General features: G+C 47.3%; 7 protein-coding genes, 2 non-coding genes and 1 pseudogene across 27 annotated transcripts; 5 read left to right on the top strand and 5 right to left on the bottom strand.

The window, feature by feature from the left end:
* Window positions 1-10054: 10054 nt before the first annotated feature.
* LOC116812333 (phosphoserine phosphatase) lies at window positions 10055-50666 on the bottom strand. Of its 10 annotated transcripts, XM_058444697.1 has the most exons (11): window positions 50196-50604; window positions 38328-38425; window positions 35820-35973; window positions 33285-33478; window positions 32701-32814; window positions 31233-31354; window positions 20606-20764; window positions 19109-19243; window positions 17109-17254; window positions 14876-15024; window positions 10055-10865 (listed from the first exon to the last, which is right to left on the bottom strand). In XM_058444697.1, exons 7-11 carry the CDS (start codon window positions 20743-20745, stop codon window positions 10758-10760), a joined length of 678 nt encoding a protein of 225 aa, XP_058300680.1. In that variant the 5' UTR covers window positions 20746-20764; window positions 31233-31354; window positions 32701-32814; window positions 33285-33478; window positions 35820-35973; window positions 38328-38425; window positions 50196-50604; the 3' UTR covers window positions 10055-10757. The 10 variants fall into 10 exon arrangements, with proteins under 10 accessions (XP_058300680.1, XP_058300693.1, XP_058300694.1 ...); XM_058444710.1 differs by lacking the exons at window positions 35820-35973; window positions 50196-50604 and adding an exon at window positions 50620-50666; XM_058444711.1 differs by lacking the exon at window positions 35820-35973 and having other exon boundaries at window positions 50373-50604.
* A 156-nt stretch (window positions 50667-50822) lies between these two features.
* Window positions 50823-62937, top strand: CCT6A (chaperonin containing TCP1 subunit 6A). The gene is made up of 14 exons (XM_032758002.2): window positions 50823-51043; window positions 51479-51542; window positions 53433-53567; window positions 55129-55302; window positions 55823-55926; window positions 57559-57669; window positions 57933-58092; window positions 58191-58273; window positions 59117-59213; window positions 59825-59972; window positions 60365-60498; window positions 61277-61379; window positions 62219-62291; window positions 62548-62937. Exons 1-14 carry the CDS (start codon window positions 50907-50909, stop codon window positions 62618-62620), a joined length of 1596 nt encoding a protein of 531 aa, XP_032613893.1. The 5' UTR covers window positions 50823-50906; the 3' UTR covers window positions 62621-62937.
* On the top strand, window positions 54415-54537 carry LOC116809914 (small nucleolar RNA SNORA22). Its single transcript, XR_004370078.1, has one exon. It is a non-coding gene; the product is annotated as a small nucleolar RNA SNORA22 (small nucleolar RNA).
* Window positions 60023-60157, top strand: LOC116809906 (small nucleolar RNA SNORA15). Its single transcript, XR_004370070.1, has one exon. It is a non-coding gene; the product is annotated as a small nucleolar RNA SNORA15 (small nucleolar RNA).
* Window positions 62938-63836: 899 nt separating the features above from the next.
* On the top strand, window positions 63837-80357 carry SUMF2 (sulfatase modifying factor 2). Of its 6 annotated transcripts, XR_009215057.1 has the most exons (10): window positions 63837-63918; window positions 67679-67835; window positions 72404-72608; window positions 73663-73707; window positions 74097-74247; window positions 76207-76262; window positions 77493-77577; window positions 77755-77899; window positions 78489-78642; window positions 78934-79000. XR_009215057.1 is itself a non-coding variant. In XM_058444674.1 (9 exons), exons 1-9 carry the CDS (start codon window positions 63849-63851, stop codon window positions 79016-79018), a joined length of 918 nt encoding a protein of 305 aa, XP_058300657.1. In that variant the 5' UTR covers window positions 63837-63848; the 3' UTR covers window positions 79019-80357. The 6 variants fall into 6 exon arrangements, 5 of the variants coding, with proteins under 5 accessions (XP_058300657.1, XP_058300646.1, XP_032613894.2 ...); XM_058444674.1 differs by lacking the exon at window positions 78489-78642 and having other exon boundaries at window positions 67679-67844; window positions 72494-72608; window positions 78934-80357; XM_058444663.1 differs by lacking the exon at window positions 78489-78642 and having other exon boundaries at window positions 78934-80357.
* A 95-nt stretch (window positions 80358-80452) lies between these two features.
* On the bottom strand, window positions 80453-93208 carry PHKG1 (phosphorylase kinase catalytic subunit gamma 1). 4 transcript variants are annotated; one of them, XM_032758006.2, is made up of 10 exons: window positions 93079-93208; window positions 89106-89222; window positions 87890-88046; window positions 87273-87322; window positions 83347-83412; window positions 82977-83140; window positions 81855-81945; window positions 81585-81738; window positions 81322-81447; window positions 80453-80993 (listed from the first exon to the last, which is right to left on the bottom strand). In XM_032758006.2, the coding sequence occupies exons 2-10, from the start codon at window positions 89186-89188 to the stop codon at window positions 80748-80750; spliced, it is 1137 nt and encodes a 378-aa protein (XP_032613897.1). In that variant the 5' UTR covers window positions 89189-89222; window positions 93079-93208; the 3' UTR covers window positions 80453-80747. The 4 variants fall into 4 exon arrangements, with proteins under 4 accessions (XP_032613897.1, XP_032613895.1, XP_032613900.1 ...); XM_032758004.2 differs by having other exon boundaries at window positions 87273-87327; window positions 87868-88046; XM_032758009.2 differs by lacking the exons at window positions 87273-87322; window positions 87890-88046.
* Window positions 93209-100189: 6981 nt separating this feature from the next.
* Window positions 100190-100283, top strand: LOC116809984 (small nucleolar RNA U13; annotated as a pseudogene).
* Window positions 100284-101093: 810 nt separating this feature from the next.
* Window positions 101094-106010, bottom strand: CHCHD2 (coiled-coil-helix-coiled-coil-helix domain containing 2). 2 transcript variants are annotated; one of them, XM_032758010.2, is made up of 4 exons: window positions 105859-106010; window positions 103734-103983; window positions 102372-102516; window positions 101094-101379 (listed from the first exon to the last, which is right to left on the bottom strand). In XM_032758010.2, the coding sequence occupies exons 1-4, from the start codon at window positions 105906-105908 to the stop codon at window positions 101369-101371; spliced, it is 456 nt and encodes a 151-aa protein (XP_032613901.1). In that variant the 5' UTR covers window positions 105909-106010; the 3' UTR covers window positions 101094-101368. The 2 variants fall into 2 exon arrangements, with proteins under 2 accessions (XP_032613901.1, XP_032613903.1); XM_032758012.2 differs by having other exon boundaries at window positions 102368-102516.
* Window positions 106011-114104: 8094 nt separating this feature from the next.
* Window positions 114105-116013, bottom strand: NUPR2 (nuclear protein 2, transcriptional regulator). Its single transcript, XM_032758013.2, has 2 exons — window positions 115495-116013; window positions 114105-114321 (listed from the first exon to the last, which is right to left on the bottom strand). The coding sequence occupies exon 1, from the start codon at window positions 115918-115920 to the stop codon at window positions 115501-115503; it is 420 nt and encodes a 139-aa protein (XP_032613904.1). The 5' UTR covers window positions 115921-116013; the 3' UTR covers window positions 114105-114321; window positions 115495-115500.
* Window positions 116014-120768: 4755 nt separating this feature from the next.
* Window positions 120769-135808, bottom strand: LOC131383462 (uncharacterized). The gene is made up of 3 exons (XM_058438567.1): window positions 135772-135808; window positions 135426-135705; window positions 120769-121288 (listed from the first exon to the last, which is right to left on the bottom strand). The coding sequence occupies exons 1-3, from the start codon at window positions 135806-135808 to the stop codon at window positions 121126-121128; spliced, it is 480 nt and encodes a 159-aa protein (XP_058294550.1). The 3' UTR covers window positions 120769-121125.
* Between the last annotated feature and the right edge of the window lie 3415 nt (window positions 135809-139223).

Genomic DNA, 139223 nt, shown 5'->3' on the forward strand with positions numbered 1-139223 from the left:
AAAATTAGCTTGGCATGGTGGCATGCGCCTGTAATCCCAGCTGCTGGGGAGGCTGAGGCAGGACAATCACTTGAACTTGGGAGGCGGAGGTTGCATTCCAGCCTGGGTGACAGAGCAAGACTCCGTCTAGGAAAAAACAAAATTCATGAATTTAGCAACATGATGGTCACTAGTGACCTTTGATAAGGGCATTGTATTCTTGAGCTATATTATGAAATTATCACTTTATTTTAGCAATTCCTGCTCAGTTTGACAAGTCATTTTACTGAATTTCTATAGCACAATGAATCATCATTTTGTCCCACTATTAATTTTCTTTCTTTTTTTTTTTTTCTTTTTTGAGACAGGGTCTGGCTCTGTCGCCAGGCTGGAGTGCAGTGGCACGATCTTGGGTCACTGCAGTCTCCACCTCCCAGGCTGAAGCCATCCTCCCACCTCAGCTTCCCGAATAGCTGGGACCACAGGTGTGCACCACCACGCTCAGATAATTTCTGTATTTTTTTGTAGAGACAGGGTTTTGTCATGTTGCCCAGGCTGGTCTCGAACTCCTGGGCTCAAGTTACCCATCTGGGCCTTCCGAAGTGCTGGGATTACAGGCGTGAGCTACTGTGCTTGGCCACACTATTACTTTTCATTGGCAGTATTCAAAACTTCCAAACTCATTTTCTGTTTATTGGGTATAAGTCTGAGGAATATTACTTATAAAAGCCAACTCATTTTTCATTATCACACGTGAGGTTTTTAAGTCTGTTTCAAAAAGCAAGTGGGCCATACTATCAGCATCCCTACCACCTTTTTTGTTCTTTGGAGACAGAGTCTCACTCTGTCGCCCAGGCTGGAGTGCAGTGGTGCAACCACAGCTCACTGTAACCCTAAACTCCTGGGCTCAAGCAATCCTACCACCTCAGTCTCCCAAAGAGCTAGGACTACAGGTGTGCCACTATGCCTGGCTTTTTAAAATTATTACTGTTATTTTGTAGAGATGGCTTCTCACTGTATTGCCCAGGCTAGTCTCAAATTCCTGGGTTCAAGCAATCCTCCCACCTCAGCCTCCCAAAGCACTGAGACTGCAAGTGTGAGACACCGCACCCAGCCCTTACCACTTGTTAAAAGCCTTTCTAGAACCACTTTGCTCTCCTCCAAACTAGCCCTTGATAGAACCATCTTTTATTTTCACAGCTGCCTGTGAAAGACCCTTTTTGCAGTTCCACATTATAATTTTGCGTTAGTTTGGGATCTTTAGGATGGAGAGCACCCCTCTAGTGATTAGGAGAGACCCAAGATGGAAATAAAGATTTTGTTACTTACAGGTCCTGGGGGTAAACACCATGCCTGGAGGTCACACACGTGGGGTCAGGGAGCACAGACGGGGAGAAAAAGAGACGCATGGGCCAGTGCCTTTAGTGGGGTACAGAGCATTGCTCAAACAGATTTCCCTATGGGGAGTTTTCATTAGTGGATTTAAAGCAAGCATGATTGGGCACAGTGGTTGACACCTATAATCCCGGCACTTTTGGAAGGCCAACTCAGGAGGATCTCTTGAGTCCAGAAGTTCCAGACCAGCTTGGGCAACATAGCAAGATCCTGTCTCTACAAAAAAAAAAAAATCGAAAAATTTGCCAGTGTGGTGGTACACACCTGTGGCCCCAGCTACTCAGGAGACTGAGGTGGGAGGATCGTTTGAGCCCAGGAGGTCGAGGCTGCAGCACAATCTGTGATTAGTGAGGCCTAGGAGAGTGCATGCCCCCAGCCTGGCCTCTTAACCCTTAGGATGGGAGCCACATGAAAAATGTGTTAATATAGGTCAGGCGCAGTGGCTCACGCCTGTAATCCCAGAACTTTGGGAGGCCAAGGAGGGCGGATCACCTGAGGTCAGGAAGTCGAGACCAGCCAGGCCAACAAAGCAAAACCCTGTCTCTACTAAAACTACAAAAATTAGCTGGGTGTGGTGACATGCACCTGTAATCCTAGCCACTTGGGAGGCTGAGGCAAGAGAATCACTTGAACCTGGGAGGCAGAGGTTGCAGTTAGCTGAGATCATGCCACTACACTCCAGCTTGGGGGACAGAGTGCGATTTCATCTCAAAAAAAAAGAAACAAAAGGAAAAGAGGAGGGAGATTTTTAACTCAGTGTCTCTAGGCAGTAGCCTCCCTCTGGGACAGCCTATACCACAAGATAATGTTACTTTCCCACCCTTTTAGTGTTCTATAAGTAAAATCTTTAGAATGGCTTGTATTTCTAGGTGACTAAAACAATATATATATATTTATTTCTTCTCTTTCTTTGGATGTTTACCTGACAAGCTTCTGCTGATAATCAAGTAGTTGTTTTGTTTTGTTTTTGAGACAGAGTCTTGCTTTGTCACTCAGGCTGGAGTGCAATGGCGTGACCTCAGCTCACTGCAGCCTTGACCTCCTGGGCTCAAGTGACCCTCCCACCTCAGCCTCTAGAGTAGCTGAGACTACAGTGCATGCATCATGCCTGGCTAATTTTTAAATTTTCTGTAGACACAGGGTTTCATTATGTTGCCCAAGCTGGTCTCAAACTCCTGGGCTCAAGCAATCCTCCTACCTGGGCCTCCCAAAGTGTTGAGATTACAGGCATTAGCCACTGCGCTTGGCCGCCCATTGCTTTAATGTAGGGCCTTTAAGATGGACAGCACCCCTCCAATGATTAGGAGAGGCCCAAGATGGAAATAGTTCATCACTTGGCCAGGCACAGTGGCTGATGCCTGTCCCAGCATTTTGGGAGGCCGAGGCAGGAGAATCGCTTGAGTACAGGAGTTGGAGACCAGCCTGGGCAATTTCTGTAGACCCTGTGTCTACAAAAAATTTAAAAATTAGCCAGGTGTGATGGTCTGTGTCTGTGGTCCCAGCTACCTGAGAGGCTGAGGCAAGAGGATCACTTGAGCCTGGAACATCAAGGCTGCAGTGGGCTGTGTTCGTGTCACTGTACTCCAGCCTGGGTGACAAAGCGAGAGCCTGTCAAAAAACAAAACAAAACGAACAAACAAACAAAAAAACAGTTTATCACTTAAAGGTCCTGGGGATACACAGCACTCCTGGAGGTCATACACAGGAGGTCAGAAAGAGACTTGGGGGCCAGTGCCTTTAGCGGGGTCCTGGGCGTCACCCAAGCAGGTTTCATGTGGGGATTTTAACTGGTGGGTTTAAAGCAAGCAAGTGGCCGGGCAAGGTGACTCACGCCGGCAATCCCAGCACTTTGGGAGGCGGAGGCAGATGGATCACCTGAGGTCAGGAGTTTGAAACTAGCCTGGCCAGCATGGTGAAACCCCTGTCTCCACTAAAAATACAAAAATTAGCTGGGCGTGGTGGTGGGCGCCTGTAGTCCCAGCTACTTGGGAGGCTGAGGTAGGAGGATCACTTGAGCCTGGGAGATTGAGGCTGCAGTACACTGAGATTGCACCACTGCACCCCAGCCTGGGCAACTGAGACACACCCTGTCTCAAAAAACAAAAAATAAAGCAAGCAGTCACGAGTTCCAGGAGGTCTTGCAGTGACTGAATGGTGGTCACTGCAGCATATCTGCACAGTCCATGTGGGGTGTGAGGGTCAGCGGGGCCTGCTGAACAGGCTGCATGGAACTGTCCCTCCGGAAGGTGGCCACCAGGGGGCAGTTGTGTAAGGCAGACTTCTGGATCCACCACACTGAGGAACTTGGGGGGTCCGGGGAGTAGAACTGGAAACAGTGTCAAGGGTGACTGAGTTGGCCTGGCACTGTGGCGGCTCACGCCTGTACTCTCAGCACTTTGGGCGGCTGAGGCAGGCAGATCACCTGAGGTCAGGAGTTCAAGACCAGCCTGGGCAACATGGTGAAACCCCATCTCTACTAAAAATACAAAAATTAGCCGGGCATGGTGGTGCACGCCTGTAATCCCAGCTACTCGGGAGGCTGAGACAGAAGAATTGCTTGAACCCGGGAGGAGGAGGTTGCAATGAACCAAGATCACACCACTGCACTCCAGCCTGGGCAACAGAGCGACACCTTGTCTCCAAAAAAAAAAAAAAAGAATGACTGAGCCCTGCTTCTGGTAGTAGAAAGTCCAACTTAAATTTCAAAAGGTTGGGCCAGACGCGGTGGCTCACGCCTGTAATCCCAGCACTCTGGGAGGCCGAGGCGGGCGGATCACGAGGTCAGGAGATCGAGACCATCCTGGCTAACACGGTGAAACCCCGTCTCTACTAAAAATATAAAAAATTAGTCAGGCAAGGTGGCGGGCGCCTGTAGTCCCAGCTACGTGGGAGGCTGAGGCAGGAGAATGGCGTGAACCCCGGGGGGCGGAGCCTGCAGTGAGCCGAGATTGCGCCACTGCACTCCAGCCTGGGTGACAGGGCGAGACTCCGTCTCAAAAAAAAAAAAAAAAGAAAAAAAAAAATCAAAAGGTTGCTGATGCAATATAAAGTTACAAGAATTCACTACAAATTTTTATTTTTTTTTTATTTTTTGAGACAGGATGTCACTCTGTCACCCAGGCTGGAGTGCAGTGGCAGGATCTTGGCTCACTGCAACCTCCACCTCCCGGGTTCAAGCAATTCTCCTGCCTCAGCCTCCCGAGTAGCTGAGATTACAGGAGTGCGCCACCAAGCACAGCTAATTTTTGTATTTTTAGTAGAGATGGGGTTTCACCATGTTGGCCAAGCTGGTCTTGAACTCCAGGCCTCATGTGATCTGCTTGCCTTGGCCTCCAAAAGTGCTGGGATTATAGACATGAGCCCACCATCCTGGCCTACAAATTTTTTTTTTTTTTTTTTTTTTTTTGAGGTGAAGTCTTGCTCTGTTGCCCAGGCTGGAGTGAAGTGGTGTGATCTCAGCTCACCACAACCTCCGCCTCTCGGGTTCAAGCGATTCTCCTGCCTCAGCCTCCCGAGTAGCTGGGATTACAGGAGTGCGCCACCACATCTGGCTAATTTTTGTATTTTGAGTAGAAACGAGGTTTCACTATTTTGGCCAGGCTGGTCTCGAACTCATGACTTCGTGATCCGCCCACTTCGGCCTCCCAAAATGCTGGGGTTACAGGCGTGAGCCACCATGCCCTGCTCTATAAATGTATTTCTTATTAAATGTATACTTACAGTTTCTTTCTGGGACATCATAGATGTTCAATAATAAGATGAATCAACAAAAAGAAAGGAGGGAAGAAGTAAAAGGAGAGGGGGAGAGAGAAGAGAATGAAGGAGAAGAAGAAGTATAGAGACTATCAGTTTTGGGATTTTGTTTTTGTTTTTCTGTGGAAACAGGGTCTCACTCTGTTGCCGAGGCTGGAGTGCAGTGGTGTAATTACAGCTCACTGCAGTCTCATCCTCCTGGGCTCAAGCCATCCTCTTGCCTCAACCTCCTGAGTAGCTGGGGCAGCAGGCATGAACCGCAACATCTATCTAATTTTTGCATTTTTTGTAGAGATGAGTCTTGCTACACTGTAAGGCTGATCTTGAGTTCCTGAGCCCAACATAATGAGACCCCCATCACTACAAAAAAATTAAAAAATAGATGAAAACCACTTGAAGTTTTTGCAAAACAGCCCTTCCATCTCAGGGAGTAAAATTTCTCCATTGTATTCATATGTCAGCACTTGTGACCACAGTGTTAAGTATTCACTTGGGGTGGATAATCCTGGCCTGCTAAATTGTTAACTCTCTAGTAATGCTTACAAGATAAAGAATGGTGTGGAAATCATTGCCTCGGGTTCCAGCTCTGAATGTGATCTCACAGCTGTCATTAACTCTGGTAGGGTATTTCCCAGCTGTTAAAGAGGACAGCAGGGCGGGGCGCCGTGGCTCACACCTGTAATCCCAGCACTTTGGGAGGCTGAGGTGGGCGGATCTCTTGAGGCCAAGAGTTTGAGACCAGCCTGGGCAACATAGCAAAACCCAGTCTCTACAAAAAAATACAAAAATTAGCCAGGCATGGTGCCTGTAATCCCAGCTATTTGGGAGGCTGAGGCAAGAGAATCACTTGAACCTGGGAGGCGGAGGTTGCAGTGAGCCCAGCTCGTACCACTGCACTCCAGCCCTAGTGACAGAGCGAGACTCCGTCTCAAAAAAAATAAATAAATAAATAAAAAGGACAGCAGTTTCTGTACTGCCGACCTTAGGACTGTGAGAATCACATGAGGAGACATGAAAACACCTTGCAAAATGTGAAAATAAGTACTGTGACTCATGGTTAGGTTTTCTGAAGCTGCTCATAAAGATTCTGAGGGTTGTAGGGTCAAAAGCCATCAGGTTCCTGTTACCGCTTCCTGAGGCCAATCTCTGGAATCTGCCGCTCTCTCCAATCTCTGGAATCTGCTGCTCCCTTGGGAGCAGCAGCCCCAGTGGGCCTCCCTGGGTGCCGTGGAGACAGACGCACTTTTCTCCAGTAGAAGAGAGAGAAATGGAAGAATCATTAAACCAGCAGTTAGGCCTGGGCACAGTGGCTCACACTTACAATCCCAACAATTTTGGAGGCTGAGAACAGAGGATCATTTGAGGCCAGGAGTTCAAGACCAGCCTGGACAACATAGGAAGACCCCCATCTCCACAAAAAATTTAAATATTAGCCAGGTGTGGTGGTGTGCACCTGTGGTCCGTTAGGAGGTCAAAGCAGGAGATCCGCTTGAGCCCAGGTGTTCCAGGCTGTAGAGAGCTATGATCTTACCACTGCACTCCTGCCTGAGCGACAGAGCGAGACCCTGTCTCAACAAAAAAATACAAATAAAAAATAAGTACCAGTTAAACCAGGAGAGAATGGAGTGGGTGGGAGCATAAAGTCATTTTTTTTTAAGCATATAAAAGCTTTAAAGGACTTTTATTGTTTCAACTTAATACCCTGACAAATTTCTGCTCTTGGCTTCATGATCCCAATTCTTAGCTCTTTCTATTTACATAAGCAGCGTTCATAATCAGAATGAACAATGGCGTTACACGGACAATTAACCATGCCTTTCTGAGTCCATCCTAGTGTAGACATGTGCATAACTCCTGGGAGAGCTGTTCCGTAGCTGTTTCCAGCGAGTCCAGAGTTCAAAAAGTGTGAAAGGGGTTAGTGCAGTTCTTGCATCATTTCAAACTCACTCTTCTAACACAACAAAGCAGGGATTGTCTGAGATGGCAGCTTTTGGCTGGTTTGCTGAGAGCTGGGCAGCCTGTGGGACCAGCCCCCCTTATAAAGGGTTCCATGCGGCCATCAGTATTTCTTGGAGGATCAGATCCCTCTGAGCCAAATTCACGTCCACCTTATGTTCAGGCCACAGCCCCGTGGATGGGCTCTGAAACCACCTTTGCATGCTTGTGAAAGATGGACCAGAAAATAAAAATGAGAACCCAGGAGGCGGAGGTTGCAGTGAGCTGAGATTGTGCCACTGCACTTCAGCCTGGATGACAGAGCGAGACTCTGTCTCAAAACAAACAAACAAACAAACAAAAAACGGAAAAAAAAAACCAGACACACACACATAAATGAAACCACGTTTGCAAAAACTCTAACAAGTGAAATGTAATTTAACCACCTCCCATCTCACCTTTAGCCTTCAAACTGCCCTTAATCATAGCCAGGCTTGGACCAAGCTAAACTGGGAGACATTTAGTTTATAGCTTAAATGATAATAGCTTGGCTGGGCGTGGTGTCTCACACTTGTAATCCCAGCACTTTGGGAGGCCGAGGCGGGAGGATCACGAGGTCAGGAGTTCGAGACCGGCTTGACCAACATGGTGAAACTCCGTCTCTACTAAAAATACAGAAAAAAATTAGCCGGGCGTGGTGGCACATGCCTGTAATCCCAGCTACTCAGGAGGCTGTGGCAGGAGAATCACTTGAACCCAGGAGGCGGAGGTTACAGTGAGGCAAGATTGCACCACTGCACTCCAGCCTGGGTGACAGAGCGAGACTCATCTCAAAAAAAAAAAAAAAAAGATACTAGCCCTTCCCCAAAACTCAACCGCCTTCCTAAAGCTAATGAGAGACCACCAGGCAAGGAGGATGAGAGAAGCCGAAATTCTCCCAAGGTGTACACATAAACACCATTTCCAGTTATTATTCCAGAGGGCAGGCACAAGATTTGCAACTCCCCGTTACTCCTACAGGTTACATCATGACTGTAGAACCTAAGATTGGCCTTTTGAGATGTCTTTTCAGGTTTTCACATTTTTTTTTTTTTTTTTTTGAGACAGAGTTTCACTCTGTCACCCAGGCTGGAGTGCAGTGGTGTGATCTCTCCGCTCACTGCAGCCTCTGCCTCCTGGATTCAAGTGATTCTCCTGCCTCAGCCACCCAAGTATGTGGGATTACAGGTGTGCTCCACCATGCCCCACTAATTTTTGTATTTTTAGTAGAGATGGGGTTTCACCATGTTGGCCAGGCTGGTCTTCAACTCCTGATCTCAAGTGATCTGCCCCCCTCGGCCTCCCAAAGTGCTGGGATTACAGGCGTGAGCCACCATGCTTGGCCCAGGTTTTTTCATTTCTGACCATCAGTGGCTCCACCTGGATCCGATGACCTCCCTACCCCCACCGCCCCACCACCTCACCCCACCCCACCCCATGGCCCCAGCCAGAAGCGAATCCCCTGGCCTGCCAAAGTATCCTTGAAAAAGTCTAGCCTCCGAATTTTCGGGGTGATTGATGTTAAGAATAAAGCTCTGGCCTCCTGTTCGGCCGGTTCTGCATGAACTAATCTCTGTCTCTATTGCAATTCCCCTGTCTTGAGAAATCGGCTCTATCTGGGCTGTGGGCAAGAAGAATCCGTGGGGCAGTAGCAGCTGTGATGGTCAGACAGTGAAAACCAGTGGAGGCTCGGTCCTCCCACCCGCCCACCCATGGCCTGCTCCTGCCATGCGCACCGGGCAGTGCAGAGGCTGACACCGTTTGCAGCACTTTTCAAGGTCCTGGCATGCCTGGTCCTGCCCAGAGCTTGGCACTCCTGAAAGTGCAAACATAGCAAAACAGTTTCTAGGAGAGCGGCCAGGAGGCATTCACAGTTGGGAACAACGGCCTCATTGTTTGGAATCCATTTAAATGTTGCCAAACCTATTTCATGTCTCTCCTTCAGAAACTGATTTGGAGGAAATTTGATTCATCTGATTTGCTTATGTGGCCAAATAATATTTGGTTGAATGATAAATTTTTCAACTAATTCTCAATATTAAAACCTTATGGCTTTTTCTACTGAATTATCCAACAGTATCCACTTCCTAACCCCATGGCTTTCCCCTCCCATTTTTCCTCTAGGGAGGGTATAGAATCTTACACATTCAGAGCATGTTCTGAAATTTCCCTTGCTTGGCTCTGCTCAAAATAGACATAAACCTGGCTTTCGAGTATTTCCAAGTCATTTATACAAAAGAAATGGTTTATATAGGCTGTTAGGAGTTATTAATATTTAACCGATTTAGGGGAAAATGCTGGCCTTTGTGATTAGTAGAACTTTTTATTTCTTTTACTTTATGTGATTTTCGAATATCCTTTTTTTTTTTTTTTTAAGAGACAGGGTCTCACTCTGTCACTCAGTCTGGAGTACAATGGCGGAGTCACAGCTCACTGCAGCCTCGAACTTCTGAGTTCAAGGCATCCTCCCATCTCAGCCCACCAAGTAGCTGGGACTACAGGTGTGTGCCACCACATCCAGCTAATGTTTTTATTTTTTGTAGAGACAGGGTCTTGCTGTGCTGCCCAGGCTGGTCTCAAATTCCTGTCCTCAAGTGATCCTCTTATCTTGTCCTCCCAGAGTGCTGAGATTACAGGCGTGAGCCCAAATATCCATTTTTCAATCAGTACTTTTGTTTAAGACTCTATTGTTATATTGGAGGAAAAACAAAAAACAAAAAACCTTTGTAACATTTCATATATGACAAATCCCAAGAAGTAAAAAAAAGGACTTTCCAGGTCCCAGGGCTTCAGGAAGTGGGAGTGGGCTCATGGGTTGAAGACATTGTGCCCAGCACTAAGCAAAGTGGAGTCTTAAGCCTGTTTCTTGCCTGGGGGCTGTTTATGCTTCAACACAGTACCTGAAATATTGGGTATTCCAATATGCAAGAGGCAGAACTGCAAATTCCACAAATCCGTTCTGACATATGGATAAACTTTTATTGACATACCAAAGGGAAACCAATATTCACTGAAGGCTGCCGAATCTGTATTTCTAAGAGTAAAGGTGTTTAATTGACTCTCCACTCTTAAAACACTTTGTATGAAATATAGCTACGAATATACATAAATAATTCAGATTATAAAACTCTCCAGGAAATTGGCTGGGCGCGGTGGCTCAAGCCTGTAATCCCAGCACTTTGGGAGGCCGAGGTGGGCGGATCACAAGGTCAGGAGATCAAGACCATCCTGGCTCACACGGTGAAACCCCATCTCTGCTAAAAATACAAAAAATTAGCCGGGTGTGGTGGTGGGCGCCTGTAGTCCCAGCTACTCGGGAGGCTGAGGCAGGAGAATGGTATGAACCCGGGAGGCGGAGCTGGCAGTGAGCCGAGACCACGCCACTGCACTCCAGCCTGGGCCACAGAGCGAGACTCCATCTCAAAAAAAAAAAAAAAACTCTCCAGGAAATCAATAGTCATCATATAATACTGGAACTACATTAAAAAAAAAAAAAAAAGCAATCTTCTAGGAGTCCTAACTGTAGTTTAAAGTACAGATCATCTGTAACAACTTTCTATATCAAGTTGTAATAGGCAATTGTAAGCAAACAGTATCAATCTGTGTAACTTGTAAAAATTCATCTGAAGTTGTTTGGAGCTGTACAACAATGGATGTTATTCTTCCAGTTCTCCCAGCAGCTCTACAAAATCAGTGATATACCATTTGGCGTTATCCTTGACTTGTTGCCTGATCACATTTCCTCCAAATCCAATGAAAGCATCCTAAGAAGAAAAGAGAGAGAAATGATTTTTATTTTTATTTATTTATTTTTTGGAGTCTCGCTCTGTCGCGCGGGTGGAGTGCAGTGACACAATCTCGGCTCACTGCAACCTCTGCCTCCTGGGTTCAAGTGAATCTTGTGTCTCAGCCTCCTGAGTAGCTGAGACTCCAGGTGTGCCCCACCTCGCCTGGCTACCTTTTTGAATTTTTTGTATGGTCTTGCTATGTTGCCAGGCTGCTCTCAACCTCCTCCTGCCTCGGCTTCCGAAGTGCTGGTTATACAGGTATGCTCCACTGCACCCATCCAATTTTGTCATTCCTTTTTTGTTTTTTGAGACAGGGTCTCACCCTGTCACCCAGGCTAGAGTGCAGTGGCACAGCCATGGCCCACTGCAGCCTTGAATTTCTGGGCTCGAGTGATCATCCTGCCTCAGCCTCCTGAGTAGCTGGGATGACAGGTGGACACCACAATCCCTGAATAATTTTTTAGAGACGGAGCTTTGCCATGTTGCAGCTGGTTTGAACCTCTGTGCTTAAGCAATCCTCCTGCCTCGGCCTCCCAAAGTGCTGGGATCACAGGCATGAGCCACCGCTCCTGGGTGATTTTGTCATTTCTTGAAAATGAGATTGGGAGCTCCCTGAGAAATCTCTTCATTTTACTTTTATGTATTCCTCATTAAACTAGTAGCCCAATGTTCACTACTTAGACAACCCCAACATTGGTTATAAATTATCTAAGCTAACAGTAAAAAGACTCAAAGGCGGCTGGGTGTGGTGGCTCATGCCTGTAATCTCAGCACTTTGGGAGGCTGAGGTGGGTGGATCACCTGAGGTCAGGAGTTTGACACCAGCCTGGCCAACATGGTGAAACCCTGTCTCTACTAAAAATACAAATTAGCTGAGCGTCAGGGTGGACGTCTGTAATCGCAGCTACTTGGGAGGCTGAGGAAGGGGAGGCTGCATGACCAAATCCCCATTGTACTCACCTAGGCGAGACACGAGACCTCAAAAAAAAAAAAATTCAAAGGCTGGTGATCACACTGTAACCACACTTGGGGAGGCCTAGGCAGGCAGATCACCTGAGGTTGGATTTAGACCACCTGGCGGAATAGTCTTGCTCTGTCATGCCCAGGCTGGAGTACAGTGGCGCGATCTTGGCTCACTGCAACCTCCCGCCTCCCCGGTTCAAGAGATTCTCCTGTCTCAGCCTCCCGAGTGCTGGGGTTATAGACGCCCACCAACACGCCTGGCCAATTTTTGTATTTTTTAGTAGAGACAGGGTTTTGCCATGCTGGCCAGGCTGGTCTCAAACTCTTGACCTTAGGTGATCCACCCATCTCTGCCTCCCAAAGTGCTGGGATTACAGGCGTGTGTCACCTTCGCGCCTGGCCAAAAAGGTTATTTTTAACCCTTTTTCATTCATCATTCACAATGATGTTTTTTTTTTTTTAGACAATTCACAAAGAGTATGAATTTTTTTTTAAAGACAATCCCTATTTTTAGATCTCAGGAAACTAGGGGTAAAAACTTCAGGACTATATATATATATATTTTTTAAAATGGAGTTTCGCTCTGTCACCCAGGCTGGAGTGCAGTCACGTGATCTCAGCTCACTGCAACCTCCACCTCCTGGGTTCAAGTGATTCTTGTGCCTCAGCCTCCTGAGTAGCTGCAATGATAGGTACCATCACCACGCCCAGCTAATTTTTTTGTATTTTTGTAGAGACAGGGTTTCACCATGTTGCCCAGGCCGGTCTCAAACTCCTGGCCTCAGGTGATCCACCTGCCTCAGCCTCCCAAAGTGCTGGGATTACAGGTGTGAGCCACTGCGCCTGGCCACACTATATTTTTGGTGTAGTTTTTCTTAACGTTAGAATGACATGGCAAAGGCAAAGCCCTATGTGAAATGGACACATCTGATATTTATTACACTTGCTATATAGCACTTGATTATATACACACACACACACACACACGTATATATATATTTTATATATATACGTGTGTGTGTGTGTGTGTGTGTGTCTGTGTGACACACAGGTGACACCTGGGTGACAGAGTGAGACTCTAAGAAAAACAAAACAAAACAATATATATATACACATATATATATGTGCATATATATGTATATATATACACATATATATATGTGCGTATATATGTATATATATACGCACATATATATATAGCATTGATTTTAAAATGCTTAGAAATAAAATCCCTGGCCAGGCATGTTGGCTCACACCTGTTATCCCAGCACTCTGGCAGGCCAAGGCAGGAAGATCACTTAAGCCAGGAGTTCAAGATTAGCCTGGGCAACATAGTGAGACCTCATCTTTACAAAACATAAACAAAATTAGATGGGTGTGGTGGCATGCGCCTGCAGTCCCAGCTACTCAGGAGGCTGAGACGGGAAGATTGCTTGAGTCTGGGAGGTCGAGGCTGCAATGAGCTGAGACTGTGCCACTGTACTCCGGCCTGGGTGACAGAGCAAGACCCTGTCTCAAAAAATAAATAAAACCTCTGCTAGTCTCAGAAAATGATGTTAATTCAGAGGAATAAAATGCTGTGGTGGTGTCAGATGCAGTGGCGCACGCCTGTAATCCCAGCTACCAAGGAGGCTGAGGTGGGAGGATCGCTTGAGCCCAGAAGTTCAGGGCTGTGATAAGCTATGATCGCAACACTGCACTCCAGCCTGGGCAACATAGCAAGACCCTGTCTCCAAAAAATAAAAATAAATAATTAAATAAAAATAAAATGCTCTGATATGTTACTGGTAAATCATATAATCTCTGCAAGCCTCAGTTCCCCTATCAGTAAGAAGAACACAATATTTGGTCGGGCACGGTGGTTCATACCTGTGATACCAGCACTTTGGGAGGCCAAAGCAGGGGAGATCGCTTGAGCTCAGGAATTTGAGACCAGCCTGGGCAATATGGCGTAACTCTGCCTCTACCAAACACACAACATCTTAGCTGGGTGTGGTGGAATGCATCTGTGGTCCCAGCTACTTGGGAGGCTAAGGTGGGAGAATCACTTGAACCCAGAGGGCGGAGGTTGCAGTGAGCTGAGAGCACACCACTGCACTCCAGCCTGGGTGACAGAGTGAGACTCTAAGAAAAACAAAACAAAACAAAACATAATATTTGACTTCACAGGGCTGTTATGAAGATTAAATGAGATAATGTATGAGGAGCTAGTATATAAAGTATAAAATGATGTTAAAATCTTGGTTATAAGAGTTGTTGATGGTATTATTTGGGGAAATGAAATCAACTCATTGAGCAAGCACCTAGGCTAAAAGGTGGTGCCCATCCTACAGGGATAAGGCATTGTTAAAAGTTTTAAAAGGTTTTTAGTTCTTTATTCACAACTTTTCTTGGGTTTGCACAAAGTTGACAAAACAAGATTGAATGTGTTTTATTATTTCATTTTTATCTTGTAATGAGAGTTGTTTTTGTTTAACTCCTGAATTAAATCTTATGTAGTTCTAAATCAGCTGTTTTTATTTTATTTTATTTATTTATTTTGTAGAGATGGAGTCTCACTATGTTGCCCAGGCTGGTCTCAAACTCCTGTGCTCAAGCCATCTTCCTGCCTCGACCTCCCAAAGTGTTGGGATTATAGGATGAATCAGCTGTCTAAAACAAAAGTACGGCCGGGCACGGTGGCTCACGCCTGTAATCCCAGCACTTTGGGAGGCCGAGGCAGGCAGATCACCTGAGGTCAGGAGTTCGAGACCAGCCTGGCCAACGTGGCAAAACACCGTCTCTACTAAAAATACAAAACTTAGCTGGCACGGTGGCGTGTGCCTGTAATCCCAGCTACTTGGGAGGCTGAGACACGAGAATGGTTTGAACCCGGGAGGCGGATATTGCAGTGAGCCGAGATCATGCCACTGCACTCCAACCTGGGCAACAAGAGCAAAACTCCATCTCAAAAAAAATAAAGAAATAGTAAATAAATAAATAAAAGTACAACCTGAAAAAAAATTAGCATCCTTAATACATACAGCAGGAGGACAGGCTTCCATGTCTGTGGCACCATCTCCGATCATGATTATTTTCTTAAAATGAAATTTTTCCTTTAAAAGTTTAATCACTTTTCCTTTTCCACCAGATTCGGCTGTTGGCTGGGTCTCATCAAAACCTGCATATTCACCTTAAAAGAGCAGTAAAAACAGGGTTAAAGACCCAGAGAAATATCTGACCAGTGCCAGCTTTCTGCATAGATGATATCTTCACTTAAATGTCACTGAGAAGGCTAAAAATGGCCCTCGGTAAAGTCAGACAGCCTGGAGCTCCACACCTGTTCCTGGGAATAAACAAGCTTTGCTTTGCTTTTATTTCCTTTTATGATTATGATTATGATTATAGAAATGGGGTCTTGGTATGTTGCCCAGGTTGGTCTGGAACTCCTAGGCTCATGTGATCTTCCTGCCTCGGCCTCCCAAAGTGCTGGGATTACAGGTGTGAGCCACCACACCCAGCCAACCTTTGCTTTTAAATTATAAATATCATTTGTAGAGATGGCTCTATTAGGTCATAAATACCTAGGAGTGAATTTGTTGTATCCTTTAAGCTTCCAGTAATTCTCAAACCTTGTTGAGGTGGCAGAACACCATAAAATAGTAATAGCAAATTAATTAATTAATTTATTTTTTGAGACAGAGTATCACTCTGTTGCCCAGGCTGGAGGGCAATGGCATGATCTCGGCTCACTGCAATATCCGCCTCCCAGGTTCAAACCATTCTCATGTCTCAGCCTCCCAAGTAGCTGGGATTACAGGCGCACACCACCACACCAGCTAAGTTTTGTATTTTTAGTAGAGACGGGGTTTTGCCACGTTGGCCAGGCTGGTCTCGAACTCCTGACCGCAGGTGATCAGCCTTCCTCGGCCTCTCAAAGTTCTGGGATTACAGGCATGAGCCACCACACCCTTCCTTAATATATTAAATTTAAAATGTTAATATATTATGTCACCCAAGAGGAAATTCCAGCGTATTTTTGATCAATTATTTCTATTTTTACAGTAGTTACCACACACATTCTTGACTTCTTTTCAATTATCTCTATCTCTAGATCATTCAAGAATGTTCTATTAACATACAGTGGCTCACGCCTGTAATCCCAACACTCTGGGAGGCCGAGGCGGGTGGATCATCCGAGGCCAGGAGTTTGAGACCAGCCTGACCAACATGGTGAAACCCTGACTCTACTAAAAAAAATACAAAAATTAGCCAGGTGTGGTGGTGGGCGCCTGTAATCCCAGCTACTCGGGAGGCTGAGGCAGGAGAATCACTCACACCCAGGAGGCAGAGGCTGCAGTGAGCCGAGATGGAGCCACTGCACTTCAGCCAGAGCAACAGAGTGAGACCCTGTCTCAAAAAATAAAGAGAAACTATATATATATATATATATCTCGCTATCAGTCACTCCTTGATGTAACTGGCAATCTGAGATAATATAACAGCTGTGGCACTGCTGTGGACCAGAGAGAGGACAGGAGGCTTCCCCAAGGGCTGTAGTTCAGTAATCCGTTAACAAAAGTCTCCCTTCTAAAGTCTCTGTCTTGCTTTTTTTTTTTTTTTTTAAAGACAGAGTCTCACTCTGTCACCCAGGCTGGAAGTGCAGTGGCGAGATCTCAGCTCACTGCAGCCTCCGCCTCCCAGCTTCAAGTGATTCTCCTGCCTCAGCCTCCCAAGTAGCTGGGACTATAGGCATGTGCCACCACACCCAGCTAATTTTTGTATTTTTTTTTTTTTTTAGCAGAGTTGGGGTTTCACCATGTTGGCCAGGCTGGTCTTGAACTCCTGACCTCAAATAATCATCCCGCCTCAGGCTCCCAAAGTGCTGGGATTACAGGCGTGAGCCACTGTGCCCAGCCAAAAGTCTCCTTCTTGAGTCTAAATTGCTTCAAATGCACAGAAGCTCCCATAAAGTTGAAATATAACATATAGCAAAGTAAGTCATAGGGGGCTTCGTAGGAATTAATGTTTCACGAAATGCAGACATTTATGTACAGACAGGTGATGCTATAGATACCAAAGCTAGGACAGGTGATGACCTAAGTCTATTTCGCTGAGCAAAGGGTACCAAAGGGCAAAAGACATCAATTAAGAGAACCATTCATCTCAATATTTAACTCTGATGTGACTGTTCAAGTTGCATTCCAAAAGACATTACCCAGAATACTGAATAATGAAACTGCTAAGAAAGGGAACATGTTACTATTAACATCTTACCGTGAAAGTAGAATTTCAGCCTATTGGCAAATACATTGGTTGCTGGGATATTGAGCTTTGAAGCAACATGCTCTACAATACTCCTAAAGCCACCAGATATTAGGAAAACCTGAACATTTCGCTCCTGTAGGCGACTTACCAGCTCCCTGCAAAAATAAAATACAAAATACCAAACACTGAGTAATACAAAAAGAAAAAAAAATGAAACGTGAAGAGGCAACTAAGATATATTTTCTTCTCTTGAATGCATTTGCCTGAGGTATACTTGACAAGGTATACTGCCTGGGAAGTTAATGTTTTATATATGTTTTTCTTTTTCTTTTTTTTTGAGATGGAGTCTCGCTCTGTCGCCCAGGCTGGAGTGCAGTGGTGCGATCTCGGCTCACTGCAACCTCTTCCTACTGGGTTCAAGCGATTCTCTTGCGTCAGCTTCCCAAGTAGCTGGGACAACAGATGTGCACCATCACGCCCAGCTAATTTTTGTATTTTTAGTAGACATGGGGTTTCACCATGTTGGCCAGGATGGTCTCGATTTCTTGACCTTGTGGTCCGCCCGCTTCGGCCTTCCAAAGTGCTGAAATTACAGGTGTAAGCCACCACGCCTGGCCAACTTTTTTTGTATTTTTAGTAGAGATGGGGTTTCACCATGTTGGCCAGGCTGGTCTTGAACTCCTGACCTCAGGTGATCTGCCCGCCTTGGCCTTCCAAAGTGCTGGGATTACATGCATGAGCCACCATGCCCAGCCTTATATATGTTTTTCTAAATGCACTTAGAAATCAATGGGTAGGGTTTGGCTATTTTAGGAAACTGTTCCAGAACTCTATTCTGCCCATGGACCCAGAAAAACACAAGGTGAGCTCAAACAAGGAAAGCTTAGGTTTTCCCTGGAGAAAGAGGAAAGGCAGAAACAGACAGGACCAGACAACCAGCCACACAAGACCACGTGTAAGTGCCAAAAGAACCACACTGCCCATGCCTTTAAATCCAGCAGTTTGGGAATCCAAGGTAGAAAATCACTTGAGGCCAGGAGCTTGAGAACAGCCTGGGCAACATAGCAAGACCCCTATCTCTACAAAAAATATTTTAAAGGCTGGGTATAGTGGCTCAAACCTATAATTCCAATACTTTGGGAGGCTGAGGTGGGAAAATTGATCATTTGAACCCACAAGTTCAAGACCAGCCTGGGCAACATAGTGAGACCCTGTGTCTATAGAAAATTAAAAAAAAATAATTAGGCATGGTGGCCTACGTCTGTAGTCCCAGCTACTTAGGAAGCTGAGGCAGGAGGATCCCTTGAGCCCAGAAGGCTGATGCTGCAGTGAGCTGTATTCAGGCCACTGCACTCCAGCCTGGGTGACAAAGCGAGACCCTGTCTCTCAAAAAAAATTTTTTTAAAAAAATTAGCTGGGCATGGTGGCATGCACTTGTAGTCCCCACTACCAAGGATAGCCACTTGACCCCAGGAGTTCAACGCTGTAGTAAGCCATGATTATACCACTGTACTCCAACATGGGCAACAGAATGAGACGCTGACTCTAAAAAAAGTAATAATAGGCCGGGTGCAGTGGTTCACAGCTATAATCCCAGCACTTTGGGAGGACCAGGCAGGCAGATCACTTGAGGTCAAGAGTTCAAGACCAGTGTGGCCAACATGGCGAAATCCATCTCTGTTAAAAATGCAAAAATTACCTAGGTGTGCTGGTGGGCACCTGTAATCCCAGCTACTCGGGAGGCTGAGGCAGGAGAATTGCGTGAATCTGGGAGGCAGAAGTTGCAGTGAGCTGAGATTGCACCACTGCACTCCAGCGTGAGTGACAGAGTGAGACTTCATCTCGAAAAAATAAATAAAATTTAAAAAAAAAATTAAAAAATTAAAAAATTAAAATGAAAATAAATAAACCACCCAGAGGGCTCTCTAAAGGAATAGTTAGATGCTCTCAGGAGGATGTGCCCCTCAACATTGGTGCTGAAATACACCTAGAGCAGGGGCTCCTCTTACCTTATGCCGGGGGTCAGGTGTGGGGGTTGCTCTGTTATGAGTCTCTGCACATGCTCCCTGGAGGGCTGGATGAGGGCTAAGCGCTCTGTGAGAGCAGCTTTGAAAGGCACTGCCCCGCCCATGGCTCGCCGTGTCCTAGGAGGGAGACCCAAGACCCAACAGTCAGGCCAGCCAGGTCCGATGTCCTTGAGGTTAACATGCCTTACTGCCCTGGGACTGCACGACATCCACCAAAAGGAAGATGCTACCAAGAACCCCAGTGTGCAACAGACAGGCTTTGCTACTAGCAGAGCAAGGCCTTGGAATAAACTTTTGAAGGATTGCTTGAAAATAACATTAACAGGCTGGGTGCAGTGACTCATGCCTATAATCCCAAACACTTTGGGAAGCTGAGGTGGGCAGATCACCTGAAGCCAGGAGTTTTGAGACCAGCCTGGCCAACATGGTGAAACCCCATCTCTACAAAAAAAAAATGCAAAAATTAGCGGGGCCTGGTGGTGCGTGCCTGTAATCCTAGCTACTTAGGAGGCTGAGGCAGGAGAATTGCTGGAACCCAGGAGGTGGAGGTTGCAGTGAGCCAAGATCTCACCACTGCACCCCAGCCTGGATGACAGAGTTAGATTCCATCTAAAAAAAAAAAAGGCACATAGCTTATCCATAGGTATTTTTCTTGCAAGCTGTGAGCTGTCGTAAATCAAGAAAGAGACCAAAGGTTAAACATTCTTCCATGAAAGGCAGTTGAAAATGAAACAGTGTCCGGGCGCAACAGCTCATGCCTGTAATCCCAGCACTTTGGTAGCCCAAGGTGGGCAGATCACGAGGTCAGGAGTTCAAGACCAACCTGGCCAACATGGTGAAACCCCATCTCTACTAAAAATACAAAAATCAGCTGGGCGTGGTGGCATGCGCCTGTAATCCCAGCTACTCAAGAGGCTGAGGCAGGAGAATTGCTTGAATCCAGGAGGCAGAGGTTGCAGTGAGCCGAGATTGTGTCACTGCACTCTAGCCTGGGCAACAAAACGAGACTCCGCCTCGAAAAAAAAAAAAAAAAGAAAATGACATGGTGCATGACTGGGGGACTGAGACTGCAGAGGGAGGTGCCCAGCTGCAGGGCGGGAGGGTAGGAGGGAGGCCAGGAGGGAGAGAGGGGCTCTGACCCAGGATCCACCAAGAGACTCTGAACCTTTCCAGGGAACCACTAAGGCCACACTTTCAACCATGACACAAAGCCACTGGACACTTGGGCCCTGCCCCCCAGGCCATCTTCTTTAGTTAGTGATGATCGTCATTCCCCAGTCAAGCTAAGAACATGTCTTATCCATGTTTGTTTGCCATAAATATTTATATAAATGAATGAATATGTCAAATTCAGCTCTAAGGGATGAAAGAAAAAGCCTAGTGCTCATGTTCCATAGCCAGGGTCTAGCACTTCATCCAAAACAGTCACTCTTTAGAAAGTCTTTATCATTTCATAAAGTGAATAAATGCTATCCCTACATTTCTGACACTGCGTCCTCAACGCCACAGATTTTGGCTAGCTCATCGATTCCTTCTTCTCTGATGACTGTGCTGTCAACATCAAAACACACAGCATCTGCTGAGTAGAACAGCTTCCTCAGCTCTGAGTGGGAGACCATCGTTGGAAGAATTTTCCTCCTACAAGAAAAAAGATAAATGTATTTAAAAGATAAATGTATTTAAAGACATCAAATAAAATTATGAAAAGATCCCACCTTGCCTACTAAGCCAATCTAATTTGTGTCAAAGTCAGTGCAGGCCACATAAGAGTGTACTCACAGATTCATTTGTTTTTCCTTTTCTTTTTGTTTACTTCCCACACTACACCAGTTTCCTCTTTCTTTCTTTTTTTTTTTTTAGGTGGAGTCTTACTCTGTTGCCCAGGCTGGAGGGCAGTGGTACGATCTTGGCTTACTGCAACATCCACCTCTCAGGTTCAAGTGATTCTCGTGCCTCAGCCTCTTGAGTAGCTCAAATACGTGTGCCTCCTTGAAGCCTTCTTTCTTTTCTTTTAGATATATATATATATTTCTTTTCTTTTAGATATATAAATATATATTTGACCTAATTGTAGCGAGGAAGCAAGCATTAAAGTGGAGGTGTGCATAAGGCTCTATGGGAACACAGGAAAAATGTTTAGCCTTATCTATGAAACAGGGCTTCAGACTGGGCGCAGTGGCTCATCCCTGTAATCCCAGCACTTTGGGAGGCTAAGGCAGGAGGAGAATTGCTTGAGGCCAGGAGTTCAAGACCAGCATGGGCAACATAGAGAGACCAAGTCTCTACTAAAAATAATAATACAAAAAATTAGCTGAGTGTAGTGGTGCACACCTGTAATCCCAGCTACTTGGGAGACTGAAGCAGGAGAATTACTTGAATCCAGGAGGTAGAGCTGCAGTGAGCTGAGATCGTGCCACTACACTCCAGCCTGGGCAACAGAGCAAGACCCTGACTCTAACTAAAAGAAAAAAAAGAAGCCTTCAAGGAGGCACAGGTATTTGAGCTGAATCTGACAGGAAAGTGGCCCTCTGAGTGGGTTGTCAAAGGGCAGGGCATTGATTTGGCATGTGCTGGGAGGAGAGGGAGGGGGGTGGAGACAGGGAGGCTTGTGATGGCAGAGGGAGGAGTGTGAGCAAAGACAAGGAGGAGGAAGCAGATGACCTGCTGGAAGCTACCCCATGGCTTGGCCCAGGGGCCTGGCTGTGCATCAGGAGTTCAGACTAAGTAGGTCCTAGGGCCAGGCTAAGGAGTTTAGACTTTAACTTCCAGATACTGGGAAAGGCTTTAAGCCTCAGGAAAAAGGTCAGAGCTAAATATGAGGGCTAAACATACACAATGTCGCCAATGTACAGGGGCTAGTTGAAGACATGGTCTGATTAAAGTCCAGGAAGAGGCTGGGTGCGGTGGCTCACGCCTGTAATCCCAGCACTCTGGGAGGCTGAGGCGGGAGGATCACTTGAAGCCAGGAGTTCAAGACCATCCTGGCCAACATGGCAAAACCCCATCTCTACTTAAAAAATAAAAATTAGCTGGGCAGGATGGCGTGCACCTGTAGTCCCAGCTGCTCAGAAGGCTGAGGCAGGAGAATCTCTTGAACCTGGGAGGCGGAGATTGCAGTGAGCCAAGATCATGCCACCGCACTCCAGCATGGGGCCACAGAACGAGACCCTGTCTCAAGAAAAGAAAAAATCATAAAAATAAAGTCCAGGGAGAATAGAGAAAGGGAGAAGAAATGAATGCTAAGGATAGAGCCTGCAGGACCACCACCTTTATGTCCTGACTTGAGCCTGGGAAGGAGAAGGAAAATGGTGAAGGTACAGGAAGAAACTCTGGGAGGCACACTGCTACAGAAGCTGCAAAGGACAGAGAGTCAAAACCAATTTTTTTTTTTTTTTTTTTTTTTAGACAAGTTTTCGCTCTGTCATCCACGCTGGAGTGCAGTGGTACAATCATGGCTCACTGCAGCCTCCAAATCCAGGGCTCAAGTGATCCTCCTGCCTCAGTCTCCCAAGTAGCTGGGACTACAGGTGCGCACCACTATGTGTGGCTACTTTTTAAATTTTTTTTTGAAGAGATGGGGGTCTTGCTATGTTGCCCAGACTGGTCTTCAACTCCTGGACTCAAGCAATCCTCCCACCTGGGTCTCCCAAATTGCTGGGATTACAGGCATGAGCCCCCATGCCTGGCCTTTATTTTTTAGAAAATCTTTGGACTAGAATTAGGATGAAAGGGACCCTCAAGATTGCCTAGACCAGCCTCCCATCAGAGACTAATATGTCATATACAAGGCTACATAGATGATGTAAGTAATCTATATTTAGAATAGACTGTGGTTAAAAACAGACTCAAAGCAGCTGAACAACCCACTGCTCAACTGATTTCCAATCAATGCAGTTGGCAGAATAATGCCATTTAAAGTTGACCTGGAAAAAAAAATATTTTAAGTCAGGGGTCAGCAAACTATAGCTTGTAGGCCAAATCCACCCTGCCACCTGGTTTGGTATGGCTCACAAGTAAGAATGATTTTTACATTTTATTTTACTTTGCTTTTTTTTTGTTTGTTTGTTTGTTTGAGACAGAGTCTGGCTCTGTCTCCCAGGCTGGACTGCAGTGGTGCGATCTCCACTCACCGCAAGCTCCGCCTCCCGGGTTCACGCCATTCTCCTGCCTCAGCCTCTCCAAGTAGCTGGGACTACATGCGCCCGCCACCAGGCCCGGCTAATTTGTTGTATTTTTAGTAGAGACAGGGTTTCACCATGGTCTTGATCTCCTGACCTCATGATCCGCCCGCCTCGGCCTCCCAAAGTGCTGGGATTACAAGCGTGAGCCACCGCGCCCGGCCTACTTTACTTTTTTTGAGACAGGATCTCATTCTGTCACCCAGGCTGGAGTGCAGTGGTGCCATCATAGCTCACTGCAGCCTCAAACTCCTGGGCTCAAGTGATCCTTCCATCTTGGCCTCTTGAGTAGCTGGGACTACAGGTGTGAGCCACCATGCCTGGCTGATTTTTACATTTTAAACAGTTGAAAAAAAAAAAATCAAAAGAAGAAGAAGATTTTTTGACATGTAAAAACTAATGAAATTCAAATTTCAGGCTGGTTGCAGTGGCTCATGCCTGTAATTCTAGCACTTTGGGAGGCTGAGGTGGGAGGATTACTTGAAGCCAGGAGTTCAGCACCAATCTGGGCAACATACCAAGACCTCATCTCTACAAAAGTATTTTTAAAATTAGCCAGGTGGGCCGGGCGCGGTGGCTCACGCTTGTAATCCCAGCACTTTGGGAGGCCGAGGCGGGCGGATCACGAGGTCAGGAGATCGAGACCACGGTGAAACCCCGTCTCTACTAAAAAATACAAAAAATTAGCCGGGCGTGGTGGTGGGCGCCTGTAGTCCCAGCTACTCGGAGAGGCTGAGGCAGGAGAATGGCGTGAACCCGGGAGGCGGAGCTTGCAGTGAGCCGAGATTGCGCCACTGCACTCCAGCCTGGGCGACAGAGCGAGACTCCGTCTCAAAAAAAAATAAAAAATAAAAAAAAAATAAAATTAGCCAGGTGTAGTGGCATGCACCTACAGACCTAGCTACTCAGGAGGGTGAGGCAGAAGGATTGCTTGAGCACAGGAGTTTGAGGCTGCAGTGAGCTACGACCATGACACTGCACTGCAGCCTGGGTGACAGAGTGAGACCCTGTCTCAAAAGTAATAATAATAAATAAAAATGAAATTCAAATTTCAGGGTCTATTAATAAATCTTTTTTTTTTTTTTTTTTTTTTTTGAGAAGGAGTCTCGCTCTGTCACCCAGGCTGGAGGGCAGTGGCACAATCTTGACTCACTGCAACCTCTGCCTCCCAGGTTTAAGCAATTCTCCTGCCTCAGCCTCCCAAGTAGCTGGGATTATAGGTGCATGCCACCACGCTCAGCTAATTTTTGCATTTTTAGTAGAGATGGGGTTTCACCATGTTGGCCAGTCTGGTCTTGAACTCCTGACCTCAAATGATCCTCCTGCCTTGGCCTCCCAAAGAACTGGGATTACAGATGTGAGCCACCGTGCCCTACCAGAGCCACCGTACCCGGCCATTAACATAATGTCTTTATTACATAATTTATGCCCTTCACAATCTGGCTCCTATGCCTATGTATTTTACCAACCTCATTCCGCACAAATACACATACGCACACACACATTTTTACACACGCACATTATTCACATGCACGCGTGCGTGCACACACACACATTTTTTTTTATTTTGAGTTAGGGCCTCACTCTGTCACCCAGGCTGGAGTGCAGTGGTGCAATCTCAGCTCACTGCAACCTCTGCCTCCCTGGCTCAAGCGGTTCTCCCACTTCAGCCTCCTGAGCAATTGGGACTACAGGCAGGCATGATGTCTGGCTAATTTTTTGTATTTAGTAGAGATGGTGTTTTACCATGTTGCCCAGGGTGGTCTCAAACTTTTGGGCTAAAATGATCCATGGGACTTGGCCTCCCAAAGTGCTGGAACTACAGGTGTGAGCAACCGCGCCTGGTGACACACACCATTTATGGCTCAAGGAATACTAAGGGGTTTTTTTTTTGAGACGGAGTCTTGCTCTGTCACCCAGGCTGGAGTGTAATGCAATGGCGCAATCTCGGCTCACCGCAACCTCCCCATCCCGGGTTTAAGCAATTCTCCTCCCTCAGCGTTCTGAGTAGTTGAGACTATAGGCACATGCCACCACATCCGGCTAATTTTTGTATTTTGAGTAGAGACGGGGTTTCACCATGTTGCCCAGGCTGGTCTCGAACTCCTGACCTCAGGCAATCCACCTGCCTTGGCCTCCCAAAGTGCTGGGATTATAGGCATGAGCCACCGCACCCGGCCTATGTCATGTGTTTTCATTCCTCTACACCCTTTCAAATGCTGCTCTCTGCCTGGAATCACCATATCCCCCATGTCATGAAAAAAGTCCTACTTCTTCATGGTGCAGATCAAGTGGTCTCCCCTATACTACATTATTTCCTCCCCATCAACCCAGAAAATCAGTCAGTCAAGAAGAAAATCCGTTGAATTATCTTCTGTCTCTGCACCCAGCACCCAATAGGTGTTGAATGTTTCATGAATTAAATATTTTATGAATTAAATAGAGTTGAACCTAAGCAGTTATTAAGAACTCAACAAGGGGCCGGCTGCAATGGCTCACACTTGTAATCTCAGCACTCTGGGAAGCCAAGGCAGGAAGATCACTTGAGGTCAGGAGTTCGAGACCAGCCTGGCCAACATGGTGAAACCCCATCTCCTCTAAAAATACAAAAATTAGCCGGGCATGGTGGCAGCCACCTGTGATCCCAGCTACTCGGGACGGAGAGGCAGGAGAATCGCTTGAATGCGGGAGAATCGCTTGAAACTGGGAGGTGGAGAGGTGGAGACTGCAGTGAGCCGAGATTGCACCACTGCACTGCACTGCACTGCAGCCTGGGTGACAGAGCGAGACTCCATCTCAAAAAAAAAAAAAAGAACTCAACAAGGGCCAGCATAGTGGCTGATGCCTGTTCCCAGGACTTTGGGCGGCCAAGACAGGAGGGTTGCTTAAGGCTAGGAGTTTGAGACCAGCCTGGCCAACATGTTGAAACCCTGTCTCTATAAAAAAAAAAAAAAAAAAAGATAAAAAATAAAAAGAAACCAGTCATTTGGCTTTGGTCCAGCAGGAATCAAGCTAATTCATACTACATGCCCAGGCAGGCTCACTGTAAAGACCCTGAAGTCAGCAGGTCTATCAGCAGAGAAGCAGCACTTATTGTAGTGCAATTCCACTAAGAATGGAGAATAAACCATAGGTGAGTGAAGAGGAAGCCAGAAACAGACAAATGGTGTAAGAGGAGCTAAAATGAGATAAGTGGGACAAGCTAAATAACTTTTTAAGAAGGTAATGAGAAGGCCGGGTGCGGTGGCTCATGCCTGTAATCCCAGCACTTTGGGAGGCTGAGGCGGGTAGATCACCTGAGGTCGGGAGTTTGAGACCAGCCTGACCAACATGAAGAAACCCCGTCTCTACTAAAAATACAAAATTAGCTGGGCATGGTGCCACATGCCTGTCATCCCAGCTACTCAGGAGGCTGAGGCAAGAGAATCACTTGAACCTGGGAGGCAGAGGTTGCAGCGAGCCGAGATTGTGCTATTGCACTCCAGCCTGGGCAACAAGAGCGAAACTCCATCTCAACAACAACAAAAAAGAAGATGCATGAGGCAACACAACATAACTAAGAATGGGCAATGCTCCTGAGAATGACTGACTGGCACCAGAACCTCAAAGTCTGTCCCCAGGGACCCTGACACAAGACCCAGAGAGGAATGCATAATGCATGGGTGCCATCTTCAAGAGGCTTCCAGTCTTGTCGAAATGATTAGACAAATAATTACTGGCCATGTTTGAAAAACCAGTTACTTTGGCCAGGAACAGTGGCTCATGCCTGTAATCCCAGCACTTTGGGAGGCCAAGGCAGGCGAATCACAAGGTCAGGAGTTCGAGACCAGCCTGGCCTGGTGAAACCCCGTCTCTACTAAAAGTACAAAAATTAGTCGGGTGCCTGTAATCCCAGCTACTCAGGATGCTGAGGCGGGAGAATCACTTGAACCCGGGAGGCAGAGGTTGCAGTGAGCCGAGATCCCACCACTGCACTCCAGCCTGGGCGACAAGAGCAAGACTCCATCTCAAAAAAAAAAAAAAAAAAAAAAAAGGCAAACCAGGTATTTGAACCTCTTTCCAACCACTGACACTAGCAATAGCTTCAATGAGATTGGCCGGGCACAGTGGCTCACACTTGTAATAATCCCAGCACTTTGGGAGGCTAAGACGGCAGGATCGCTTGAGCCTAGGAGTTTGAGATCAGTTCTTGAGAACATAGCAAGATTCTTTCTCTAAAAAAAAAAAAAAATGTGAGGCATGGTGGTGCATGCCTGTGGTCCCAGATACCCAAGAGCCTATGGCGCGAGGATGGCTTGAGCCCAGGAGTTCAAGGGTGCAGTGAGCTGAGATCAGGCCACAGCACTCCAGCCTGGGTGACAGAGTGAGACCCTGTCTCCAAAAAAAAAGCAAGACCATCAGCCTTGAGTTTGAAAGGAAATGTACATTTCCTCCACTAAAAGTGAGAACTGATTTACACATCCCCAGCTGAACACTAGACCTGACTTACAGCTCAGAATTGTTGACACCTGCCTCCTGGGTTGTAATGTGTCCCAAGGAGAAAACAGAATATTTTTGGCTTTTTTTAGAGACAAGGTCTCACTCTGTTGCCCACACTGGAGTGCCAATGGTATAATCATAGCTCACTGCAGCCTCAACCTCCTAGGTGAAGTGATCCTCCTGCCTCAGCCTCCTGAGTAGCAGAGACCACAGGCACGCACCACCACACCTAGCTAAGTTATTATTATTATTATTTTTGTAGAGATGAGGTCTCACTATGTTACCCAGGCTGGTCTTGAATTCCTGGCCTCAAATGATCCTCCCATCCTGGACTCCCAAAGTGCTGGGATCATAAGTGTGAGCCACCGTGCTGGCCAAAATAGAATGTTAGAGACTCACTTTACACTGAATTTACTTGGAAGGCTGATTCTTTTTCTACACCCTCCCTAGGAGAGTGAGCTGCATTTTAGGACCTTAACTCTGCGCATGCAATGGTCAGGCCAGGGGAGATGGCTTCACCCGTTGGGTTACAAGAGTATCAACTCCCTCCCTGCTTGATTGGGCAGCAGAGCAAACTCAGCCACAGCTCCTTTTAGCTCTTCCCATCCTGCTCTGCAAAATGGTGTACCTCCCTGTACACTTTTGATTTCCTCCTTTTTAATTTTTATTTTTACTTTTTTTGAGATGGGGTCTCACTCTGTCGCCCAGGCAGGAGTGCAGTGATGTGATCTCGGCTCACTGCAATCTCGGCCTCCCGGGTTCAAGCGATTCTCCTGCCTCCTGAGTAGCTGGGATTACAGGCGCCTGCCACCACGCCTGGCTAATTCTTTTGTATTTTTAGTAGAGATGGGGTTTTACCATATTGGCCAGGCTGGTCTCAAACTCCTGACTTCAAGTGATCCACCTGCCTCGGCCTCCCAAAGTGCTGGGATGACGGGTGTGAGCCACCACGCCTGGCCAATTTCCTCCTCTTTTCATTGTCTCCACCAGGAGTGACTTACAATCTATGCGTATTTAAAATTCTCATGGCTATAGGGGAAAAAATCTGCTGAGTAAGGTCAGTTGCTTCAAAGTAAATTGTGTACATTAGAATTTCACACACAGAAAAATCATTGCCAGAGAATGGACTCTGGATTCTTCATATTTGGCTGTAACAGGGAGGGAGAGGGCAGGGCCGGGGTAGAAGACATCCCCGTGGGAAGGTCTATTCTCAGATTCTCAGACACAGCGGCTCCCAGGTCCCATCCAGACCACTGCCTTCTGCAGCTCAGAACAGAACTTCTGCCTGGCTGGCCCCAGCTAGTTCATCTCTTGGCAAAGGACCACCAACTGATTAAAAAAAAAAAAAAAAAATGCCACTGCTGACAAGGCCTTCTCATCCCTAGTTCCAAAGTACAAAAGCAAGCTTTCCTGCAGGGCCAGCCTTCGGAGGCCTGATTTTGGATAAGAGGAAAAAAGCTCCTTGCCCAAACAAACACTTTCCCAACTTTTCAATCTCTGTATCTTTCAAGAGGCTTCTAAGATCACTTTACTTCCTTCACCTTGTTAGGACTGACCTCTTATCTTCACCTGTGTAAGAAAAAATAAAAGCCTGTGCAGAGGTTGTGAAGGTCACGCATAGTTGCGAGAACCAAGCTTATTTGCTTTGGTAGTAGGGATAAATTTGTTCAGGTCCCCGGGCATTGAAAGAGTACAAAGTATAGCCAGGTGTGGTGGCACGTGCGTGTAGTTCCATTTACTGGGGAGGCTGAGGCAGAAGAATTGCCTGGACCTGGGAGGCAGAGGTTGCAGTGAGCCGAGATTGTGCCACACTGCAGTCCAGCCTGGGTGACAGAGCGAGACTCCATCTCAAAAAAAAAAGAAAAAAAAAAAAAGACTACACAGTAGATTCTGAAAAGGTTCTCAATCACAGGAGAGTCAAAGAGGTTCCCTGTAACAAGAGCTGGGTTCCCCAGCACATGCACTTACACTATATTTTATTTTATCTTTTGTTTAGGGATGGAGTCCTGCTCTGTCGCTCAGGCTGGAGTGCAGTGGTATGATTTCGGCTCACTGCAATCTCTGCCTCCTGGGTTCAAGCGATTCTCATGCCTCAGCCTCCTGAATAGCTGGGATCAGAAGCGTGTGCCACTGCACCCAGGTAATTTTTGTATTTTTAGTGGAGATGGGGTTTCACTATGTTGGGCAGGCTAGTCTCGAACTCCTGACCTCAGGTGATCTGCTCACCTCGGCCTCCCAAAGTGCTGGGATTACAGGTGTGAGCCACATGCCCAGCCTAAAAAAACAAAAAAGCCAGCACAGCCATAAAAAAGAATGAAAACGTACCCTTTGCTGCAACACAGATGCAGCTGGAGGCCGTTATCCTAAGTGAATTAGCGCAAGAACAGAAAACCAAATACCACGTGTTCTCACTTATAAGTGGGAGCTAAACTGGGTACATGTGGATACAAAGACAGGAAAAACACACAGTGATGGCCAGGTGCGGTGGCTCACACCTGTAATCCCAGCACTTTGGGAGACCGAGGCGGGCAACTCACTTGAGATCAAGAGTTCGAGACCAGCCTGGCCAACATAGTGAAACCCTGTCCCTACTAAATATACAAAAATTAGCCAGGCATGGTGGTGGGTACCTGTAATCCCACCTACTCAGGAGGGTGAGGCAGGAGAATCACTTGAACCTTGGAGGTGGAGGTTGCAGTGAGCCGAGATCACACCATTGTACTCCAGCCTGGGCGACAGAGTGAGACTCTGTGTGAAAACAAAAAACAACAACAAAAAACTGAGGACTACAAGAAGGCAGGGGAAGGAGGGCAAGGACTGCGAAACTACCTACTGGGTACTGCGCTCAAACCCTGGGTGATGGGATCAGTTGTACCCCAAACTTCAGCATCATGTGATATACCCAAGTAACAAATGTGCACATGTACTCCTTGAAGCTAAAATAAAAGTTGAAATGATATATAATATAACCAGCTATTCTGGGAAGCTGAGATCTTCTGCATGCCACATAGTTGACGTCAATTTTTAAAATTCAGGTGAGGAGTAAACTGCTGGCTGGGCGCAGTGGCTCACACCTGTAATCCCAGTACTTTGGGAGGCCGAGGTGGATGGATGACCTGAGGTTGGGAGTTCGAGACCAGCCTGGCTAACATGGCAAAACCCTGTCTCTACTAAACATACAAAAATTAGCCAGGTGTGGTGGCCCGCACCTGTAATCCCAGCTACTCAGGAGGCTGAGACAGGAGAATCACTTGAATCCAGGAGGTGGAGGTTGCAGTAAGCCAAGATTGCACCACTGCACGCCAGCCTAGGTGACACAGCAAGACTCTGTCTCAAAAAAGAGTAAACTGCTAGCAGAAAGACAAACATGTAACAGTTCAATGCATAAAAAACATTACAATGACAACAAAAAACCAAAACAAAACCAAGAAAAGGCAAATCAGACTCACGTTTCTCCAGTGCTAGATTTCTAGGAGACCACACTCTTCTGTTCCTTTCCTAGATAAAAATGCAGCACAAAGTTCTGACTACAGATTTCTTCAAGACCTGTGGATTCTGCAAGAGCAAGAGCCTAGAAAGAGAGAATGAGGAAATGAACATCGAAGTCCACACATAAAACAGGAAAGAGGGAGACTGGCTTCACTTTCTCTCCTGGCGGGACTGGCACAAAAACGGGTCAGAGGCAAAATTTCCTAAGACTGCTTCCTCTGAGAAATGCTTTACTCCTACCCCCTTTAAGCACTGCAGAGTCAACATACTCTTCTATGGCTTCAATTCTGCAAGGTTCAGGTCTGATAGGAAATCATGTATACCTGATCAGCAGGGTACAAAGACAAGGGAGAGGGAAAGAGAATCTCTTAGGAGAACTAAATGCATAGACAAAGAAGCAGACTTGGGGGGGCACGATGGCTCACACCTGTAATCCCAGCACTTTGGGAGGCAGAGGCGGGCGGATCACGAGGTCAGGAGATCAGGACCCTCCTGGCTAACACGGTGAAACCCCGTCTCTACTAAAAATACAGAAAAAAATTAGCCGGGCATGGTACCGGGTGCCCGTAGTCCCAGCTACTCGGGAGGCTGAGGCAGGAGAATGGCGTGAACCCAAGAGGCGGAGCTTGCAGTGAGCTGAGATCGCGCCACTGCACTTCAGCCTGGGTGACAGAGCGAGACTCCGTCTCAAAAAAAAAAAAAAAAAGGCCGGGCATGGGGACTCACACCTGTAATCCTAGCACTTTGGGAGGCCGAGGAGGGAGGATTGCTTGAGCTCAGGAGTTCAAGATCAGCCTGGGCAACACAGTGAAACGCCATCTCTACGAAAAATAAAATAAATGAGCCAGGCATGGTGGTGCGTATTTGTAGTCCCAGATACTTGGGAAGCTGAGGCAGGAGGATCACTTGATCTCAGGAGTTTGAGATTCCAATGAGCTATGATTGCACCGCTGCCCTCTAGCCTGGGTGACTAAATGAGACCCTGTCTCTTAAAAAAAAAAAAAAAAGAAAAGAAGGAAGGAAAGGAAGGTAGGTATCAGGCATATTTTAAATCATTTGAAAATTTTAAAAGTCCTGACTACTTTGTTTCACCGACATGAAAGTGACAGGGCTGTGGTCATGATATTGAAAACCTACCTGGCACTGTAATACAGAAATCTTGGATTTTATTATTTTCCTCCCTGATCCTCATTCCAATATCAGTCATCAAATATTTAAAAAGTAATAATACGCAAATCATACATAAAGAAGATATAGTGGCCAGGTACAGTGGTCATGCCTGTAATCCCAGCACTTTGGGAGGCAGAGGCAGAGGTGGGTGGATCGCTTGAGGCCAGGAGTTTGAGACCAGCCTGGCTAACATGGTGAAACCCTGTCTCTACTAAAAATACAAAAATTAAAAAATTAGCTAGGCATGATGGCACGCACCCAGATACTCAGGAAGCTGAGGCAGAAGAATCCCTTGAACCCTGTAGGCAGAGGTTGAAGTGAGCCGAGATCACACCACTGCACCCCAGCGTGGGCGACAGAACGAGACTCTGTCTGAAAAAAATAAAAATAAATAAAAATAAAAAAAGAAAAGAAAATATAATAAATATATTTAATGAATGAAAGCATGATTTATTTAATTCCCAACTTAAGACTGTATCGTTATAACAATGTATCTGGTAAGTACTTATTTTAAAATTCTAATTCTAATGGGAAAGAAGACAAAGTCGGACACTTCAACTCTGTCTGAGTTTGGGGATTGCCCCAATCTTGCACTAAGGGTGCTCCTGTGTAGGATTGCATCATTCATTCACGCTGTTTGGCAACAGGCAGCTGCTGTAAGATTAGACAAGTGAAGCTACCCAAAAAATAAATCAATGAAAAGAAAGCCTGCAGATTTTAGGAAATGATCTGCCTACGCGATTAAGAAGAAATGTAGACTCAGAGAGGAAGCCTGGAAGAGGAAAAGGAAAGTCGGCAAAATCAGAAAGTTGGGCGCAGGGTAGGCACAAGCCGGGACTTACCCTGTGTCCTGGGCCTCCGGGGATCCTGCGGCTGCAACCTTCCGGCTGCAGGAGGCCAGCGCCGGCTCCGACGCTCAGGCAAGCAGTTCCCAGGGAGGTGAGCTGTGTAGACCCAGGGCCTCCACCGAACGCTCTCTCGAGATGTGCTGAGAAGCGGGGTAGCTTCTGATGAGTTCTGCAAGTGCTTCTGTAAACTGGAGACACCAGATCTCTCTGCTCTCCAAAGCCGGGCTGGGAGGACGCTTTGGCCCCGCCCCAGGGGAGGGGCTCCCTGAACCAGCCCCCTCCTCCTCCTCCGGGGGCTCAGCCCCTGCAGTCTGAGAGGTGCACGGTGCCTGTGGCACCTCCGCTTTGCAGAGGAACAAAAGAGCTCCCGGACCTTCAGAAGCTGCTCCGCGCTGCCGCCACCACCACTTAGGATAAGGATAGGTGAGGGAAGCAAGGGACTGCTGCACTGATTTTGCAATTAATGAAATCTCCGTCGGGGGGCCTCTTTTGAAATCCACGTTTGGCATTATACGCTTGCAGAAGCGTAGCTCCCAAAAGAACTTCAAAGACTACTTATATTCCTTTTTTTTTTTTTTTTGAGACGGAGTCTCGCTCTGTCGCCTGGGCTGGAGTGCAGTGGCACGATCTCGGCTCACTGCAAGCTCCGCCTCCTGGGTTCACGGCATTCTCCTGCCTCAGCCTTCCAAGTAGCTGGGACTACAGGCGCCCGCCACCACGCCCGGCTAATTTTTTGTATTTTTTAGTAGAAACGGGGTTTCACCGTGTTAGCCAGGATGGTCTCGATCTGCTGACCTCGTGATCCGCCCGCCTCGGCCTCCCAAAGTGCTGGGATTACAGGTGTGAGCCGCCACGCCCGGCCAAGACTACTTATATTCTAAATTAAAATGCAACCATGAGTAACAAAATGAGTCTTTGCACCTTGCTTTTATTTTTAATTTTTATTTATGTTTTTAAATAGAGATTGGGGGGTCTCACTGTGTTTCCCAGGCTGGGCTCCAACACCTGGGCCCAAGCGATCTTCCCTCCTTGGCCTCCCAAAGTGTTGGGATTACAGGTGTGAGCTACCGCACCCGGCCTATTTCTTTTTAAAAATTTTCTGGCCAGGCGCGGTGGCTCAAGCATGTAATCCCAGCACTTTGGGAGGCTGAGGCAAGTGGATCACCTGAGGTCAGGAGTTCGAGACCAGCCTGGCTAACATGGCAAAACTCCGTCTCTAGCAAAAATACAAAAATTAGCGGGACATGGTGGTGCATGCCTGTAGTCCCAACTACTTGGGAGGCTGAGGCAGGAGAATTGCTTGAACCCCGGGGCGGGGGGTGAGGAGGTTGCAGTGAGCCAAGATCGTGCCACTGCACTACAGCCTGAGCAACAGAGTGAGCCTCCGTTTAAAAAAAAAAAATTCCATGTGTCACTGCAACAACAAATAAGTTAACTACAACAAATAAGGGGTGTTTCCCCCAAACATTTACCACTGGAGTTAGCTGGCTGGAGCTGGGCATTGAGATCCACTCTAAAACACAACCTGAAACCTCAAATGCTGACAGTCTGCACCCCAGGCTCACTCTAAGTTGCTCATCCACGCAGAGGATGCAATCCCTGGGGCAAGACACTTGGTCATAGCATCTCTACCCTTAGCTACAGGACCCTCCCCACCAAAACACAATTTTTTTTTTCCCCCAAGACTGAGTCTCACTCTGTTGCCCAGCCTGGAGTGCAGTGGTGCGATCTCAGCTCATTGCAACCTCCACCTCCTGGGTTCAAGTGATTCTCCTGCCTTAACCTCCCCAGTAGCTGGGATTACAAGCGCATGCTACCATGCCCAGCTAATTTTTGTATTTTTAGTAGAGATGGGGTTTCACCATGTTGGCCAGGCTGGTCTCAAACTCCTGACCTCGAATGATCTGCCCACCTCAGCCTCCCAAAGTGCTGGGATTACGGGCATGAGCCACCACGCCCAGCCTGCAGTAGTTTTTTAAAAAGCATAATAGGCCAGGCACCTTGGCTCATGCCTGTAATCTCAGCACTTTGGGAGGCTGAGGCGGGCAGATCACCTGAGGCCAGGAGTTCAAGACCAGCCTGGCCAACAAGTTGAAACCCCGTCTCTACTACAAATATAAAAATTAGCCTGGCATGGTGGTGCATGCATAATTCCAGCTACTCGGGAGGCTGAGGCAGGAGAATCGTTTGAACCTGGGAGGCAGAGGTTGCAGTGAGCCGAGATCATGCCACTGCACTCCAGCCTGGGCAACAGAGCGAGAATCCATCTCAAAAAAACCAAACCAAACCAAACAAAACAAAAATAAAAAGCATAATAAAAGAAACAAAATGTTAAACACCAAATGTTTGATCTAAGTGTAAGTGGTAACTGAGAATTTATTTTGAGGGGAAAAGAAAGTCAAGTAAGTAAATGTGGAAGGCTATAAGAGTTAACTTATGCTATTATTTATATTTCATAAATGTTTAATATTAAATATTCTTTAAAATATTAAATATTCTTAAAAATTTCAGATAAAAATTTATATTTACTAAAATCTGGCTGGGTGTGGTGGTGCATGCCTATAGTCCCAGCTACTTCCGAGGCTGAGGCAGGAGGATCATTTGAGCCCAGGATTTCGAGGTTACAGTGAGCCGTGATCATGCCACTGTTCTCCAGTCTGGGTAACAGAGCAAGCCCTTGTCTCTGAAAAATTAATTAGTTAATTAATTAAAATCTGCCACCTCTTCGTGGTCCTGGAATCCACCTCACACTCACACCTATATTGATACTTGTGAGCATGAGATGGCTGTACTGTAGACATTGTTTTGCTAGAGCACATCACATTAAAAAAATATATATAGATGCCTAGAAGACACTAATGAGTGGTCACATACAAGTGTAACAACCAGGAGGTAATCTTGCCAGACAAGGCAAAACTGTGAAACAGATTAAAATATGCTTCATCAGGCCAGGCACAGTGGCTCACGCCTGTAATCCCAGCACTTTGGGAGGCTGAGGCGGGAGGATCACCTGAGGTCAGGAGTTCGAGATCAGCCTGGCCAACATGGCGAAACCCCATCTCTACTAAAAATACAAAAAGTAGCCAGGCCTGATGGCAGGTGCCTGTAATCTCAGCTACTGAGGAGGCTGAGGCAGGAGAATCACTTGAACCCAGGAGGCAGAGGTTGCAGTGAACCAAGATTACGCCACTGCACTCCAGCCTATGTGACAAAGCCAGACTCTGTCTCAAAAAAAAAAAAAGCTTCATTGCTGTTCTTAGTGGAATAATAGCATGTGAACCAAATACAATACAGTATAATGAAGGCATAATTACTGGAATAATAGCACATAAGAACCAAATACAATACAGCATAATGAAGTTATAATAAAAATATTAGCAAGTTATTTTGCAAAGTTTTAATCACAATTGGTTAGTCAAAAGTAATACAGGTCATACTACTGTTCCTGAAAGGTTTTCTTTCCTTTTTTTTTTTTTTTCTTCTTTTGAGGCAGGGTCTTGCTGTCACCCAGGCTGGAGTGCAGTGGCACGATCATCGCTCACTGAAGCTTCGAACTCCTGGGCTCAAGCAATCTTCCTGCCTTAGCCTTCTGAGTAGGTGGGAACCACAGGTGTGTGCCACCACACCAGGCTGGTTTTTTATATTTAGTAGAGCCTGGGTCTCACTGGTCTCCAACTCCTGGGCTCAAGCCCAAGCGTGATCCACTTTACCCAGCTCTGAAAGGTTTTCTATAGATCACATTTTTGTAAGCTAACAAATATTCTTTTTTTTTTTTTTTGAGATGGAGTCTCGCTCTCTCACCCAGGCTGGAGTGCAGTAGCATGATCTCGGCTCTCTGCAACCTCCGCCTCCTGGGTTCAAGTGATTCTCCTGCCTCAGCCTCCCAAGTAGGTGGGATTACAAACATGCACCACCATGCCTGGCTAATTTTTGTATTTTTAGTACAGACGGGGTTTCATCATGTTGGATAGGCTGGTCTTGAATCCCTGGCCTCAGGTGATCCACTCGCCTTGGCCTCCCAAAGTGCTGGGATTATAAGAGTGAGCCACCGTGCCCAGCCACAAATTTTCTAATGGCTAATTAGGTTAGAATCATGTACTCTTTTTAAAAGTCATTCAGTGCTAATAGCCTTCTAAAGTATAGTAAATTGGAACAAGCCCTCTGGAAAACAATATGGTGTTATTCAGTAACATTGAACGCATGCGGCCAGGTATGGTGGCTCACACCTGTAATCCCAGCACTTTGGGAGGCCGAGGAGGGCGGATCACAAAGTCAGGAGATGGAGACCATCCTGGCTAACACGGTGAAACCCCGTCTCTACTAAAAATACAAAAAAAAAAAAAAAAATTAGCCAGGGGTGGTGGTGGGCGTCTGCAGTCCCAGCTACTTGGGAGGCTGAGGCAGGAGAATGGCGTGAACCCAAGAGGCGGAGCTTGCAGTGAGCGGAGATTGCGCCACCGCACTCCAGCCTGGGCGACAAAGCGGGACTCTGTCTAAAAAACAAACAAACAAAAAACATTGAACACATGCAATTTCTACGACCCAGCAATCCCACCTGAGGAAGACACTCAGGAGAAACTTGGATGAGTAAGCTAGGTGTGGTGCCTCATGCTTCAAATCCTAGCATTTTGGGAGGCCTAGGTGGGAGGATCGCTTGAGCCCAGGAGTTCAAGACCACCCTGGGCAACATATTAAGACCTAATCTGTACAAAAAATAAACAAAATTAGCTGGACGTGGTGGCACACACCTCGAATCCCAGGTACTTGGGAGGCTGAGGTGGGAGGATGGCTTGAGCCTGGGAGGTTGAGGCTGTGCTAAGATCACGCCACCACACTCCAGCCTGGGTGACAGAGTGAGACCCCGCCCCCCGAAAAAAAAGAGGCTGGGTGCGGTGGCTGACACCTGTAATCACAGCACTTTGAGAGGCTGAGGCAGGCAGATCACCTGAGGTCAGGAGTTCAAGACCAGCCTGACCAACATGGAGAAACCCCGTCTCCACTAAAAATACAAAATTAGTCGGGTGTAGTGGTGCATACCTGCAATCCTAGTTACTCAGGAGGCCACGGCAAGATAATCGCTTGAACCCGGGAGGCGGAGGTTGTGGTGACCCATGATCATGCCATTACATACCCGCCTGGGCAACAAGAACAAAACTCTGTCTCAAACAAACAAACAAACAAACAAAAACGACACATATATAAGAATTCTCACAGCAGTACTGTGAACATTCTCAGTTACTGTGATGCTCCAATAGCTACTGGAAACTTTAAAAAAAAAAAAAAAAGACTATCATTTAATGTCATAAATGATAACTTACAACATAAAATTCAGGACAGTAGTTACTTCTGAAAGTAAGAAAGGAAATGAGATTGAGAAAAGGTATATAGTTAATCAATGATATTGTAATAATAATTTTCCTTTAAGTAGGATGGTAGGTATACAGATGCTTTTTATATCTGTGTGTATAAAATATTTGCTAACAAATGTAATATTTCTTATCAATACATTAAATACCAATACATTGCTGGCCAGGCGTGGTGGCTCATGCCTATAATCCCAGCATTTTGGGAGGCCAAGGCAGGCAGATCACGATGTCAGGAGATTGAGACCATCCTGGCCAACATGGTGAAACCCCATCTCTACTAAAATACAAAAAATTAGCTGGGCATGGTGGTGCGTGCCTGTAGTCCCACCTACTTGGGAGGCTGAAGCAGGGGAATCGCTTGAACCTAGGAAGCGGAGGTTGCAGTAAGCCGAGATTGCACCACTGCACTCCACGCTGGCGACACAGAAAGATTCTGTCTCAAAAAAAAAATAAATAAATAAATAAAAAATACCAATACATGGCTGGGTGCAGTGGCTCACGCCTGTAATCCCAGCACTTTGGGAGGCCGAGGTGGGCTGATCACAAGGTCAGGAGATGAAGACCATCCTGGCTACCATGGTGAAACCCCGTCTCTACTAAAAATACAAGAAAATTAGCTGGGTGTGGTGGCGGGCGCCTGTAGTCCCAGCTACTTGGGAGGCTGAGGCAGGAGAATGGCGTGAACCCCGGAGGCAGAGCTTGCAGTGAGCCGAGATTGTGCCACTGCACTCCAGCCTGGGTGACAGAGCGAGACTCCATCAAAAAAAAAAAACAAAAACCAATACATTAAAATAATATAAATGTCTTGAAAGAGCACAGTGAACACAGTTTGAAATGTGATTTAATATAAACATTGGCATTCAAAATAAGTCATGCCATGGAAATATGCCCATGATATGTCACATGAATAAAGGAAGTTGCAGAACGTATATATCGTTTGGGCCCCCATTTTTGAGCAAAGAAATCTCTATGTGTGTCTATATCCAGGTATGATATATGGTTATATGTCTATGTCTATATATCTATATAAAAAAGGAAACATTATTTATTTATTTTTATTTTTTTGAGACAGGGTCTGGCTCTGTCTCTGTCCAGGCTGGAGTTCCGTGGTGCAATCTCAACACACTACAATCTCTGCCTTCTGGGCCCAAGCGCTGGGATTTTGGTGTGAGCTATCTTTATAATGGAAAAAGTGGGAGAAATTTACATTACAAAGCGATATGATTATAGTATAAGAACTGTGGCAATATTTGACCGAATATTCCCCTTCCTCCTCCTAGAAATTATGCAAACTGAGAGGGAGATATGGTGGTGGGTGGGAGGAATGAGGCAGAAATCCCATATTCAACAAAACTAGAAGACAAAAAGTCACTGGGAAACTCCAAGACCTGCACAAGGGCTACCAAAGTTACATGGGAAGAGGCACATACAGATCCCAGAAAACACCAGCAAAAACAGACTCTCTGAAGATGAGCTGTTCATGCTACAGTGCAAAAATGTGTTGTTTGAAACAAGCAGAGCAGAGCAGGGATACAAAGAACTGAGGGCAAGGCTCAATCAAGCAGAAAGGGAGTGGAAACCCTTGTAACCCAAGGGATGAAGGGCATCTCTCCTGGCCTGAGCATCTTATGGGCAGAGTTAAGGTCCCAACACCCAGCTCACCCTCCTAGGGAGAGTGTGGGAAAAGAATCAGTCTTCCAAGTAAATTCAATATGTGTCTCTAACATTGTTTTGGCCAGCACGGAAGCTCACGCCTGTAATCCAAACACTTTGGGAGGCCAAGGCGAGGGGATTGCTTGAGCCCAGGAATGCAAGACCAGCCTGGTTATCATAGCAAGACTCTCTCTCTCTTTTTTTTTTCTTTTTTGAGACAGAATCTCGCTCTGTGGCCCAGGCTGGAGTGCAGTGGCACAATCTCAGCTCACTGCAACCTCTGCCTCCCAGGTTCAAGCGATTCTTCTGCCTCAGCCTCCCGAATAGCTGGGACCACAGGTGCCTGCCACCATGCCCAACTAATTTTTGTATTTTTAGTAGAGATGGGGTTTCACCATGTTGGCCAGGATGGTCTCAATCTCTTGACCTTGTGATCTGCCCGCCTAGGCCTCCCGAAGTGCTGGGATTACAGGCATGAGCCACCTAGTCTGGCCTGGAGACAAGGTCTTTAAAGAAGTGATTATGTTAAAATGAGGTCTTCAGAGTGAGCCCTAAACTAATGTGACCAGTGTCCTTTTAAGAAGAGTAAATTTGGACATGGAGAGACATCAGAAACATGTGAGTGCGCCGGGCATGGTGGCTCACGCTTGTAATCTCAGCACTTTGGGAGGCTGAAGCAGGAGAATCGCTTGAACCCGGGAGGCGGAGGTTACAGTGAGCTAAGATCCCTGCCATCCAGCCTGGGCAACAGAGCGAGATTCTGTCTCAAAAAAAAAAAAAAAAAAAAAAGAGATCTGTCTGAAAAAAAACTTAATGAATTATTTCCAAGAAGGACAAACAAAAATACAAATATAGATTCACGGAAAAGATGATAAAATAAGGCAAGACAAAACTTACAAAATCCAGGAAAGAAGCAGAAGGGAGCCAGGCACAGTGACTCACACCTGTAATCTCAGCACTCTGGGAGGCCAAAGCAGAAGGATTGCTTGAGGCCAGGAGTTCAAGACCAGCACAGGCAACAAAGTGAAGCACTGTCTCTACAAAACATCAAAAAATTATCCAGGCGTGGTGATGAGTGCTTGTGGTCCCAGTTACACAAGAGGCTGAGGCAGGAGGAAAGCTTGAGCCCAGGAGGTTGAGGCTGCAGTGAGACATGTTCGTGCCACTGCACTCCAGCTTGGGCAACAGAGTGGGACCCTGTCTCAGAAGAAAAAAAAAAAAAAAGGATGTAGAAGGAAAAAACATAACTATCACACTGGGCATGGTGGCATGTGCCTATAATGCCAACTACTCAAGAGGCTGAGGCAGGAGGATCACTTGAGCCTAGGAGTTCAGATCCAACCTAGGAAACATATTGAGACACCATCTCCAAAAAACAGGTAAAATAACCATTACAGAAGTGAAGATGAAGTAAAAAGAGCAAAAATAAAAGTGAGCACTATGAAAAATATATTAACCAATATGGATGATAAAAATGAGAAAAGCAAATAATATAAACAAAAGGAATTAAATGAAATTAGAGAAAAAATGATAGTTGGCGGGGTGCAGTGGCTCACGCTTGTAATCCCAGCACTTTGGGAGGCCAAGGTTGGTGGATCACCTGAGGTCGGGAGTTCAAGACCTGCCTGGCCAACATGGTGAAACCTGTCTCTACTAAAAATACAAAAATTAGAATTAGCCAGGCGAGGTGGTGCACGCCTGTAATCCCAGCTAGGAGGCTGAGCCATGAGAATTGCTTGAACTTGGGAAGGGGAGGTTGCAGTGAGCTGAGATGGCACCACTGCACTCCAGCCTGGGTGATAGAGTGAGACTCTGTCTCAAAAAAAAAAAAAGAAAAAGACAGCTATAGAGGACAGACCAAAGGGAGCCAACATGCACAATTGAAATTTCCAACGAAGATAACCCAAACATTAGAACAAATAAGTATTTAACTGGGTGTGGTGACTTGAACCTGTAGTCCCAGCTACTAGGTAGGCTGAGGTAGGAGGATCGCATGAGGCCAGGAGTTCAAGGCTAGCCTCAGCAACAGAGTAAGACCCCATATCTCTAAAAATAAATAAATAAATAAATAAATATATAAATAAATAAATATTTAAAGACATAGAGGCTGGGCGTGGTGGCTCATGCCTGTAATCCTAGCACTTTGGGAGGCCAAAGTAGGAGGATCACTGGAGGTAAGGAGTTCGAGACCAGCCTGGGCAATATGAGACCCCCCCCCCAACCCCCGTCTCTACAATAAAACAAAAAAAATTCACTGGGCGTGGTGGTGCACACCTGTTGGGAGGCTAAGGTGGGAGGATGGCTTGAGCCCCAGGGTGGAAGCTGCAGTGAGCTGTGATCATGCCACTGCACTCCAGCCTGAGCAACAGAGCAAGACCCTGTCTCAAAAAAACAAATGAATAAAGTTATGAGCCAGTGATTTTTTTGTTTTAAAACAAGCCAAGCCATCATTCACACACAAAGGCTACAAACGATAGTTCTGAACACACAGGAATTCTGGGGATATTTTTCCCATGAGAATATTTTTCTTTTTTTTGAGATGGAGTTTTGTCTTGTTGCCCAGGCTAAAGTGCAATGGCGTGATCGTGGTGCACTGCAACTTCTGCCTCGTGGGTTCAAGTGATTCTCCTGCCTCAGCCTTCTGCATAGCTGGGAATACATGCCTGGCTAATTTTGTATTTTTAGTAGAGATGGGGTTTCTCCATATTGGTAAGGCTGGTCTTGAACTCCCGACCTCAGGTGTTCTGCCCGCCTCGGCCTCACAAAGTGCTGGGATTACAGGCATGAGCCACTGTGCCTGGCCTCCCATGGGAATATTTTTCTTGAGGACACTGCTAATGAATAAACATTACTCACCAGTGGATAGCAAAGGGAACTTCAGCAAAGGGACAAGCAAGAGCATTGAGTGTATATCACCACAAAACTAAGACTAAACAAACCCAGGTTTTGGGGAGAAAAAACAGAATGTAAATGTTACCTACTCTGACAATATAGAAATAATGCAATAGAAAAATTAGGAGGACAAAGATTATGGAACAAATGAAGTAGGGTGAGTTTTTGCAGGCTGTTTCATCTATAATAACCGAGAGTTAAAAGATTATTTAAATCACATTTAATTTACAGTGTAAGAATAACATTGGCCGGGCGCGGTGGCTCACGCTTGTAATCCCAGCACTTTGGGAGGCCGAGGTGGGCGGATCACGAGGTCAGGAGATTGAGACCACGGTGAAACCCCGTCTCTACTAAAAATACAAAAAAAAAAATCAGCCGGGCGTGGTGGCGGGCGCCTGTAGTCCCAGCTACTAGGAGAGGCTGAGGCAGGAGAATGGCGTGAACCCGGGAGGCGGAGCTTGCAGTGAGCCAAGATCGTGCCACTGCACTCCAGCCTGGGCAACAGAGCGAGACTCCGTCTCCAAAAAAAATAATAATAATAATAATAATATTAAGAAAAACAACATTGCTGGCTAAAATCAGATAACAGGTCAATCATGGTGGCTGACACCTGTAATCCCAGCAATTTGGGAGGCTGAGGCAGGAGGATCGCTTGAGGCTAGCTACTTGGGAGGCTGAGGTGGGAGGATCACTTGAGCCCAGGAGTTAAAAGCTGCAGTGAGCTAATGATTGTGCTGCTGCACTTTATTTAGCCTGGGTGACACAGTGAGACTGGAAAAAAGAAAAAAGGGCCAGGTGTGGTGGCTCATGCTTGTAATCCAGGCAGGCAGATCACTTGAGGTTAGGAGTTTGAGACCAGCCTGACAAACATGGAGAAACCCCATCTCTACCAAAATTAGCTGGGCATGGTGGTGCATGCCTGTAATCCCAGCTACTCGGGAGGCTGAGGCAAGACAATCGCTTGAACTCGGGAGGTGGAGGTTGCAGTGGAAAAAATAGAATTCTTGAATCCATACTGATACAAATTCATTCATTCATTCACTCATTCATGGAGAAGGGAAAGTTTTTCCTTACGGCAGAATTCCAACCAATAAATGTATAATGAATGATGAAAGCAGAAAATTGGCCAGGTGCAGTGGCTCACTCCTGTAATCCTAGCAATTTGGTAGGCCAAAGTGGGAGGATCACTTGAGGCCAGGAGTTCAAGACCAGCCTGAGCGACACAGCTTTTCAGAGACCTTGTCTCTGAAAAAAAATTAGCCAGGCACGATGGTGGATCACTCGAGCCCAGAAGGTCGAGGCTGCAGTAAGCAGTGATTGCGCCACTGCACTCCAGCCTGGGCACCACCAGAGTGAGACCCTATCTCAAAAAAATATATAAAATAAAAAATTAATAGAAAATTACCACTTGCAAATGGTTAGGTCTAAGATTTGATTTTACCCTACTTACAAACTAATACATTAGCCTCTTGCTTGTTTTATGGATGTGGCCTAAGAAAGAAGACTCCTGGCCAGGCGCGGTGGCTCCAGGCCTGTAATCCCAGGACTTTGGGAGGCCGAGGCAGGTGGATCATGAGGTCGGGATATCGAGACCATCCTGGCCAATATGGTGAAACCCCACCTCTACTAAAAATACAAAAATTAGCTGTGTGTGGTGGTGCGTGCCTGTAGTCCCAGCTACTCAGGAGGTTGAGGCAAGGAGAATCGCTTAAACCCAGGAGGTGAAAGCTGCAGTGAGCCGAGATCGTGTCACTGCACTCTAGCCTGGGTGACAGCGCAAGACTCTGTCTCAAAAAAAAAAAAAGTCTCATGTGTCAGAGACAAAGAACTTTATCGCTTACGGCACAGCAAGCAGTGTGGGCAGTAGGATATTTGCATCAGTTCCCCTTTCCCTCCAACTTCCATGGGGTAACACGATGTGGCCCAGATGGATGCCTCAAAGACGGTGGGTTTGGATCACAGCTAAGGAACACTCAGCTCGGGGAATCTATTTTTGTTGTTGTTGTTGTTTTATTGTTTTTCATTATTTTTTATTTTTTAGAAATAGAGTTTCACTCTTGTCACCCAGGCTGGAGTGCAATGGCGCTACTTTGGCTCACCGCAACCTCCGCTTCCTGGGTTCAAGCTCTTCTGCCTCAGCCTCCTGAGTAGCTGGGATTACAGGCATGTGCCATCACGCCTGGCTAACTGTGTATTTTTTTAGTAGAGACAGGGTTTCTTCATGTTGGTCAGGCTGGTCTCGAACTCCTGACCTCAGGTGATCTGCCCACCTTGGTGTCTTATTGTTTTATTTTTGTAGAGATGGGGTCTCACCGTGTTGTCTAGGCTGGTCTTGAACTCCTGGCCTCAAAGGATCCTCCCACCTTGGCCTTCCAAAGTGCTGGGATGGCTGTGCACGGTGGCTTACACCTGTAATCCCAGGACTTTGGGAGGCTGAGGGGGCAAATCACCTGAAGTCAAGAGTTTGAGACCAGCCTGGCCAACATGGTGAACCCTGTCTCTACAAAAATACACAAATTAGCTGGGCATGGTGGCGGGAGCCTGTAGTCCCAGCTACTCAAGAGGCTGAGGCAGGAGAATCACTTGAACCCAGAAGGTGGAGGCTGCAGTGAGCTAGTACAGCACCACTGCACTCCAGCCTGGGCAACAGAGTGAGCAGAGTGAGACTCCACCTCAAAAAAAAAAAAAAAAGTGCTGGGATTATAGACATGAGCCACTACACCGGCTGAAATCTATTGTTTTCATACCAAGTAGTGGGCAAGCCTGCTCTTTGTCCAGGAAGAAACATTAACTTGTCTCTGAAGATTAGCAGCTGTATAAATAACCCTGAGAAAAGCCCCAGATAAAGAGCATTCTTGGGCCTTGCATTCTTGGCACACACAGCAAGACATGTTAAGCACACAACAGATCCATGGAAGACTTTCAATACAAAGATCACAGTAATAATTGTTTCGGGCAAAAATTATTGATGGGCTGGGTACAGTGGCTCACACCTGTAACCCCAGCACTTTGGGAGGCTGAGGCAGGAGGACTGCTTGAGCCCAGAAGTTTGAAACTCACCCAGGCAACATAGCATGACCTTCTCTCTACAAAAAAAAAAAAAAAAGTTTTAAATTAGCCAGGCATAGTGGTGCACGCCTGTAGTCTCAGCTACTCAGGAGGCTGAGATAGGAAGCTGAGCCCAGGAGGTTCAGGCTGCAGTAAGCTGTGTGATTGAGCTACTGCACTCCGGCCTGGGCGACAGGGTGAGACCCTGTCTCAAAAAAAACAAACAAACAAACAAACAAAAAAACAGTGGATGCTTAAATTAGTAGGCATTGTTACGATGAAAAACAGAACAGTCACATATTTTCCGACAAGATGCTTATTAAATGCTTATTAAATACAAAGGAAAACTACCAACTTTAAAGTAGAGCAATCTGGCAAATATTAACCAAGTGAACAAAGTTAACATCACCAGGAATGGGAAAAACTGACATCATGTGACTCTTCCTATGATGCCTTGAAAAGGACACATAATTTCTCTGGTGTTCTTGTCAAAAATGAATAACCTGCTTTTTTTTTTTTTTTTTTTTTTTTTTTTTGTGATAACAGAGTCTCGCTCTGTCACCCAGGCTGGAGTGCAGTGGCGTGATCTCGACTCACTGCAATCTCCGCCTCCTGTGTTCAAGTGATTCTTCTGCCTCAGCCTACTGAGTAACTGGGATTACAGGCGTGCACCACCATGCCCAGCTAATTTTTTGTATTTTTAGTAGAGACGGGGTTGCTCCTGGTCTCTATCTCTTGACCTCATGATCCGCCTGCCTTGGCCTCCCAAAGTGCTGGGATTACAGGCATGAGCCACTGCGCCCAGCCATAATCTGCGTTTAAACATAAGGATACATCAGGCCAGGCGTGCCTGTAATCCCGGCACTTCGGGAGGCCAAGGCAGGCAGATCACCTGAGGTCAGGAGTTCAAGACCAGCCTGGCTAACATGGTGAAACCCCATTTCTACTAAAAGTACAAAAATTAGCCCGGCATGGTGGTGGGTGCCTGTAATCCCAGCTACTTCAGAGGCTGAGGCAGGAGAATCACTTGAACCCGAGGAGACGGAGGCTGCAGTGAGCAGGATCGCGCCACTGCACTCCAGCCTGGGCAAAAGAGCAACACTCCGTCTTTAAAACATTTAAAAAAAAAAAAAAAAATCATAAGGAAACACCAAATAACCCTAAAGTAAGGCACAGTCTGTAAAATAACTGGCCAGTATTCAAAAAAATGCCAAGATCATTAAAGACTGAAAAATTGCAGAAGTGTTCCAGACTGAAGAACATGACAACTAAATGCGAAACATAATTCTGGATAAATAGAATCCTGAGCCAGAGATAGAAGATTCATGATATAATTAGCAAAATTTGAATGAAATCTATAGATTGGATCCTGCATCAATGTTAATTTCTTATTCCTGGGTTAAATGTAATGTTTACACTGGGGGATCTGTGGGTAGAGTATGGGAATTCTTACTGTTTTTTACAAATTCCTTCCATTTTTGAGACAGGGTCTCGCTCTGTCGCCGAGGCTGGGAGTGCAGTGCTGTGATTCTGGCTCACTGCAACCTCCACCTCCCGGGTTCAAGCAATTCCACCTCAGCCAGACAAGTAGCTGGAATACAGGTGTGTGCCACCACACCTGGCTTTTTTGTTTGTTTTTGTTTTAAGTTCGGGGACACATGTGTAGAATGAGCAGTTTTGTTAGATAGGTATACATATCCCATGGTGGTTTGCTGCACCCATCAACCCATCCTCTAGGGTTTTTTCGGTGGTTGTTTTTTTCTTTGAGACAGAGTCTCACTCTGTCGCTCAGGCTGGAGTGCAGTTGCTCCATCTCGGCTCACTGCAAGCTTCGCCTCCTGGATTCATGCTATTCCCTCACCTCAGCCTCCCGAGTAGCTGGAACTACAGGCACCCGCCACCATGCCCAGCTAATTTTTTTTTTTTTATATTTTTAGTAGAGACGGGGTTTCACCGTGTTAGCCAGGATAGTGTCGATCTCCTGACCTTGTGATCTGCCCGCCTCGGCCTCCCAAAGTGCTGGGACTAGAGGCGTAAGTCACTGTGCCCGGCCTCCATCCTCTAAGTTTTAAACCCCGCTTGCATTAGGTATTTGTCTTAATGCTCTCCCTCCCTTTGCTCCCACCCCGCCACAGGTCCCAGTGTGTGATGTTCACCTCCCTGTACAGACCCATGGGAAACGTTTCAAAAGTGAGAACTTCTTATACATGTTATTTAAAATGTTTTTTCCCCTTATCAAGGACACCTGTTTATGTATTTAATATGCTTCCATCAGATGTCGCCTGGGAGAGAAGTCTCGCTGTTGTTGCCCAGGCTGGAGTGCAGTAATGCAGTCTCGGCTCACTGCAACCTCCAACTCCCAGGTTCAAGCGATTCTCCTGCCTCAGCCTCCTGAGGAACTGGGATTACAGGCAGCCGCTACCATGCCCAGCTAATTTTTGCGTTTTTACTAAAGACAGGTTTCACTACATTGGCCAGGCTGGTCTTGAACTCCTGACCTCAGGTGATCCACCCGCCTCAGCCTCCCAAAGTGCTGGGATTACAGATGTGAATCACTGTACCTGGCCTTTTTTTTTGAGGAGTCTCGCTCTGTTGCCCAGGCTGGAGTGCAGTGACACGATTTCGGCTCACTGCAACCTGAGATCAAACAATTCTCATGCCTCAGCCTCCCAAGTAGCTTGCATCACAGATGCACACCACCAGGCCAGGCTAATGTTTGTATTTTTGCAGAGACAGGGTTTCACCATGTTGGCCAGGATGGCCTTGAACTCCTGACCTCAAGTGATCCGCCCGCCTCAGCCTCCCAAAGTACTAGGATTACAAGCGTGCGCCACCATGCTTGGCCTCCTTGTAACATTTTTAACAGCAGTTATAATAAATCTGCATGCACGCCATGTAATGCCTATGGAACTAATAACTAGTCTTCTATCGTGCAGTGCTACTAGTCACATATATAGATGTTTTGGTGATTCTCAAATACACAAACCCACCTAAGAGCATAATATACCCAGACATTCACTGCAGTCTGAATAGCAGATTGTGAACAACTTAAACATCAGTCAGTAGGTGACCGGTTAGTTGTGTCATTCTTTTTGAGAAAGGGTCAGCTCTGTAGCCCAGGCTGAAGTGCAGTGGCAAGATCATAGCTGACTGCAACCTCCACCTCGCAGATTCCAGCGATCCTCCCAACTCAGCCTCCCAAGTAGCTGGGATCACAGACGTGCACCACCACGCCCGGCTAATTTTTGAATTTTTTGTATAGATGGAGTCTCGCTATGTTACCCAGACTGGTCTTGAACTCCCGGGCACAAGTGATGCCCCCGCCTCATCTTCCCAAAGTGCTGGGATTACAGCCGTGAGCCACGGAGCCCTGGCCCCTAGTTGAGTCATTCTTACAAAGAACATCACGCAGCTGTTACCGAGGACTTCCCATTAGTCTTGATATGGCACAATCTCCAAGACACTTAAAGTATAACACACCCTACAGTGTGTATTATGAATTGCCATTTGTGTGGCGAAATGATTATATTCATATGTAAGTTTATAAATTCAGAAAGCATTCCGAAAATTCATAGAGTACCCAGGGGTAACTTTGCTTGTCTCTAGTGTTGAACTAGAAGTGGGAGGAAGATTTAATTTTCATCACATGCCCTACGGTGCCTTTTGAATTCAGAATAATTTCCGTTATTTATTAAAAATAAAATACGGCCGGGAGCGGTGGCTCACGCCTGTAATCTCAACATTTGGAAGGCCGAGCCGGGAGGATCACTTGAATTCAGGAGTATCACTTGAGCTCAGGAGTTTGAGACCACCCTGGGCAACATAGTGAGACCCTGTGTCTACAAAAAGAAAATAAATAAAGTAAAATATCACGTGTTACTGAATCCCTGGTATTTGGCGGGACACTGGATACTGGAAACAATGGGGGAGCTCTTTGGAAATTTACCTTAAAAGGGAGTCCGCTCAAAGACAGGAATGACTCTACAAGGGTGAATTTTCAAATCTGCCATAGGGGCCTCGGGCCTCAACAGCACCCACAGCCCTACGGACGGGGCAGGTTCTTACGTCTCCACTCCCATCGCACCAGTCCTGCAGCTTTCTAAAGGTATCCAGCACTTTCTACCTTGCATTCTATCTTCATCTTCGCTAGGCCTCACAGCACCGCATGATCCCAGGGGAGGGTGCTTATCAGACTCGCGTGTGGCCCCACGGCACCTAGGGCACCGTCGAGCACACGGTCCAGAAAGCGCCAATGAAACGGAACAAACCGCGAGAGTAGGGGCGGGAGGAGGCCCACCCTACGCCCTGCCCCCGCGGAGCACAAGCCCCGCCTGCGTCCTGAGCTCCGGGGTCCGCAAAGCTGGCCCCACCTAGCTCCGACGCCGGAACCAAGGAGCACGGACTGCCGGGTACAGGCTCCTCCCATGCGCGATGACGTCGAGGCCGCGGCGCGAGGGGTGGGACCGCAGGCGCCGTGCAGCCGCGGACCAATGAGCGCGCGCCTGACGACCTGTGGCCCAATGGCGACGGCGCGCGGGCACGCTGGGGGCGGGGCAGACGCGCCGACTTTTCCAGAAGACCCGGATAGTACCTCCCGGCCACGCCGCGCCGGCTCTGGGCTCTTAGCGTCGTTTCCTTTTCCTCCGCTGGAGCAGCTATGGCGGCGGTGAAGACCCTGAACCCCAAGGCCGAGGTGGCCCGAGCGCAGGCGGCGCTGGCGGTCAACATCAGCGCGGCGCGGGGTCTGCAGGACGTGCTAAGGACCAATCTGGGGCCCAAGGGCACCATGAAGATGTAAGGCGGGGCTGAACGGGAGGGCCGGGCGGGCACCGCGCGCCGCCGCGCACCTGGCGGGCCCAGGACCGCGGGCTGGATCCCGCCGCCTCGGGGCTCCGCAGCCGCGCTTCTCCGCGTCCTCCGGGGTCGGTCCTGTTCCTTGCTAAGCCCCACTGTCCCGGCCATTTCTTCCTGCGTCGATGCAGTTTCCGCGGAGAACAAAGCGGCTGTAGAGCGCGGCGTTCCCCGCCCTCCGGGGCTTCCAGGCACCCTGAGGACTCGGCACAATCTCTGCGGGGACGGCGTGGGCACTACACCTGTTCTCCATCCTGCGGGAGATAACTAGCCCCACATCCCTGGCTCCCTAAAATCTGGGAAAAGCCCGTTTTCTAATGGGACTTTTAGTTATCGTTGAAAAAGTCATAGTCTGATTCATTTCTGTCCCTTAAACAGGCTCGTTTCTGGCGCTGGAGACATCAAACTTACTAAAGACGGCAATGTGCTGCTTCACGAAATGGTGAGAGGTGCTCTGGGCTAGGTCAGAAAGGTCTTGATTTTCCGTAGAATGTTTTCTCTGTAGAAAGATTTGCAGTGTCCATTTTTAAGGTAGGAGAACATTCCGAAGTTGCATGTAATCAGTGATAGTACTCAGTGCCTGGAGTCTGACAGCCCTGCCTTTGAATCCCTGCTTTTTTGCCATTCACAGTCTGGGCTAAAGGACTGTAATTGTATATTAAAGTGAATTATTTTAAAATTTGAAAAATTAAGAGAGGTTGACACAATCACATGGGCAAAAATGCATGAGGATTATTTTTCTTCTTCTTTTTTTTTTTTTTTTTTAATTTTTATCAGACGAAGTCTCGCTCTGTCGACTAGCCTGGAGTCCAGTGGCACAATCTCAGCTCACTGCAACCTCCGCCTCCCGGGTTCAAGCGATTCTTCTGTCTCAGTCTCCCAAGTAGCTAGGACTATAGGCTCGCGCCACTACGCCGAGTTAATTTTTGTATTTTTAGTAGAGACAGGATTTCACCGTGTTGGCCAGGCTGGTCTTGAACGCGTGACTTCAGGTGATCCCCCCGCATCAGCCGCCCAAAGATTACCAGGCCCGTGCCCAGCCGGGTTTTCTCTTTTTAAAACAGCAGTTTCTCTGTTAGGTCTCATCTCTATCTCCAACTGGAGGGGAGAGAAATCTGTCTCTTTGCAAGTCTTAGGGATGGAGAATATGAGATTATTGAGAGGAGTATGCGTTTTACTCATCCCTAAATTCCCAAAACTTAGCAGTTCAAATCCAAGAAAAGGAAATGATTTCCTGCTGATTTGAGTTCAGAATAATATGTAGGATTTTGCTAGTGGTATACCATGCCATCAACATTCAGATGAAATATCTTTAGTAAGGACTTGTTAACCTAGGAGGTGTAGTTTTTGTTTTTAGTGGGCTCACTGGTGGCCCGTGTTAGAAAAGTGGAGCCATAGTTAAACTTGACGTCAGAATTGTTTGGGGGCTGGGTGTGGTGGCTCATGCTTGTAGTCCCAGCACTTTGGAAGGCCGAGGTAGGTGGATCATTTGAGGCCAGGAGTTCACGACCAGCCCTGGCCAACATGGTTAAAACTCCGAGTCAACTAAAAATACAAAAATTAGCCGGACGTGGTCCTGCACACCTGTAGTCCTAGCTGCTTCGGAGGCTGAGGCAGGAGAATCGATCGCTTAAACCTGGGAGACTGAGGTTTCAGTGAGCCGAGATTGTGCCACTGCACTCCAGCGTAGGTGACAGAGTAAGGCTTCTCCAAAACAAAACAAAACAAAAAATTATTTGGGTTTTAGTGTGTGAGAAATACAGCGTAAGTAGAGAGAAGCACATTGAACATTTACAATTTAAGAAATAATTTTATAAAATGGACACACACAACCACCACTGTAGCCAATAAATAAATTGTTGCTACCACCTCAGAAGTCTCCCATTGGAACCTCTCTCCAGTCTCCAGAAGTCTGTTTTTCAATTTTCTTTGAAAAAATTACAAACCTACAAAAATAATTATAATGTGTGTGCCCTTTAGGAGATAGCTGGCTTATTCTCACTAGAGCCCTACACTTGCCATAAAGAGGCAAGGATGTACAATTATGTTTTACTGTTAACTGGTAGCTCTGTCATCTTGAGTAAACTTTTACTGAGCCTCAAGCTTCCTCATCTGTAAAGTAGAGATAACCTGGGAAATAAATTACACATGAAAACGTTTCAATCATTGTAATTGCATGTGCATGATAGCTAATCGAAGTAATTTGTAGCCAAACATTTGGGTAGCTTTTTCAAGTAGATAGCACTGAAAGAGGCGCTTCCTGCATTTTGTTTGTGGTATATTTAGACTGCTTCATATTGTTTTAAGTGATTCATTGTTTTTCTACTTTCAGCAAATTCAACACCCAACAGCTTCCTTAATAGCAAAGGTAGCAACAGCCCAGGATGATATAACTGGTGATGGTACGACTTCCAATGTCCTAATCATTGGAGAGCTACTGAAACAGGCGGATCTCTACATTTCTGAAGTATGCACAACTCTTGTTTCTGTAATATTTTATTGTATATAGGAAGTGTCTGATATTTATACAAATTGATGTGTTGTTAATAGTAGTTGAGGCCATACAGTAGAATTAGGGGGCTTAAATCTGGGTCTTTATCCTGGTCTAAAACAAATTGTGCCCTTCGGCAGGTTATGGAACCTTTCTTGGCCTGAAAATAATTTTGTAATCAAGTTGCATGGCCTGTGTGATTTGTATCTGTCTTTAGATTGATAATTGAGATCTAAAAATGGAATGTTTAGGACTAGGCATATTTGTTAGGAAAAAGGCAACCAAAAGTTTATATTTGGATAAATTCCACTTTTTTAGCCCTGACTAGTTCCAAGATTAAAGCAAACCTCAGTGAATATGAATGTATTGTCAGAATTTCCTGGAAAAAGAGAGCAGACAGTCTTTATTAGTAAATGATGTGAGTTAGTTCGAGATTACCTATAGAAAAGATAGAATAGTCCAGGCGCGGTGGCTCACGCCCGTAATCCCAGCACTTTGAGAGGCCGAGATGGGCGGATCACCTGAGGTCGGGAGTTCAAGACCAGTCTGACCAACATGGAGAAACCCTGTCTCTACTAAAAATACAAAAATTAGCCGGGTGTGGTGGTGCATGCCTGTAATCCCAGCTACTTGGGAGGCTGAGGCAGGAGAATTGCTTGAACCCAGGAGGCGGAGGTTGTGGTGAATCGAGATTGCTCCATTGTACTCCAGCCTGGACAACAAGTGCGAAACTCCGTCTCAAAAGAAAGAAAAAAGATAGAATAATGCTACCATCTGTGAGTTGTTGAGACACAGTGTTGGTTTTGAAATGATTCAGAGTGGTTTGCACAGTGAACACCCAAGTGTGCTTTATAGTTCCCTTGGCTTTGACCCTGTGCTAGAGCATTACCTGTTGTTCTCCTCTGCATTGAAAGGAATATTTGTCCTTTTTTTTTTTTTTTTTTTTTTTTTGAGATGGAGTCTCACTCTATCGCCCAGGCTGGAGTGCAGTGGCGCAATCTCGGCTCACTGCAAGCTCCGCCTCCCGGGTCCAAGCCATTCTCCTGCCTCAGCCTCTCCGAGTAGCTGGGACTACAGGCGCCCGCCACCACGCCCGGCTAATTTTTTGTATTTTTAGTAGAGACGGGGTTTCACCGTGGTCTCGATCTCCTGACCTCGTGATCCGCCCGCCTCGGCCTCCCGGGTCCACGCCATTCTCCTGCCTCAGCCTCTCCGAGTAGCTGGGACTACAGGCGCCCGCCACCACGCCCGGCTAATTTTTTGTATTTTTAGTAGAGACGGGGTTTCACCGTGGTCTCGATCTCCTGACCTCGTGATCCGCCCGCCTCGGCCTCCCAAAGTGCTGGGATTACAAGCGTGAGCCACCGCGCCCGGCCTATTTGTCCTTTTAAATGTATTCAGAAAGCCAGCACATTATATTACCTCATGTTCAAAGGTATGGTGATCCAGAATACCCCTTCAAGAATTACCTGAACTTTATCATGAACTATGGTTGCACCTAATTGAAGATGCAAGTGTTAATGTGTGTTTATTGTAGGGCCTTCATCCCAGAATAATCACTGAAGGATTTGAAGCTGCAAAGGAAAAGGCCCTTCAGTTTTTGGAAGAAGTCAAAGTAAGCAGAGAGATGGACAGGGAAACACTTATAGATGTGGCCAGAACATCTCTTCGTACTAAAGTTCATGCTGAACTTGCAGACGTCTTAACAGAGGTATGTATTAAATTTTGTCTGTGTCTGGTATAGTACACCTATATAGAAAATCTCTGATAGTAGAAACATGAGTATAATTACTAATTTCAATTACAGGGTGCTGTGTAGGTTCATTTTTGTGGCAATGATACCTAATCTGTGTCTCTAAAAATGAGGAAATTCAAATAATACCTAACCAGGTTATAAAAGTAAAATTGAAGCTTTCATTAAAAGCTTTATAAAGTGGAGATTTTTTTATTAGAAAGCTTCCAGTTACCAGTATTTTTAATAAAAACAGGAGGAATGTTAAAATGTTCAGGAATGTTAATGTTAATTAATGTTAATGTTTGGGAATTACAGATTGAGATTTCAGAAATGTAAATGACTTCAGCTGTTGCTGTTTACATATAATGTACTCTGCTCGTAGAAAAAGACTTAGTGTAGAATTGTAAAATGAAACTGTCTACTTTAGCCTTCTGAAAAACAACATGTTTCTGCTGCAAATCGAATTTGCTTAATGGTTATGCTCCTCCAATTGCAGGCTGTAGTGGACTCCATTTTGGCCATTAAAAAACAAGATGAACCTATTGATCTCTTCATGATTGAGATCATGGAGATGAAACATAAATCTGAAACCGATACAAGGTAGGTGATAGAAGACAGTGAAATACTAATGGGCATGGTGGCTCACACTTGTAATCCCAGCACTTTGGGAGGCTGTGGCAGGCAAATCACCTCAGGTCAGGAGGTCCAGACCAGCCTGGCCAACATGGGGAAACCCTGTCTCTATTAAAATTACAAAAATTAGCCAGGCGTGGTGGTGGGCACCTGTAATCCCAGCTACTCGGGAGGCTGAGGCAGCAGAATTGCTTGAACCTGGGAGGTGGAGATTGCAGTGAGCTGAGACCACACCATTGCACTCCAGCCTGGGTGACAAGAGTGAAACTCTGTCTCATTAAAAAAAAAAAAAATAAACTGTGTTTAGAAATTTAGGGGTGCTTTGTACAATATAGATAGTTGGCTTTTTTTTTTTTTTTTGGAGATGGAGTCTGTCCCTGTCACCCAGGCTGGAGTGCAGTGGCGTGATCTCAGCTCACTGCAAGCTCCGTCTCCCGGGTTCCTGCCATTTTCCTGCCTCAGCCTCCCGAGTAGCTGGGACCACAGGCGCCCGCCCCTACGCCCGGCTAATTTTTGTATTTGTAGTAGAGACGGGGTTTCACCGTGTCAGCCAGGATGATCTCGATCTCCTGACCTCGTGATCCGCCCGCCTCGGCCTCCCAAAGTGCTGGGATTACAGGCATGAGATGGCAATTTTAAAAATATCTTTGGATATAAAATGTTGTATATTTACCTGAAGATATAAGTTGGATAAATTGCCAGGTGAATATTGTCTTTACTTTTAGTAATATTTTCTCCTGAAATAAGGTGAATGTTGTGTTTATGGTTAGAATGATTCTGAAAAGTGAACAACAGTCATTTGGCATTTATTGAATTGCTATATACAAAGCATGAGAATTAGTAGAGGAATTGAAAAAAAATTTTTTTCAAAGACTTAGAAAACATGTTGTTTTCCCGTGTGTGTGTGTGTGTGTGTGTGTGTGTGTGTGTGTGTGTAAGGAATTGAGTCTCCCTATGTTGCCCGGGTGTGTGTGTGTGTGAGTAAGTAAGGAATTGAGTCTCCCTATGTTGCCTGGGCGGGTTTTAAATTCCTGCGATTAAGGTGTCCTCTCACTTTTGCCTCCCTAAGTACTGGGATTACAGGTGCTTGGTAGAAAACATGTTTTTAAAGGACGTCATCACAATTCGACAGCCTACCAGTGCGACTATCTCTGCAGACTTTTCTGTACAGCATAGGATCTTCAAGTAATTCAAGAACTAGGCTGGCCACGGTGGCTCATGCCTGTAATCCCAGCACTTTGGGAGGCCAAGGCGGGTGGATCACGAGGTCAGGAGATCGAAATCATCCTGGCTAACACGGTGAAACCCCGTCTCTACTAAAAATACAAAAAAATTAGCCGGGCATGGTGGTGGGCGCCTGTAGTCCCAGCTACTCGGGAGGCTGAGGCAGGAGAATGGTGTGAACCCAGGAGGTGGAGCTTGCAGTGAGCCAAGATGGCACCACTACACTCCAGCCTGGGCAACGGAGCGAGACTCCATCTCAAAAATAAAGAAAAATATGTGACTGCATGAAATATCAATACCTTCTCATTTCAGTGTTTAACATGTTAAACACCCATCTGAAAATCAATAACCATAATTTTGTGTGTGTTTGAACAGCTTAATCAGAGGGCTTGTTTTGGACCATGGAGCACGGCATCCTGATATGAAGAAAAGGGTGGAGGATGCATACATCCTCACTTGTAACGTGTCATTAGAGTATGAAAAAACGTAAGTTTATAGCCTCTTAACAGTGAAATGGAGAAGCTTCGTATTTTAGGCGAGTTACTTTTTTGTGAAACTTTGTTTCCCACTGTAAGGGCAATAATGCTCAAATTGGTTTGGGAGAGCTATAGGAAACAGTCTCTGAAGATGTATAAGGGGCAGGATTGGAGCTCAGTGAACTGTTAAATCTTAGGACTAATCCAGTTTCAGAAGCTACTTTCTTAATGTTTCCCTGCTTTCTGTAACTTTTTTTTTTTTTTTCTTAATAGAGAAGTGAATTCTGGCTTTTTTTACAAGAGTGCAGAAGAGAGAGAAAAACTTGTGAAAGCTGAAAGAAAATTCATTGAAGATAGAGTTAAAAAAATAATAGAACTGAAAAGGAAAGTCTGTGGCGATTCAGATAAAGGATTTGTTGTTATTAATCAAAAGGTGAGAATGAAAACCCAATGTATAAACTAAATAGTATGTATCATCCTTTTCACTTTTAAGGTGAAAGATGTTGAAATTAATTTTTATTTTTGTTATAGGGAATTGACCCCTTTTCCTTAGATGCACTTTCAAAAGAAGGCATAGTCGCTCTGCGCAGAGCTAAAAGGAGAAATATGGAGAGGTATCCGAGTAATTTGACTTTTACTCATTTTGCAAGTGAATTGAGATTATTTCTTTTCCCTTATATTTTATTTTCGGGTTTTTCAACTGTATAGTTAATTGGCATTAACTATATTCACATTGTGCACCCCGTCAGCACCGTCCATCTCTAGGACTTTTTTCATCATCACAAACTGAAACTGTATACCCATTAAATAGTTACTCCCCATTTCTCCCTCCCCCTTGCCCCTTGTAAACATTATTTTACTTTTTGTCTCTGAATTCAGTATACTTTCACCCAAAGAGCTCACCACAATAGAAAGCTTTTTTAAAAATTTTTTAAAATAATTTTTTGAGACAATCTTGCTCTGTTTTGCAGTGGCATGATCTTGGTTCATTGCGACTTCCACTTCCTGGGTTCGTAGGATTCTCAGCCTCCCAAGTAGCTGGGATTACGGGTGTCTGCCACCATGCCCACTGAATTGTTTTGTGTTTTTTAGTAGAGATGGGGTTTTGCTATGTTAGCTAGGCTGGTCTCAAACTCCTGGCCTCAAGTGATCCACCCACCTCAACCTCCCAAAGTGTTGGGATTACAGGTGCGAGCCACCATGCTTGGATAATAAAGAGCTCTTGTCCACCTTTAGATTTCATTTGCTAACTTGCTGAGAGTGGTTTAAATGGAGGGTTAAGAGAAAAGACTAGTTTTTAGCTGGTTGATGGCAAATGGAAAGGCTTAGATTAAAGTACATTTTAAAATTTAATTATGTGTGTAATTCTGAAAAATTCCTTCCTAAAAATTACTGGTCTTATCTTTGAAATTCACTGGTAACATTGCTTATCCATCTCCCTTAAAATGCTATTTCAGGCTGACTCTTGCTTGTGGTGGGGTAGCCCTGAATTCTTTTGACGACCTAAGTCCTGACTGCTTGGGACATGCAGGACTTGTCTATGAGTATACATTGGTAAGTGTATTTTCTTCTTAAAGGTAATAGAACCTTTTAGCTCGTGAATTGTTTTTGTTTGTTTGAGGTGGGGTCTCACCCCTGCCCGGGTTGGAGTGCAGTGGTGTGATCACAGTTCACTGCAGCCTCATCTTCCTGGGTTTAAGTGATCCCCCCGCCTCAGGCTTTTGAGCAAATGGGACCACAGACGTGTGTGCTACCATGACTGGCTAATTTTTTTGTTTTTCTTGGTAATTTTTGTAGAAACAGGTTCATAATTGTGTTGCCCAGGCTGGTCTTAAACTCCCGGGCTCAGGCTGTCCTTCACTCTCAGCCTCCCAAAGTGCTGAGATTACAGGCATGAGCCACTGTGCCTAGTTCATGAAGTCTTTAGCAGAAAAATTAATTGAAATTCAGGATCAGATTTTTGTTTATACACATTTTGAAGATTTATGTGTAGTAATGGGAAGCCATTGATGGGGAAAATCACATATGTGATTTTTCAAAAGGAGATAATTTGCTTTAATGTGATCAAGTTCCTCATTAATGTGCTGCTTGTCATTGTAAGTCCCTCTTCTCTCTTCACTCTGCACAAATCCTGTTTTTGAAAATCATATTTTTTCTACACATAGGGAGAAGAGAAGTTTACCTTTATTGAGAAATGTAACAACCCTCGTTCTGTCACATTATTGATCAAAGGACCAAATAAGCACACACTCACTCAGATCAAAGATGCAGTGAGGGATGGCTTGAGGGCTGTCAAAAATGCTATTGATGATGGTAAGATCCTCACCGTATTTCAATTCTTTTATATTTTGCTAGTCTGAAAGGCATGGCTGAATACTATGTTGTTTTATCAGTAGGTTACACAGCCAGACACCATGCAAAAGCAGTCTTCCCTTTAGAATGACTGATGGCATGCTAAGGTTTTTCATAGCGTGTCATTATTAAAGGTGAATACAAATAAATGAACTAATACTGATCTGTTGAAAGCTGCCAGTGGCTAGTGAAGCCATTCTGGTTGAACCATTCTCCTATTTGATATGTTAGTCGCTGTATTTTGTCATAGTAAATTTGTAAGAAATTAATGGCTTTCATATGTATATTTTATTTGTTATTCATAATTAGTTCTGCAATTTTCTTAGCATTTTTCCTTTTCCCCCATCCAACAGGCTGTGTGGTTCCAGGTGCTGGTGCCGTGGAAGTGGCAATGGCAGAAGCCCTGATTAAACATAAGCCCAGTGTAAAGGGCAGGGCACAGCTTGGAGTCCAAGCATTTGCTGATGCATTGCTCATTATTCCCAAGGTGTGCACACTTTTAACAGTCAATCTTCCAAAAGATTCAGCTGATCAAACCTTTTTGATAATGTAGGCTTTATTCATAATGTGGATTTTGGATATGCAAGTTTGATCAGTTTTCTTCCTGACTCTAGAACAGGTATTCCTCATCATCCAGATGTATTTGGTTTGTCTGGGAGGCCTGAATAGCTGACGTTGCAGATGGCAAGAGATAACCTGTAGTTTAATATTTGCAGTATTAGGGGTTATACTTGAGTACAAACTTGCTTTTTGCTTTTGTTTTAAACTGATCCTCATTTTCTATTATATACTAATTTTGATGTATAATTTGTGACTGGTGTATTGCTGCTGGATTTGGGGTAGATGAGAGAGTTGATCAGTAACTTGTGTCTGGTATTCTCTGAAGGGAACATAAATGTTCTGTCTTTATGCAGTGAGTTTTTTTTTTTTTTTGAGACGGAGTTTTGTTCTTGTTGCCCAGGCTGGAGTGCAGTGGTGCAATCTCAGCTCACTGCAGCCTCAGCCTCTCGAGTAGCTGGGATTACAGGCACCTGCCACCACACCCAGCTAGGTTTTTTTTTGTATTTTTAGTAGAGATGGGGTTTCACCATGTTGGCCAGGCTGGTCTCAAACTCCTGACCTCAGGTGATCCACCTTCCACAGCCTCCCGAAGTGCTGGGATTACAGGCGTGAGCCACTGCACCAGGCCGAGATTTTTTTTCTTTTTTTTTTAACTATCAGTTATTAGTTCCTGTTTTCTCAAGAATTAAATCTGTTTACTTTAGGTTCTTGCTCAGAACTCTGGTTTTGACCTTCAGGAAACATTAGTTAAAATTCAAGCAGAACATTCAGAATCAGGTCAGCTTGTGGGTGTGGACCTGAACACAGGTAAGAAAATGCAACTGTTGTAGAGGGAAAACTAGATGTAATACGTGTGGGTTGAAGCCAGGAAAGATTAAAAATGTTTTGCTTTGCAATTTGACACCAGTACTATTAGGGAACTCTGGGTTATAAAATGGGATAAAATAGGATATTAATAAAACATGGAATGACTAGGTATAATTAAGGGACTAGAGTAGACATGAGTAATTTGGGGATACAATTTTGGAGATGTTGAGTGGTGGTAGATGGTTCAGATTAATGTTGAAGGATTTTCATACTGCATTTGCCTCACTCAGTTTTTAATCAAGTACTATGATAAGAAAATAGATGTGGTGATTATATTCATGGGTGAAAACCAGCTAAAGATAGCAAATAATGCCAGAAAAGGGGATCTAGAAATCTAGTGAAATGGTGACAGCCCTGATCTTAGGTTCCTGTAACAAAACAACACAAATTAAGTACAAAGTAGGAGATAACAGGTACATCCATGTAGTATGTGCAAGACCTATTGTTGTGAACGTTATTATTTAATAGAAAAGGTTTCTGCAATGAGGGAAATGATCAGTCCATTTTAGCCAGATTATAGTTGAAGTGCTATACTTCAGTATGAGTAAACAGAAATGTATCCAGAAGAAGAGAGAGGTGTTCAGGACTTCTAAGTCAGACACTCATCAAATATTGTAGACGGGGGTCATGGTTTAGAGTAGAAAATTGGGCTAACAGAGAAGCTTTGAATTCTCATAGTTAATACTGGAGGAAATGAGTCATCAGTGATAAGCAAAGCTGCACACAATGTTGTTGATTCTTACTGACTGAACTTATTTTAAGATTTGGTTGCCTTTTAGGCGAGCCAATGGTAGCAGCAGAAGTAGGCGTATGGGATAACTATTGTGTAAAGAAACAGCTTCTTCACTCCTGGTAAGTTTGGGAAAATGAAAACTAAACTGTTAGAGAATCATACTTTTTTCATTTGGTGTTCTCTGTTTAGTTGCTCCTTTCTCCCCGTAAATAATGTAATCAGCTGAAAGTATGGAAACTGAACTAGCCCTCTGATGTGTAGAGGGGAAGGGGGAAATTTAATTGGATGTAATGTGTGCAGCTTGGTTGGAAGTGGGAAGTTAAGTCGAATTACGGCTCCTAATCATCAGCCATCTTATTTTTGTTCCCCTTTCAGCACTGTGATTGCCACCAACATTCTCTTGGTTGATGAGATCATGCGAGCTGGAATGTCTTCTCTGAAAGGTTGAATTGAAGCTTCCTCTGTATCTGAATCTTGAAGACTGCAAAGTGATCCTGAGGAATACAGCTGTGGAATTTTCGTCTAAGCTTCCAATAATTTTCAAAGGAATTTTCCCATATGAAAAAAGGAGAGAACGCTGGCATCTGTTGAAATTCGGAAGTTCTGAAATTACAGTATTTTTAAAAATTGCACTGAAGTGTATACACATAAAGCAGGTCTTATCCAGTGAACAGGATGTTTTGCTTTAGCAGCAGTGACATAAAATTCCATGTTAGATAAGCATATGTTACTTACCTTGTTATTAAATATTTCTTGAAAAGCAAATTTTAATGGTTTAATTTTATGTGGACGTATGTTAAATTATCCAACAGTACCCTATTGTTAAAGTATTTGGTTTTAAAATTTTTATGCTAATATAAATGCTTAAGTAATTTAAAATATTGAAAGCATCCCTGTTGGTATAAATTTCTGAGTAAATGCATTGGATCAGTTGGACTTTGAACGCTTTTGAAATGGCTTTGCTAAAATGCTCCCGCCACAAAGTTGTAGGAAATGGGAAGAGGAGTAAACTAGAGGCAAGGGAGTTGAGAGAGCTGCAAGTGTAAAGGGCAAAAACAGGCAGAGGTAAAAAGATGATGGAAGGTGTGGTGACTAAGGGCTACGGTTGTTAGGTGAAATTTGAGATTGTAGGCCAACTATTTTCAAGCTTCTGAACTTATGCAAAATATTCATCCCAAAATCTCTAGTGTCATATTTTTCTCACCCAAATTACTACGTTTCCACGAGATTATTTATATATAGTTGGTCTATCTCTGCAGTCCTTGAAGGTGAAGTTGTGTGTTACTAGGCTGTGTTTTGGGGTGTCAGCAGTGGCCTGAAGTGAGTTGTGCAATAAATGTTAAGTTGAAACCTCCATTCTGGTCTTGCAATGGTATGACGCACAAAAGCAATCTTAAGGGGAATGTATACTGTCCAAAGGTTCAGAAAAGTAGTGAAGGGGCCTCTGGAACGGCGGGGACCCTCAACAACGTGGTTTTCCTTAATTCCCTGGGCGGCCCTGAGGGTGGTGTGGCCAGTCCTCTGCCTCGTTCCGTCAGTTTCTTCCTGCTGAACTGTTGGGTGCAGGGCGGGTGGTGGAACAGCCTGCGCATGTGCATAGTGGTCGACTGCCGCTGAGGTGCATGAGGGCGCATGCGCAGCGGAGCCGTGGGTGTGCGCGGCGCAGCGCGCCAGTCATGATGCCCCGGCATGGGTTAACGCTGCTGTCCCTGCTGTCGCTCTTGGTCGGCGCGTGGCTCAAGCTAGGTCAGTGAAACGGCCGTCCATCCCGGGGGCGCTGGGAAGGGGATGGGGCGCTCCGCCCTGGCGGGAGAGAGCCCGAGGCCCCTCTGTCGGCTTCCGGGGTGCGGCTGCAGCGGCCGGCTGGGGAGGTCGCTCTCGGTACGCTTGGCGCCTCACCGCCTTGTACTTTTCAACTTCTTGCTGTGGAATCTTTCAAACCTAAAAAAGGGAAAGAGGCCGGGCGCGGTGGCTCGAGCCTGTAATCCCAGCACTTTGGGAAGCCGAGGCGGGTGGATCGCTTGAGGTCAGGAGTTGGAGACCCGCCTGGCTAACGTGAAACCCTGTCTCTACAAAAATACAAAAAAAAAAAAAAACAACAAAAAAAACTAGCTGGGCGTGGCGGCGGGCCCCTGTAATCCCAGCTACTCAGGAGGCTGAGACAGGAGACTCGCTTGAACCCAGGAGGCGGAAGTTGCAGTGAGCTGAGATCGTGCCATTGCACTCCATCCTGGGGGACAGATCGATACTTTATCTCAAAAAAAAAAAAAAAGGGAAAGAGGAGAATATAACGAGGAACGACCCCCGCACCCACGTACTCCTCGGCCAGCTTAAATAGCTGACAGTTTGTGGCCAATCCTGCTCCTGCGGAATCGCACACTCCCCCTCTCCTGGAGCCATTTGGAAGTGGGTCCAGACATTATCCCATTTTATTCTAGGGATTTATTAAGCTCGAATAGTCAAACCGTTTCTCACCTAAAATATTGACAGTGCTTCTTAATAATATATCCAGTCTGTTCAGATTCATCTATTATCTCATAAATAGTTTTTAACGTTTGCTGGCTGAATTAGGGACAAAATAAAGCTCATACATTGCAATTGTATGTTATTTCTTAATTCCGATTCAATCTGAGATTTCCCTACTTACTCCTTTTATTTGTTTATTTTTGGTAGGGCGGGGGGGCAAGGTCTCGACGTGTTGCCCAGGCTGGAGTGAATGGTTCCATCATAGCTGACTGCAGCCTCAAGCAATCCCTGCCTCAGTTTCCAAAAGTGCTGGGATTACAGGCGTAAGCCACCACGCCAGGATGATCCGGTTTTTTCCCTTTGCAATATATTTGTTAAAGAAACTGAAAATGGGCCGGGTGAGGTGGCTCACGCTTGAAATCCCAGCACTTTAAGAGCCCGAGGCGGGCGGATCACGAGGTCAGGAGTTCAAGAGCAGCCTGGCCAACATGGTGAAACCCCGTCTCTACTAAAAATACAAAAAATTAGCCGGGCGTGGTGGCGGGAGCCTGTAGTCCCAGCTATTCAGGAGGCTGAGGCCGGAGAATCGCTTGAACCGAGGAGGCAGAGGTTGCAGTTATCCGAGATCGGGCCACTGCACTCCGACCAGGGCAACAGAGCAAGGCGCCGCCTCAAAAAAAAAAAAAAAAAAAAAATTCAAAAAAAAACAACGAAAAACTGAAAATGGATGAAATCACTGTGAGTGTGTCAGAATAAGAGATCCAAAGATAGGATCTTGAGGAACATCAAAAGACCAGGACTCTGCCTTGAAAGAAGTTGTAGTGCTTAGACATCCTTTCTTGGAAAGACACTGTGAAGTGGTGCGTCAAGCTGAAGCAGTGTGGCTTATTGGAAACAGCACCGTAAAGAGACCTAAATCTAGTCCTGTCTTCTGCTAACCAGCTCTTTAAGTCATATTTCCTTTTTGGGTCTTGGTTTGCTCCTGTGGAATAAGGAGGTTGAAACAAAGACCCTTTTTAAATTTTATTTATTTATTTATTTTGAGACAGAGTCTTGCTGTGTCACCCAGGCTGGAGTGCAGTGGCGCGATCTTGGCTCACTGCAACCTCCGCCCCCCCCCCAGGTTCAAGTGATTCTCTTGCCTCAGCTTCTGGAGTAGTTGGGATTACAGGTGTACACCATCATACCTGGCTAATTTTTGGTTTTGTTTGAGATGGAGTCTCGCTCCTGTCACCCAGGCTGGAGTGCAGTGGCATGATCTCGGCTCACTGCAACCTCCGCCTCCTGGGTGCAAGCGATTCCCCTGCCTCAGCCTCCTGAGAGCTGGGATTACAGGCACCTGACACTATGCCCGGCTAATTTTTGTATTTTTAGTAGAGACGGGGTTTCGCCATGTTGGCCAGGCTGGTCTCGAACTCCTGACCTGAGGTAATCTGCCCGCCTCGGCCTCCCAAAGTGCTGGGATTCCAGGTGTGAGCCATTGCACCTGGCCAGTCCTTTTTAATTCTATGATTTTCTGAGGCATTCATACAAGTCTAAAGGTGCTCATTCAACTATTTGTCAATAATTATGCACTTATGGCAGAGGCCAGGGATATACTGTCAAACATATATGTATTGTATGCTTCTCTTCTGGCGCATGTAATGGTGAGAATCACTAAGAACTGATAAGAGTTCAGTAAGTGGAGAGGAAGAGGCAGAGAAACAGCATGAGCAGAAGGATGGAAAGAAAGTGCTAGATGTATTTTAGGGTAGAGTGTCTAAATTCGCCTAGCTGGGACAAGGGCTTGTGTAGAGGAATAAAGAGGTAAGTGCAAATCTACCATGTGTTCAACATTTCACCCATGATGTTTTATTGTTATTATTATCTTTTTATTTTTTATTTTTTGAGACAGGGTCTCACTCTGTCACCCAGGCTGGAGTGCAGTGACACAATGATAGTTCACTACAACCTTGAACTCCTGGGCTCAAGCAATCCTCCTGCCTTAGCCTCTGCACCCTGTCTCTGAGCCATTGCTCCTGGTTCCATGTTATTTTAATTGATACAGCTACTACCTAAGAGATAGTGAGATATTATCCCTATTTTTCATACTTACTTTTTTCTTTTATTAATAAGCTATGGTGGCCCATAGATATCCCCATTTTTCAGATGAAGAAATTGAATCTCAGCTGGGCATGTTGGCTCACACCTATAATCCCAGCACTTTGGGAGGCTGAGGTGGAAGTATCATTTGAGCTCAGGAGTTTGAGACCAGCCTGGGTGACGTAAAAAAACCCCATCTCTACAAAAAAATGCAAAAATTAGCCAGGTGTGGTGGTGCACACTTGTGGTCCCAGCTACTCGGGAGGCTGAGGTGGGAGGATTGCTTGAGCTGACAGGGTCAGAGGTTGCAGTGAACCTAGATGGCACCACTGCACTCCAGTCTAGGTGACAGAGAAAGATCCTGTCACAAAAAAAAAAAATAAATAAAAAGAAAGAAACTGAATCTCAGATTAAGTAATTTGCCTAAGGTTTCCCAGCAAATTAAGTGGCAGAACAAGAATGTGAAGCCAAACAAACAAAACGCAAAAGGAATTTTCTTTCTTTCTTTCTTTCTTTTTTTTTTTTTGAGACAGAGTCTCGCTCTGTTGCCCAGGTGGAGTGCAGTGGCACGATCTCGGCTCACTGCAAGCTCCGCCTCCTGGGTTCACACCATTCTCCTGCCTCAGCCTCCCAAGTAGCTGGGACTACAGGCGCCTGCCACCACGCCCGGCTAATTTTTTTTTTTGTATTTTTAGTAGAGAAGGGGTTTCACCGTGTTAGCCAGGATGGTCTTGATCTGACCTCGTGATCCACCCGCCTCAGCCTGAGTCTCAAAGTGCTGGGATTACAGGTGTGAGCCACCGTGCCCAGCCCAAAAGGAATTTAAAGCCAGATTTTTAAGCCTCCACATTTTTTGTTGTTTTTTTTATACCATCATGAGTATTGCATATGATCCAAATATTACCACTTGTTTTATATATATGCACGTATTACTGGTAACTCTCTTTTTTCTCTGCAGGAAGTGGACAGGCTACTAGCATGGTCCAACTGCAGGGTGGGAGATTCCTGATGGGAACAAATTCTCCAGACAGCAGAGATGGTGAAGGCCCTGTGCGGGAGGTGACAGTGAAACCCTTTGCCATTGACATATTTCCTGTCACCAACAAAGATTTCAGGTACATCAGGTATCCTTCCAGGAGGAATGAAGGCCCTCTCTAATCTCATTTTTTCTTTTTTTTTTTTGTTTTTTGTTTTTTGAGACTGACTCACTCTGTCACCCAGGTGCTGGAGTGCAGTGGCGCAATCTCGCTCACTGCAACCTCCACCTCCCGGGTTCAAGCAGTTTTCCTGCCTTCGCCTCCCTAGTAGCTGGAATTACAGGTGTTCACCACCACGCCCAGCTAATTTTTTTTTTTGTATTTTTTTAGTAGAGACGGGGTTTCACCATGTTGGCCAGGCTGGGCTTGAACTCCTGACCTCAACTGATTTGCCCACCTCAGCCTCCCAAAGTGCTGGGATTACGGGCATGAGCCACTGCACCTGGCCTCATTCTTAATATCTAAAAGAAAACTAACTTGTTCACTGTCATGTGTCATCTTGGCAGTGTACTATGGGATAAGTGTTATATACATTATTCAGATGAAGAACCTGAAATCTAAAGAGGTTTGACTGAGTCTCTCAGTTAGTGGATGAACTTGGCCTGGAACTCAAATCCCTGGGCTCTTGAGCCAGTGCATTTTCCATTACACTGGGCATAGCACTGAGAAATATAAGCAAACGCCAGTCACTCAACAGAACCCTCTTCTACATGGGGAAAGGGATTGGGAGAAGGGACATCATAGTAGAGTCCTTTAAATTTACCTTATAGGCCAGGTGTGCTGGCTCACACCTGCAATGTGAGCACTTTGGGAGGCTGACGTGGGAGGATTGCTTGAGCTCAGGAGTCTGAGACCAGCCTGGTAACATAGGGAGACCCTATCTCTGCTAAAATAAATAAATAAGTAAGTAAGTATATAAATATACATACATATATATATATATATATACAAAACAATCCATCTTACCCTGACAATCTGCCCGCTGAAACTTACTAAACCATACCAAAGTATATGAAAATTCATTTTATTACTATTATTATTATTGTTATTATTTTTTTTTTTTTTTTTTTTTGAGACGGAGTCTTGCTCTGTCGCCCAGGCTGGAGTGCAGTGGCGCGATCTCGGCTCACTGCAACCTCCGCCTCCCGGGTTCACGCCATTCTCCTGGCTCAGCCTCTCCGAGTAGCTGGGACTACAGGCGCCCGCCACCACGCCCGGCTAATTTTTTTTTTGTATTTTTGGTAGAGACGGGGTTTCACCGTGGTCTCGATCTCCTGACCTCGTGATCCGCCCGCCTCGGCCTCCCAAAGTGCTGGGATTACAAGCGTGAGCCACCGCGCCCGGCCTTATTATTTTTTTGAGACAGGGTCTGGCTCTGTCACCCAGGCTGAAGTTCAGTGGTATGATCTCAGCTTGCTGCAGCCTCTGTGTCCCGGGCTCAAACCGTCCTCCCATCTCAGCCTCCTGAGTAGCTGGGACTACAGGTGTGCACTACCACACCCGGCTTATTTTGTTTTGTATTTTTGGTAGAGACAGGGTTTTGCCCTGTTGCCCAGGCTGGTCTCGAACTCCTGGGCTCAAGTGATCCTTCTGCCATGGCCTCCCCAAATGCTGGGATTATAGGTGTGACCCTATATGTGTGACCCATGCCTGGCCTTGAAAATCCATTTTATTTTATTTATTTATTTTTATTTATTTATTTAGAGACACAGTTTTCCTCTTGTTGCCCAGGCTGGAGTGCAATGGTGCGATCTCAGCTCACCGCAACCTCCGCCTCCTGGGTTCAAGCGATTCTCCTACCTCAGCCTCCTGAGTAGCTGGGATTACAGGCATGCACCACCACGCCCAGCTAATTTTTGTATTTTTAGTAGAGACAGGGTTTCTCCATGTTGGTCAGGCTGGTCTCGAACTCCTGACCTCAGGTGATCTGCCTGCCTTGGCCTCCTGAAGTGTTGGGATTACAGCTGTGAGCCACCACGCCCGGCCGAAAATCTATTTTAAAAGCCCAATTTTTCACTTCTGTTTGGTTCAGTGTTTTTGACCTCTTAAATGGAGTTAATAACAATAACACCAGTTACATCTACCTCTGATGGTTGTTGTGAGATTAGATATGTGATGAAGGGCTGGATGCAGTGGCTCACGTCTGTAATCCCAACAATTTGGGAGGCTGAAGTGGGAGGATCACTTGAGCCCAGGAGTTCGAGACCATTCTGGGCAACACAGACCCCATCTCTACTAAAAATTAAAAAAAAAAAAATTAGCCCTTCATGGTAGCACATGCTTGTAGTCCCAGCTAGTAGGGAGGTTGAGGCAGGAGGATCACTTGAGTGTGGAAAGTTGAGGCTGTAGTGAGCCATGATTGCACCACTGCACTCCAGCCTGGGCAACAGAGACATCCTTTCTCAAAAAAAAGGTATGTGCTGGAGACCTTTCAAAAAAGAGACACATTCCCCACCCTTACATCTCCTGCTCAGTGGCTTTATTCATGATTTCCAAAAACAGGAGATAACTCACATGATCTTCAGCTGGTAAGTGTATAAACAAAATATGGTATATCCATACAATAAGATACTACTCATCGATAAAAAGGGACAGACTACTAATGGCAACAACATGGATGAATCTCAGAAGCCTTTTGCTAAGTGAAGGAAACCCCAGCCAGACCCAGAAGACTACATACTATATGATTCAAGTTATATGGTGTTCTGAGAAAGGCAAAACTATAGGGACAAAAAAACCTGGTCCGTGGTTGGTGAGTTGCAGGGAAATTTTTTTGGAGGTGACCGATGGAACTATTCTGTATCTTGATTATTGTAGTGACTATATGCTTTGTCAAACTCACAGAACTGCCGGGCGCAGTGGCTCATGCCTGTAATCCCAACACTTAGGAGCCCAAGGTGCGTGGATCACTTGAGCTCAGAATTTTTAGACCAGCCTGGGCAACATAGTGAGACCCCATGTCTATAAAATTAGCCAGGCATGGTGGCATGCACCTGTAGTCACAGCTACTTGGGAGGCTGAGGAGGGAAAACTGCTTGGGCCCAGGAGGTCAAGGCTGCAGTGAGCTGTGATTATGCCACTGTACTCCAGTCTGGGTGACAGAGTGAGACCCAGTCTCAAAATATAAATAATTAAAATAAATCGGGAGGCCGAGGCACGAGAATCGCTTGAACCCAGGAGATCGATGTTACAGTGAGCAATGATTGTGCCACTGCACTCCAGCCTGGGTGACAGAGTGAGACCTGGTCTCAAAAAAATAAATGATTGGCTGGGCACAGTGGCTCACACCTGTAATCCCAGCACTTTGGGAGGCTAAGGCAGGCAGATCACAAGGTCAGGAGTTCGAGACCAACCTGACCAACATGGTGAAACCCCATCACTACTAAAAATACAAAAATTAGCCGGGTGTGGTGGTATGCACCTGTAATCCCAGCTACTCAGGAGGCTGAGGCAGGAGTATCGCTTGAACCCAGGAGGTAGAGGTTGCAGTGAGCTGAGATCACGCCACTGCACTGAAGCCTGGGCCATAAAGTGAGACTCTGTCTAAAAGTAAGTAAGTAAGTAAGTAAATAAATAAATAAATAAATACAAAATAATTTGGGCGCAGTGGCTCATGCCTGTAATCCCAGCACTTTGGGAGGCTGAGGTGGGCAGATCATGAGGTCAGGAGTTTGAGACCAGCCTGGCCAACATGGTGAAACCCTGTCTCTACTAAAAAGACAAAAATTAGCTGGGCATGGTGGTGTGCACCTGTAATTCCAGCTACTGGGGAAGCTGAGGCAAGAGAATCGCTTGAACCCAGCAGGTGGAGGTTTCAGTGAGCTAAGATTGCACCACTGCACTCCAGCCTGAGCAACAGAGCAAGACTCTGTCTCAAAAAAAAAAAAAAAAAAAATTGGCCAGGTGTTGTGCCTCACACCTGTAATCCCAACACTTTGGGAGGCCGAGGTGGGTGGATCACTTGAAGTTAGGAGTTCGAGACCAGCCTGGCTAACATTGCAAAACCCTATCTTTACAAAAAATACAAAAATTAGCTGGGCGTGGTGGTATGCGTCTGTAATCCCAGCTACTTAAGAGACTGAGGCTAGAGAATCACTTGAACCTGGGAGGTGGAGGTTGCAGTGAGCTGAAATTGTTCCACTGCATTCCAGCCTGGGCAACAGAGTGAGACTTTGTCTCAAAAAAATAAATAAATAGGCCAGGTGTGGTGGCTCACGCCTGTAATCCCAGCCCTTTGGGAGGCCGAGGCAGGTGGATCACTAGGTCAGGAGTTTGAGACCAGCCTGGCCAACATGGTGAAACCCTGTCACTACTAAAAATACAAAAATTACCTGGGCGTGGTGGCAGGCACCTGTAATCCCAGCTACTCAGGAGGCTGAGGCAGGAGAATGGCATGAAACCGGGAGGCGGAGCTTGCAGTGAGCCGAGATCACACCATTGCACTCCAGCCTGGGCGACAGAGTGAAACTCCATCTCTAACTAAATAAATAAACAAATAAAATAAAAAATTAACCTCACAGAACTAAACACTGAAGAGAGTGAATTTTACTGTATGTGAATTTGTTGTATTCTAATTTAAAAGAAAATCACTCAGGCTTCAGGTTAATTCCTTGGCAATCATGAACATTCTGTGGTGTAACTTACAGGACAAGGATATCTGAAGTTTCCTGGAGCAGGAGAAGATGGGGTGGGCACAGAACCTCACCAGCTGAACCAGCTGAACTATGTCTTTCCAGGGATTTTGTTAGGGAGAAAAAGTATCGGACAGAGGCTGAGATGTTTGGATGGAGCTTTGTCTTTGAGGACTTTGTCTCCGATGAGCTGAGAAACAAAGCCACCCAGCCAATGAAGGTGAGAGAACCTGGTCTTACAGCTGAGGGGATAGGAGTGGGACCTGGACAAGGAATCTTGTGGGACATGGGTTACCTGGGACACAGTGGAGAATCAGACCTGAGAGCTGGAGGCAGAGGGGAAGCAAGAGAAACTCACCATGGAGCGTCAGATCAGTACACACTCCCAGGAAGTTAACCCTGAACCCAAGTTAGCTCTTGCCTAAATGTCCAAGTCAGGATAGGGTCCAAGGAACTTGAATCAAGAGATCACCTTGGTGCGCCGGGCGTGGTGGCTCATGCCTATAATCCCAGCACTTTGGGAGGCTGAGGTGGGTGGATCACCTGAGGTCAGGAGTTCAAGACCAACATGGCGAAACCCCGTCTATACTAAAAATGCAAAAATTAGAGAGGTGTGGTGGCATGCTCCTGTAATCCCAGCTACTCAGGAGGCTGAGGCATGAGAATCGCTTGAACCTGGGAGGCAGAGGTTGCAGTGAGCCGAGATGGCACCACTGCACTCCAGCCTGGGTGACAGAGTGAGACTCTGTCTCAAAAAAAAAAAAAAAAAAAAGATCATCTTGGCAAACCAACCTCTAATAAGGGTGGTAAGATGGGCTCTATAAAGATTCCAGTCTCAGCTGGGCCCAGCAGCTCATGCCTGTAACCTCAGCACTTTGGGAGGCCGAGGTGGGACAATTGCTTGAGCCCAGGAATTCAAGACCAGCCTGGGCAACACAGATCCCATATCTACAAAAAAAAGAAAAAAAAGAAAATTAGCTGGGCATGGTCATGCACACCTGTAGTCCTAGCTACTCAGGAGGTTGAGGTGGGAGGATCACCTGACCCCAGGATGTTGAGACCACAGTGAGCTGTGAAGGTGCCACTGCACTTTAGCCTGAGTGACAGCAAGATCTTGTCTCAAAAAAAAAAAAAAAAAAAAAATTTCAGCCACAGCCTTACTTAGACCACCTGAGTCTCAGCCTGACGTCTCTGTTCTGTGGCCTGTGGTTCAGTCGGGGAGGTGCCTTTGCTGGGCCAGAGCATCTTGCAGTCGGTCTCCTTCTTTTTTGCAGCCTGTACTCTGGTGGCTTCCAGTGGAAAAGGCATTTTGGAGGCAGGTAAGGGCTGATTCCGCTACCTCATTTTCTACTCCTGCTTGACTCTTTTATTCTCCAGGCCCAGCCTCCTCTCTACCCCTCTTATATCCAGGAACACTGAGTTTCAAAGGAGGATAGGGGAATATCACGGAAATCGCTCAGCAGGCCTGTTTCGCCTGCCCGAATCCTGTTTCCTGTTACCCATCCATTTCTCCCTTCAGCCTCCTGTAGTCTCTTTTTTCTGACTCCGACCACTCGTCACTCACCCGGCTCTCTTCCAGCTCTCTTGCTCCATCTAGTGGTAAAAGCTGAACGCGGGCGCCCTAAACCTAGCGGGCCTCCGACTTAATGCGCTCCCGGAAGCCTGTCTGCGCTCTCGGAAGCCTGTCTCACTTAATCCTGGCTGTCAGCCTGCAGGTCCTGGCTCTGGCATCCGAGAGAGACTGGAGCACCCAGTGTTACACGTGAGCTGGAATGACGCCCGTGCCTACTGTGCTTGGCGGGGAAAACGGCTGCCCATGGAGGAAGAGTGGGAGTTTGCCGCCCGAGGGGGCTTGAAGGGTATCCAGATGATAAGGCGATTTTCCTTTATTCTTCTCCCCATCCTGTCCAGCATGAGGCGCTTTAAAGGGTGGGAAGGGGCTGGGCGCGGTGGCTCATGCCTGTAATCCCAGCATTTTGGGAGGCTGGGGCAGGAGGATCACTTGAGGCCAGGAGTAAAAGACCAGCCTGGGCAATATAGGGAGACCCCGTCTCTCCGAAAAATACAAAAATGAGCTGGGCCTGGTGGCATGTGCCTGTAGTCCCAGCTACTCAGGAAGCTGAGGCGAGAAGATCCTTTGAGCCTAGGAGTTCAAAGCTGCAGCGAGCTATGATTGCACCACTGCTCTCTGGCCTGAGTGACAGAACAAGACCCTGTCTCAAAAAAAAGGGGGGATGGGGGGTGGGGCAGGAAGTGTCTGTGTTCCCTAGAGCAGTGCTTCTTAAGCTATCTGTGGTGGAGGACCAGTGTTTTTTTTATTTCTAGTCCATCTCAGACTGATATATTTATAAAATACCATAAAAATTAATAACTGGAAAATTGAAAGAACAGACATAAAATATCTTATTGGAAATTCCACAGACATGTTACATTTCAATAAATATAACTAGAGCAACATAGCATAAGGAAAAGGAAGGATTACCAAGACTACACACCTCTGCCTCTGGGGTACAGGGATTAATGTTAAGAATCACTGTTTGCAGCCGGGCGCAGTGGCTCACGCCTGTAATCCCAGCACTTTGGGAGGCCGAGGTGGGTGGATCACGAGGTCAGGAGATCGAGACCATCCTGGCTAACACAGTGAAACCCCGTCTCTACTAAAAATACACAAAAAAATTAACTGGGTGTGGTGGCGGGCACCTGTAGTCCCAGCTACTTGGGAGGCTGAGGCAGGAGAATGGCCTGAACCTGGGAGGCGGAGGTTGCAGTGAGCTGAGATCACGCCACTGCACTCCAGCCTGGGTGAGAGAGTGAGACTCCATCTCAAAAAAAAAAAAGAATCACTGTTTGCTCCTAACTCGGTCATTTGTCATTCTGCAATCCTAATTACACAGAAAGTTAGGACTGCAAAAAGCAACTCCCCACATTAAACCCCTCTACACAATCTTTCAGTGAATACCAGGTACATCAGTGATCAAAGTTTTTTGTTTTTTGTTTTGAGACAGTCTAGCTCTGTCGCCCAAGGCTGGAGTACAGTGGCATGATCTCAGCTCACTGCAACCTCCGCCTCCTGGGTTCAAGGGATTCTCCTGCCTCAGCCTCCCTAGTACTTGGGATTACAGGCACCTGCCACTACGCCCGGCTATTTTTTTTTTTTTTTTTTTTGAGACAGAGTCTTGCTCTGTCGCCCAGGCTGGAGTGTAGTGGCACGGTCTCCGCTCACTGTAAGCTCCACCTCCTGGGTCACGCCATTCTCTTCCCTCAGCCTCCCGAGTAGCTGGGACTACAGGCGCCCGCCACCACGCCTGGCTAATTTTTTGTATTATTAGTAGAGACAGGGTTTCATCATGTTAGCCAGGATGGTCTCAATCTCCTGACTTCGTGATCCGCCCACCTCGGCCTCCCAAAGTGCTAGCATTACAGGCGTGAGCCACCGCGCCCGGCCCTTGGAAGTTTTTAATATGACCTGTGAGGTTGCCTCTGGCTCATTCATTTATGCAATCTAAGTCCAATGTCAAGTTTCTCAATTTCTGTACTTTTCTCAACATGAACTGATAACAGATGCTTTATAAACTGGCTCAGGTCTGAAGAACCATGCTTAGGATTGCATTGCCCTGGAGCACATGAGGAGGCTAGGGCCCTCTAACGTAGTTCAGCGAGTGGAGAGGATGGGCATGGGAAATAAAAGCAGGTCATTCACTCTCTTTTTTCTCATCACCCTCTAACTTCCTTTTGGTTCCCTCACTCTTTCTGTGTTTTTTTTCCTTCCCTAATTCTTCACCTCCCCCTCCTCTGCTGCCTCCTTGGTCTCCTCGCAGGTCAAGTTTACCCATGGGGGAACCGGTTCCAGCCAAACCGCACCAACCTGTGGCAGGTAAGACCTGCGTTCCTCCTTTCACCAAGCATCGAGACCTGCTGGAGGCTGGGCACTGTGTTGTTAGGCCACGGCATCCAGAGGGCTTGGGTTCTAATGCAACTGATGACTCATAAGCTGGTAAAGCAAAAGACAATGGGTCATAAGTACTTTCTTTTTTTTTTTTTTTTTTTTTTTTGAGACAGAGTCTCTCTCTGTCGCCCACGCTGGAGTGTAGTGGTGCGATCTTGGCTCACTGCAACCTCCGCCTCCCAGGTTCAAGCGATTCTCCTGCCCCTGTCTCCCAAGTAGTTGGGATTACAGGTGCCTGCCACCGCGCCCAGCTAATTTTTTTGTATTTTTAGTAGAGATGGGGTTTTGCCATGTTGGCCAGGCTGGTCTCAAACTCCTGACCTCAGGTGATCCACCCACCTCGGCCTCCTAAAGTGCTGGGATTACAGGCATAAGCCACCGTGCCCAGCCAGCATAAGTACTTTCTATTAAAGATTTGTAGGGCTGGGTGCAGTGGCTCATGCCTGTAATCCCAGCACTGTGGGAGGCCAAGGCAGGTGGATCACCTGAGGTCAGGAGATCAAGACCAGCCTGGCCAATATGATGAAACCCTGCTTCTACCACAAATAAAAGATTAGCTGGGCATGGTGGCATGCACCTGTAATCCCAGCTGCTTGGGACTTGGGCAGAAGAATCACTTGAACCCAGGAGGCGGAGGTTGCAGTGAGCTAAGATCATGCTGCCACTGTACTCCAGCCTGGGCGACAGAATGAGACCCTGCCTCAAAAAAAAAAAAAAGTGAATAAATAATAAATAAAACTAAAATAAGCAAACAAAAAAGCACTGTCCTGAGAAGGCAGGCAGGAGTAGGCTGCAGTGCTCAGGCATGAGGCGGGGGGCAGGATGCGGAGGATCCTGTCTTCTTGAGGCTCTGTGGCATGTGGGGTTCCAGGCAGAAGGCAGGATGTTGCTGAGAGTGGAGAAGTCAGGTGCGGGCTGGGCTTGACCTGGAGCCCTGTGGGTACAGGGGAAACACTCTTCCTAATCCAGCAGGGGGGTCACCCTGGGGTTGTGAGGTGATGGGTTTGGGAGCTCTGGATAGGAATCTTAGGTCACCGCCCCGTGCCCTTCCCCTTCCCCAGATGCGACAGCAAGACGACCTTGGTTTTCCTCTGGATAGGCATGAGGACCTGCTTTGGGATAGGTGGTAAATCCTTTACCCTTCCTTTCTCCCATCAGGGAAAGTTCCCCAAGGGAGACAAAGCTGAGGATGGCTTCCATGGAGTCTCCCCAGTGAATGCTTTCCCCGCCCAGAACAACTACGGTAAGAGCTCTCTTGGGCTTGCGACCGTGCCCACGAACTGGCTGCTGGGACCGTCATGTCTGAGAGAGGAGGCAGAGGGAAGCACCTCCCTTCTCCCAGTTGGCCCCCAGGACCTCAGAGGGTAGGCGGGGTGGTCTGTGGGTCCCAGCCTGGCCTGACCCGCCAGTGGGGCTGCAGGGCTCTATGACCTCCTGGGCAACGTGTGGGAGTGGACAGCATCACCGTACCAGGCCGCTGAGCAGGACATGCGCGTCCTCCGGGGGGCATCCTGGATCGACACAGCTGACGGCTCTGCCAATCACCGGGCCCGGGTCACCACCAGGTGAGGGGCTTGGTCCCAGGCAACGCGGGGCCTTGTAGCTGGAGGCTGAGATCTGAATCCTGGTCCCCAAGTGCCCCCACCTTCACACCACCAACCGTCTGTGTGAAGGTTGGTCCCAGCACCTCCCTGAGCCTGTGCCCAGTTGTGGGTACGGAAAAGAAAGCCAGCAGCACTTGCTATGAAAAGCAAAGGGACCCAGGACACCTTGTGACTCTCTTGCCAGCTCTTGGTACCCAGGGAGACTGTGTGTGGCATCTTAATTAGGGGGTTTCTCCTCTTGTCCTTACCACTAGGTGGGCAAAGGGAGGGAAGTAGAATGACCACACCAGTAGGTCATTACTGGTGGTCATGGACTTACTGACTCTTCAAACCGGTGGGCACATGAAAAATCTTTTTTTTTTTTTTGAGACAGAATCTTGCTCTGTTGTCCAGGCTGGAGTGCAGTGGTGCAGTCTCAGCTCACTGCAGCCTCAAACTGCCAGGCTCTAGCGATTCTCCCACCTTAGCTCCTCAAGTATCTGGGACTACAGGCGTGCACCACTATGTCCAGCTAATTTTTGTAGAGATGAGTTTTTGCCATGTTGCCTAGGTTCGTCTCATACTCCTGGACTCAAGCAATCAGCCCGCCTTGGCCTCCCAGAATGCTAGGATTACAGGCGTGAGCCACTGCACCCGGCCGCGATATTCTCATTGCTTGTGGACAGATTTTCTCTACTGAGCTGTTGTCAACTGCTAACATAGAAGTTAGTCACTGTCTTTTCTGCCCTCCAGTGCTGTCTCTCGGGGGCCACTGTCCCTCCCCCTACTCTTGCAAGGCTCCTTTTGTCCCAAAGCCCCTTCTTGTCCCCTTTCTCCCAGGACTGGCACAGGCTCAGGACCTGTCCTCACACCAGGCTTCTTTCCAGACCATGCCCTCCCCAGCCCTCAGGCTCCCTGATCATGGCGGGCCCTGCGGGTGAGGCAGGGAAGATGGGTAAGCCCCTAGGCCTCTTTCTCAGGACGTGTCTGTCCTCTCTCCCCTTCTCTGCTGGCAGGATGGGCAACACTCCAGATTCAGCCTCAGACAACCTCGGTTTCCGCTGTGCTGCAGATGCAGGCCGGCCGCCAGGGGAGCTGTGAGCAGCCAGGTGGTGACAAGGAGAAAAGCCCTCCAGGGTCACTGTCATTCCCTGGCCACGGTGCAAACAGCACAATTCCAAGCTAGGGAGCTTCAGCCTCAGGAAAGAACTTCCCCATTCCCTGTCTCTCATCCCTCTGTGGCAGGCGCCTCTCACCAGGGTAAGAGAAGACAGCCTCCTGTGTTTTGGAGAAGGGGCCCAACGTGTGTTGACGGTGGCTGGGAGCCAGGTGTTTCTCTTAGAGGCCAAGTATTATTGACACAGGATTGCAAACACGCAAACAATTGGAACAGAGCGCTCTGAAAGGCCATTTGTTAAGCATTTTTTTTTTTTTTTTGAGACGGAGTCTCGCTCTGTCGCCCAGGCTGGAGTGCAGTGGCGCGATCTTGGCTCACTGCAAGCTCCGCCTCCCGGGTTCACGCCATTCTCCTGCCTCAGCCTCCCGAGTAGCTGGGACTACAGGCGCCCACCACCACGCCCGGCTAATTTTTTTTTAAATATTTTTAGTAGAGACGGGGTTTCACCGTGGTCTCGATCTCCTGACCTCGTGATCCACCCACCTCGGCCTCCCAAAGTGCTGGGATTACAAGCGTGAGCCACCGCGCAAGGCCTTGTTAAGCATTTTAAAATCTATTCTCTCCCCCTTTCTCCCTGGATGATTCAGGAAGCTGACATTGTTTCCTCAAGGCAGAATTTTCCTGGTTCTGTTTTCTCAGCCAGTTGCTGTGGAAGAATGTTTTCTTCGTGGCCTCATCTGTGGTTTCATGTCCCTCTGAAAGAAACTAGTTTCCACTGTGTAACAGGCAGACATGTAACTATTTAAAGCACAGTTCAGTCCTAAAAGGGTCTGGGAGAATGAAATGATGTACTAGGTGAAGCAGTGCATTGTGGGAATCACAAAGCAAATAGTACTCCAGAAAGACAAATACCAGAAGCTTCCTATTCTTTCTTTTTTTTTTTTGAGACAGGATCTTGCTCTATTGCCCAGGCTAGAGTGCAGTGGTGATCACGGCTCACTGCAGCCTTGAACTCCTGGGCCCAAGCAATTCTCCCACCTCAGCCTCCTGAGTAGCTGGGACTACAAGTGTGCACCACCATGCCTGGCTAATTTTTTGAATTTTTGTAGTGATGGGATCTCACTCTGTTGCCCAGGGTGGTCTCGAACTCCTGGCCTCAAGCGATCCTCCCACCTCGACCTCCCAAAGTGCTGGGATTACAGGTGTGAGTCACCTCGCCTGGGCCCCCTTCTCCATATGCCTCCAAAAACATGTCCCTGGAGGGTAGCCTGCTCCCACACTGTCACTGGATGTCATGGGGCCAATAAAATCTGCGATTGTGTATCTCAGACATTTCTTTGTCTTTGATCCTCACCCTGTGACCCTAAGAGAAGAAGGCCTGAATGTCAGTAACTCTGGGCCTCCCCTAAAGAGAAATGGAGATGATGGCTCATCTAGGAAGTGGAGGAACAGGGGGTTCCTGGTTCTCAGGCCACGTGTGATCTCTGCCCACCCAGGGCCTGCCCCAGCCTGCAGGTATTGCTGTGTGGTGGGAACACCCGCTTTCCTTGTGCACAGCCTTTGAGAGGGGATCATGGCCTCAGCTCCAGGGGTTTCTGGCCAGGGCCAAGTGCTCCTTCTGCAGAGGTCTGTACGCGTCTCACCCCTTTGACTTGTATTTCCGTGGCTTCCCCTCCCCACCTGCCCCCCAGCCCTCCCTGACTGACCAGCCCCTCAGTAGTCCTCCTCGGCTAGGGAGAGGAGCACGGCCTTGGGTGTGTTCTCGAAAAGGGCTGCCCGGTTCTGCTGCTGCCCCTTCTTCACCCAGTGGCCATAGATTCGGAAAGCGTAGGCGTCGATGAGCCGGCGCAGAGGCCGGAGGGCGTAGGGGTCTCGGATGACGATCTCCCGGGTCACCGGCTTCACCCGGCGGTACTGGTAGTAGATCCGCACTGAAGCCAGCACGGTGAGAGCGATCACCTGCAGGGCCAACCGGAGAAGTTGGGCTGCAGCACCCCCCTGCCAGGACCTGCCCCTCCAGCGCAGGGACGCTCTGGGCTCGTTTGCCACGAAGCCTTGGGTGACTTCTGCGGGGCCCTCCTAGTGTCCCCCACTTCCCACTTGGCCAGCATCCGTAGGGACGGAGCCAGTGGGCTGACACCTGCCGTCTCTGAAGCCATCACAGGGCGGCTGGGAGGGGAGGGGTGGGTACTCTGGAAATTCACGGGTGTAAGGACTCCTGGGAGAGGAGAGGGCTTAGAGGTTTGCACTTGGGGAGCTGGCGGGCCTGGATCAGGACGCTTCGTACCTTGAACTTCCCCCGGGGGCTGAAGTGCCGCACTTCCTCTACCACGTACTGCTGGAAGAAGGGGTGTGCCAAGGCCTCTTCCGCTGTGTAGCGGTTCTGGGGTTGCACCACCAGGAATCTGGAGACCTGTGAGAGGAGGAGAGGGGAACTGGGAATGTCAAGGCAGGTCCCATCCAGCATGTCAGGAGAGGGGGGACCTCCCCGGGCAGGGGCGCCTGGCATCGCCGCCCTGAGCCCAGGAGCCAGTTGGCCTGGCCTCTCACCAGGTCCTTCACGGTGTCCGAGTAATCATCCCACTCGGGCGAGCCAAACTGGTAGTTGCCGCTCATGATCATCCTCAGCATCAGCATCTGCTTCCGGTGCCAGAAGGGCGGGGAGCCAGCCAGCAGCGTGTACATGATGACGCCAGTGCTCCACCTGGACGTGCGAGGGCCCAGGGCCACTTACCCAGCGCCAGGGGCACTGGCCCAGCCCTGCCTGCTTCCTCCCTCGCCCAGCCTAGCTGGGTGCTCCTCCTTTCCCTGTGCACTCACATATCCACCTCTTTCCCGTAGCCTGGGTGGTCCTCATTCATGGAGCACTCGATAATCTCAGGGGCCAGGTAACTGGGGGTCCCGCAGACCTCTGCAGGAACAGTCATCATCAGGGCAGGTCAGCAGGGCGCTCAGAAGAGGAAGTCCAGGCCGGCCGCAGTGGCTCATTTCTATAATTCTAGCACTTTGGGAGGCCAAGGCAGGTGGCTCACCTGAGGCCAGGAGTTTGAGACCAGCCTGGCCAACATGGCGAAACTCCATCTCTACTAAAAATACAAAAATTAGCTGGGCGTGGTGGCATGCACCTATAGTCCCAGCTACTCAGGAGGCTGAGGCAGGAGAATTGCTTGAACCTGGGAGGTGGAGGTTGCAGTGCGCTGAGATCGCCCCACTTCACTCCAGCCTGGCGACAGAGTGAAACTCTGTCTCAAAAAAAAAAAAAAAAAAAGAAGAAGAAGTCCAAAGAGATGATGGAGATGGAACAGAAATGTCGCTTGGGCTGAGACTCCCCCAACATCCACCAACTTAAGGGCCCAGGGCAGGGCGGGGTACTGCCCACAGGGCCACCAGCTCACGACCCATTGCTTCCCTGGGCACTTCTAGCCTTCCTGGCCTGGAACAAGGGTAATGGGAATCTGGGAGAGGACTTACCTGAACAAATGCCTAGCCCTGCCGGGCGCAGTGGCTCACGCCTGTAATCCCAGCACTTTGGGAGGCTGAGGCGGGCAGATCACAAGATCAGGAGTTTGAGACCAGCCTGACCAACATGGTGAAACCCTGTCTCTACTAAAAATACAAAAATTAGCCGGGCATTGTGGCACGTGCCTGTAATCCCAGCTACTCAGGAGGTTGAGGCAGGAGAATCGCTTGAACTCGGGAGGTGGAAGTTGCAGTGAGCCGAGATCGTGCCACTGCACTGCAGCCTGGGCGACAGAGTGAGACTCCATCTCAAAAAAAAAAAAAAAGAAAGAAAAAGAAAAAAAAATTCCTAGCCCTTGAAATGGTGGAATTTTTATTCTGGGGAACAATTAAGTTAGGGAAGAAACCCAGGCCATCTCTATTCCACGGAGGGTTGATTGAGCACCCGAGGCCCAGACGTGGGCCAAGGCCATGTTACCAGACCTCGCAGCCTCTCTCCCGGCTCCAGCTGGCAGGAAAAGCCAAAGTCTGTGAGTTTGATGTTCATGTTGTCATCCAAGAGAATGTTCTCGGGCTTCAGGTCCCGGTGCACGATGTTGAGTTTGTGCAAGGTGCAGATCACCTCCAGCAGAGCTCGCATGATCTTTCTAGGGTGGGGCACACACTTGTTACTCTTCCTCTGCTCAGGGTCAGGCAACAGGCAGGGAGACACAGCTCACATTTCAGCCACACTGCAAGGGAGCAGCACACACGCCCAGCCCAGACACGTGCACGCCCTGCCTCCCGAGACCCTAGTGCCTGTGGCCCTAGGCCAAGAGGGAGGGAGCGGAGAGAAGGGCAAAGGGACCCTCACCTGGTTTCCTTCTCACTCAAGGTGACCTTCTCAGTGAGATAGTCAAAGAGCTCCCCTCTCTTCATACTGTGGAAACAGAGGGTTGATAGCTGGATCGGTCCCAAGACCACCACCACCCTTACCCTGCTCCCGAGAGCTGCCTTCCGCCCCGATACCTCTAGAAGCTAAGTGGGCCACTCCCTGTGGAGAACCACAGTCTGGGGAGAGGAGCCGGGGAAGTGAGGAGAGAAGTGTTCTGGAAGAACTGGGAGAAAAGCAAAGGAGGCTGGAGAGGTGGCCCACATCAGGGGCTCAGGCTCTCATCAACCTTCCGAGAAATAGAGACGGCCTAGGTTTCTCCCCGACTTAATTTTTCCCACCATTTCATGGGGTAGGCATTTCTTCAGCTAAGTCCTCTCCCCAGGTTCCCATTACCCTAGTTCCAGGCCAGGATGGCTAGAAGTGACCAGGGAAGCCATAGGCCCCGAGCTGGTGGCCCTGTGAGCAGTACCTTGCCCTGCCCTGGGCCCTGAAGTTGGTGGACTTGGGGGAGTCCCAGCCCAAGCACCATTTCTGTTCCATCTCCATTGTATCAGTGTCTTCCCATCTGTGGAAGTGACAGCGTGGACTGGGATGTATCGGGGCCTAAGTGATGGCTGGAGGCTGAAAGAGGGGATTATGAACCACTGGCCCGGGACCCCAGACCCAGATCAGAAGGACATGAGTATCCTGATTTTTTTTTTTTTTTTTTGAGATGGAGTTTTTGCTTGTCGCCCAGGCTGGAGTGCAATGACGCAATCTCGGCTCACTGCAACCTCTGCCTCCCAGGTTCAAGCAATTCTCCTGCCTCAGCCTCCTGAGTAGCTGGGATTACAGGTGCCCACTATCACACTCAGCTAATTTTTGTATTTTTAGTAGAGACAGCGTTTCATCATGTTGCCCAGGCTGGTCTTGAACTCCTGACCTCAGGTGATCACCCGCTTCGGCCTCCCAAAGTGCTGGGATTACAGGCGTGAACCACCACACCTGGCCGAGTATCCCGATTTTTTCCCAGGAAACAAATGGGAAGAATCGGCTGTGCAAGAGTTGCAGGAGCAAAGTTTGCCAATTACAGGATTAAGAATTGAAGTTCAATCATCTTACCTCCTGGGATGATCTAGAAAGAACACTCTGCCTGAACAATCTAGTTATACCCTGGAGGGCTCCTCAGGGCAGCATTAAAAATAGCTTCCCCCAGCAACTTCTTCAAAGGTTAAAGACATTTGAGCTGTCCCCAAGGGCTATACAGGACAGTGCCACAGAGTAGTCGAGACAGTTGCCGCCGGTGAGTCTGGAGGGGTCCGAGAAAGTCTCCCTGTGTTGCCCAGGCTGGAGTGCAGTGGCACGATCTCAGCTAACTGCAACCTCTGCTTCCTGGGTTCAAGCCATTCTTGTGCCTCAGCCTCCTGAATGACTGGGATTACAAATACCTGTCACTAGGCTGGGCGCGGTGGCTCACGCTTGTAATCCCAGCACTTTGGGAGGCGGAGGCGGGTGGATCACGAGGTCAGGAGATCGAGACCATGGTGAAACCCCGTCTCTACTAAAAATACAAAAAATTAGCCGGGCGTGGTGGCGGGCGCCTGTAGTCCCAGCTACTCAGAGAGGCTGAGGCAGGAGAATGGCGTGAACCCGGGAGGCGGAGCTTGCAGTGAGCCGAGATTGCGCCACTGCACTCTAGCCTGGGCGACAGAGCGAGACTCCGTCTCAAAAAAAAAAAAAAAAAAAAAAAAAAAACAAATACCTGTCACCATGCTGGGCTAACTTCTGTATTTTTTGTAGAGATGGGGTTTCGCCATGTTGCCCAGGCTGGTCTTGAACTCCAGGCTTCATCTGATCCACCTGCCTCGGCCTCCCAAAGTACTGGGATTACAGGGGTGAACCACCATGCCCGGCCTTAATTTTATATTTTTTTGTAGAGATGGGGTCTCACTTTGTTTCCCAGGCTGGTCTCAAACTCCTGGCCTCAAGCAGTCCTCCCCCCTCAGCCTCCCAAAGTGTTGAGATTACAGGTGTGAGGCACCGTGCCTGGCCGATAAGTCTGGAATCTGCATTTCACAGAGCACTTTGTGTTGTTCACATTTGATGCTTAGCAATAAGGGGCTCAGCTTACTAATCCTATTGATGCCGAAGCAGGGGCATGATGATGGTGGTGATGGTGATGATGATATTGATCTTTGGACCACACCCCAGGTGCATCCTCTACCACCTGCCTCTCTCGATACTGCTGGCCTCCCTTTTTCCAGTCCCGCCTCATTACAGTCGTCCCTAGATAGTCAGTGAGGTCTTTTCAAAAGGAAGTCAGGCTGGGTGCAGTGGCTCACACCTGTAATCCCAGGACTTTGGGAGGCTGAGGCGGGTGGATCACTTGAGGTCAGGAGTTCGAGACCAGACTGGCCAACATGGCGAAACTCTGTCTCTACTAAAACAATACACACGTAAAAAATTTGCTGAGGCCGGGCGCGGTGGCTCACGCTTGTAATCCCAGCACTTTGGGAGGCCGAGGCGGGCGGATCATGAGGTCAGGAGATCGAGACCATGATGAAACTCCGTCTCTACTAAAAATACAAAAAATTAGCCGGGCGTGGTGGCGGGCGCCTGTAGTCCCAGCTACTCGGAGAGGCTGAGGCAGGAGAATGGCGTGAACCCGGGAGGCGGAGCTTGCAGTGAGCCGAGATTGCGCCACTGCACTCCAGCCTGGGTGACAGAGCGAGACTCTGTCTCAAAAAAAAAAAAAAAAAAAAAAAACAACAACAACAAAAATTTGCTGGGCATAGTGGTGGGCGTCTGTGATCCCAGCTACTACTTGGGAGGCTGAGGCAGGAGAATCGCTTGAACCCAGGAGACGGAGGTTGCAGTGAGCTGAGATCGCACCACTATACTCCAGTCTGGGTGACAATAGCAAAACTGTCTCAAAAAAAAAAAAAAAAAAAAGTAGATCACGTCACTCTCCCAGTCTTGATCCTCCAAACTCCTTACCATGGCTAAAATGCCTGCAGGACCTGGTCTTTGGTGCTGACCGACCTTACATCCTGCCACTCTCTGCTTGGGTCACTTCCTGGATATGCTTTCCTGACCACTCAGTCTAAGGAGCCCCTGTCTCTTGCTAACCCCTTGTTCTACTTTATATATGTCTACAGTCATCCGTCTTTATCTGCACAGGCTGTGTTCCAAGACCCCCAGTGGATGCCTGAAACCATGGATAGCACTGAAGCCTATACTTACTATGTTTTTCTTATATTTACATACCTAAGATAAAGTTTATAAATTAGGCACAGTCAGAGATTAACAACCAATAATAAAATAGAACAATTATATCAATATACTGGGCCAGGCATGGTGGCTTATACCTGTAATCCCAGCACTTTGGGAGGCCGAGGTGGGAGAATCACATGAAGCCAAGAGTTTTGGGGGTTTTTTTGTTTTGTTTTGTTTTTGTTTTTGAGATGGAGTTTTGCTCTCATAGCCCAGGCTGGAGTTCAATGGCGCGATCTCGGCTCACTTCAACCTCCGCCTCCCGGGCTCAAGCGATTCTCCTGCCTCAGCCTCCCGTGTAGCTGAGGCCTCAGCCTCCCAAAGTGCTGGGATTACAGTTGTGAGCCACTGCGCCCGGCCTGTAGCTAATAATTATTAGCATTGACACTATGCCAGTCACTGTGCTATTATCACTCCCATAATACTGATGAGAAAACTGAGATTTAAAGAAATGATCCAGCCCACGAGTGGTGAACCCGGGTTTCCAAACCCGGCAGCCTGACCCCAGGGGCTGATCTGTCTAAACACCGTGATTGTATTTGGCATCCTCAGCGCAGGAGCTGGCTATGGTCTCCAGGCAGCCCTGGGGTTGGGGAGGGGATGACAGTCAGAGGTTCTCTCAGGTGTGGCTTGCTCCAGGGCTGGGTACTTACAGGTCAAACACCAAGAAGAAGAAAGTGTTGGTCTCATAAGTGTCCTTCAGCTGTACTGAAATGGAAATGGCTAGCTTGTCTCAAGTAGCAGGGGAGCCCAGGCAGGGGCAGCCGGGGCACGGGGGTCAGGGACCGAGGCTGCTGTGGGCTAACTTCAAAAGCTGACAGGGGAATCAGGAGGGTGCTCAAAGGACGTCAACCCGTGGTGTGGGCAGGCCCAGGGACTTTATTATTATTAGAGACAGGATCTCACTGTCTCACCCAGGCTGGAGTGTAATACTGCAATCATAACTCACTGCAGCCTCAAACTACTGGGCTCGAGTGATGCTCCTGCCTCAGCCTCCCAAGTGGCTGGGATTACAGGTGTGCACCCACACGCCTGGCTAATTCAGCCCAGGGACATCAAACCCCCATTCCCCTGCCTGCATCCATCCCTGCCTGGGACCCCTTCTGTCAGAGCAGCGAGGGTGGAGCTGGAAGCCTTGAGCCTGGGTGGTTCTAGCTGGCTGTGCGGTGGGGCCACACTCCCTGGCTTGGGCTGTCAGGGCAGAATCACAGGGGGGCACCCTGCCGTGTGGCTTGGGGCATCACTCACTGATGTTGGGGTGCCCTGAGACCTTGCGCAGGATGTCCACCTCCTTCAGCGTGGCTTCTCGCAGCTCCCGCACCTCCTCCGGGCTGAAGCTGCCTCCACCGGTGACGTCGATGACCTTCACGGCATACTCCTGGCTTGTGGGCTTGTGGATGCATCGCCTGACCACACTGCTAATGCCCCTGGGAGTGCAGAGGGCAGATGGTCTCGGGGGGCCCCTCACCCCATGGGGGGTCCCAGATTCGAGGCTGCAGCAGAGATGTCCTGCCCTTGTCAAGAGATTTACACTTTCCCCCAACTTCCTCTGAGCTTTTGGAAATGGTGGATGAATAAATACAGGCACAGACAGGTGATTTGCCCAGAACTGGTGAGTAACAAGCCTGCTCTCAGGCCGTGTGACTCGTAGTTCAGTGCTTTTTTTTTTTTTTTTGAGATGGAGTCTCACTCTATCGCCAGGCTGGAGTGCAGTGGCACGATCTTGGCTCACTGCAACCTCCACCTCCCGGGTTCAAGCAATTCTCTTGCCTCAGCCTCCTGAGTAGCTGGGACTACAGGTGCCTGCCACCACACAGAGCTAATTTTTGTATTTTTACTGGAGACAGGGTTTCACCATGTTGGCCAGGCTGGTCTCAAACTCCTGATCTCAGGTGATCCTCCTACCTTGGCCTCCCAAAGTACTGGTATTGCAGGCATGAGCCACTGTGCCTGGCACCGCCCCCCCCTTTTTTTTTTAAAAAAAAATAGAGATGATTAGCCAGACCTAGTGGCACATACCTGCTGTCCCAGCTACTAGGGAGGCTGAGGTGGGAGGATCACTTGAGCCTAGGAGGCAGAGATTGTATTGAGTCAAGATCATGCCACTGTACTCCAACCTCGATGACAGGGCAAGACCCTATCTTAACCAAAACAAAACAAAACAAAAAGATACAGGGTCTTGCTATGTTGCCCAGGCTGATCTTGAACTCTTGGCCTCAAGCAGTCTTCCTGCTTCAGCCTCCCCAAATGCTGGGATTACATGTGTGAGCCATTGCACCTGCCCCTGGGAACTTTTTGCTGGGAGAGGTTTCTCTTATTAGTCCTGGCTTCAGGAGGGCAGGACCCCAAACCAAGGGTTTCTCCAAGTGAACAGCACTTTGGGGATGAAAGTGGGGTTAGTACTCGGGGTGGAGCAGAGGTGGCTGTAGCCTACAGGGCCTGCTGGAGCCTAGGACAGCACTTTGTGGGGAAAGCTTGGGCTTTACCTGCCCAGGATCTCTTTGGGCTCATAATTCTCATAGAAGTTCTGTGCAGAATGAGAGTCCAGCAGTGCCTCGTCCCGGGTCATGCTCAGATCTTCAGTGGGGGAACTCTGGGTGGCTCTGAGAGGGGAACAGAAAGAAGCTGTCACCCTTCCTGACCCAGGGGGTGTTCTCCCTCGAGCCTGGAACTGTTTCTCACTCATCCTTACATCTCCTGGCACCACACTGGCCTATAGTGAATGTTCCAAATAAATGTTTGTGAATTGAGGCCAGGCGTGGTGGCTCACACCTATAATCCCAGCACTTTGGGAGGCTGAGGCAGACAGATCAGGATTTTGAGACCAGCCTGGCTAACATAGTGAAACCTCATCTCTACTATACAAAAATTAGTCGGGTGTGGTGGCACACGCTTGTAGTCTCAGCTACTTGGAAGGCTGAGGCATGAGAATCGCTTGAACCCAGGAGGCAGAGGTTGCAGTGAGCCGAGATCACATCACTGCCCTCTAGCCTGGGCGACACAGCCAGTCTCGGGCTCAAAAAAAAAAAAAATCTTCTTTGTAGAGATAGGGTCTTGCTCTGTTACCCAGGCTGGAGTGCAGTGGTACGATCATAGCTCACTGCCGTGTCAACCACCTGGGCTCAAGTGATCCTCACACCCTAGCCTCCTGAGTAGCTGGGACTAAAGTATCCCCCAGGCTGGAGTGCAGTGGTGCAATCTTGGCTCTTAGCTCACTGCAACCTCCACCTCCCAGGTTCAAGCAATTCTCCTGCCTCAGCCTCCCAAGTAGCTGGAATTACAAGCACCTACCACCACGGCCGGCTAATTTGTTGTATTTTTAGTAGAGACAGGGTTTTGCCATGTTGGCCAGGCTCGTCTCGAACTCCTGACCTCAGGTGATCTGCCCGCCTTGGTCTCCCAAAGTGCTGGGATTACAGGCGTGAACCACCATGCCCGGCCCTAATATTTAAGTTTTTTGTAGAGATGGGGTCTCCCTATGTTGCCCAAGCTAGTCTCAAACTCCTGGCCTCAAGCAATCTTCCCGCCTCAGCCTCCCAAAGAGATGGGATTATAGGCATGAACCACCACTGGACTTGGCCACAATTCCCTTTTTAATAGGCCACTCCTGTAGCCTCTCCTTATCTGCCCTTGTTGTGACTGTGCTCCCTGAAAACACACCCCCTTCTAGGACAGGCTTCCTGCACTCCATCCCACTGCTCCTTCCTCATGTTTTTTTGTTTATTTGTTTGTTTTTGTTTTTTTTTTTTTGTGGAGACGGAGTCTCGGTCTGTCACCCAGGCTGGAGTGCAATGATGTGATCTTAGTTCACTGCAACCTCCGCCTCCTGGGTTCAAGCAATTCTCCTGCCTCAGCCTCCACAGTAGCTGGGATTACAGACACGCACCATCATGCCTGGCTAATTTTTGTATTTTTAGTAGAGATGGGGTTTCACCATGTTGGCCGGGATGATCTCGAACTCTTGACCACAAATGATCCACACACCTTGGCCTCCCAAAGTGCTGGGATTACAGGCATGAGCCACTGCACCCGGCCCTTCCTCATGTATTCTATCCATAACTGGGACTTTCATAATCACTCACTCACTCATTCATTACATCTCCATTCTGCAGACACTGAACACCCACTCTTTGCCAACCACCATGCTGGGTGCTCTGAGGGATGGAGAGCTGGGTGGGTCCATCCTGGTCCCTGCCTCTGGTGTCACTTGTCAGTGCATGCTGTCACCTCCCCCGCTAGATTATCATCTCTAGGATGTCCTAGCCATCTCTGCCCCCCATACCCGGTGCAGGTGTCCGGCAGGGGCTATACCTTGAATGTGTGTCAAGGGTTGGGCAGGTACCCCTTTGGCTCAGGGTCCTGCCGGCAGAATGCCTCATATCCTACCTAACAATGGCCAGTGAGCCCTTGAGTCGTCCTGCTGCAGCATAGAGGCAGTACAGAGCCAGTACACTCAGGCCTGGACACAGAGGCGCTGAGCTACCCCGCCTTGTGTCAGGAACATGGAGGCTCCTACCAGAGAACTCAACTCCTGCTTCAATGTAGGATTTAGGCCTAGCGTGATGGCTCACACCTGTCATCCCAGCACTTTGGGAGGCTGAGGTGGTCAGATTACTTGAGGTCAGGAGTTTGAGACCAGCCTGGGCCACATGGCGAAACCCCATCTCTGCAAAAAATACAAAAATTAGCCAGGCATGATGGCTCTCGGACCTGTGGTCCCAGCTACTTGGGAGGCTGAGGCAGGAGGATCACTTGAACCCAGGAGGTGGAGGTTGCAGTGAGCTGAGAGTGCACCAGTGCACTCCAGCCTAGTTGACGGAGTGAGTGAGACTCTGTCTCAAAAAACAAGACAAAACAGGCTGGGCGCAGTGGCTCATGCCTGTAATCCCAGCACTTTGGGAGGCCGAGGCAGGATGATCACGAGGTCAGGAGATCGAGACCATCCTGGCTAACACGGTGAAACCCTGCTTCTACTAAAAAATACAAAAAATTAGCCGGGCATGGTGGCAGTTGCCTGTAGTCCCAGCTACTCAGGAAGCTGAGGCAGGAGAATGGCGTGAACCCAGGAGGCGGAGCTTGCAGTGAGCTGAGATTGTGCCACTGCACTCCAACCTGGGCAACAAAGTGAGACTCTGTCTTAAAAAAAAAAGACAAAACAAAACAAAATCAGATGCAGGATTTGAGGAATGCAGAAAACCAACAGGGAAAAGGGCAGATAGAAAACAGGCCCAACCTGCCACTCAGCAAGGCCAAAGCTGCCTCCAACCCCCTTCCGCCCACTGCTTCTGGGCCTAAGAAGGCCTGGCCTCGCAAAGGAGCCAATTTGCTGACCAGCCAACAGCAGCTCTGGCTGCCTCCGGGATTGGGCGGGCTGTTCCAGGAATCCTGGTGGCCCCACTACTGGGTGCCTGGTTACCAGAGGAAGGTTTAGAATAACAAGTCCCCTCTGCTGGTGCCAGGCATCTGGGCTGCTCACACACAGGCCTTCTCTGCTTGCCCCATCAGCAACTCAGCGGAGCCCGGGACTGTCTGTTTCCCATAAAAACAAGCCCATTTTCTGGTAAGTCCTAAGTCCTCACAATGGGCACCTTTGCCTCATCACCTCCCAAAGCTGGGTAGCGCCAGCTCTCTCCTCTCCCCCAGCCCTCCATGAGCAGAAAGTACACTTGGACCCCCATATGAGACGCCAGCCTAGGTACAAGTCTCCAGTCCTTGGCACAGCCAGCTTGGCCAAGTTGTGGCTGCACTCACCTTTCCTGGGGGGCTGAGGAGGTGGTTATCTTGCCCCAGCCCCAGTTCCGACTGGGGCCAACTTTGTGCCTCTGTCTACTGCCCCACTCACCCCTCACACCTTTCCCAAGACTCCTGTGGACAGGGTCCCCACATGGGAGTAGGTGGCCCAGTCCTTTTTTTAGAAAGAATCTCGCTCTGTCGCCCAGGCTGGAGTGCAGTGGTGAGATCTCAGCTCACTGCAACTTCTGCTTTCCGGGTTCAAGCGATTCTCTTGCCTCAGCCTCCTGAGTAGCTAGGACTACAGGCATGAGCCACCATACCCAGCTAATTTTTGTATTTTTAGTAGATATGGGGTTTCACTGTGTTGGCCAGGCTGGTCTTGAACACCTGACCTCAAGTGACCCTCCCACTCTGGCCTCCCAAAGTGCTGGGATTATAGGTGTGAGCCACCGCGCCTGCCTGGCCTGGTCCTTTTTGGCACATAACTTCCCTCCCCTGAACTCTGAAAGTCCAAAAACCAGATCAGCCCCGGGGACCTCTTTTCTGTAGGAAAGTCCCCCAGATGGGAGTTTCAAGGGTCAATGCTGCCACTCTCCCTGGTCCATCCGCCTTCAGAAAAGAGACATGGATGGAATGGATGTGGGGGTTTCTATCTTCTCCACCCCCAGTCCTCCCTGCTCCCTGCCTGTCACCTGGCTTTTGTCCATCACTGAGCTAGCTACTCACGGTTAAGTGCTTGCAGGCTCTTGAAGGAGCTTGACAAGAATCCCAAAGCCCCCGGGGAGAGGGGACCACAGAGGGCTGAAGCCGTGTCCCGAGCAGACACTTGGAAGATACCGTCTGCTGTTGTTTTGGGTTTTGCTATTTGATGACCGGAGGCTAATGTGCCAAAAATAAATCACAACTGCAAACCTGGGAGGCAGGCCAAGGCTCTGCAGGGACAGGGCATGGAGCCGAGTCTCCGGGCGGGAGTGGGGGACCTCTAGTGGAGGGTGAGCGAAGCTTGGGTGGCCTGAGACCAGGCCAGACAGGATGTAATAGTGATCAATCTCCCCTCTGGAGCTCCCTTGGCCTCCAGGCCCAGAGAATGTAAATCCAGCCTGTGCGGAGGGCACTTGCTTCTCTGGGAGCAATTTTGATTTCCGCATATGCTGAGAGCACTGCCCTGGAGGCTTTCTCAATGCATGACTGCAGCAGCTGACTGCCCGGGCTGTCGCAGGGACAGTGTGCATGATCATGCTACATAATGCAGACCTGTACAGGTTAGGGAGGCCGGGTGCAGTGGCTCACACTTTGGGAGACTGAGGCAGGAGGATTGTTTAAGACCAAGAGTTTGACAGCAGCCTGGGCAACAAAGTGAGACCCTGGCTCTACAAAAAAATTAAAAAATTAGCCAGGTGTAGTGGCACGCACCTGTGGTCCCAGCTACTCAAGAGGCTTAGTGGGGAGGATCACTTGAGCCTGGGAGGTCAAGGCTTCAGTGAGCTATGATCATGCCACTGTGCTCCAGCCTGAGCAACAGAGACTCAGTCTCAATCAATCAATCAATCAATCAATCAATAAGGGACCTTCCCCTGGGAATCCACCTCTGATCTACCCTCCATAATTTCATCTAAAAAACCTTCCTTTAAGGCCAGGCACGGTAGCTCATGCCTGTAATCCCAGCACTTTGGGAGGCCGAGGCGGGTGGATCACCTGAAGTCAGGAGTTCGAGACTAGCCCGGGCAACGTAACGAAACCCTATTTCTACCAAGAATACAAAAATTAGCCAGGCATGGTAGTGTGCACCTGTAATCCCAGCTACTCAGGAGGCTGAGACAGGAGAATCACTTAAACCTGGAAAGTGGAAGTTGCAGTGAGCCGAAGTCATGACACTGCACTCCAGCCAGGGTGAAAAAGCCTGTCTCAAAACAAAAAAACCTTCCTTTAATCTTACATCAGATGTGTGGGTTTTTAAAATTATTTATGTGTTTTATTTTATTTTATTGAGACGGAGTCTTGCTCTGTTGCCTGGGCTGGAGGGCAGTGGCACGATCTTGGCTCACTGCAACCTCTGCCTCCCATGTTCAAGCGGTTCTCCTGCCTCAGCCTCCCAAGTAGCTGGGATTACAGGTGCCCACCACCACACAGAGCAATTTTTGTATTTTTAGTACAGATGGGGTTTCGCCATGTTGGCCAGGCTGGTCTCAAACTCCTGACCTAGGTGATCCGCTCGCCTTGGCCTCCCAAAGTGTTGAGACTACAGGCGTGAGCCACCACACTCAGCCTATTTTATTTTTTTGAGATAGAGTCTTGCTCTGTTGCCCAGGCTGGAGTGCAGTGGTGCGATCTTGGCACACTGCAACCTCTGCCTCTGGGGTTCAAGCGATTCTCCTGCCTCAGCCTCCCGAGTAGCTGGGATTATAGGCGCAAGCCACCATGCCTGGCTAATTTTTGTATTTCTTTCTTTTTTTTTTTTTTTTGAAACAGAGTTTTGCTTTTGTTGCCCAGGCTGGAGTGCAATGGCATGATCTCAGCTCACTGCAACATCCACCTCCCGGGTTCAAGCAATTCTCCTGCTTCAGCCTCCCAAGTAGCTGGGATTACAGGCATGTGCCACCACACCTGGCTAATTTTGTATTTTTAGTAGAGACGGGGTTTCTCCATGTTGGTCAGGCTAGTCTCGAACTCCTGACCTCAGGTGATCCGCCTGCCTTGACCTCCCAAAGTGCTGGGATTACACGTGTGAGCCACCGTGCCTGGCTCTTTTTTTTTTGGGACGGAGTCTCACTCTTGTTGCCCAGGCTGGAGTGCAATAGTGCAATCTCGGCTCACTGCAACCTCCGCCTCCCAGGTTCAAGCGATTCTCCTGCCTCAGCCTCCTGAGTACCTGGGATTACAGATGCTTGCCACCACACCCGGGTAATTTTTGTATTTCTAGTAAAGACAGGATTTCACCATGTTGACCAGGCTGGTCTCGAATTCCTGACCTCAGATGATCCACCCGCCTTGGCCCCCCAAGTGCTGGGATTACAGGCGTGAGCCACCATGCTCGGCCTTTTATTTTTATTATTTTATTTATTTGTTTTATTTATTTTTATGAGACAGAGTCTTGCTCTGTCACCCAGGCTGGAGTGCAGTGGCACGGTCTCGGCTCACTGCAACCTCCGCCAGGTTCAAATGATTCTCCTGCTTTAGCCTCCTGAGTAGCTGGGATTACAGGCACACGCCACCATGCCCAGCTAATTTTTGTAGTTTTAGTAGAGACGGGGTTTCACCATGTTGGCCAGGCTGGTCTCGAATTCCTGACCTCGTGATCCGCCTGCCTCAGCCTCCCAAAGTGCTGGGATTACAGGCATGAGCCACCGTGCCCAGCCTTTTACTTTTATTATTTTATTTATTTATTTATTTATTGAGACAGAGTCTCACTCTGTCACTCAGGCTGGAGTGCAGTGGTGCAATCTCGGCTCACTGCAGCCTCCGCCTCCCGGGTTCAAGCGATTCTCCTGCCTCAGCCACCTGAGTAGCTGGGACTATAGGCACGCGCCACCACGCCCGGCTGATTTTTGTGTTTTTAGTAGAGACGGGGTTTCACTATGTTGGTCAGGCTGGTCTCAAACCCCTGACCTCATGATCTGCCTGCCTTGGCCTCCCAAAGTGCTCGGATTACAGGTGTGAGCCACCACCCCTGGCCCTATTTTTATTTTTTTAAAGAACCTTTCTTACCCATTTCATTTTCAGCCTGCAGTTTCTATTGTGAGGAGTTTCATATGCCAGGAAAAACATATGGTCTCTTGGTGCACGCGACTTCCTGCCAGGGTCCTCATCAGTATGACTCTACCTCACAGGGAGTTGACAAAACTGGCAGCACTGCGCAGCATGCAGGCACACAGTGGACACTTAGTTTTCATTGTTCCCTCTCATTTTAAAACTACCTTTTTCCAAACTCCTAATATTCCAAATTGATGGCAGGAGGTGAATGTAGGGGAGACAGTGCTTTACCCATGATCTGAGCTCACAAATATGTTTTTAATTTTTTTCTTTTTTCTTCCTTTTTTTTTTTTTTTTGAGACGGAGTCTCTCTCTGCTGCCAGGGTGGAGTGCAGTGGTGACATCTTGTCTCACTGCAACCTCTGCCTCCCAAGTTCAAGTGATTCCCCTGCCTCAGCCTCCCGAGTAGTTGGGACTACAGGTGCGTGCCATGGCACCTGGCTGTTTTTAATTTTGTATGTATTTTTAATTTTTAAAATAGAGATGGGAGCTGCATGCGGTAGCTCACACCTGCAATCCCGGCACTTCGGGAGGCTGAGGTGGGGGATCACCTGAGGTCAGGAGTTCGAGGCCAGCCTGGCCAACATGGTGAAACCCCCACCTCTACTAAAAAGACAAAAATTAGGCTGGGTGTCGTGGCTCACACCTGTAATCCCAGCACTTTGGGAGGCCAAGGTGGGCGGATCACGAGGTCAGGAGATCGAGACCATCCTGGCTAACACGGTAAAACCCCGCCTCTACTGAAAATACAAAAAATTAGCCGGGCATGGTGGCGGGTGCCTATAGTCCCAGCTACTCAAGAGGCTGAGGCAGGAGAATGGCGTGAACCTGGGAGGTAGAGCTTGCAGTGAGCCGAGATTGTGCCACTGCACTCCAGCCTGGGCAACAGAGCAAGACTCCGTCTCAAAAAACAAACAAACAAAATAAAAATTAGTCCGGCGTGGTGGTGGGCGCCTGTAGTCCCAAGTACTCTGGATGTTGAAGCAGGATAATCGCTTGAACCCGGGAGGCAGAGGTTGCAGTGAGCCGAGATCACGCCACTGCACTCCAGCCTGGGTGACACAGCAAGACTCTGCCTCAAAAAAAATAAAAAATAAAAAATAAAATAACAAGAGATAGGAGTCTCACGATGTTGCCTAGACTGGTCTCAAGGTTCTGGGCTTAAGCAATCCTCCTGTTTTGGTCCTCCCAAAGTGCTGGGATTACAGGCGTGAGAAACCACACTCAACCACAGATACGTAATTGATACACATTTTACAAAGCACTTCATACAGTTTCACTTGGACAAAACCCTGGTATTAAGCCAATTTTAGAGAGACTGTGACTTGGTCAAGATTGCCAAGTAGGTGAGTCGGAGAGCCTAGATTAACCCCGGATGTTGTGGGCGCCAGCGTTTCCTTATAATGCTGACCATCTGGCTGGGTGCAGTGGCTCACATCTGTAATCCTAGCACTTTGGGAGGCCGAGGTGGGCGGATCATGAAGTCAAGAGATCGAGACCATCCTGTCCAACATGGTGAAACCCTGTCTCTACTAAAAATCCAAAAATTAACTGGGCACAGTGGCACATGCCTGTAATCCCAACTACTCAGGAGGCTGAGACAGGTGAATTGCTTGAACCCGGGAGGCACTGCAGTAAGCCGAGATCGCACCACTGAACTCCAGCCTGGCGACAGAGCTAGACTCTGTCTCAATAATAATAATAATAATAATGCTAGACTCCATCCCAAAAATAAAAAATAATAACAATGCTGACCATCTATTTCTTTCACTTTGGGGAAAGTTTTTGTTGTTTACATAAAAAAGAGCTGAAAAAGACTTCAGGGAATGAGTGCTAAGCATAAAAGCCTCCAACTTACTGAAATGCAACACATTGAAACACAAATTCTGCAAGGTTTTAAATACTTGGAACTCTTTAACTTACTGTTTTCTTTTTTTTTTTTTTTGCTTTTTATACAGGGTCTTGCTCTGTTGCCCAGGCTGCAGTGCAGCGGTGCAAACATGACTCACTACAGCCTTGACCTCTTGGACTCAAGAGATCCTCTCGCCTCAGGCTCCTGAATAGCTGAGACCACAAGTGGGCAACACCATGGCCAGCAATTGTTTTTTCTTTTTTTTTGAGATGGAGTTTCGCTCTTGTAGGCCAGGCTGGAGTGCAATGGCACAATCTTGGCTCACTGTAACCTCTGCCTCCCGGGTTCACGCAATTCTCCTGCCTCAGCGTAGCTGGGATTACAGGCGTGCATCACCACACCTTGCTAATTTATTTTTATTTTTAGTAGAGATGGGGTTTCACCATGTTAGCCAGGCTGGTCTTGAACTCCTGACCTCAGGTTATCTGCCCACCTCGGCCTCCCAAAGTGCTGGGATCACAGGCGCGAGCCACTGTGCCAGGTCTAATTTGCTTTTTTTTCTTTTTTTGAGAGAAGAGTCTCACTCTGTCACCCAGACTGGAGTGCAGTAGCACGATCCTGGCTCACTGCATCCAGGGTTCAAGCAATTCTCCTTGCCTCAGCCTGAGTAGCTAAGACTACAGGCGTGCGCCACCAAGCCTGGCTAATTTTTTTTTTTTTCTTGAGACAGTCCTGCTCTGTCGCCCAGGCTGGAGTGCAGTGGCGCAATCTTGTCTCACTGCAACCTCTGCTTCCCAGGTTCAAGCAATTCCCCTGCTTCAGCCTCCCAAGTAGCTGGGATTACAGGCACCCACTACCATGCCCTGCTAATTTTTGTATTTTTAGTAAAGATGAGATTTCACCATGTTAGCTAGGCTGGTCTCGAACTCCTGAACTCAGGTGATCCACCCTCCTCAGCCTCCCAACGTGCTGGGATTACAGGCATGAGCCACTGTGCCCGGCCTAATTTACCGTTAAAAACCTATTTTCTCCCTCACATTTCTAAGCTACAGATTTGACTCTTGCTGATTGATAAGGTATCTTCAGGTGATTGGTTCCAAGGCTCCTATGGATAACAAAAATCCATGGATGGCTCACGTCCCTTACATAAAATGCCACATTATTTGCATATAACCTATGCATATCCTGCTGTATACTTTAAATCATCTCTAGATTACTTATAATACCTAGTATAAACAGGATATAAATAGTTGTTACACTATTATTTAGGGAATGACAAGGAAAATAGTCTACATGTTTCCTACAGAAATGACCATGAATTTTTTCAAAAAATTATTTTGAGACAGGGTCTCACTGTGGGCTGGAGTTCAGTGGTGTGATCATAGATCACTGCAACCTTGGACTGGGCTTCTGCAATCCCCCCACCTCGGCCTCCCTAGTGGCTGGGGCTACAAGTGCATGCTACTGCACCTGGCTGATTTATTTTTTGTAGGGATCTCACTTTGTTGCACAGACTTCAAATATTCTCAATCCTCGATTGACTGAATCCATGGACACCGAACTCAGGGAATGAGCGCCGACTGGACAATCAATGAATGCATCACAAAATCCTTTCTGACCTTAGGGCAAAAGGCCAGTGCACCTAGAGGATTATTCCACACCTTTCTCCTTGTAGCAATGACTCCTACCAGGGAGAGGCCTGGCCAGTCATGCTTGCATTTCATCATTTTTCTTTGATTCAATTTATTTGAATGACCACTACACCTGGACACGAGGGACATCTGAGCATTAACACTACAGACTCAAAGACGTCCCAAGCCTCCAGGAAAATGAGCAAGTGTCTTCTATAAACCCAGGAGGGAATATGCCGGGGGAATGGCCAGGAGTGAACTGTGCTGAGGCCCCTCTTTCTGAAAGACAGCCTCTTTCAGGAACTGAATGTTTAGGCACTCCAGGAACACAGCTGATAGGAGGCGAGACAGCAACTGGCTAATTCCCTCAATCACCAGCATCTCACTCACCTGGCAGTGATGTAGGGCTCTGAAACTCAGAAAAAAAAATCAGAAAACAGAACCTACGGAGGCCAGGTGTGGTGGTTCATGCCTACAATCCCAGCACTTTGGGATGCTGAGGCTGGCGGATCACCTGAGGTCAGGAGTTCTGTACCAGCCTGGTCAACATAGTGAAAACCATCTCTGCTGCTCACTTTAAAAAAAAAAAAAAAAAGACCTGCTGACCCTTTTGTAGTTAAGCGTGATGATTGGGTTTTCATGCTCATGAAGTGTGCCTCCCTCAAAACTGGTTGCATTGACACATTACCCATCTGACATGAAAAAAGTGGCCTACTCCAAATTGAATTCCATCCTCTTAAAGTTCTTCCCTAGCACGGAGTGGGGGATGGCAGTTAGCCTGAGTGTTTTAGGAAGAGGAGGCTACAACACCTTAAGCAGAGGAAAAGCACCTTCAGGGGAACTGCATATATTAAGAATGGTTTTTTATCTTCAATCAGGGGCATCCAAGGGAGAGAATATAGTCATGGGTTTAGTTACAGTTTATGGTTAGGCCAGTAAAACCCCTTCCTCATCCCTCTTTTCCACTTATCACTAGTGACAGAAACTATGACTCCAGGCTGCTAAAAGCCTAAAGCAAAAGAAAACAGAACAAAAGGTGGATTGCACAAGCTTGCTTGGAAACAGTAGAGGAATAGTGACATGCAGCGCTGACCTAGCCATAGGGAACCCACCCCAAATAGACCTATTCCTGTTTCCTTTATTCACTGATTAAAACAATGTATTTTGTTTTTTCTTGAGAGACAGTCTTGCTGTCAGTGAGTGCAGTGGCATGGTCTCAGTTCACTGCAACCTCCGCCTCCCGGGTTCAAGCGATTCTCCCGCCTGTCTCCCAAGTAGCTGGGATTACAGGCACGTGCCAGCATGCACAGCTTTAAACAGTATTTTAAGCAGAGTTTCCTGCTACTGCTCAGCTTATGTAACTCCATACCCACAGCACCTACAACCTTTGAATTGAGCAGCATGTTATGTTTGCAAGTGAGCTACTCCTTATATAACCCGTCAGGGAGCTGTCAGATCTGGGAGGATGCTAATTTCATAACCAGAGACTATAGACTAAATGAACCATATCTTGGAAGAAAATGACTTTATTCTAATTAATTCACAAAGAATAAAATCATAACAGCTAGTTTAAGGAGGCCACACAAACATTTGCCCAGTCCCAGATTCTACAGAATAGGGACACCCCCCATTCCATTTCAATTCTGAAGCAAGGAAGCTAGGAATGACAGGAGAGGTGTAACTGATGGTTACACTTTATACCCTCACTATCAATTCTATTTTTATACTAAATTAACTTAGTTATGAGAGCTGATTTTCCATCTCTCCAGGTTGAACTTCTTCATTAGGCCAATCCTGCAAACAGAAAAGATTAAGTTAGAAGAGTGCTAGCTTCATAAACTCAATAAAACAGAAGCCTTCCAAATTATGAAAGCCACGACAAAAGGCCAAGGCTATGGCTTTTTTTTTTTTTTTTTTGCTAAAAAATAGAGATGAGGTCTTGCTATGTTGCCCAGGCTGGTCTCGAACTGCTGGACTCAAGCAATCCTCCCACCTTGGCCTTCCAGAGTGCTGGGTTCCATGAAGGTTATGGTTTTGTTTGTAAGCTACTGAAGGCATCCTACAACTAACAAGACACCCTACATCTCAAGAGTTCCCCTGAGGAACTTAATTAACTCCTTTCACTCAATGAGGTACAGATACCAGGTATCAGTCTTTTTGTCTATTCCTGGATTTTGGTGAAAAAAGAATCTAATCTTATATTCACAGCCTTAAGGCTAGAAGGTCACTTACATCCAGTTATCACAGTAAGATCTGGCATACTGATTTATACCTTCTTTTTTTTTTTCTTTTAAATTTGAGACGGAGTCTCCCACTGTTGCCCAGGCTGGAGTGCAGTGGCGGGATCTTGGCTCACTGCAACCTCTGCCTCCCAGGTTCAAGCAATTCTCCTGCCTCAGCCTCCTGAGTAGCTGGGATTACAGGTACCTGCCACCACACCCAGCTAATTTTTTGTATTTTTAGTACAGATGGGGTTTTGCCATGTTGGCCAGGCTGGCCTCAAACTCCCGACACCAGGTGATCCACCGGTCTTGGCCTCCCAAAGTGCTGGGATTACAAGCGTGAGCCACTGTGTCTGGCCTATACCTTTTAAAGGAAGAAAATTCAGAAAATTACTCATAAAAATGACTAGAAACCTCTGGCCCAGTTGTTAGGAGTTAATTCTAGAGAAATTTCAACAGTCTTCTCTAATTTATTAATTTATTAAACACAGATTCCCCTAAGCTCTACAGGATCCAGGAATTCCACTGTGAATTATGCAGATGTAAATTGGACAAATCACCTACCGTTTGCAAGTCGGCACTGTTTCAGCACCTCATTGAAACCCTCACAGAGCTTGATGTCACCCTGGTTCTGGGCACACTCCAGAAACTGTTTGATCTCATAGAAGCAAGGCTGCTGTTGCTGTGCTGGCTGGGTTCCCTGAGGCTCCTGCGAAGGCGAAACATTCAACATTGCTGAGAAAGAAAATCATACCTATGCCTAGACAATGAAGAGTATCCATCCTCTTTGAGGTTAACGGAAAATGGAACTAGCACCAGATGCAAATTAAAGTTTCCATCTATTAACATGGAAAGTGAAAACATTTAAATCTTCATTTACTTAAAAAATATTTTAGGACAAACGTGGTGGCTCACGCCTGTAATTCCAACACTTTGGGAGGCCAAGGAGGGTGAATCACTTGAGGTCAGGAGTTTGAGACCAGCCTGGCCAATATGGTGAAACCCCGTCCCTACTAAAAATACAAAAATTTAGCCGGGCGTGGTGGCAGGCGCCTGTAATCCCAGCTACTCAGGAGGCTGAGGCAGGAGAATCGCTTGAACCCGGGCGGTAGAGCCTGGACGACAGAGCGAGACTCCACCTCCAAAAAAGAAGAATTTAAATAAATATTTTTTGTAAAGACAGGGTCGCGCTATGCTGCCCAGCCTGGTCTCAAACTTCTGGGCTCAAGTAATCCCCTCACTTCAGCCTCCCAATGTGCTGGGATTATAGGCATGAGCCTCTGTGCCCAGCCAAAAGTGAAAATATTTAAAAGCTGAAAGCCAACAGTTTTAACAAAATTCCAATTACAACCAGAAAGATTCATAAATAAAGATGCAAATAAAGTGGAATTGTTATCTTGTTATCAAGACTAAATGGTTTACTGAAGCTTCAGGGAGGAAAAATGGTACTATTATAGAAAAATGGATGGAGCAGTTTCAAGCACACCGGAAATACAAGAGTATACACACCTATGCTCATTAGACTAGAAAACTCACACACATCAGAAAGATGGGTAATGGCAAACATCACGTATAAGAGCACAGAGCTATGCGAGATTTTTGATTCGTTAACTAAGATCAAGACAGGATTAGCAGGAAGTGTCATTGGGATGAAATATTCAAAGGGAAAAGTGGTTGTTTTACAGTGAGTCAAGTGGACTGTTGTCTAAGTCTACCCCTTGGGAAGAAATACAATTTGTACAGTACTTGTTGGTGCTGGCCTAAGGCAATAACTCAATAGCCAAATGTGGCTTTAAAACCCATTGTCTATTAACAGCACAGTGGGTTCTAAAATCAAAGACAATTCCTACACATAAGGAACTTACAAACGTCTGGGTTTTCTCATAAATTCCATCCATGGAAGGGAAATGCTGCCTAAATTCCCACCTGGTAAGTGATGTCAGGTCTCGCAGGCTCAGCATTACTTCCTCCACTGAAGCCCCCCGTAATAGCGTGACCCAGTGTGTGCCCCACAGCAGAGCCCACAGCCACGCCAGCTGCAGTGGTTGCCATCTGGGCCATCAGACCAGGCTGCCGGGGCGCAGCAGCAGAAGAGCCAACTGCAGATGGGGGTGCCGCTGCTGGTGGCTGAGCGACTGGTGCTGGCCTGGGTGCAGCTCTCATCTGAGGGGCCCGGCTGTGAAAGAAAAGAAAAAAAACATATCAAGTTCCCAATTCCAACCAGTTTTGGAAATTGTCAACTTAAAATAACTTACATATTAAAATGGACCTCAAGATTTTCATTTCAAATTATTTACATCATTTTAACCCTTCAATTTTTTTTTTTTGAGATGGAGCTTTGCTCTTGTTGCCCAGGCTGGTGCAATCTCAGCTCATTGCAACCTCCGCCTCCCAGACTCAAGCGATTCTCTTGCCTCCACCTTCCGAGCAGCTGGGATTACAGGCACCTGCCACCACGTCCGGATAATTTTTTGTATTTTTAGTAGAAACGAGGTTTCACTATGGTGACCACGGCTGGTCTCAAGCTCCTGACCTCAGGTGATCCACCCGCCTCGGGCTCCCAAAGTGCTGGGATTACAGGCGTGAGCCACCGCGCGTGGCCTAATTTTTTTTTTTTTTTTTGAGACAGGGCCTCACTCTGAAACCCAGGCTGGAGTGCAGTGTCACGATCCTATCTCACTGCAACCTCTGCCTCCTGGGTTCAAGCGATTCTCCTGCCTTCGCTTCCCAAGTAGCTGGGATTACAGGCGCGCACCACCACATCTGGCTAATTTTTCTATTTCTAGTAGAGATGGAGTCACCATGTTGGCCAGGCTGGTCTCGAACTCCTGACCTCAAGTGATCCACCTGCCTTGGCCTCCCAAAGTGTTGGGATTACAGGTGTGAGCCACCACGCCCAGCCACTTTAATCTTTTCTTATAATAGTAATAGCCTAGGACATACTAATTTTTTCTGCTTCTTTGCAACCATTTCCATGTATTCGCATAGCCCACAGTATCTTTAAAGACATATCCAACATGTCATAAGAAATATAGACTACTAAAAGTTAGATTCTTACAGGATTCATTCATTCAAGTATTAGGTAACTACAAGGCGCTGGTAATGTAACTGTGAACAAGAGACAAAAATCTCTGCATTTATGGAGTTTACATTTTATTGAGGGATCAAATAATCAACATAGGCTGCGGAGTGGTGGCTCTTGCCTGTAATCCCAGTGATTAGGGAAGTGGAGGCAAAAGGATTATTTGAGGCCAGGACTTTGAGACCAGCCAGGGTCACATAATGAGACCCTGTCTCAACTAAAATATAAAATAGAATAAAGTCGCCAGGTGTGGTGCACAGGTGGCGCATGCCTGTAGTCCCAGCTACTCTGGAGGCTGAGGTGAGAGTATAGCTTGAGCCCAGGAAGTCAAGGCTGCAGTTAGCCATGATTACGTCACTGCACTACAGCCTGAGTTAGACTCTGACTCAAAATATAAATAAATAAACATTCTAATTAAGACCTAAAGATGGTCAACTGGGGAAATAGTCTAGTCCAATTCCTTCATTTTACACATTACAAAACAAGACTGGCCAAAGTGACTCGTCTGAACTATTACACCAAAAGCAACTTCAACTATTCCTCATCTGTTCAACGTTCAGATGCTTTCAACAATTTCGAAACCCCTTCTCAAATAACAAAAGACTAATTATGTCCCGCAAGTATTTAAAAATCTTCATATGTATCACGCTCCCTCTGACCATTTCCGGATTATTTCCTTGGGTGCTCTTTTCCCCGAAATCAGGCTAGGTCAAAATTTATGCCTTCCTACCACCGGGCCATAACGTTATGCCTTTCCCGTTGTTTGGATAGGAAACTTTTTCCGTAAGTGAATTCTCTCCCCACACTCCCCTAACATACGCTTTACATTCAATCTACCCCCGCCTGGCTGAGGCGAGCCCACGCCGCAGCCGACCTCGGTTCGCCCCCGCCCGCGGCCTCCCTCTGCGTCATTGCGCCAGTAGGGTCCGGACGGCCGCGCTTTGGTCTCAAACCCTGCGATGGTCTCACCTGGCCGGAGGGGCCATGCGGGAGGTGCGGCTTCGGCTTCCACGCGGCATCCTAGGTACGCGACGGCTAGGCCTCCAGACGGGTGACAACCAGCGAAGAGCTAAGCGACTTCTGAGAAGACCGGAAGGTGGGAGGCGGGGCTGGCCTCAACGCGCAACCAACCAGAACACAGGCAGAGAACTTCCGTTCTCCGGCGTCTTCGCAGGCGTGAAGGTCATTGGAAGAGCAGGACGTCACGGGGACGCCTCGTCCTTCGCGGCCAACGTCCTGAACTTGGCGCCAGGAGCTTTAAAACCCGGAAGTTCCTGTGGTTGGTCCGCGAACCTTGTCCTCCGGTCCCCTCATGAGAGCACTTAGCATTTTGCTTCCCTAGGGCAGCTGGACCGTCGCTGCGTCCTTCAAACATTTGTATTAAATCCAACCTTAAGAGTGACTCACATCTCTGGCTGGATTGCCAGGGGACCTTGGGCAGATTGCTTAGCCTTTCTGAGCATTCAGTTATAAGGGCATATATTTTTGGAGGCACAATGTGGACGCGTAGTATGAACTGAATGAAAGACATCGGTTTCGTCAAAAATAAAGAGTTGAGTTAGTTATATTTGGTATTTCTCTTTCTTGTCTGTGGATCCAGTCAGCAAAAGTTAAATTCAGGCAGCAATAATGTTTTACATTTATGTATTACTATATATTTTCAGCTCCTTTTCATATGTATTATAGAATTTGTGTCCAGAATTGGGATAGTAACAATACACTGGTAAATTCAACAAAAATTTACTGGGTGTCTAGCTAGGTTCTGGAGATACTGCACCAAACCAGATAAGATTCTACCTTCACGAAGTTAAGTTTCAAGGAGGGGAAACACAAACGCCTACGTAAATCAGGTGGTGGTGACGTGAAAAGCGAGGAAGGAGACTGGAAATTAGAGGTTATGCAAGGTGGGGGGTCATTTGAACGGAGCCCTTGAAGAGGTGGGGAAGCAAGCCATGTGTTTATGAAAATAAGAACATTACAGGAAGAGAGAACAGCAATTGCAAAGGCCCCAAGGATCTGTGCTTTAGTGATACTTGATGTGAAATGCTTTTTTTTTTTTTGAGACGGAGTCTGGCTCTGTCGCCCAGGCTGGAGTGCAGTGGCGCGTTCTCAGCCCACTGCAGCCTCCGCCTCCCGGATTCAAGCGATTCTCCTGCCTCAGTCTTCCGAGTAGTTGGGATTACAGCCGCACGTCAACCCGCCTGGCTAATTTTTTATTTTAGTAGAAACAGTGTTTCACCATGTTGGTCAGGCTGGTCTCGAGCTCTTGACCTCAGGTGATCCATCTACCTCAGCCTGCAAGTGCTGGGATTACAGGCATAAGCCACCAGGCCCAGCCTGAAATGCTTTCAACAGTTACATTAAACATCGCTAAAATAAGGGGAAATTTGGCTAGTGGCATTTCATAATGGGCCCATGGGAAAGTCCCTTGCAGTTGGAGTGAGGTTTATTGAGGAGAGGAAGCGGAGCTGGAACCCCCATTTCTGCTTGATGTCAATCAGAAATTTCTCCCTTCCACCAGAGGAAGTAGAGTTTAAAACAGCCTTCCCGTGTCCCAGCAACAGCAGAACGTACTTGGAACTAAAGGGTGAATAGTGTGGGAGCTAAGCTATGAGGATGCAAAGGCAAAAGAATGATATAATGGGCTCTTGGGATTTGGAGGGATGTGCTGGGGGGTAAGGGATAAAAGACTACACTGTTGAGTACGGTGTACACTGCTCGGGTGATGGGTGCATCAAAACCTCAGAAATCACCACTAAAGAATTTTTCCATGTAACCAAACACCACCTGTTCCCCCAAAAGTATTGAAATAAAAAGATTTCTAACAATAAAAAGGGTGAATTATACAAAAACCTTTTGTAAAAAACAAAGCTTTATTTTTACATAATTTCTTAAAGGAATGAATGCTTTACAAATAATAAGACTTTTTACTTGCTTTTAGATAATTCATAAGCAGAGATGAAGAAAAGGAGTCTTATAAAGGATACATTCTGGCACAAGAAGGGTTTAGAATGAGGAGAACTTTGGACAGTTCAAGACAGAAAGGAATCCAGACCAGAACAGGCACCATTTTACTCAAACGTGGCTAAGTCATTCATTCCTAAATTTAAAGACTATTAGATATTCATACAAAGTTATTTTGTGTTGGTAAGGGATTGGAGAAAACCTAAATTCCTGCCAATAGAATATTGGTTAAAAAAAAATGGCAGGCTGGGCGCGGTGGCTCACGCCTCTAATCCCAGCACTTTGGGAGGCTGAGGTGGGCAGATCACAAGGTCAACAGATCGAGACCATCCTGGCTAACATGGTGAAACCGTCTCTAGTAAAAATACAAAAATTAGCCGGGTGCGGTGGCACATGCCCGTAGTCCCAGCTACTCGGGAGGCTGAGGCAGGAGAATGGCGTGATCCCAGGAGGTGGAGGTTGCAGTGAGCCAAGATTGCACCACTGCATTCCAGCCTGGGTGACACAGCAAGACTCCGTCAAAAAAAAAAAAAAAAAAAAAGCACATTCACATAATATGCAACTATAAAAAAAGAATGAGGAATCTTCCCTGTATATTGACGTGAAATGATTTCCAAAATAAACTACAAGTGATAAAAAAAAAGCAAGGGGTAGAATTGAGTAGTGTGCTATTATTTGTGTAAAACAGAAAAGACCATATTGTATATGCATAAAATATCTGAAGCTGATAACACTGGTTGCCTTCAGGCAGTGGGACTGGGTGTCTGTGGTTGAGGGGGCAGTCAGTAGCTTTTGGATGTTGAAGCAGTTAATGTATTCTGTCCAAAAAACAAATTAAGAAAAAGTTAATTAAAACAAAGAACAAGAAATTCAGAATTGAAAATACCAGAATTCTGCTACATATCATTTATAGTTTGCTGAGACAGATGTGTGAAGTTCACTCTGTTTTTTTGAGACAGAGTTTCGCTCTTGTTGCCCAGGTGCAATCTTGGCTTGCTGCAACCTCTGCCTCACAGGTTGAAGCAATTCTCCTGCCTCAGCCTCCCAAGTAGCTGGGATTACAGGTGTGCACCACCATACCTGACTAATTTTGTATTTTTAGTAGAGATGGGGTTTCACTATGTTGGTTAGGCTGGTCTCAAATTCCTGACCTCAAGTGATCCACCTGCCTCGGCCTCCTAAAGTGCTAGAATTACAACTGTGAGTCACTGTACCTGGCTAATTTGCTCTTTAGTAAAATTTCTATAGCAACTTCTCATTCCATAGTGATTTCAGTCACTCTCAACAAATTTACTTATAGTTATTAATATCTGACCTTTTGCAGGTTTTATCATAGATATGACACTGGCCGAATGGACTCTTGAATATTGTAGTAAACATTCTGCTCAAATTAGGTAACAGGTGTTTGAAGTTTTAAAATTATGCAAACTGTACTCCAGAAATTTTACTTCTAGGAATTTAAGAAACAGTCATGATTGTACAAATAAATGTGTTGCAGGGATGTTCATTTAAAATGTGTAAAACAGGAAAAATTTGTAAACAACCTAAGTGTCCTATAATATAATTTGTTAAATAAGTTATGATACATACATATGATGAAATGTATGCAGCCATTAAAAAATGTTATGAGGGGCTGGGCATGGTGGATCAAACCTGTAATCCCAGCACTTTGGGGAGCTGAGGTGGGTGGATCACTTGAGGTCAGGAGTTTGAGACTAGCCTGGCCAACATGGTGAAACCCCATCTCTACTAAAAATACAAAAAATTAGCTGGGTGTGGTGGCTCATGCTTGTAATCCCAGCTACTTGGGAGGCTGAGGCAGGAGAATTGCTTGAACCCGGGAGGTGGAGGTTGCAGTGAGTAGAGATTGCACCATTGCACTCCAGCCTGGGCGACAAGAAGGAAACTCCATCTCAAGAAAAAAAAAAAAGGAAAGAATATTTGACATGAAAGGTATTTTTACAATACATTGTGTGAAAGAGCAGATTACACGATAGTACACAGTGTGTTTATAGTTTGAGAAAGTAAATATATATTTTGAATATTGGAATTATATATACCCAACTAGTAATATCATCCATTGAGTCATGGAATTATAAGTGACTTTTTTTTTTTGCTTGTCCCTATTTTCCAGTTTTTCTACAGTGACCATACTTGCCATAATTAAACATAGCATGGTAGTTTAAAATATGTCCACAAATTCTTTGATGTTCTTTTCAAAAGGTGGAGCCCAGTCCCTATCCCCTTGAGTGTAGGCTGGGTTACCTGATTCCCTTCTGACAGATAGGAAAAAGCAAAAGTGATGGTTTGCAACTTTGCAAACTACATCATAAAAGGTACTGTGGCTTCCTCCTTGTTCACTCTTTGATTACTCACTTGGGAAAGCCAGCTGTCACACCATGACACCTAAGCAGCCTGTAGAGAGGCTCATGTCACAGGAAGTGAGGCCTCAGGTCAGCAGTCACGTTAAGTGAGCCACCTTGAAAACAGGCTTTAGGTGACTGCAGTCTCAGTCGACAGCTTGGCTGCAATGTCACGAGACACTGAGCCCAAATGACCCAGGTATGTCACTCCTGAATTCCTGACCCACAGAAATGGAGATATAAGTATTTTTGTATATTTATTTATTTTTGAGACAGTCTCTCACTCTGTCACCCAGGCTGGAGTGCAGTGGTATGATCTTGGCTCACTATAACCTCTGCCCCCCGGGCTCAAGTGATTCTCCTGCATCAGCCTCCTGAGTAGCTGGGACCACAGGTGCGCACCACCATGCCTGGCTAATTTTTGCATTTTCTGTAGAGATGGAATCTCATGATGTTGCCCAGGCTGGTCTTGAACTTCTGGACTTGTGATCTGCCCAGCTCGGCCTCCCAAAGTGTTGGAATTACAGGCATGAGCCACTGTCCCCAGCCCTAAGTATTTATTTTAAGCCACTAGGTTTGGAGTAATTTGTTACATAGCAGTAGATAATACACATATTTCCTACAGTGACCACATTTATAATTTAAATTTAATTAAAAAGGCCAGGTGCAGTGACTCATGCCTGTAATCCCAGCACTTTGGGAGGCTGAGTCTGGAAGATCGCTTGAGCCCAGGAGTTTGAGACCAGACTGGGCAACATGGCAAAACTCCTGCTCTACAAAATATAAAAAAAATTAGCCAGGTGTGGTGGTGTGTAACTGTGGTCTCAGATACTTGGGAGACTATGGTGGGAGAATCACTTGAGTCCAGGAAGTTGAGGCTGCAGTGAGCTGTGACTGTGCAACGGTACTCTAGCCTGTGGGACAGTGAGACTCTGTCTCAAAAAAAAATTTTTTTTGCCCAGGGGCGGTTGCTCATGCCTGTAATCCCAGCACTTTGGGAGGCCGAGGAAGGTGGATCACAGAGTCAAGAGATCGAGACTATCCTTGCCAACATGGTGAAACCCCATCTCTACTAAAAATACAAAAATTACCTGGGTATGGTGGCATGCACCTGTAGTCCCAGCTACTTGAGAGGCTGAGGCAGGAGAATCACCTGAACCTGGTAGGCAGAGGTTGCAGTGAGCCGAGATCACGCTACTGCACTCCAGCTCAACAAAATTTTTTTTTAAATTAAAAATTTCTACTATCTAAATGAGCAAAATCACCAGGTGCAGTTGATCACACCTGTAATCTCAGCACTTTGGGATATTGAGGTGGGAAGAACATCTGAGGTCAGGAGTTTGAGACCAGCCTGCTGTGAGCAGAGATTGCACCACTGCACTCCAGCCTGGGAGACAGAGACCCCATCTCAAAAACAAAACAAAACAAAACAAAAACATAAAAAACCAGCATATGCATTTGAAAAGAACAGCATCAGCCAGGCACAGTGGCTCATGTCTGTAATCCCAGCACTTTGGGAGGCTGAGGGTGGAGGATAGCTGAACCCAGGAGTTTGAGACCAGCCTCGGCAACATGGTGAAAACGTATCTCTACAAAAAATACAAAAATTAGCCAAGTGTGGTAGCATGCACTTGCAGTCCCAGCTACTTGGGAGGCTGAGGGGGAAGGATTGCTTGAGCCTGGGAGGTCAAGGCTGAAGTGAGCCATGATTGCACCACCACACTCCAGCCTGGGCAACAGAGCAAGACCCTGTCTCAAAAAAGAAACAAACAAACAAACAAAAAAATGTAAAAACAAAACAAAACAGAACAGCATCATTTCCTTATCATTAGTTTGAAGGAAGTGAATTGCCTGTAAAAGTTTCCATTTTCAAAAAAAGCATTAAAATATAGCGTGAGGCCAGGCATGATGGCTCATTCCTGTAATCCCAGCGCTTTGGGAGGCTGAAATGGATTGTCTAGGCCCAAGAGGTTGAGGCTGGTGTTTGTGCCACTGCACACCAGAAGCCTGGGCAACAGAGCTTGCCCCTGTCTCAAAAGAACAAAACATGGTTTACCACAACCAACAGGAAAATTCTGGATAAAACCACATATGAAATATTTACTGCTGTGCTCAACAAGGTAGTATAGAGGCCAAAGGCAAAAGTCCTGGGGTCAGGCCACCTGGTCTGCTATCTAATTACCTGTGTCATCTTTGGAAATGTACTTGAACTCTCTGTGCCTTAGAATCCCTTTTCTAAAATGTGGGCTGGGCGCAGTGGCTCATGCCTGTAATCCCAGCACTTTGGGAGGCTGAGGCGGGTAGATCATCTGAGGTCAGGAGCTCGAGACCAGACTGGCCAACAAGGTGAAACCTGGTCTTTATGAAAAATACAAAAATTAGCCAGGCATGGTTGTGGGCACCTGTAATCCCAGCTACTTGGGAGGCTGAGTCTGGAGAATTGCTTGAACCCAGGAAGCAGAGGTTGCAGTTAGCTGAGATCATGCCACTGCACTCCAGCTTGGACGACAGAGCAAGACACTGTCTCAAAAAAAAAAAAAAATGTGGATAGCAGCATCTACCTAGAAAAATTGTTGTGGGATCAACAGTGTGGAGAACCTACCAACTATAAAAAAAAGTTTCAGGACCCCATATAAATTTATCACACGAAGGGGGAAGTTACACCCTGATTGAGTTACATAGCATGTTCGTAACTTCTGGTTCTTAAATTATAATTTATTCTTTCCTTATTATTTTCATTCTGTAAATGACTATGAGAGACCAGAGACTAGACCTCCTCTCCTTCCAATCACTCATCTTTGTTAGAGATTAACTGCCTCCCTTATTGTTCTGTACCTAACTCACACCAGATGGCACAAAAGACTCTATGACTTACATCTTCAGTATGGAAGGTTAAACGCACCTTTCCCGGAAAAAAGACCACCTCATCTGGGCACAGTCACTCATGCCTGTAATCCTAGTACTTTGAGAGGCCGAGGTGAGTGGATTGCTTAAGCCCAGCAGTTTGAGATCACCTGGGCAATGTGGCAAAACCCCATCTCTACAAAAAATACAAAAATTAGTTGGGTGTGTTGGTGTGTGCCTGTAGTCCCAGCTACTAGGGATGCTAAGTGAGCTGCGATTGTGTCCCTGCACTCCAGCCTGGGTGACAGAGTGAAAGAAAGACCACCTGGACTAAACGGAGAGGTGCTTTAATTCTGCTAAGCTTCTCTAAACTTTGTCTATGTAAGTGATCCCAAACTTCTAAGCCTTGGAACACTGACTTCCACTCTTTTGTATCTGTGGTTCCCAGTTGGCCCTCCTAAAACTCTGTGCGTGAATAAACTCCCTTTAGATTCTGACCCTTTTGATTATTTGAGGTTGGCATGCTGTGCAATATACATTATAATATGCAAATATTAACCTTTAGAGTAGTCTATGACATTTACGTAGAAATCCTTTTTTTTTTTTTTTTTTTTTGAGATGTAGTCTTGTTCTGTTGCCCAGGCTGTAGCACAGTGGCACGATCTCGGCTCACTGCAACCTTGACCTCCAAGGTTCAAGCAATTCTCCTGACTCAGGCTCCCGAGTAGCTGGGATACAGGCACCCACCACCACGTCTGGCTAATTTTTGTATTTTTAGTAGAGATGGGGTTTTGCCATGTTTGCCAAGTTGGTCTTGAACCCCTGACCTCAGGTGATCTGCCCGCCTCGGCCTCCCAAAGTGCTGGGATTACAGGAGTGAGCTACAGTGCCCGGCCGAATTTAGGTAGAAATCTTACACATATTCCTATCTTTGGTCCCTCTCCGCTTATCTTCGTGACCTTTTCTTTACAGATAAGAACAAATCATTTGTGGACTTGAAAAGAGTTACCATAGTAACTGAAAAGAAACCCGGGAGAGTTAAAATGCCATTCTTGCTGCTCTCTTTTAATTAATAAACCCTAAAAAGGATAATCCACTTGGGCACTACTTAATTAACAATCAATTAGTAAGGAAAAGATATCGAAGCAGTAAACTTAAGTGACAGCGAAAAGTTCTGTTGACCAAACATGGATTCTCTCCTCCTCAGAACCAAGTTACAGTTGGAGTTACAGTAAATACTTCGAACAGGTCCTTCGGTATCCTGTAGGAAATCAGACAAAAACACAGGTCAGTTACTTTTTTTGTTTTTCTTTTTTTGACACAGGGTCTCACTCTGTCGCCCAGGCTGGAGTGAAGTGGGGAGATCATGGCTCACTGCAGCCTAGACCTCCTGGATTCAAGCGATCCTGCCGCCTCAGCCACGCAAGTAGCGGGGACTACAAGCACGCGCCACCATGCCTAGCTTATTTTTTGTATTTTTGTAGCGACGTGGTTTCACCACGTTGACCAGGCTAGTCTAGAACTCCTGAGCTAAAGTGATACGTCTGCCTGGGCCTCTCAAAGTGCTGGAATTACAGGTCTGAGCCACTGGGCCCAGCCCAATTACTTTCTTCAGTCTAAGTATGAGCGCCGGAAGAAAAGCTCTTACCTGCATCTATTTTTTTTAGAGACAAGGTCTCCCTCTGTCACCCAGGCTGGAGAGCAGTGGCGCAATCTTGGTTCACTGTAACCTCAACCTCCCGGGCTCGATCGCACATATATATATAAAATTTGTGTGTGTGTGTGTGTGTGTGTGTGTGTGTGTGTGTGTGTGACGGAGTCTCGCTCTGTCGCCAGGCTGGAGTGCAGTGGCACGATCTCGGCTAACTGCAACCTCCACCTCCCGGGTTCAAGCCATTCCCCCTGCTTCAGCCTCCCAAGTAGCTGGGACTACAGGCGCGCACCACAGTGACCGGCTAATTTTATATATATATACACACACACACACACACACACATATAAGTATACATATAAATATATATACATATAAATATATACATATAAATATATATACATATAAAATATATATTTTAGTAGAGACAGGGTTTCACCATGTTGGCCAGGACGGTTTCGATCTCCTGACCTCGTGATCCGCCCGCCTCGGCCTCCCAAAGTGCTGGGATTACAGGCGTGAGCCACTGCACCCAGCCATCGATTGCTTATATTTTTAAAAAGATGTTTTCTTCGTTTCCTAGCCCCTTCTACCCACCTATGAAGTTCCACAGGCTTTAATGCTATTGCAACGGCCATAAGAGGCCAAGCTGGCGGGTACAGTTCCCTAACGCAGTTCCCTCAGAGGTAGCCGACTCTGCCCAGGGCGAGCAGCGCCGCACGGTGGGGGGACGCTCCCAGGGTCCCCGGGGCCCTGGTTGGGGGAGGTGTTGGGCGCACGTACTCAGGCTCAGGTGAGGCGAGTGCGCAGCCTGGTTTGCAGCTGGCGCTGGCGGCGCTTGCGCTGGCCATTGAGGAGCTTCTGCGCGACCTTGCGCTCGCGCCCGCCAGGCGCAGGCCGGTTGGTGCACAGCGCCTGCTCGCGCCGAGTCCGGCCCTTGCTGCGCCCGGCCCCGCAGGCCGGGAAGTCGCGCAGGTAGTAGTAGTCCAGGCAGTCGTAAAGCTCCTCCTCGTAGCTTATGTGTGGCGGCGGCCGGGCCAGAGCCTGCAGACGTGGAAGCGCCCGCTCTGCGGCCGCTTCCATCCTGCCCAGGCTTGTGGCCACCGGCGGCCACCTGCCCGCGTCTGGGCGCTCCTGGAAGACCCAGCAGCCCCGCCTCGAGTTCCGATGGGCTCCGCGTGAAGGTGGGGGGACCTTCGACGACGTCATAGTGGCGGTACATTGCCTGGAGCAGGACTGTTTTCTTGGAGTGCAGCCTAGTAACCGGGATCTCCCCGCCAGGTCCTGTATGTTGCTAGAGAAGGGTAGCTGACAAACTCCAACTCAGCACAGTGTTTATGTTGGTCAAAAATAGGGAACTATGTTCAGGCGCGGCGGAGGTGGGAGGATCCCTTCAGGCCAGGCAGTCAAGAGCAGCCTGGGCAACATGGCGCGACCGCATGTCTGAAGTCCCACCTCAGCTTCCCAGCTACTTGAACTCCAAGGTTCATGGCTCCAATGAGCTATGTTCCCACTACAGCACCCAGCCTGCGAGACTGAGGTAAACCCTGTCTAAAAAAGAAAAAAGAAAACTATCCAAGTGTGCAACAGGGAGGGACTGCTTAAAGAAAACATGAGGCTGACTGGGCCCTGTAATCCCAGCATTTTGGGAGGCCGAGGCGGGAGGGTGGATGGCTTGGGCAACATGACGAAACCCCGTCCCTACAAAAGTTACAAAAATTAGCCGGGCGCGGTGCACCCCTGGCCTAATCTTTGTAGTTTTTGTAGAGACGGGGGTCTCGCTATGTTGCCCAGGCCGGTTTTGTCCTGGGTTCAAGTGATCTTCACCTTGGCCTTTAGAGTTGTTGGGATTACAGCTGTGAGCCACCGCACTCTTCCTGGGTTAGGCTATTTAATAACATAAGAAAGTGTGGTGGCTCACGCCTCACTTTGGGAGGCCAAGGCGGGTGGATCACCTGAGGTCAGGAGTTCGAGACCATCCTGGCCCATGTGGTGAAACCTGGTCTCTACAAAAACCGCAAAAATTAGCTGTGTGTGGTGGCACAAGCCTGTAATCCCAGCTACTCAGGAAGCTGAGACAGGAGAATTGCTTGAACCTGGGAGGTGGAGGTTGCAGTGAGCTGAGGTCACACCACTGCATCCCAGCCTGGGCGACAGATCGAGACTCCAGAGTTTGAGACCAGCCTGGGCAATGTAGTGAAACCTTGTTTCTACAAAATAGACAAAAAAAGCCAGGTGTACCTGTGTCCACCTGTGGCTCCAGCTACTTAGGAGGCTGAGGCAGGAGGATCACTTGGGGCCAGCAACTCAAGGCTGCAGTGAGCTATGATCATCCCACTGCTCTCCATCCTGAGCAATAAAATGAGACCATGTCTCTAGCTAGCTAGCTAGATAATTGATACATAGTTTTCTGTCGGAAATTTTTTCCTAGATTTGAGCCTGTTTTTCTAAAGTAGCATTCAACACATCAGCATTTTACAGTGTTATTACTTGTTAATATGATTGTTTTTCTGAAATACAGTGTCCTTTACAAAAGCAGTTTTGTCTTTCAAAGCACATAGATAGGTCCTCGAGTGAATTTGTCTGATGTTGGTGACCTTGGTACCATTTTCTCCAGTAGATTGGAAAAGTCAGTCAATAATTTCAGGTCACTGTTGGCCTTAAAGAAGGGCCCAAAGGCAGTAAGCAAGAGTGCTGGTGTCCAGTCGCCTTCTAGAAGCATTTTCACCTTCCCTTAATGTTTCTCTTTATGAACATAGAAGTACTGTATGTAGAATTGACCCAGTGCTGCCCTGGTAACTTTGTGTATTAGGCCAGATTTACATTTTTTACCTTTATGAGAGACACCCTGGTAGGCTAGTGGAGTTACACACGAAGTCTGATCTCAGCTGCACTGTCCAGAGATGCAACACAGTCCAATCAAATAACATTCTCTGAGCCTGTTTCTTTAGCTGTTAAATAAGAATAATAATTATACCCATCTAAAAAGATAGCTTATTGTATTTGAGTGGTCTTTTATTTTCTATGAAACTGTCTTTAACACGGTAATTATTTTCATTGCCATACCACATTTGTGTTTTTTTTTGTTTTTGTTTGAGATGGAGTCTCTTTTTGTTTTTGTTTTTTGAGTTGGAGTCTTGCTGTTGTTGCCCAGGCTGGAGTGCAGTGGCATGATCTCAGCTCACTGCAACCTCCGCCTCTTAGGTTCAAGTGATTCTCCTGCCTCAGCCTCCCGAGAAGCTGGGATTATAGGCGCCCACCACCACACCTGGATAATTATTATTTTTTATTTTTATTTTTTAGTAGAGATGGGGTTTCATCATGTTGCCCATGTTGGTCTCAAACTTCTGACCTCAAGTGATCCACCCACCCTGACCTCCCAAAGTGCTAGGATTGAGGCACTGAGCCCAGCCTCTTTTTACATAAGAATTTCTTGGTTGAGCATGGTGGCTCACGCCTGTAATCCCAGCACTTTGGCAGGCCGAGGTGGGAGAATCACCTGAGGTCGGGAAGCATTTATTATGTATTTATATGCCCGATATTATTTGAAGCACTTTACTATCTTATCAAATCTTCAGGATAGATCTTCAGTTCTCGTGACTACAAGAGGATACTAAGGCTCAGACAGGAGAAGAGACATGGCCAGCCTGTGTCCCCAGAGCCTGTGATCTTACCACTAGGTTACAGTGCTTCTAGGGAGCACATGTTGTGAGGTTTTTGCTTTAAAATGAGCCAATAAAAAACAAAGGCAAAAAAGGCATAAGCTATTAAAAAGTGGGAGAAACACTAAGAGAACCTTAAGCATATAATTAAAAATATTATGGGAAAGGTTATTGAATTCATTAGCGAATTTACTCTAATTCTAGATTTTCATTGAGGGATATGTTATATTACTCATGATGAAGAAAAAAATGTTCAAGTATATTAACCTAAATACCATCAATATGGTTTATCATGTTTAAATGTTCACTTAAAGCAATTCAGTTAAAATTCCACATATCATACAACATTATAGCTTGCTAGTAGATTGCAAAGTAAATAGTCATCCAAATGAAAACACCAAAGCACATGATGTTTTCCACTGGCTGTTGCTATTTTTAGGTGAGCATTTGATATATACCAACAGATAGATAATAACATATTGCTAATTTCTTTCATCATCATGTAAAGGTGGGTTCAGGATAGAATGGTATAAGGGCAAAGAAGAATTTGAAATCTAACATCAACTCAGTGATGCATCAAGATAAAAGTGGAGGCCAAGCGCGGTGGCTCACACCTGTAATCCCAGCACTTTGGGAGGCCAAGGTGGGTGTATCATGAGGTCAGGAGTTCGAGACCAGCCTGGCCAACATAGTGAAACCCCGTCTTTACTAAAAACTACAAAAAAATTTAGCTGGGCATGGTGGTGGGCACCTGTAATCCCAGCTACTCAGGAGGCTGAGGCAGGAGAATGAGTTGAACCCAGGAGGCGAAAGTTGCAGTGAGCCGAGATCGCACCATTGCACTGCAGCCTGGGCAACAGTGCGAGACTGTCTCAAAAAAAAAAAAAAAGATAAAAGTAGAGACAATAGGGGCATCTTGGTGAATACCAAATTTAACAAAGCAGATTAAGAGAAACAGTATAAAAAATTCAGTTAAATCCCTAAGATCCAGGGCTTTGCAATAAATATGTAAGTAAATCCCCAATATCCAGGCCTGGCTAATTTTTATGTATTTAGTAGAGACAGTGTTTCACTAAGCTGGCCAGGCTGGTCTTTAACTCCTGACCTCAAGTGACCCACCAGCCTCCGCCTCCCAAAGTGCTGGGATTACAGGGTTCATAAGGGTGATTTTTCTTTGTCCTATGAGCATTAAGAAGCCTTTAAAGAGGCCGGGCGCGGTGGCTCAAGCCGAGGCGGGCGGATCATGAGGTCAGGAGATCGAGACCATCCTGGCTAACACGGTGAAACCCTGTCTCTACTAAAAATACAAAAAATTAGCCGGGCTTTGTGGCTGGCGCCTGTAGTCCCAGCTACTCGGGAGGCTGAGGCAGGAGAATGGCGTGAACCCGGGAGGCGGAGCTTGCAGTGAGCCAAGATCGCTCCACTGCACTCCAGCCTAGGCAACAGAGCAAGACTCTGTCTAAAAAAAAAAAAAGAAGCCTTTAAAGAACAGAAGCATGACAGTGACCTACCTGCCTTACATTTCGGAATGAATACTTTATTTAGCTGGGTGTAGAGAACATAGCACTGGATGTGGGCAGTGCAGTTAGAAGTCACTGGTGGAGACGCAAAAGTGTTACAAGTAAGGAGCTATTCAGGAGGTAAACTGCACTGGGCTTGATAATAGATTTGCTCGTGGGGTGACAGGAAGTGTTGAATGCTACTCCTCTTTGGTTTCTGATTTACCTAACAGATCCCATCTAGTGAGTCAGATAAGACAGGAAAAGAGGCTGGGTGCAGTGGCGCATGCCTGTAATCCCAGTACTTCAGGAGGCCGAGGCGGGCAGATGACCTGAGGTCAGGAGTTTGAGACCAGCCTGGCCAACATGGTGAAACCCCGTCTCTACTAAAAATACAAAAGTTAGCCTGGCATGGTAGTGGGTGCCTGTAATCCCAGCTACTTGGGAGGCTGAGGCAGGAGAATCACTTGAACCTGGGCGGCAGAGGTTGCAGTGAGCCAAGATCAAGCCACTGCACACCAGCCAGAAAATGACATGGTGCATGACTGGGGGACTGGGACTGCAGAGGGAGGTGCCCAGCTGCAGAGCAGGAAGGAGGGAGGGAGAGAGGGGCTCTGACCCAGGATCCACCAAGAGACTCTGAACCTTTCCAGGGAAACACTAAGGCCACACTTTTTTTTTTTTTTTTTGAGACGGAGTCTTGCTCTGTCACCCAGGCTGGAGTGCAGTGGCGCGATCTCGGCTCACTGCAAGCTCCGCCTCCCGGGTTCATGCCATTCTCCTGCCTCAGCCTCCCGAGTAGCTGGGACTACAGGCGCCCACCACCACGCCCGGCTAATTTTTTGTATTTTTAGTAGAGACGGGGTTTCACCGTGGTCTCGATCTCCTGACCTCGTGATCCACCTGCCTCAGCCTCCCAAAGTGCTGGGATTACAAGCGTGAGCCACTGCGCCCGGCCAAAGGCCACACTTTGAACCATGACACAAAGCCGCTGGACACTTGGACCCTGTCCCACAGGCCACCTTCTTTAGTGAGTGATGGTCGTCATTCCCCTGATCAAGCTAAAAACATGTCTTATCCATATTTGTTTGCCATAAATATTTCTATGACTGAATGAATGTATCAAATTCAGCTCTAAGGGATGAAAGAAAAAGCCTAGTGCTCATGTTCCATAGCCAGGGTCTAGCACTTCATCCAAAACAGTCACTCTTTAGAAATTCTTTATCATTTCATAAAGTGAATAAATGCTATCCCTACATTTCTGACACCGCGTTCTCAACACCACACATTTTGGCTAGCTCATTGATTCCTTCTTCTCTGATGACTGTGCTGTCAACATCAAAACACAATGCATCTGCTGAGTAGAACAGCTTCCTCAGCTCTGAGTGGGAGACCATCCTTGGAAGAATTTTCCTTCTACAAGAAAAAAGATAAATGTATTTAAAGACATCAAATAAAATTATGAAAAGATCCCACCTTGTCTACTGAGCCAATGTAACTTGTGTCAAAGTCAGTGCAGGCCACATAAGAGTGTACTCACAGATTCATTCATTTCTTTTTCCTTTTATTTCTTTTTTTTTTACATCCAACACTACACCAATTTCTTTTTTCTTTTGATGGAGTCTTACTTTGCTGCCCAGGCTGGAGAGCAGTGGTACGATCTTGGCTTACTGCAACCTCTACCTCCAACATTTCACACAGCCAACAGGGCGTGATGGCTCATGCCTGTAATCCCAGCACTTTGGGAGGCTGAGGTGGATGGATAACCTGAGGTCAGGAGTTTGAGACCAGCCTGGCCAACATGGTGAAACCCTGTCTCTACTAAAACAAACAAACAAAAAAAATTAGCCAGGCGTGGTGGTGTGTGTCTGTAATCCCAGCTACCCAGAAAGCTGAGGCAGGAGAATAGCTGGAACACAGGAGGCAGAGGCTACAGTGAGCTGAGATCGTGCCACTTCACTCCAGCCTGGGTGATAGAGCAAGACTCCATCTCAAAAATATATATATATATTTGATGTTGAACCAATATTCAATTATTTTTGACCTAATTGTAGCAAGAAAGCAAGCAATAAAGTGGAGAAGTGCATAAGGCTCTATGGGCACACAGGAAAAATGTTTAGCCTTATCTATGAAACAGAACTTCAGCCTGGGCACAGTGGCTCATGCCTGTAATCCTAGCACTTTGGGAGGCTAAAGCAGGAGAATTGCTTGAGGCCAGGAGTTCGAGACCAGCCTGGGCAACACAGATACCAAGTCTCTACTAAAAATATAATACAAAAAATTAGCTGGACATGGTGGTACATGCCTGTAATCCCAGCTACTCAGGAGGCTGAGGCAGAAGAATCACTTGAACCCGGGAGGTGGAGGCTGCAGTGAGCTGAGATCTTGCCCCTGTACTCCAGCCTGGGTGACAGAGCAAGACCCTGATTCTAACTAAAAGAATAGAAAAGAAAAGAAAAGAAGAAAAGAAAAGAAAGAGAAGAGAAGAGAAAAGGAAAAGAAAAGAAAAGAAAAGAAAAGAAAAGAAGGCCTCAAGGAGGCACAGGTATTTGAGTTGAATCTGACGGGTAAGTGGCCCTCTGAGTGGGTTGTCAAAGGGCAGGGCATCGATTTGGCATGTGCTGGGAGGAGAGGAAGGGAGGTAGAGACAAGGAGAGAGGCTTGTGATGGCAGAGGGAGAAGCGTGAGCAAAGACAAGGAGGAGGAAGCAGATGACCTGCTGGAAGCTACCCCGTGGCTTGGCCCAGGGGCCTAGCAGTGCATCAGGAGTTCAGACTAAGTAGGTCCTAGGGCCAGGCTAAGGAGTTTAGACTTTAACTTGCAGATACTGGGAAAGGCTTTAAGCCTTAGAAGAAAGGTCAGAGCTAACTATAACAGCTTAACATACACAACGTTGCCAATGTAGAGGTGCTAGTTGAAGACATGGTCTGATTAAAGTCCAGGGGGACGCCAGGCACAGAGGCTCACACGTGTAATCCCAGCACCCTGGGAGGCTGAGGAGGGAGGATCAATGGAGGCCAGGAGTTCAAGACTAGCCTGGCCAACATGGCAAAACCCCAACTCTACTAAAATACAAACATTAGCCAGGTAGGGTGGTGTACACCTGCAGTCCCAGCTACTTGGGCAACTGAGACAGGAAGAGTTGCTTGAACCTGGGAGGCAGAGACTGCAGTGACTCAAGATCATGCCACTGCACTCCAGCATGGGTGACAAAGTGAGACCCTGTCTCAAGAAAATAAAAAGTAATAAAAATAAAGTCCATGGAGAATAGAGAGAGGGAGAAGAGAAGAGCGCTAAGGACAGAGCCTGCAGGACCACCACCTTTACGTCTTGACTTGAGCCTGGGAAGGAGAAGGAAAATGGTGAAGGTACAGGAAGAAACTCTGGGAGGCACACTGCTACACAAGCTGCAGAGGACAGGGATTCAAAATGAATTTTGTGTGTGTGTGTGTGTGTGTGTGTGTGTGACAAGTTCCACTCTGTCACCATCATAGCTGGAGTGTGGTGGTGCCATCATAGCTCACTGCAGCCTCAAACTCCTGGGCTCAAGTGATCCTTCCATCTTGGCCTCTAGAGTAGCTGGGGCTACAGGTGTGAGCCACCATGCCTGGCTGATTTTTACATTTTAAACAGCTGAAAAAAAAAATCAATAGAAGAATAGTATTTTTTGACATGTAAAAATTAATGAAATTCAAATTTCAGGCTGGCTGCAGTGGTGCAGCGGCTCATGCTTGTAATCCTAGTACTTTGGGAGGCTGAGGCTGGAGGTTTACTTGAAGCCAGGAGTTCAAAACACCAATCTGGGCAATATAGCAAGACACTATCTCTACAAAAGTATTTTTAAAATTAGCCAGGTGTGGTGGCATGTGCCTATAGATCTAGCTACTCAGGAGGGTGAGGCAGAAGGATTGCTTGAGCACAGGAGTTTGAGGCTGCAGTGAGCTACAACCATGACAGTGCACCGCAGCCTGGGTGACACAGTGAGACCCTGTCTCAAAAGTAATAATTATAATAAATAAAAATGAAATGCAAATTTCAGTGTCTATTAATAATTTTTTTTTTTTGAGAAGGAGTCTCACTCTGTCACCCAGGCTGGAGTACAGCGGCACAATCTTGACTCATTGCAACCTCTGCCTCCCAGGTTTAAGCAATTCTCCTGCCTCAGCCTCCTGAGTAGCTGGGATTACAGGTACCCACCACCACGCTCAGCTAATTTTTGTATTTTTAGTAGAGATGGGGTTTCACCATGTTCGCCAGGCTGGTCTCCAACTCCTAACCTCAATTGATCCACCCTCCTGGGCCTCCCAAAGTGCTGGGATTACAGGTGTGAGCCACTGCATCCCACCAGAGCCACCACACCCAGCCAATTAACATAATGTCTTTATTACACAATTTATGCCCTTCATGATCTGCCTCCTATGCCTATGTATTTTACCAACCTCATTCCCCACAAATATACAAAAACACACACACATTTTTACACACACACATTACTCACACACACACACACACATTTTTTTTTCTGAGTTAGGGCCTCACTCTGTCATCAAGGCTGGAGTGCAGTGGCATAATCTCAACTCACTGCAACATCTGCCTCCCTGGCTCAAGCGATCCTCCCACTTCAGCCTCCTGAGCAGTCGGGACTACAGGCATGCACCACGATGCCCGGCTAATTTTTGTATTTTTAGTAGAGATGGTGTTTTGCCATACTGCCCAGGCTGGTCTTGAACTTTTGAGCTAAGATGGTCCATGCTCCTCGGCCTCCCAAAGTGCTGGGACTATAGGCGTGAGCAACTGTGTCTGGCCACACACACAATTCATGGCTCAAGGAATACTAAGAACCTGTTTCTTTCTTTTTTTTTTTTTGAGATGGAGTCTTGCTCTCTCACCTAGGCTGGAGTGTAGAGCAGTGGTGCCATCTTGGCTCACCGCAACCTCCCTGTCCCAGGTTTAAGCAATTCTCCTCCCTCAGCATCTTGAGTAGCTGGGGACTACAGGTGTGTGCCATCACGTCCTGCTAATTTTTGTATTTTTAGTAGAGACGGGGTTTTACTGTGTTAGCCAGGCTGGTCTGCAACTTCTGACCTCAGGTGTTCCACCCGCCTCGGCCTCCCGAAGTGCTGGGATTACTGGAGTGAGCCACCACGCCCAGTCGGACCTGATTCTTAGGCATGTCATATGTGGGTTTTTTGTTTTTTTTTTGTTTGTTTTTTTGAGATGGAGTCTTGCTCTGTTACCCAGGCTGGAGTACAGTGGTGTGATCTCGGCTCACTGCAGCCTCTGCCTCTTGGGTTCAAGCAATTCTCCTGCCTCAGCCTCCTGAGTACCTGGGATTACAGGCAGCCGCCACCACACCCAGCTAATTTTTGTATTTTTAGTAGAGATGGGGTTTTACCATGTTGGTCAGGCTGGTCTCAAACTCCTGACCTCAGGCGATCCGCCCACCTTGGCCTCCCAAAGTGCTGCGATTATACACATGAGCCACTGCACCTGGCCTATGTCAGGTTTTTATTCGTCTACACCCTTTCAAATACTGCTCCTCTTCCTGGAATCACCATATGCCCCATGTGGTGAGGAAAGTCCTATTTCTTCATGGTGCAGATCAAGTAACCTCCCCTATACCACATTATTTCCTCCCCATCAACCCAGAAAATCAGTCAATCATTCTGGTTCTTCTAGAATGTGAGCTCCTCCAGGGCAGAGCCCTTGACTAAAAGAATTATCTTCTATCTCTGCACCCAGCACCGAATAGGTGTTAGTTAAATGTTTCATGAATTAAATATTTTATGAACTAAACAGAGTTGAACCTAAGCAGTTATTAAGAACTCAACAAGGGACCTGGTGCAGTGGCTCATGCTTGTAATCCCAGCAGTTTGGGAGGCTGAGGCAGGAGGATCACTTGAGGTCAGGAATTCAAGACCAGTCTGGCCAACATGGTGAAACCCCATGTCTACTAAAAATACAAAAATTAGCCGGGCGTGGTGGCAGGCACCCATAATCCCAGCTACTTGGGAGGCTGAGGCAGGAGAATCGCTTGAACTTGGGAGGTGGAGGTTGCAGTGAGCCGAGATAACGTCACTGCACTGCAATTCAGCACGGGTGAAAGAGCGAGACTCTGTCTCAAAAAAAAAAAGAACTCAGAACTCAACAAGGGCTGGCATGGTGGCTCATGCCTGTAATCCCAGCTTTTTGGGAGGCCAAGACAGGTGGATTGCTTAAGGCTAGGAGTTCAAGACCAGCCTGGCCAACGTGGTGAAACCCTGTCTCTTCAAAAAACAGATAAAAAATAAAAAGAAAAACTAAAAAGAAACCACTCATTTGGCTTTGGACCAGCGGGAATCAAGCTAATAGATACTACATGCCCAGGCAGGCTTGCTGTAAAGGTCTTGAAGTCAGCAGGTCTATTAGCAGATAAGCAGTGCTTACTATAGCGTAATTCCACTAAGTATGGAGAATGAACCATAGGTGAATGAAGAGGAAGCCAGAAACCAGACAAATGGTGTAAGAGAAGCTAAAATGAAGTAAGTGGGACAAGCTAAAACACTTTTTAAGAAGGTGTATGAGAAGTCCCAGCATGGTGGCTCACGCCTATAATCCCAGCACTTTGGGAGGCCAAGGCGGGCGGATCACCCATGATCAGGAGTTCAAGACCAGCCTGACCAACATGCAGAAACCCCGTCTCTACTAAAAATGCAAAATTAGCTGGGCTTGGTAGCACATGCCTGTAATCCCAATTACTTGGGAGGCCGAAGCAGGAGAATCGCTTGAACCCAGGAACTGGAGTTTGTGGTGAGCCAAGATCATGCCATTGCACTCCAGCCCGGGCAACAAGAGGGAAACTCCATCTTAAAAAAAAAAAGAAGGTGCATGAGGCAACACAACATAACTAAGAATGAGCAATCCTCCTGAGAATGACTGATGGGCACCAGAACCTCAAAGCCAGTCCCCAGGGACCCTGACACAAGACCGGAGAGACGAATGCATGGGCACCATCTTCAAGAGGCTTCCAGTGTTGTTGAGATGATCAGACAAATAATTACTGGCCATCCAGGTACTTTGGCAGGGTGCAGTGGTTCACACCTGTAATCCTAGCACTTTGGGAGGTTGAGGTGGGTGGATCACCTGAGGTGAGGAGTTCGAGACCAGTGTGGCCAAGATGACAAAACCCCAGCTCTATTAAACGTACAAAAATTAGCCGGGCGCCTGTAATCCCAGCTACTCAGGAGGCTGAGGCAGGAGAATCACTTGAACCTGGGAGGTGGAGGTTGCAGTGAGCCAAGATTGCACCAGTGCACTCCAGTCTGGGCAACAAGAGCAAGGATCCATCTCAAAAAAAAAAAAAAAGACAAACTAGGTACTTGAACCTCTTTCCAACTGCTGACACTAGCAATAGCTTCAATGAGATTGGCCGGGTGCAGTGGCTCACACTTGTAATAATCCCAGCACTTTGGGAGGGTGAGACAGCAAGATTGCTTGAGCCCAGGAGTTTGAGACTGGCCTGGGGAACATAGCGAGATTCCTTCTCTTAAAAAAAAAAAAAAAATTGGTGGGGCATGGTGGTGCACACCTGTGGTCACAGATACTCAAGAGCCTGAGGTGGCAGGATGGCTTGAGCCCAGGAGTTCAAGGGTGCAGTGAGCCAAGATCAGGCCACAGCACTATAGCCTGGGTGACAGATTGAGACCCTGTCTCAAAAAAAAAGCAAGACCATCAGCCTTGAGTTTGAAAGGAAATGTACATTTCCTCCACTAAAAGTGAGAACTGATTTACACATCACTAGCTGAACACTAGGCCTGATTTACAGCTCAGAATTGTTGACACCTGCCTCCTGAAAAAAACAGAGTATTTTTGGCTTTTTTTTAGAGAAAAGGTCTCATTCTGTCATCCACACTGGAGTGCAAATGGTGCAATCATAGCTCCCTGTTTCAACCTCCTGGGCTGAAGGGATCCTTCTGCCTCAGCCTCCCGAGTAGCTGAGACTACAGGCATGCACTATCACACCCAGCCAAGTTATTATTATTATTTTCGTAGAGATGAGGTCTCACTATATTACCCAGGCTGGTCTTGAATTCCTGGCCTCAAATGATCCTCCCATCTCAGCCTCCCAAAGTGCTGGGATTATAAGCGTGAGCCACCGTGCTGGCCAAAATAGAATATTAGAGACACATTTTACATTGAATTTACTTGGAAAGCTGATTCTTTTTCCACACCCTCCCTAGGAGAGTGAGCTGGATTTTAGGACCTTAACTCTGCCCATGCAATGGTCAGGCCAGGGGAGATGGCTTCACCCGTTGGGTTACAAGAGTATCAACTCCCTCCCTGTTTGATTGGGCAGCAGAGCAAACTCAGCCACAGCTCCTTTTAGCTCTTCCCATCCTGCTCTGCAAAATGCTGTACCTCCTTGTACAGTTCTGATTTCCTCCTTTTTTATTTTTAATTTTTTTTGAGACAGGGTCCCAGTCTGTCACCCAGGCTGGAGTGCAGTGATGTGATCTCGGCTCACTGCAACCTCTGCCTCCTAAGTTCAAGCAATTCTCCTGCCTCCCGAGTAGCTGGGATTACAGGCGCCTGCCACTGCGCCTGGCTAATTCTTTTGTATTTAGCCAGAGATGGGGTTTCACTATGTTGGCCAGGCTGGTCTCAAACTCCTGACCTCAAGTGATCCACCTGCCAAAGTGCTGGGATAACAGGTGTGAGCCACAACACCTGGCCAATTCCTCCTCTTTTCATTGTCTCCACCAAGAGTGACTCACAATACATACATTATTTAATACATTTAATTATTTAATACATTTAACACAATACATACATTATTTAAAATTCTCTTGGCTATAGGGGAAAAAAATCTGTTAAGTTCAGTTGCTTCAAAGTAAATTGTGTACATCAGAATTCCACACACAGAAAAATCATTGCTGGAGAATAGACTGGATTCTTCATATTTGCCTCTAACAGGGAGGGAGAGGGCAGGGCCAGGGGTAAAAGACATCCTGATGGGAAGGTCTATTATCAGATTCTCAGACACAGTGGCTCCCAGGCCCCAACCGAACCACTGCCTTCTGCAGCTCAGAACAGAACTTCTGCCTGGCTGGCCCCAGCTAGTTCATCTGGGGCAAACAAAGGACCAACTGATTAAAAAAAAAAAAAAAAAAAAAAAAAAAAAGCCACCGCTGACAAGTTCTTGCCCCTAGTTCCAAAGTACAAAAACAAGTTTTCCTGCAGGGCCAGCCTTCGAAGGCCTGATTTTGGATAAGAGGAAAAAAGTTCCTTGCTCAAACAAATGCTTTCCCAACTTCTTAATCTCTGTATCTTTCAAGAGGCTTCTAAGATCACCTTGCTTCCTTCACCTTTTGTTAGGACTGACCCCTTACCTTCACCTGTGTAAGAAAAAATAAAAGCTGGTACAGAGGTTGTGAGGTTCACACATAGTTGCGAGAACCAAGCTTACTTGCTTTGGTAGTAGGGATAAATTTGTTCAGGTCCCCAGACATTGAAAGAGTACACAGTACATTCTGAAAAGGTTCTGAATCAGAGGAGAGTTAAAGAGGCTCCCTGTAACAAGGGCTGGGGTCCCCAGCCCATGCAATTATACTATATTTTATTTTAACTTTTATTTTGAGATGGAGTCTTGCTCTGTCACCCAGGCTGGAGTGCAGTGGTAACGATCTCGGCTCACTGCAATCTCTGCCTCCCGGGTTCAAGCAATTCTCATGCCTCAGCCTCCTGAATACCTGGGATCAGAAGCGTGCACCACCACACCTGGCTAATTTTTGTACTTTTAGTAGAGACAGGGTTTCGCCATGTTGGCTAGGCTGGTCTCGAACTCCTGACCTCAGGTGATCTGCCCACCTCAGCCTCCCAAAATGCTGGGATAACAGGTATGAGCCACCACGCCTGGCCTTATGCTATATTTTATAATTAAAAAAAAAAAGCCAGCAGAGTCATGAAAAAGAATGAAATCACATCCTTTGCTGCAACACAAATGTAACTGGAGGCCGTTATCCTAAGTGAATTAGCACAGGAACAGAAAACCAAATACCACATGTTCTCACTTATAAGTGGGAGCTAAACGCTGGGTACATACACATGGATACAAAGATGAGAAAAACACACACTGATGGCCAGGTGCAGTGGCTCACACCTGTAATCCCAGCACTTTGGGAGGCCGAGGTGGGCAAATCACCTGAGATCAGGAGTTCAAGACCAGCCTGGACAACATGGCGAAACCCTGTCTCTACTAAAATTACAAAAATTAGCGGGGCATGGTGGCGGGTGCCTGTAATCCCAGCTACTCAGGAGGCTGAGGCAGGAGAATCACTTGAACCTGGGAGGCAGAGGTTGCAGTCAGCCGAGATCACACCATTGCACTCCAGCCTGGGTGACAGAGCAAGACTCCATGTGAAAAACAAACAAACAAACAAACAAACAAAAACCCAGATACTGAGGACTACAAGAAGGCAGCGGAAGGATGGCCAGGATTGCGAAACTACCTAGTGAGTACTGTGCTCAAACCCTGGGTGATGGGATCAATCGTACCCCAAACCTCAGCATCATGTGATATACCCATGTAACAAACCTGCATACGTACTCCTCAAAGCTAAAATAAAAGTTGAAATGATATGTAATATAACCAGCTATTCTGAGAAGCTGGGATCTTCTGCATGCCATATAGTTGACATTAATTTTTAAAATTCATGAGGAGGAGTAAACTGCTGGCCGGGTATGGTGGCTCACGCCTGTAATCCCACCACTTTGGAAGGCCAAGGCCTGTGGATCACCTGAGGTTGGGAGTTCAAGTCCAATCTGGCCAGCATGGCAAAACCCTGTCTCTACTAAACATACAAAAATTAGCCAGGTGTGGTGGCCCACACCTGTAATCCCAGCTACTCAGGAGGCTGAGACAGGAGAATCACTTGAACCCAGGAGGTGGAGGTTGCAGTAAGCCAAGATTGCACCACTGCACTCCAGCCTGGGTGACAGAGCAAGGCTCTATCTCAAAAAAGAGTAAACTGCTAGCAGATAGACAAACGTGTAACAGTCCAATGCATAAAAAAATTACAATGACAGCAAAAAAAAAAAAAAAAACCAAAACCAAAAAAAGAGAAATCAGACTCATATTTCTCCAGTGTTAGATTTCTAGGAGACCACACTCTTCTCTTCTGTTCCGTCCCTAGATAAAAATGCAGCACAAAGTTCTGACTACACATTTCTTCAAGAAAGACCAGTGGATTCTGCAAGAGCAAGAGCCTAGAAAGACAGAATGAGGAAACGAACATCAAAGTCCAGACATAAAGCAGGAAAGAGGGAGACTGTCTGGCTTCACTCTCTCCTGCTGAGACTGGCACAAAAATGGGTTAGAGGCAAAATTTCCTAAGACTGCTTCCTCTGGCAAATGCTTTACTCCTACTCCCTTCAAGCACTGCAGAGTCAACATACTCTTTTCTGTGGCTTCAATTCTGTAAGGTTCAGGTCTGACAGGAAATCATGTATACCTGACTAGCAGGGTACAAAGTCAAGGGAGAGGGAGAGGGAAAGAGAATCTCTTGAGAGAACTAAATGCATAGACAAAGAAGCAGACTTGGACAGGTGCGGTGGCTGATACCTCTAATCCCAGCACTTTGGGAGGCCAAGGCAGGTGGATCACTGGAGGTCAGGAGTTCAAGACCAGCCTGGGCAACATGGTGAGACCCTATCTCTACTAAAATTACAAAAATTAGCAAGGTGGTAGTGGCCTGTGCCTGTAATCCCAGCTATTTGGGAAGCTGAGGTAGCAGAATCGCTTGAACCCAGCAGGCAGAGGTTGCAGTGAGCCAAGATCACGCCATTGCACTCCAGCCTGGGCAACAGACAGAGACTCTGTCTAAAAAAACAAAAACTCCAGCCTGGGAGAACCTGTTGCAGCCACCTTGGAAAATAGAATCTGCCACAGAGGGCAAGTAAAAAGAACGTCGGAGTTTAAGGTTTCAGAAATCTAGCCCTCCAAAAGGATCACCAGAGCTGTACTTGTGGTGGCGTAAGGGGAGTTGAAGCAAAGGTCATCAGAGCTGAGGAAGACGTGGGATGGTGAGTCAGGTGAATTGCATGCTCATTCACGTGGATGCTGACATCCTCAGGAAAGCAGAAGGATTTCAGAGAACAGAGGGCAAAGCATGATTTCATTCATTATTTTTTTTAGACAGGGTCTTTCTTTGTCACCCAGGCTAGAGTGCAGCGGCGCGATCATAGCTCACTGTAGACTTGAATTCCTGGGCTAAAGCAATCCTTCTGCCTCAGCCTCCTGAATAGCTAAGACTACACTGTGTGCCACCACACCTGGCTAATTTTGTATTTTTATTTTTTGTAGAGATGGAGTCTTGCTATGTTGCCCAGGCTGGTTTGTAACTCCTAACCTCCATTGATCCTCCTACACTGACCTTCCAAAGCATTGGGATTACAGGCATGGGCCACTGAGCTCCACCACAAAACACTTTTTTTTTGTTTGTTTTTTGAGACGGAGTTTCACTCTTGTTGCCCAGGCTGGAGTGCAATGGCGCGATCTTGGCTCACCGCAAACTCCACCTACTGGGTTCAAGCGATTCTCCTGCCTCAGCCCCCCTCAGCCCCCTGAGTAGTTGAGATTACAGGCATGCGCCACCATGCCTAATTTTGCATTTTTAGTAGAGATGGGGGTTTCTCCATGTTGGTCAGGCTGGTCTCGAACTCCTGACCTCAGGTGATCCACCCACCTCGGCCTCCCAAAGTGCTGGGATTACAGGCGTGAGCCCAGCCCACAAAACACTCTTTTAAAAGCTTTTGTCTATTTTTCTGGAGTGGTGAAATAAATAATCTATGTGGTGAGGACTTCCTTTTTATTTGGAAAAAGATATTTGTTGTAGGCTTATTGTTTGTGCAAAGATGCTAATAGCTAACATTTTTTGAGTGTCCATTCATTCACTCATTCAAAATATATATACTGGGGCCAGGCGTGATGGCTCATGCGAGTAATCCCAGCACTTTGGGAGGCAGAGGCAGGTGGATCACTTGAGGTCAGGAGTTCGAGACCAGCCTGGCCAACATGGTAAAACCCTGTCTCTACTAAAAATACAAAAATTAGCCAGGTGTGGTGGTGCATGCCTGTAATCCCAGCTACTTGGGAGGCTGAGGCAGGAGAATCGCTTGAACCCAGGAAGTGGAGGTTGCAGTGAGCCGAGATTGCACCACTGCACTCCGGCCTGGGCAACAAGAGTGAAACTCTGTCTCAAAAAAACTTAAATATATAAAGGGAAGCCACACAGAGGGGTGGAGAGGGAATACTAGCATCAGATGCACCTGGGTGATAACTGAAGCTCTACCTTTTACAGTAATTGGGCAAATTACTCAACCCTCTGAGATTGACTTTTCTTTTTTTTTTTTTTTTTTGAGACAGAGTCTCTCTCTGTCGCCCAGGCTGGAGTGCAGTGGCGCAATCTCGGCTCACTGCAAGCTCCGCCTCCCGTGTTCACGCCATTCTCCTGCCTCAGCCTCTCTGAGTAGCTGGGACTACAGGCGCCCGCCACCACGCCTGGCTAATTTTTTGTATTTTTAGTAGAGACGGGGTTGCACCGTGGTCTCCATCTCCCGACCTCGTGATCCACCCGCCTCGGCCTCCCAAAGTGCTGGTATTACAAGCGTGAGCCACCGCGCCTGGCCTTGAGATTGACTTTTCTATGTGAGGTAGCTGTTCCTGTGGATGGCTTAAGGAGAGTGGAAGCAAAGGTCATCAGAGTTGATGTATGACTCAACTCAGAGTTGAGGATGAAAAGTGGGGATAAGAGCACCTGCCTGTTGCCTGGTACAGATCATATGATGTTGATTTACTTATTTGTGGAGTCAGGGTCTCGCTCTGTTGCCCAGGCTAGGGTGCAGTGGCACGATCATGGCTCACTGCAGCCTTGAACTCCTGGGCTCAGCCTTGAACTGCTGGGTGTGGCTGCACACACCTGTACTCCCAGCTACTCAGGAGGCTGAGGCAGGAGAATCGCTTGAACCCAGGAGGCGGAGGTTGCAGTGGGCAGAGATCACACCACTGCACTCGGCCTGGAGACAAAGCAAGTCTCCATCTCAGGGGGAAAAAGAAATTTAAATTAAAAAGTTCTAGTATCTAAAATGAGCAAAATCGCTGGGCACAGTGATCACACTTGTAATCCCAGCACTTCGGGATGTCGAGGCAGGTGGACCTTCTGAAGTCAGGAGTTTGAGACAAGCCTGTAGTGAGCCGAGATTGCACCACTGCACTCCAGCCTGGGAGACAGAGTGAGACTCCATTTCAAAAAAAGAATTAGCCAAGCATGGTAGCATGCGCCTGTAATCCTAGCTACTGGAGAGGCTGACAGGGAAGGATTCCTTGAGCCCGGAGGTCAAGGCTGCAGTGAGCCATGATTTCACCACCTCACTCCAGCCTGGGCAACAGAGCAAGACCCTGTCTCAAAAAAGAAACACACACACACACACTCAAAAACAAAAAACAAAACAGAACAGCATCATTTCCTTATCATTAGTTTGAAGGAAGTGAATTGCCTGTAAAAGTTTCCATTTTCAAAAAAGGCATTAATATACAGTGTAATCCCAGCACTTTGGGAGGCTGAAATGGATTGCCTGAGCCCAGGAGGTGCAGCTTCGACCTCCTGGGCTCAAGCGATCCTCCCACCTCAGCCCCGCAAGTAGCGGGGACTACATGCGCGTGCCACCATGCCCAGCTAATTTTTTGTATTTTTGTAGAGACAGGGTTTCACTATGTTGCCCAAGCTAGTCTGGAACACCTGAGCTCAAGCGATCCACCGCCTCGGCCTCCCCGAGTGTGGGATTACGGGCGGGCGTGAGCAACTGGGCCTGGCCCAATTACATTCTTCAGTCTGCGCATGAGTGCTGGAAGAAAAGCTCTCACTTGCGTATAATTTTTTAGAGACAGAGTCTCCCCCTGTCACACAGGCTGGAGTGCAATGCTGCAATCTTGGCTGACTGTAACCTCAACCTCCCGTGCTTGATCGCTTATATAATCTCGGCTCACAGTAATCTCAACATCCCGGGCTCGATCGCATACACACACACACACACACACACACACACACACACACACACACACACACACTCACACACATTTGTTTAGACAAAGTCTCTGTCTGTCGCCCAGGCTGGAGTGCAGTGGCGCGATCTCGGCTCACTGCAACCTCTGCCTCCCGCGTTAAAACAATTCTCTGCCTCAGCCTCCCAAGTAACTGGGATTACAGGCGCCTGCCACCACGCCCGGCTAATTTTTGTATTTTTAGTAGAGACTGGGTTTCACCATGCTGGCCAGGCTGGTCTTGAACTCCTGACCTCGTGATCCACCTGCCTCGGCCTCCCAAAGTGCTGGGATTACAGGCGTGGGCCAACGCGCCCGGCCGATCGCTTATATTTTTGAAAAGATGTTTTCTTCGTTTCCTAGCCCCTTTTACACCGCTACAAAGTTTCAAAGGCTTAATGCGATTACAACCGGCGGTCAGAAGTAGAGCTAGGGGGTGCAGCTCCCTAATGCGGGGCAGCCTCAGAGGGGGCCTACCCTGCCCAGGAAGAGCCGCGCCAGGTGGCGGGGGACGCTCCCGGGGGTCCTCGGGCCCTGGCTGTGGGAGGTGTTGTGGGACGCAGGTACCCAGGATCAGGTGAGGCCAGTGCGCGGCAGGGGCTGCAGCTGCCGCTGGCCACTGAGGAGCTTCTCCGCGACCGTGCGATCGTGCCTGCCAGGAGAACGCCAGTTGGCGCGCAGAGCCTGCTCGCGCCGCGTCTGGCCCTTGCTGCGCCCGGCACCGCAGGCCAGGAAGTCGTAAAGCTCCTCCTCGTAGCTTATGGGCGGCGGCAGCCGGGCCAAAGTCTGCGGACACAAAAAGGCCAGCTCAGCAGCCAGTTACATCCCACCCGGCAGCCTGTAGCCAGCCGTCCGCGCATGCGCGCTCCTGGAAGCCCAGCAGCTCCGCCGCGAGTTCCGATTGGCTCCGCGTGAGGGGGGGGGCCCTCTGACGTCACAAGGGCGCGCCTTCGGTGACGTCAGAGGGGTGGGCCTTTGGCAAAGTCACCAGGGTAGTACGGTGCCTGGAGCTGGCCCGACTTCTCCTCAGAGTGGACCCTGGTAACCGCGACCTCCCCGCCAGGTCTTGTGTGTTGCTGGCTGGAGAAGGGTAGTTGACGAACTCAGACCCAGCGCAGTGTTTATGTCGGTCAAAAATAGAAAAATATGTCCGGGCGCGACCGAGGCGGGAGGACCCTTCAGGCCAAGAGCAGCCTAGCAACACGGCGCGACCCCATCTCTGTAGTCCTACCTCAGCCCCCCAGCTACTTGAACCCTAAGGTTCAAGGCTCCAATGAGCTATGATCCCACCACAGCATTCCAGCCTGCGAGACTGAGGTAAACCCTGCCTAAAAAAGTAAAAAAAACTATCCAACTGTGCAACAGGGAGGGACTGCTAAATAAAACACGAGACTGGCTGGGCCCTGTAATCCCAGCACTTTGGGAGGCCGAGGCGGGAGGATGGATGGCTTGGGCTCAGGAGTTCTAGACCAGCCTGGGCAACATGACAAAACCCCGTCTCTACAAAAGATACAAAAATTAGCTGGGCGCGGTGCTCACCTGGCCTAATTTTTATGATTTTTGTAGAGACGGGGGTCTCACTATGTTGCCCAGGCCGGTTTCGAACTCCTGGATTCAAGCGAGCTTCTCACCTTGGCCATCAGAGTTGTCAGGATTACAGGCGTGAGGGACCATGCCCCGCCTGGGTTAGGCTATTTAATAACATAAGAAAGTGCTCGGCCAGTCTTGGTAGCTCACGCCTGTAATCCCAGCACTTTGGGAGGCCGCGGTAGGTGGATCACCTGAGGTCAAGAGTTCAAGACCAGCCTGACCATGGTGAAACCCAGTTTCTACAAAAAGTACAAAAATTAGCCGGGTGTGGTGGCGCATGCCTGTAGTCCCAGCTACTCCTTGAACCCAGGAGGCGGAGGTTACAGTGAGCCAAGATTGCACCACTGCACCCCAGCCTGGGCAAGACAGCGAGACCCCAAAGTTTGACACCAGTCTGGGCAATGTAGTGAAACCCTGTCTCTACAAAACAAAAAACCCAGGTGTAACTGTCCACCTGTGGCCCTGGCTGCTTAGGAAGCTGAGGCAGGAGGATCACTTGAGGCCAGGAGCTCTGGTCATCCCACTGCTCTCCATCCTGAGCAATAGAATGAAAGCATGTCTCTAGATAGCTAGCTAGCTAGTTAGATAATTGATAGGTAGTTTTCTATCAATTTTTTTTCCTAGATTTGAACATGTTTTTCTAAAGTAGCATTCAACACATCAGCATTTTACAGTGTTATTAGTTGTTAATATGATTTTTTTTTTTGAAATACAGTATCCTTTACAAAAGCAGTTTTGTCTTTCAAAGCACGTACATAGGTCCTCAAGTGAATTTGTCTGATGTTGGCGACCTTGATACCATTTCGTCCACTTGATTGGAAAAGTCAGTCAATAATTTCAGGTCACTGTTGGTCTTAGAGAGCCCAAAGGCAACAAGCAAATGTGCTGGTGTCCAGTCGCTTTCTAGTAGCATTTTCACTTTCCCTTAAGGTGTCCCTTGATGAACATAGAAGTACTGTATGTAGAATTGACCCAGTGCTGCCCTGGCAACTTTGTATATTAGGCCAAATTTACATTTCTTACCTTTATGAGAGGCACCCTGGTAGGCTAGTGGAGTTACACACGAAGTCTGATCTCAGCTGCACTGTCCAGAGACATGTAACACAGTCCAATCAAATAACATTCTCTGAGCCCGTTTGTTTAGCTGTAAAATAAGAATAACAATTATGCCCATCTAAAAAGACAGTTTATTGTATTTGAGTGGTCTTTTATTTTCTACGAAACTGTGTTTAACACAGTAATTATTTTCATTTCCATACCACATTTGTGTTTTGTTTTTGTTTTTGTTTTTTTAAATGGAGTCTGTTTTTGTTTTTGTTTTTTTTTGAGATGGAGTCTTGCTGTTGTCACCCAGGCTGGAGCGCAGTGGCATGATCTCTGCTCACTGCAACCTCTGCCTCCCAGGTTCAAGCGATTCTCCTGGCTCAGCCTCCTGAGAAGCTGGGATTACAGGTGCCCACCACCACACCAGGCTAATTTTTTTTTTATGTATATATTCTTAGTAGAGATGGTGTTACATCATGTTGCCCAGGCTTATCTCAAACTACTGATGTCAAGTGATCCACCCGCCTCCGCTTCCCAAAGTGCTGGGATTACAGGCGTGAGCCACTGCACCTGGCCTGTTTTTAAATAAAGATTTCTTGTCCAGGCGCAGTGGCTCACGCCTGTAATCCCAGCACTTTGGGAGGCTGAGGTGGGTGGATCACCTGAGGTCGGGAGTTCAAGACCAGCCTGACCAACATGGAGAAACCCTGTCTCTACTAAAAATACAAAATTAGCCGGGTGTGGTGGTGCATGCCTGTTATCCCAGCTACTCGGGAGGTTGAGGCAGGAGAATTGCTTGAACCCGGGAAGCAGAGGTTGCGGTGAGCCGAGATCGCACCATTGCACTCCAGCCTGGGCAACAAGAGCAAAACTCCGTCTCAAAATAAAAAAAAGATTTCTTAAAATGATATTTTCAGTATTTTATTGATGATATGTGAGCCGCAATCTTAATAGGATGTTACCCGACACTTTTCAGGACTAGAAGATGACAGTGGCAGCTGATTTGATCCAGATGTCTCTAATTCTTTTTTCTTTTTTTTGGTGGGGGGAGACAGAGTCTTGCTCTGTCACCCAGGCTGGAGTGCAGTGGCATGATCTCAGCTCACTGCAACCTCCACCTCCCAGGTTCAAGCGATTCTTCTGCATCAGGCTTCTGAGTAGCTGGGATTATAGGCACGTGCCACCACGCCAGGCTAATTTTTGTATTTTCGATACAGACAGCGTTTCACCATGTTGTCCAGGCTGGTCTCGAACTCCTGACCTCAGGTGATCTACCTGCCTCGGCCTCCCAAAGTGTTGGGATTACAGGCGTGAGCCACTGTGCCTGGCCCAGATGTCTCTAATTTTAACATGAGATGTATTGCAGGATCATAGCAGAGTGAGTTGCTGGTGTATCCAGGAGGAAGTGAGCATAGAACTCTCACGACAGCTGTCCTGAGTAGTGTGTGTGCGCTGTGCTTGAGTATCTCACTGCTCATTTATACACAGGCTGTCTGGTGACTGAGTCAACAGTATCTGTTTCGTAAATAATGTAGCCCTCTTTGTTTGTTTGTTTGTTTCTTTCTTTCTTTGTTTTCTTCCTTTCTTCCTTTCATCTCTCTCTTTCTCTCTCTCTCTCTCTCTCTCGCTTTCTCTCTCTCT

The sequence above is a fragment of the Hylobates moloch genome, unplaced genomic scaffold, assembly GCF_009828535.3.
Source record: "Hylobates moloch isolate HMO894 unplaced genomic scaffold, HMol_V3 SCAFFOLD_1, whole genome shotgun sequence".
NCBI lineage: Eukaryota > Metazoa > Chordata > Mammalia > Primates > Hylobatidae > Hylobates > Hylobates moloch.

Bases quoted from the DNA above. Each gene is read 5' to 3' on its own strand.
- LOC116812333 (XM_058444710.1), bottom strand. From the start codon at position 20,745: ATGGTCTCCCACTCAGAGCTGAGGAAGCTGTTCTACTCAGCAGATGCT. The intron at 19,244-20,605 runs GTAGGGATAGCA...TCTCCCTCCTAG, and splicing joins GAGGACGCAGTGTCAGAAAT to GACACGGCGAGCCATGGGCG. The intron at 17,255-19,108 runs GTAAGAGGAGCC...TTATTTTTGCAG, and splicing joins CACCTGACCCCCGGCATAAG to GGAGCTGGTAAGTCGCCTAC.
- CCT6A (XM_032758002.2), top strand. From the start codon at position 50,907: ATGGCGGCGGTGAAGACCCTGAACCCCAAGGCCGAGGTGGCCCGAGCG. The intron at 53,568-55,128 runs GTATGCACAACT...TGTTTATTGTAG, and splicing joins CGGATCTCTACATTTCTGAA to GGCCTTCATCCCAGAATAAT. The intron at 61,380-62,218 runs GTAAGAAAATGC...GTTGCCTTTTAG, and splicing joins GGGTGTGGACCTGAACACAG to GCGAGCCAATGGTAGCAGCA.
- SUMF2 (XM_058444663.1), top strand. From the start codon at position 63,849: ATGATGCCCCGGCATGGGTTAACGCTGCTGTCCCTGCTGTCGCTCTTG. The intron at 63,919-67,678 runs GTCAGTGAAACG...TTTTCTCTGCAG, and splicing joins CGGCGCGTGGCTCAAGCTAG to GAAGTGGACAGGCTACTAGC. The intron at 73,708-74,096 runs GTAAGGGCTGAT...CCTGGCTGTCAG, and splicing joins AAAAGGCATTTTGGAGGCAG to CCTGCAGGTCCTGGCTCTGG.
- PHKG1 (XM_032758004.2), bottom strand. From the start codon at position 89,188: ATGACCCGGGACGAGGCACTGCTGGACTCTCATTCTGCACAGAACTTC. The intron at 83,141-83,346 runs GTGAGGGTCCCT...GCCCCACCCTAG, and splicing joins TTGAGTGAGAAGGAAACCAG to AAAGATCATGCGAGCTCTGC. The intron at 81,739-81,854 runs GTGAGTGCACAG...TCGCACGTCCAG, and splicing joins TACGGGAAAGAGGTGGATAT to GTGGAGCACTGGCGTCATCA.
- CHCHD2 (XM_032758012.2), bottom strand. From the start codon at position 105,908: ATGCCGCGTGGAAGCCGAAGCCGCACCTCCCGCATGGCCCCTCCGGCC. The intron at 103,984-105,858 runs GTGAGACCATCG...TTTCTTTCACAG, and splicing joins CGCATGGCCCCTCCGGCCAG to CCGGGCCCCTCAGATGAGAG. The intron at 101,380-102,367 runs GTGATTTGTCCA...TTCTGTTTGCAG, and splicing joins TGCCGACTTGCAAACGGTAG to GATTGGCCTAATGAAGAAGT.
- NUPR2 (XM_032758013.2), bottom strand. From the start codon at position 115,920: ATGACGTCGTCGAAGGTCCCCCCACCTTCACGCGGAGCCCATCGGAAC.
- LOC131383462 (XM_058438567.1), bottom strand. From the start codon at position 135,808: ATGCGCGGACGGCTGGCTACAGGCTGCCGGGTGGGAT. The intron at 135,706-135,771 runs GTAACTGGCTGC...GCCGCCCATAAG, and splicing joins TACAGGCTGCCGGGTGGGAT to CTACGAGGAGGAGCTTTACG. The intron at 121,289-135,425 runs GTAGGCCCCCTC...TTTTTCTTGTAG, and splicing joins CGCGGCTCTTCCTGGGCAGG to AAGGAAAATTCTTCCAAGGA.